General features: G+C 46.9%; 3 protein-coding genes and 2 pseudogenes across 7 annotated transcripts; 3 read left to right on the top strand and 2 right to left on the bottom strand.

Annotated features, from left to right (window-relative positions):
- Positions 1–21,220: 21,220 nt before the first annotated feature.
- LOC141584452 (large ribosomal subunit protein eL34-like) lies at positions 21,221–28,389 on the bottom strand (annotated as a pseudogene).
- Positions 28,356–28,682, top strand: LOC120368451 (small ribosomal subunit protein eS21-like). Its single transcript, XM_039480475.2, has one exon. It carries the CDS (start codon positions 28,356–28,358, stop codon positions 28,560–28,562), a length of 207 nt encoding a protein of 68 aa, XP_039336409.1. The 3' UTR covers positions 28,563–28,682.
- A 15,404-nt stretch (positions 28,683–44,086) lies between these two features.
- Positions 44,087–93,338, bottom strand: C1H2orf42 (chromosome 1 C2orf42 homolog). 5 transcript variants are annotated; one of them, XM_010333501.2, is made up of 10 exons: positions 93,013–93,338; positions 84,020–84,288; positions 81,893–82,727; positions 79,603–79,713; positions 72,447–72,551; positions 66,282–66,386; positions 61,064–61,171; positions 60,633–60,733; positions 56,322–56,484; positions 44,087–44,747 (listed from the first exon to the last, which is right to left on the bottom strand). In XM_010333501.2, exons 3-10 carry the CDS (start codon positions 82,713–82,715, stop codon positions 44,539–44,541), a joined length of 1,725 nt encoding a protein of 574 aa, XP_010331803.1. In that variant the 5' UTR covers positions 82,716–82,727; positions 84,020–84,288; positions 93,013–93,338; the 3' UTR covers positions 44,087–44,538. The 5 variants fall into 5 exon arrangements, with proteins under 5 accessions (XP_010331803.1, XP_010331802.1, XP_003922701.1 ...); XM_010333500.2 differs by having other exon boundaries at positions 93,238–93,338; XM_003922652.3 differs by having other exon boundaries at positions 93,292–93,338.
- LOC120366799 (small ribosomal subunit protein eS27-like) lies at positions 47,113–47,423 on the top strand. Its single transcript, XM_074398672.1, has one exon. The coding sequence runs from the start codon at positions 47,221–47,223 to the stop codon at positions 47,377–47,379; it is 159 nt and encodes a 52-aa protein (XP_074254773.1). The 5' UTR covers positions 47,113–47,220; the 3' UTR covers positions 47,380–47,423.
- A 10,843-nt stretch (positions 93,339–104,181) lies between the features above and the next one.
- Positions 104,182–105,172, top strand: LOC120366800 (large ribosomal subunit protein uL6-like; annotated as a pseudogene).
- Positions 105,173–107,511: the final 2,339 nt, after the last annotated feature.

Raw genomic sequence — 107,511 nt, 5'->3', positions numbered from 1 at the left:
GACAGAGGGAAAAGCATACGGAACAGAGTGCAGAGTGCGCGGCCAGCCATGGTGGGGACACTGTCAGCTTTCTCTGAAGTGGGAAAAAACGAGTATTCCATTCTCTGCACTTTCTCAACCAGACTGGCTGAGGAAGGACAGAGGGGACCCAGAGAACACGGAGGGTGTCCACTCACTGTTCTTGGGCCTGGAAGCTGTTGGGGCTGTGGACTCCAGGGTACTGAAGGACTGCTGGACAGAGCCTATGGCTTAGTCTGAGCCTGTAAGTCATAAATCCACCTGGTCAAAGAATAAAGGCCTCAAAGGTTCTGAGTTAATTGGTCTGGTTTTTGACCTGAACATCAGGAATTTTTTTTTTTTTTTTTAAGGTGGGATTTCAGCATGATGGCCAGGCTGGTCTTGAACTCCTGACCTCAGGTGATCCACCCACCTCGGCCTTCCAAAGTGCTAGGATTACAGGCATGAGCCACAGTGCCTGGCCAACATCGGGAATTTCTTTTTTTTCTTTCTTTCTTTTTTTTTTTTTTTTGAGACGGAGTTTCGCTCTTGTTACCCAGGCTGGAGTGCAATGGCGCGATCTCCGGCTCACCGCAACCTCCGCCTCCTGGATTCAGGCAATTCTCCTGCCTCAGCCTCCTGAGTAGCTGGGATTACAGGCATGTGCCACCATGCCCAGCTAATTTTTTTTGTATTTTTAGTAGAGACAAGGTTTCACCATGTTGACCAGGATGGTCTCGATCTCTTGACCTTGTGATCCACCCGCCTCGGCCTCCCAAAGTGCTGGGATTACAGGCTTGAGCCACCGCGCCCGGCCAACATCAGGAATTTTTAAAGCTCCCTGGGTGAGTCTAACATGCAGCCATTGTTGAGAACCACTGGGGTTAAGTCGTGAATTGCGACGTATGGAGACAATCTCCAACCCTGGGTGCAAGGACAAGCAGAGGCTTTGCTGCCCTGGCTGGAGGAGTGGGGTCCTGTCTGGGTTGTGGATGTCCCCTCAGTGATAGGAGGATGAATTCCTGCCTTGTTCCTTTGGTCAGGATCTGAATTCTTCCCCAACCTCCTGCCCTAAGTGAAAGCATAGAGAGCTTCCCAGACAGAGACCATCGGCCCTTAGGGTGGCAGCGAAAGGCCAGGTTCAGGAATGTGATGTTAATTATGACAATCAGTATGTTCTCCCACTTAAGAACCAAGCCCTCAGCCTCGTTCTCTGCGTGCGTGTGTGTGTGTGTGTGTGTGTGTGTGTGTGTGTGTGTGTGTGTCTTCAGGGCTGCCTATTCAACTGAAAAACAAAAGCAGCTGAGTCTGAAGCTAAGGTTTAACAAGTGACCAAAATGACTCATGCTGCCTGGCTGCAAAGGCCACAGGGCTGCCACCCCCAGAGGGGCGTGGCCTGGGTGGGAAGAGTCACAGGTACAGAGGCTCCTGTGACATTCCCACTCTGCCCCTGCATAGGCTGCCTTTGGGGCCAACCAAATACTTTTGTAAAAAGTAAGACAAAAGGCCAGGCGCAATGGCTCAGGCCTGTAATCCCAGCACTTTGGGAGGCCAAGTTTGGCGGATCACAAGGTCAAGAGATCAAGACTATCCTGGCCCACATGGTGAAACCCCATCTCTACTAAAAATACAAAAATTAACTGGGCATGCTCCCAGCTACTCTGGAAGCTGAGGCAGCAGAATCAATTTGAACCCGGGAAGTGTAGGTTGCAGTGAGCAGAGATCATCCCACTGCACTTCAGCCTGGTGACAGAGCAAGACTCCATCTCAAAAAAATAAAAAAATAAATTAAGGCCGGGCGCGGTGGCTCAAGCTTGTAATCCCAGCACTTTGGGAGGCCGAGGCGGGTGGATCACAAGGGCAAGAGATCGAGACCATCCTGGTCAACATGGTGAAACCCCGTCTCTACTAAAAATAAAAAAAAATTAGCTGGGCCTGGTGGCACATGCCTGTAATCCCAGCTACTCAGGAGGCTGAGGCAGGAGAATTGCCTGAACCCGGGAGGTGGAGGTTGTGGTGAGCCGAGATCGCGCCATTGCACTCCAGCCTGGGTAACAAGAGCGAAACTCCGTCTCAAAAAAAATAAAAATAAAAATAAAAATAAATTAAGACCAAAAAATGTAACTTTCTTCCTATGGTCCCAAATCTGGTGTAAGCAGACAAGTCCAAGTAAAGTTGAAGCCTATGGATCGTGCAAAGGCATGGCAATGTTTGCACAAGGATGGGATACAGTAAGCTAAAAAAATGTGGGCTTTTTCCAGTGGGCTCAAGCTGGAAGAGAAGATCTAAGCAGAGCATGTGCGTGAACTGTAAGGAGGGTGCCTCAGCAGGAGACAGGGCAGCCCAGGGAGCGCACATTTAGTAGAAACTTACAATGTGCAGGTTTGGGGACATGAAGGAAACATTTAACCTGTCCTGTCCAACACAGCAGCCACTTGTCACATGCGGCGGTTGAAGACTTGGAATATGGTTAGTCTGAATAAAGATGTAAAACATATGCTGGATCTTAAACTTAGTACGGGGGTGGGAAAGAGTTTAAAATAGCTCATTATAGGCTGGGTGCTGGGGCTCACGCCTGTAATCCCAATACTTTGGGAGTCCAAGGTGGGCGAATCACCTGAGGTCAGGAGTTCGAGACCAGCCTGGCTAACATGGCAACACCCCACCTCTACTAAAATTAAAAGAATTAGATGAGAGTGGTGGCGGGCGCCTGTACTCTCAGCCACTTGGGAGGCTGAGGCAGGAGAATCGCTTGAACTGGGAGGTGGAGGTTGCAGTGAGCTGAGATGGTGCCACTGTACTCTAGCCTGGGTGACAAAGAGAGATTCTGTCCCAAAAAGAGAAAAAAAAAAGCTCTCTCTCTCCCCATATATATATATATATATATTTTTTTTTTGAGATGGGGGTCATACGTGATCATGGGTCACTGCAGCCTCAAAACTCTGGGCTCAAGTGTTCCTCCTGTGTCAGCCTCCTGAGCAGCTGGGACTACAGGCACACGCCACAATGCCAAGCTAATCTTTTACATTTTTGCAGAGATAGGTTCTTGCTATGATGTCCAGGCTGCTCTGGAGCTCCTTGGCTCAAGTGATCCTCCTGCCTTGGCCTTCCAAAGTGCTGGGATTATAGGTATAAACCACCATACCTGGCCAAAATCAATAATGTATTAATACTTTAAAAATGCTGACTACATGTTGAAATGTATTTGGATATGGAGTTAAAGGAGCTGTACTATTAAAACTAATTTCCCTCGTTTCATTTTACTTTTTACAATATGGCCACTAGAATATTTGAAATTATATATATGGCTTTTTATATTTATATTAGATAGTGCTGCACTAAGCCCATCAGCCAATGAACTTTTATTGGACAACTACTTTGCCCAAGGAAACACGAAATACAAAGCTATATGTAAAAATAACAGCAGCTCCAGTTTTTATAAGGTTGACTACTTGCCAGGTACTTAGCACTGATTTAGTAACTTGCCCTAGGTCAGAACCCCTGTCTGTTGGCTTCCAGAACTCCCTGTTAGCCATTAGGCCAAACTTCCTCCCTAATGGCAAAGACCTTAGGGTCTAATTGGGGGGCACCACAGACAAATGTCCTAATACCGTAGAAGCCGCCAATACAAGGAGCTGGGCTGAAAACATTCAAGTTAAAAATCCATCCTCAGAAACACTTAAGTTGTATATTTATTTTATTTTATTTTATTGAGATGCACTCTGTCGCCCAGGCTGGAGTGCAGTGGCGCAATCTCAGCTCACTGCAACCTCCTCCTCCCAGGTTCAAGTGATTCTCCTGCCTCAGCCTCCCGAGTAGCTGGGATTACAGGCGTGTGCCACCACACCCGACTAAATTTTGTGTTTTTAGTAGAGTTGGGGTTTCAACATGTTGGTCAGGCTGGTCTTGAACTCCTGACCTCGTGATCTACCTGCCTTGGCATCCCAAACTGCTGGGATTACAGGGGTAAGCCTCCACACCCGGCCTTTTATTTTATTTTTTAAGACACAGGTTACAATCAGGAGAAGGGAAAGAGAATTATATTAAAAAAAAAAAAAAAAAAAAACAGAAAAAAGAAAAAAGACACAGGGTCCGCCAGACGCACTGGCTCACGCCTTTAATCCCAGCACTTTGGGAAGCTGCAGCAGGCAGATCATCTGAGGTCAGGAGTTCAAGACCAGCTTGGACAACATGGAAAAACCCTGTCTCTATTAAAAATACAAAAATTAGCTGAAATAGTGCACACACTTCTAATCTAAGCTGAGAATTAGAAGTACTCAGGAGGCTGAGGCAGGAGAATCGCTTGAACCTGGGAAGCTGAAGTTGCACTGAGCCAAGATTGTGCCACTGCACTCCAGCCTCCGGCCTGGCAACAGAGTGAGACTCCATTTATTAAAAAAACAAAACAGGGCCAGGCGCGGTGGCTCAAGCCTGTAATCCCAGCACTTTGGGAGGCCGAGGCGGGTGGATCATGAGGTCGAGAAATCGAGACCATCCTGGTCAACATGGTGAAACCCCGTCTCTACTACAAATACAAAAAACTAGCTGGGCGTGGTGGCGCGTGCCTGTAATCCCAGCTACTTAGGAGGCTGAGGCAGGAGAATTGCCTGAGCCCAGGAGGCGGAGGTTGCGGTGAGCCAAGATCTCACCATTGCACTCCAGCCTGGGTAACAAGAGCGAAACTCCGTCTCAAAAAAACAAAACAAAACAAAACAAACAAAAAAACTGCATCTCCCAGGCTGGAATATATTGACAGGATCCTAGCTCACTGCAGCCTCCAACTCCTAGGCCCAAGTGATACTCCTGCTTTAGCCTCCTGCGTAGCCACCCACCAGCCTTAAATGCTTTTTTTGTTTGTTTATTTGAGACAGAGTCTGGCACTGTGTCGCGATCTCGGCTCACTGCAAGCTCCGTCTCCTGGGTTCAAGCAATTCTCCTGCCTCTGCCTCCCAATTAGCTGGGACTACAGGTGTGCGCCACTACGCTCAGCTAATTTTTTTGTATTTTTAGTAGAGACGGGGTTTCACCATGTTGGTCAGGATGGTCTCGATTTCCTGACCTCGTGATCTGCCCACCTCAGCCTCCCAAAGTGCTGGGATTACAGGTATGAGCCACTGCGCCCAGCTGCCTTAAATATTTTTTAACTTGATAGAAAGATATAGCAATCTGTCTGCAATCTTTCCTTGTTGTCTTCTTTTTCTTTTTCTTTTTTTTTTTTAAACAAAGATTGCCAAACATTTATGACATGCTGGTAGAGTAAGAGATACAGACAGGACATGACGTTGGAAAAGAGAAAGCAGTGGTTCTCCACCTTGTCTACCCAGTGTAATCGCCTGGGTTTAAAAATAAAAATTCCTAATGTCTGGGTCCCACCCCTAGAGATTCTGATGTAATTAGTCTGGTTTGGCGCCTAGGCTTTGGGATTTTTTTTTTTTTTTCTTTTTGAGATGGAGTCTCACTGTGTCTCACAGGCTGGAGTGCAATGGCACGGTCTTGGCTCACTGCAACCTCCACCTCCCAGGTTAGCAGTTCTCCTGCCTGGGATTACAGCTGAGTGCCACCACACCCAGCTCATTTTTGTTTTTTAGTAGAGATGGGGTTTCACTATGTTGGCCAGGCTGGTCTTGAACTCCTGACTTCGTAATCCACCCGCCTTGGCCTCCCAAAGTGCTGGGATTACAGGCATGAGCCACTCCACCCAGCAGCTTTGGGATTTCTAAAAGCTGCCCAGTTGATTCTAATGTGCAGCTAAGATTGAGGACCACTGGAGAAAAAAGTTAATTAGTGCATATGGAGACTGGATTCCCCAATCACAGGCTCTCTGGTTTGTTCTCTCCTAGGCCATTTTGCCCACCTAACCATAACCATTTGAAGCTGTGCTGGTATCTTAAACTAATGACAAAGGGGTGCTGGAGCGAATGAGGTTCATTAAAAGGAACAAAGGGAGACTGGGCTACAGAGCTTCTCAAGGCTGAGCATTTTTACCTGGACTCTTTAGGAATCAGCACCTGTTTTATATTATTAAAAATTTCTTTCTTTCTTTCTTTCTTTTTTCTGAGACAGAGTCTTGCTCTGTCACCAGGCTGGAGTGCAGTGGCTCTATCTCGGCTCACTGTAACCTCCGCCTCCCGGGTTCAAGGGATTCCTCTACCTCAGCCTCCCAAGTAGCTGGGACTACAGGCATGCACCACCACGCCCAGTTAATTTTTTGTATTTTAGTATAGACAGGGTTTTACCGTGTTGGCCAAGATGGTCTCTATCTCCTGACCTCTTGATCCACCCACTTTGGCCTCCCAAAGTGCTGGGATTACAGACGTGAGCTACTGTGCTTCGCCTTAAAAATGTCTTTCTAAAGAAGGGGTTTCGCTATGTTGCTCAGGCTGGGGTGCAGTGGCTATTCACAGACATGATCATAAGTCGCTACAACCTCGAACTCCTGGCCTCAACGGATCCTCTTGCCTCAGCCTCCCGAGTAGCAGGGACTAAAGACATCTGCCACGGCACCCAGTGTGGCACCTTTTAAAAAATGCAGCAACTTAAGGGCACTTTGTTGTTTTATTCATCTCTCAAATTTTACTTATTTATACAAGCATACACATGCACTATTGGATGAGAGCAGCAGGAGGCTGTGGAAAGGATACTGGGCATAAAACCAAGAGCACTTGCCTCCAGGTCTGGTCTCCCCCTTCCAGCTTAGACATGGAAGTCAAACTGTTCCTTAAATTTTGTGTCTGATCCCACAGCCAGAGAGTAGGGCTGGTTTCCTTGTTAATGCAAATCCAGTGCCGTCAGCCATGAGACATCACCTTTGGAACAGAAATTTCCATCTGCATCCTCTCTGCAGATCATGCTTATCCCTCCTCCCCACTCACACCCCTCCTCATGTAAATCAGCCTAGGGAATCAGATGTTAGAGAAACTTTGATCTCTTTATCTGGAAGGCACAAAGATAGCATTGCGAAGCCTGCTGCTGGTGTGGAGGTGGTGTTCAGGAATGCTTCACATTTTTCTAGCAAGTTTCATTCCTAGTAGTATGATCTTGAGGAGAGGCCTTCCCCTAGAGAGACTTTGGGGAAACCAGCAATGGAATGAGGGAAAGAACATGGACTGGGTGGGAGAGAGCCTTCTTTAGAAGGAAATACTGGCAAAATCTGATGTTGCAAAGTTTTGAAAAAAAATCCATCCTATTGCATTTGCTTAGGAAGAACCTGGGGCTGGGCTGTCGGCCTGGCTCTGTCACTGTGTGATTTTTTTAAAGACATTTAATGTTTCCAAGCTACTGAGTACAACAGGTTTCTTACTGAGCTGGATTTTGCACCCCTCCAGCCCATCCTCTATCTACAACGCTGCCAGCACTGACTCTAACATACGCATGACTCTACCTCCACTCCCACCCCACTGCTTCTATCACCTGTAGCAAAAAAAGAAAAGAAAATCCAAATTCTTCTCCATGACATTTGAAGCCTTTAAAATCTGGTCCCAGGCTTTTTTTTTTTTTTTTTTTTTTTTTTTTTTTTTTTTTTTGAGGCAGAGTTTCGCTCTTGTTGCTCAGACTGGAGTGCAATGGCTTAATCTTGGCTCACTGCAACCTCCGCCTCCTGGTTTCAAGCTATTCTCCTGTCTCAGCTTCCCAAGTAGCTGAGATTAAAGGCATGTGCCCCCACATCCAGCTAATTTTGTATTTTTAGTAGAGACAGGGTTTCTCCACGTTGGTCTGGCTGGTCTTGAACTCCTGACCTCGGGTGATCTGCCCATCTCAGCCTCTCAAAGTGCTGGGATAACAGGCGTGAGCCACTGCGCCTGGCCCAGGCTACATTTTTAATCTCATCTCATACTCTTCAGCTTACTGAGCCCCTTCCTCTGTTGTCCTGAGTCCATATCTGCCTCTGGATAGCCATGAGCTCCACTGGGAAGGACAGTGGCTTACCACCCCTGGCTGTGTCCTTTCCCCAGTTCCCTTTCCAGTTCCTGGCACAGAGGCTCACTAAAGGTTTGATGCCTGAATAACCAAATACATGGGCAATCATGTAAATCAGGGAAGGCCCATGGACCGGACAATTCCTAAATTCCTTTCTAGCACTAACTTCTGAGTACTGTTCCCAGGGCAGAACTCAAAACTGCTTAGGACTTGACCTAGTTCATACTGTTACTGCAGTGTGAAAAACAGAGACAGGTGGTCTGACAAAGGGTTTAAAAGTTTTTATTTAGGGCTGGGCGCGGTGGCTCAAGCCTGTAATCCCAGCACTTTGGGAGGCCGAGGCGAGCGGATCACGAGGTCAAGAGATCGAGACCATCCTGGTCAACATGGTGAAACCCCGTCTCTACTAAAAAATACAAAAAATTAGCTGGGCATGGTGGTGCGTGCCTGTAATCCCAACTACTCGGGAGGCTGAGGCAGGAGAATTGCCTGAACCCAGGAGGTGGAGGTTGCGGTGAGCCGAGATCGCGCCATTGCACTCCAGCCTGGGTAACAAGAGCGAAACTCCGTCTCAAAAAAAAAAAAAAAAAAAAAGTTTTTATTCATAGGACAATTTTGCATACAGCAGAAAAATTAAAATACACTGCAATTTAAAGTCACTTTACAACAAGATCATCCTATGGTTGCACAATAATGTGAATGTACTTAATGCCATATACACTTACATGGCTGAGAGAGTAACCTTTATGCTACGTGTATTTCACTACAGTTGAAAAAAAAAGACTGCCAGGCACGATGGCTCATGCCTATAATCCCAGCATTTTTGGGAAGCCAAGGCAGGAGGATCACTTAAGTTCAGGAATTCAAGATCAGCCTGGGCAACATAGCAAGATTCCATCTTTACAAAAACTCTTATTAGTTAGGCATGGTGGTGCATGCCTGTGGTCCCAGCTACTCAGGAGGCTGAGGCAGGAGGACTGCTTGAACCCAGGAGGTTGAGGCTGCAGTGAACAGCGTTCACGCCACTGCACTCCAGCTAGAGCAACAGAGTGAGACCCTGTCCCAGAAAACAAACAAACAGGCCGGGTGTGGTGGCTCACACCTGTAATCCCAGCACTTTGGGAGGCTGAGGCAGGCGGATCACTTGAGATCAGGAGTTCGAGCCCAGTCTGACCAACATGGAGAAACCCAATCTCTACTAAAAATACAAAATTAGCCAGGCGTGGCAGCACAAGCCTGTAATCCAATCTACTTGCGAGACTGCAGTGAGCTGAGATCGGGCCATTGTACTCCAGCCTGGGCAACAAGAGTGAAACTCCGTCTCAAAAAAAAAAAAAGAAAAAGTATACTATTATCTTTGGGTTAGAAAAAAAAAAAAAAGAAAGAAAAAATAACTTGTGTAAATTTATACAGCTGGCCAGTTGAAAACTAAAATTAAAAACTACCTTGGGTGTGGAAAGAGTTAAAAAAAAAAAAAAAAAAATCCAAAGACCATGCTGTTTCCAGTGCCCCATGCCTTATAATGGCTTTCTTGTTTGGCTTGGTTTTGAGTCCTCCCAAAGCAACTCTGACTATCTAATTGAGACAGGACATTATCGGAAGGAGCCTAGGGTGGCTCCGGGGACTGAAGGAAGGGCTCACGAACAGCCCTAGACAGGTAGGGACTGTGGCAGCTGAGGGACCTTCATTCTAAGACACCGGGGTTCATGTGACATTGCTCCAAGCTTGCCAGGCTCAGAGACTGTTCAGGTTTCAAATTCCCAGGAAAGAGAATCTGGTGTGCCCGCCTGGGTTAGGTGCCCACAGCCCTATCAGTCAGCTCTGCCCAGGGAGACAGAGTCCTGAACCCTAGACATGGCCACTGGGGTACATTCTAGGTGTTGGCTCGTCTCAGAGAAGGGAAATCCCTGTGGGCCAGGCAGTCCCCCTAGGTAAGTCCCCAGCAGAAAATTTTCTTGGGGGAGGAAAAAGGGAACAGAAGTAGCCTGTCACCCAGGAAGCCTCCATGGCAATATTCGGAGTTATCAATTCAGCCTCAGCTTCGCATGTTGCTCTGTCCAAGGTTTCATCATTAACAGGGCCTGCAAACCTGGGAAGCGTACCTGTAGTTTTGGCCTCACTGTACCCCTCAGTGTTAAAACTCAACTCCAACAAGTTTGCTTGAGCTTGTCTTCCAAAGGCACCCTTGGGGGCTTAGTGGATGCAAAGGACGCTTAGGGCAAAGGAAAATGAAAGGCACACAACCAAGAAAGCTCAGAGTTGTCTGGAAGGCAGGCTGTGCTGACTCTCCAGAAACCCCTGAAGGTGGCCGGGCGCGGTGGCTCAAGCCTGTAATCCCAGCACTTTGGGAGGCCGAGGCGGGTGGATCACGAGGTTGAGAGATCGAGACCATCCTGGTGAACATGGTGAAACCCCGTCTCTACTAAAAATACAAAAAATTAGCTGGGCATGGTGGCACGTGCCTGTAATCCCAGCTACTCAGGAGGCTGAGGCAGGAGAATTGCCTGAACCCAGGAGGCGGAGGTTGTGGTGAGCCGAGATCGCGCCATTGCACTCCAGCCTGGGTAACAAGAGCGAAACTCCGTCTCAAAAAAAAAAAAAAAGAAAAAAGAAAAATGTGTGCCATGCATTTGACTCAGTTTAGCTGTGCTTTAGGGCTCATGGCATGGAAACCTGCCCATGCACAGCCAGCCCTAACAAGCAATAACTAGAGGTGCCTGGCCTAAACTCTAAAATGTTCTTAAGGATATTAGAACCATTAGCTCTAAATGGATTTAATCTATAGGCACAATAACTGGCCAGTACTTTAACAGCCTTTCAAAGTCAGGAAGGCCTGTATATATACCAACAGCAGCAACTACCACTGCTTGGCACCTCACTGCTATTTCAATTGCATTTCTCTACAATCCTGAGAAAGCTGCTCTCATTATAATCATTTACGGATAAGAAAGATGAGGCACAGAGGGTTTTTTGGTTTTATTTGTTTTGTTTTGGTGAGATGGAGTCTCACTCTGTTGCCAGGTTGGAGTGCAGTGGCGTAATCTCGGCTCACTGCAATTTCCGCCTCCTGGTTTCAAGCAATTCTCCTGCCTCAGCCTCCCTAGTAGCTGGGACAACAGGCAGACGCTACCACACCCAGCTAATTTTTGTATTTTTAGTAGACACAGGGGTTCACCATGTTGGCCAGGATGGTCTCGATCTCCTGACCTCGTGATCTGCCCGCCTCAGCCTCCCAAAGTGCTGGGATTACAGGCGTGAGCCACCACGCTCAGCCTTCTTAAGAGGACTTTCTCATGGATTCATCACTTCTTTATTCCCTTTATGTCATCAGCCCTTTCTTCAGAGTAAGTTATCTAATAATTCTCCACCCTTGCACGGTGGGGCTGGCTTCTCCAAGCTAGTGTAAATGTACGTACAAAGAATGCATCGGATTAGTTTGCCTGCCCATGAAAGTAGTGTCACCCTTTTCTTGGGCTCTGATTACAAGAACAGCTGACCTGGAGCAGATCCTGGTGACTATTTGTTGCCAAGTCCAGGATTACACAGTGGACAAGAGGAGTTTTCTAGGACTACGCTAAAGTGAGTATAGTTAGGATGAGGATGTCAGGACTATGGAACTAGAAGGAACTTCATTCTAAACCTCAGGCTTGAAATTCAAAACCAGTTTTTGCCCTTGCCTGTTAGATGTCAATTAGAGTTTAGTTCAGCGTGAGTGCTCCTGTAAAAGTCTTCAGTGTTCCTCTATGTATTTATGACTGTCTGGCCTCTCCATCACCCCTCTGCAGTGGGAAACAAGTGAAAGTGGCATGGAAGGAAGATTTGGGCAGAGAGAAAAATCAGCCTCCATGGTCCTGATCTGTTTTTCAAACTCTGAGTCAAGAATCCATTGATAGGTCATTAAAGCAATTTACTGGGTCAAGACCAACCCTTTAAAAAAAAAAGATAAAATTTGTCAAGTAGGAAATATCAAACTATCTTACATGTAAATAATGTTTCATAAAACATTTTAAAATAGTTTTCAAAAATAAAGCTGGGCGCGGTGGCTCACGTTTGTAATCCCAGCACTTTGGGAGGCTGAGGTGGGCAGATCACTAGGTCAGGAGTTTTGAGACCAGCCTGGCCATCACAGTGAAACCCTGTCTCTACTAAAAATACAAAAATTAGCCAGCGTGGTGGTGAGAGCCTGTAATCCCAGCTACCAGGGAGGCTGAGACAGAAGACTTGCCTGAACCCAGGAGGCAGAGGTTGCGGTGAGCCGAGATCCCGCCATCGCACTCCAGCCTGGGCAACAAGAGCGAAACTCCACCTCAAAAAACCAAACCAAAACAAACAAAAAACTTAGCACCCAGAAACATGAAACCAAAAGCTGCAAGGAAAAAGATTTTGATACTAGATTTTGTAAAAATATTTCTAAATTTTCTATGTTAAAACATATAACAGAATTAAAAGGTGTAAAACTGAAAAAGCATCCGCACCCACGTGTCAAAGTGTCAAATTCTTACCATTAAAATACGGATTATAAATCAAGAGGTGAAAAAGTCTGGTATCCTGGTAGAAGAAAAGGGACAAAGGCAAATCATGAGAAAAAGGGAAACAGATAAAAAGATGTTTGCCGGACACAGTAGCTTAAGCCTGTAATCCCAGCACTTTGGGAAGCCGAGGCACATCGATCAACCGGGTTAAGGAGTTCTAGACCAGCCTGGCCAACATGGTGAAACCCCGTCTCTACTGAAAATACAAAAATTAGCTGAGTGTAGTGTCGCTCGCCTGTGATCCCAGCTACTTGGGAGGCTGAGACACAAGAATCACTTCAACATGAGAAGCAGATTGCACCACTGCACTCCAGCCTGGGCAACAGAGTGAGACTTGGTCTCAAAAATAAAGAAAGAAATACAAATAAAAAGATGTTAAGCTTCACCAATAATGTCAATTAAAACAGGATCTAATTTTTTTTTTTTAACTCTCAACGTTTTTTAAATATCCAGTTTTGTCAAGGATGTAAAAAGGCACCATTGCTGGTGGGAGTATAATTAGATAAACTGGGAGATAAATTGGCAATACACATCAGAAGCCTTGAAAATTGTACCCTTTGACTTAATAATTCCTCTTCAAATAATTTATTTCAAGGAAACAATCATGGGTGTGTTCAAGGTTGTCAACAATAGTAAAAAAAACTTGAGAAAAAAAAAACCCTGGCTGTCCAACAACAGGAATGTTATGATTGTCTTTGTGTACGAAATGTAATTAATTAACAATAAGTTAACTAGCAAGGCCCCAACCTAGGGCTGGAATTTGGGCCATTTTGGGGGCTGGAAGCCTGACCACTCCTCTGAGAATTCATTTTCCCGAGCTGACTGATGAAGGCAGGAGGGAGGAGTTTGGAGAACACAGGCTTGGGGGCAGGGTGATGCAGACAATGGGACTGTTGAACCTCAGCAGAGAGACCTTTTGAAGCTGAGGAGCTATTTTCTGTTTGTTGTTTCTTTCTTTTTTTTTTTTTTTTTGAGACGGAGTTTCGCTCTTGTTACCCAGGCTGGAGTGCAATGGTGCGATCTCGGCTCACCGCAACCTCCGCCTCCTGGGTTCAGGCAATTCTCCTGCCTCAGCCTCCTGAGTAGCTGGGATTACAGGCACGCGCCACCATGCCCAGCTACTTTTTCGTATTTTTAGTAGAGACGGGGTTTCACCATGTTGACCAGGATGGTCTCGATCTCTTGACCTTGTGATCCACCCGCCTCGGCCCCCCAAAGTGCTGGGATTACAGGCTTGAGCCACTGCGCCCGGCCTGTTGTTTCTTTTTTGAGACAGAGTTTCTCTCTTGCTGCCCAGGCTGGAGGGCAATGGCACCATTTCGGTTTACCACAACCTTCGCCTCCTGGGTTCAAGAGATTCTTCTGCTTCAGCCTCCCAAGTAGCTGGGATTAACAGGCATGCGCCATCACTCGGAGCTAATTTTGTATTTTTAGTAGAGACAGGGTTTTTCCATGTTGGTCAGGCTGGTCTCGAACTCCCAACCTCAGGTGATCCACCTGTCTTGGCCTCCCAAAGTGCTGGGATTATAGGCTTGAGCCACCTCACCCAACCAGACCTATTTTCTTTTCTTTTCTTTTTTTTTTTTTGAGACAGAGTTTCTCTCTTGTTACCCAGGCTGGAGTGCAATGGCGCGATCTCGGCTCACCGCAACCTCCGCCTCCTGGGTTCAGGCAATTTTCCTGCCTCAGCCTCCTGAGTAGCTGGGATTACAGGCATGCGCCACCATGCCCAGCTAATTTTTTGTATTTTTAGTAGAGACGGGGTTTCACCATGTTGACCAGGATGGTCTCGATCTCTTGACCTCGTGATCCACCCGCCTCGGCCTCCCGAAGTGCTGGGATTACAGGCGTGAGCCACCGCACCCAGCCCTATTTTCAAGAGATACTTTAAGAGACTCTAAATCCGGGGCCTAGGATTAACAAAATAGACATCATAGTGTGTTGGTTAAATGTGCCCCAGAGGCCGGGTGCAGGTCAGGAGTTCGAGACCAGCCTGGCCAAGATGGTGAAAACCTGTCTCTACTAAAATACAAAAAATTAGCCAGGCGTGGTGGTGGGCGCCTGTAATCCCAGCTACTGGGGAGGCTGAGGCAGAGAATAGCTTGAACCCAGGAAGCGGAGGTTGCAGTGAGCCGAGGTTGTGCCACTGTGCTCCAACCTGGGCGACAGAGCAAGACTCTGTCTCAAAAAAAAAAAAAAAAAAAGTGCCCTGAAGAAGAGTACAGCAGACAAGAGGGTCTAGGGACTGTGGGGGACTTCGCAGGTTTATTTAGGATGGACAGGGAAGGACAACTCATCCCTCTGATGACTTGAGATTTGCAAAGATCTGAAGAAATGGTGAGAACTACCAAAGGAGGCTAGGCAGAGGGAACGGCCAGTGCAAAGGCCCGGAGGCAGCAGATGCTTGCTGCATTTGAGGCACAGCAAGGAGGCCAGTGTGGCTGGAGTGTGGTGAGCACAGGTGACACTGGCAGGAGACGAGGGCAGCAAAGCAGCCAGGTTGGGTCATGTGGGACCTTGTGGCCATTCTGAAGATTTGTCATTTACTCTGAGATGGGTAGCCGTGGTAGGATTTTGAGTAGGGAAGGGACATGTCCTGACTTAGGTTTTTATTTCTTTATTTATTTACTTAGTATTTATTTGTGAGACAGAGTCTTGCTTTGTTGCTCAGGCTGGAGTGCAGTGGCACAATCTCGGCTTGCTGAAACCACCTCCTAAGTGCAAGTGATTCTCCTGCCTCAGCCTCCCTAGTAGCTAGGATTATAGGTGTATGCTACCATATCCAGCTAATTTTTGTAGTTTTAGTAGAGATGGGGATTCACCATGTTGGCCATGCTGATCTCAAGTGATCCATCTGCCTCGGCCTCCAGAAGTGCTGGGATTACAGGCATGAGCCACTGCGCCCGGCCTTGACTTAGGTTGTTTTTTTTTTTGAGACGGAGTTTCGCTCTTGTTACCCAGGCTGGAGTGCAATGGCGCGATCTCGGCTCACTGCAACCTCCGCCTCCTGGGTTCAGGCAATTCTCCTGTCTCAGCCTCCTGAGTAGCTGGGATTACAGGCACGCACCACCATGCCCAGCTAATTTTTGTATTTTTAGTAGAGACGGGGTTTCACCATGTTGACCTGGATGGTCTCAATTTCTTGACCTCGTGATCCACCCGCCTCGGCCTCCCAAAGTGCTGGGATTACAGGCTTGAGCCACCGCGCCCGGCCTTCACTTAGGTTTTTAAAGGATCACTCTAGAGAGTGCAATGTCGAGGGACAGGCTTAGGGGACAGGTGTGGGAGCTGAAGACAGAAGTTGGACATCAGTTAGGAGGCTACTGCAATAACCCAGGTAGGAGGCAGTGACTTGGTTTAGGATGATGGCAGAGGAAACAGTGAGAAGTGTTCAGATCCTGGATCTATTTTGAAGGTAGACATAGAATTTGCTAATGGAGGCCGGGCGCGGTGGCTCAAGCCTGTAATCCCAGCACTTTGGGAGGCCGAGGCCGGTGGATCACGAGGTCGAGAGATCGAGACCATCCTGGTCAACATGGTGAAACCCCGTCTCTACTAAAAATACAAAAAATTAGCTGGGCATGGTGGCACGTGCCTGTAATCCCAGCTACTCAGGAGGCTGAGGCAGGGGAATTGCCTGAGCCCAGGAGGCAGAGGTTGCGGTGAGCCAAGATCGTGCCATTGCACTCCAGCCTGGGTAACAAGAGCGAAACTCCGTCTCAAAAAAAAAAAAAAAAAAAAAAAGAATTTGCTAATGGATGGGGTGAGATTGTGTGTGTGTGTGCATGTGTGTGTATGAGTGAGAGAACAGGCCGGGCATGGTGGCTCATGCCTGTAATCCCAGCACTTTGGGAGGCCAAGGTGGGTGGATCACTTGGGGTAGGGGGTTCGACACAGTGAAACCCTGTCTCTACTAAAAATACAAAAATTTGCTGGGCGTAGTGGTGCGCACCTGTAATCCCAGCCACTTGGGAGACTGAGGCAGGAGAATAATTTGAACACGTGAGGCATAGGTTGCAGTGAGCCAAGTTTGCACCACTGTACCCCAGCCTGGGTGACAGGGCAAGACTCCGTCTCAAAAAAAAAGAAAAGAAAAAAAGAAAAAAAAAAGAGAACAATTGGGCCCACCTCACTCCACGTGAACCAGATTCTTTGCAGATGGTTCATGGTATTTCTTTTCTTTTCTTTTTTCTGAGTCAGAGTTTCACCCTTGTTGCCCAGGCTGGAGTGCAGTGGCATGATCTCAGCTCACTGCAACCTCTACCTCCCAGGTTCAAGTGGTTCTCTTGCCTCAGCCTCCCGTGTAGCTGGGATTACAAGCATATGCCACCATGTCCAGCTAATTTTTGTATTTTTGGTAGAGACAGGGTTTTGCCATGTTGGCCAGGCTGGTGTTGAACTCCTGACCTCAAGTGATCTGCCCAACTTGGCCTCCTAAAGTGCTGGGAATAGGCATGAGCCACTGCACCCGGCTAGAGCTTGGTTCTCTAGTGGTGGTACTTGGAGCCTGTTTTTTGGAGGAGGTCTTTCCTAAAAACCCATTCTGGGAAGTGTCAAAGCAGGAAGTGAGACGCTGTGTTTGAGGTCCACAGTCCAGCTGGAATAAGTGGTAGAGAGAGGACCCTAGATTGTCAGGCCATTGGGCCACAGCATCAGGGCCTGGATCTGTGACAGTCCTTGGCCTCCTCTGAGGCTCTAGGCTCCTGGTTCACCTGTCCTGAATCCCTGTCTCTTGGGAGGCAGGGAGTGAGCTATTTGTGTAAGACTAAGGCTCTAGAATATGTCCCAAGTGCTCTGGCATCAGACACCCCACTCAGGGGCCAAACAGAAACCTGTGAAGAGTGGTGAGAAAAGTCTCTTCTTACACCCCTTCTTTACAAACACTATTTAGTACATTGCTTTTTTAGCTTTCATGTTATATTATGACTGGTTTCCCATGTCTTTAAATATTCTTCAGAAATTTAACTTTGATGATAACATATTATTCCCATTAACCATAACGTTATCATTCTCCAACTGTTCAAAAGATAGATTATTTCTAGCTTTTACTATTATAGTATACTTAACATCACCTGGTAACTGATCTCAAAGAAGTAATTAGAAATCAGTCCCCAAATTTTGAAATGAGCAACCAAGAAGTCTTTTTCATTTTCCACAGTTTTCCCACATTTTTTTTTCCTAAGAGACAGGGTCACACTCTGTCACCCAGGCTGTAGCACAGTGCGATGATTATAGTCTACTGTAACCTCAAATTCCTGGGCTCAAGCAATCTTCATGCCTCAAGTTTCCAAACAGCTAGGATTAATGGCACATGCCACGATTTCAGGCTAATTTGCTTATTTTTGTAGAGATGGGAGTCTTGCTATGTTGCTTAGGCTGGTTTTGAACTGGGCTCAAGCAATCCTCTCGCCTTGACTTCCCTAAGTGTTGGGATTATAGAGGTGAGCCATCATGACTTTTTTTCTTTTCTTTTCTTTTTTGTAATTCTGTTTTAGGGCTGGGCACAGTGGCTCATGCCTGTAATCCCAGCACTTTGGGAGGCCGAGGCGGGTGAATCACGAGGTCAAAAGATTGAGACCATCCTGGGCAATGTGGTGAAACCCCATTTCTACTACAAATACAAACATTAGCCAGGTGTGGTGGCACGCACTTGTGGTACTAGCTACTCGGGAGGCTGAGGCAGGAGAATCATTTGAACACAGGAGGTGGAGGTTGCAGTGAGCTGAGATTGTGCCACTGTACTCCAGCCTGGCAACAGAGCGAGACTCCATCTCAAAGAAAAAAAATTCAATTCTGTTTTAGAAAGGAAATCCCTCTTGTCAACATCTGAGTAATATCTGTCTTTACTATTATTATTTATGTCTGTTAGCTTTAAAGTTCACAAAGCATTTTCTTATATATTGTCTCATCCAATCAACACAGCAACTCTATGAAATAGGTTATTATTTCCATTTTACATTTGGGGAAATTAAGGCTCAGAAAGGCTATGTGACATGTTCAAGGTAACACATAGTGTCAGAACTGGGATGTGGACCCAGGTCTTGGGACTCCCAAAACTGTATCCTTTAACATGGGCAAAGTGCTATGCTGGGGCCTTGCCAGACACGTAGATGGCAGTGGGAGAAGGGCAGGTTTGGAACAGCTCCCCAGGCAGAGTGAGTGATGTTATTAGTAAGATACAGAGAAAGTGCTACAAACAATGGCTTTGCAAGGACAGAGCGTTTCCTTCCACGGAGGGCATGCTGTAAGCTTTGGGAAGAAACGTGGCCAAGTCAGGTCTTCAAAGGTGAATAGGATCTAGATACTCAGAATAAGAGGGACAGCTTTCCACAGGCTCAGTGAATGGGAAAGGAAAGTGTGGCTGACTGGGGAAAGTGCCAGCACCGGGAGCAAGAGATGGGGCGTGGCTGGGGAGGACTGGAATTGTAATTCTAGCCTGACCGAGGCTAGAGCCAGCAGGGCCTTGGGATCATCTCGGGAGGAAACCAGAGATGTGTGGAACAATTTGCTGAAGGCCTCAGAAGCAGGCAGGGAAAGGGCAGGGTCGGGTTCTTACTCTGGCCAATGCTCCTTCCCTGCAGTAAATCTGATTAATTTCAAACTCAGGTGCCATTTCCTTGGAATAATATTTACTGTGGGGCGCGAATGCTCACGCTTGTAATCCCAGCCCTTTGGGAGGCTGAGGCAGAAGGATCCCTTGAGCCCAAGGTTCAAAACCAGCCTGGGCAACATAGTGAAGCCCTGTGGTTAAAAAAAAAAAAAAATTAAAATTGGCCGATAGTGGTGGCACGCGCCGTAGTCCCGGCTTCTTGGGAAGCTGAGACAGGAGGATCACCTGAGCCCATAGAGGTCAAGGCTGCAGTAAGCCATCATCGTGCCACTGTAGTCCAGCCTGGGCGACAGTGCGACAGCCTGTCTCTGAAAAAGAAAAACAATGTTGTTCAAGTTGTGTAGTGTACGGGAGGAAAGAAGTATGCCAATAACATAGGACAGCAGCCGGCTCTTTTTTCCTCAGGATGTGGAGAGTGGGCGCCTCGGGAAGATGAAATTGAGTATGTGCGGGGGAGGGGTCAGATGAAACAAGGTCGGGAGGGGGCGGGGAGAGCTGGGGCGCTGGAGGAGCTGGGGCTCGCGCTGCGGGGGAGGAAGCGCCTTCTGCGGTCGCTGGAGGGAAGTGGCTAGGAGAAAGCTGGGGCTGTAGAGGGGTCTGTTGGAGGGTCTGGGAAAGCAGGCATGGACGCGGGACATTTCCGCCCGTCACCCTGGCAAAGTGCTCGCAGGTCTGGAGGAACAGAGGTTCTCAGACCCAAGTGGAGAAAACCGGGAATTGTTCCGGCTCTGGGGACTGACACTCATCGCGGCAGTTCTAGTGGGAAAACAGAGGAAACAAAGGAATGATGAAATGAACTGCGCTGCCTTCTTGCCCCGGATGAATGTTCAGCCATTAGAGAAGAGTGAATCCCAGCTGGGATTTGGGGTTCCACAGTGTACTAGAAAAGCAACACAAAGAGAGGCGCCTACTAGAGGATGCCATTTTGGAAAACAAAAGCAAACGCGCGCGCGCATGTGTATTTGTGTGATGTTACATGGGCATGGGGAAATTACGGAAGTAAATACGTATGCTTGTGTAAATTGGGATGGTGGAAAATGAGGAAGAGGGCGGCGGGGAACCCTTAGTACTTACAGAGAAAACGGAGCAAGTTCTCATAAGCACACCAAAACCCCCTCCCCGCCCCCGTGCCCGGGCTCCGCGCTCACGAGGCTAGGATGACGCCCGTGGGACGCCCCAGGGGCCCTGCCCGCATCCACGCTGCTCAGGGTTACTTCTAGTCTCTCCGCTCTTTGTTAAATAAAGAGGGTGAGATAGCGACAGGCTGGAGCCAGCAGCGGTTGCTGAGGCCGAAGGGTGGAGGAGACCGGGCCGGGAGCCCCTCTCTCCTGTCACGCTGCAGCCGCCCCAAACAAAGACAACTGCGTCCGATGGGAGTGCAGGGGCCCCTGCGCGCAGGACCTGAATCGCCTGTCCTGTCTGCCCCTGACGCGCACGCACTCAAGCGGCCGCCCACTGCCCTTCTATCCCCTAGCCATTTGCTTCCCACCCCTTGATTTTTTCTTTACCCCTCCCCTAAGCATCCTCCCCAACCTCTGATAAACTTTATAATAAATTTACCTAGTCTAGGTATTTTGTGTAAGTGGAATCATACAATATTCGTCCTTTTGTGCCAGGCTTATTTTGTTTAGTATAACGTTTTTTATTTTCTTTTTTTCCTTTAATTGAGACAGGGTCTCGCTCCCTTGCCCAGGCTAGAGCGCAGTGGCGCCATCTCGGCTCACTGCAACATCCACCTCCCGGTTTCAAGTGATCCTCCCACCTCAGCCTTCTGAATAGCTGCGACTACAGGCACAGGCCACCTTGCCTGGCTAATTGTTGTATTTTTGATAGAGATGAGGTTTTGCCACGTTGCCCAGGATGGTCTCCAACTCCTGAAGTCGAATGATCCTACCCCCTCAGTCTTCCAAAGCGGTGTTAACTACAAGCCTGTGAGCCACCATGCCCACTGCTTAGCATAATCTTTTCAAGCTTCATTCCAGCTGCAGTATGTATGAGAACTTCATTTCTTTTTCTTTAATGAGATGGAGTCTCGCTCTGTCACCCAGGCTGCAGTGCAGTGGCACAATCTCGGCCCACTGCAACCTCCCCCGCCTGGGTGCAAGCGATTATCCTGTCTCAGCATCTTGAAGTAGCTGGGATTACAAGCGCCTGCCACCAGCCAGGCTAATTTTTGTTTTTTTTTTTTTTTTTTTTTTTTTTTTTGAGACGGAGTTTCGCTCTTGTTACCCAGGCTGGAGTGCAATGGCGCAATCTTGACTCACCGCAACCTCCGCCTCCTGGGTTCAGGCAATTCTCCTGCCTCAGCCTCCTGAGTAGCTGGGATTACAGGCACGCGCCACCATGCCCAGCTAATTTTTTTGTATTTTTAGTAGAGACGGGGTTTCACCATGCTGACCAGGATGGTCTCGATCTCTTGACCTCGTGATCCACCCGCCTCGGCCTCCCAAAGTGTTGGGATTACAGGCTTGAGCCACCGCGCCCGGCCCAATTTTTGTATTTTTATTAGACACGGGGTTTCACCATCTTGGGCAGGCTGGTCTCGAACTCCTGACCTCCTGAGCCACCCACCTCGGCCTCCCCAAGTGCTGGGATTACAGGCATGAGCCACCACACCCAGCCAAGAATTTCATTTCTTTTATTGTATTTGTGGTAATATGTATACAATATAAAACTTCCTTTTTTTTCTGGGAGTTTCGCTCTTTCATCCAGGCTGGAGTGCAGTGGCCTGATACCCGCTCAGTGCAGCCTCCACCTTCCGGTTTCAAGTGATTCTCCTATCTCAGCCTCCTGAGTAGCTGGGACTACAGGCAACCACCACCATACCCAACTAATTTTTGTATTTTTAGTAGAGACGGGATTTCACCATCTTGGCCAGGCTGGTCTCAAACTCCTGACCCTGTGATCTACCTACCTCAGCCTCCCAAAGTGCTGGGATTACAGGTGTAAGTAACCACACCTGGCAAAACTTCCTATTTTAACCAATTAAGTGTACAGTTTAGTGGCACTAAATATGGCACTAAACATCACACGGTTGTGCAATCACCATCATCATCCATCTGTAGAACGATTCCATCATCCTAAACTGAAACTCTGAACCCATGAAACAACTCCTCCCTCATTTCCCTCTATCCACCTCCCGGCAACCACCATTCTATTTTCTGTCCTTATGAACTTAGGAGCATCACTTTTCTGGGACATCTGCAATGGCTCTCTGGAGGATTGTGTCTCCCCTTTTTAAAAAATTTTTCTTTGTTCTTTTCTTTTTTTGTTTTTAGTAGAGAAGGGGGTCTCACTTCATTGCCCAGGCTGGTCTCCAACTTCTGGGCTCAAGCAATCTGCTTGCCTTGGCTTCCCAAAGTGGTGGGATTACAGGCATAAGCCACTGTGCCCCACCTGTGGTCTCATCTTGGAAGGCAAGAGGGATAGAGGCAGCCATAATCGGCCGGGCCTGGTGGCTCACGTCTATAATCCCAGCACTTTGGAGGCTGAGGTGTGCGGATCACAAAGTCAGGAGAGTGAGACCATCCTGACCAACATGGTGAAAACCCATCTCTACTAAAAATATAAAAATTAGCTGGGTATAGTGGCGCATATGTGTAATCCCAGCTACTTGGGAAGCTGAGGCTCAAGAATTGCTTGAACCCAGGAGGCATAGGTTGCAGTGAGCTGAGATCTCACCACTGCACTCTATCCTGGCATTAGAGCAAGACTCCGCCTCAAAAAAAAAAAAAAAAAGATAGCCATAATCTGGAGAATATTGAGATGTGGACAACAAGGAAGACAAAATTTGGTCCTATGAGAAATCATCTGTGAGGAAGAGTGGACGGAACTGAGCATGTTCAAGACAGTGAGATCTTCAAATGATTTCAATTCATGTAAGAAAACCAAAACCAGAAAACAAGGAGGTTTCAGTTTATCAACAGATTTATTACTCAAAAAAAGTTTCTTTTTTTTTTTTTTTTTGAGACAGAGTTTCGCTCTTGTTACCCAGGCTGGAGTGCAATGGCGCGATCTCGGCTCACCGCAACCTCCGCCTCCTGGGTTCAGGCAATTCTCCTGCCTCAGCCTTCCGAGTAGCTGGGATTACAGGCGTGCGCCACCATGCCCAGCTAGTTTTTGTATTTTTAGTAGAGACGGGGTTTCACCATGTTGACCAGGATGGTCTCGATCTCTTGACCTCGTGATCCACCCACCTCGGCCTCCCAAAGTGCTGGGATTATAGGCATGAGCCACCGCGCCTGGCCTAAAAGTTTCATTTTTTATTTAGCTTTCTGACTCCGTGCTTTTGACTTCAACACTTCACAACGATTTTCTGCTCCTCGATAAGGAAAGCATGCTTGATCCTGTCACGAACACAGTTAGCACACATGGAACCACCATAGGCCCTGATGACATGTTTCTTTGTTTTGAACAACCTCATAAGAACTTTAGGCCTTACAGCACAAACCCCTCGAAGTCTGCCTCGGCACAGTCCACATGCAGATTTTGGTGCTTTCCCAACCTTCTTGGTATAAAGGTAAACAATTCTATTACCAGAGGTTTGGGACAGCCTAGTTTTGTTTCAGGCAATATTGTAGGAAAGCCTACGTCATTATGTCAAACGCCAGACCATTTTTGAGTGCCTCTACACTAGCTCAAAGGACTGCTCCTGAGAGCTCTAGGCTTCCTTGGCTCCTTGGATGGCAGCCCACTGTGAAGGAAGTAAAGACAGGGAAAAGACAACAGCAGCCATACCTGCAGACAACATTCTATCAACAGATTTAAAAGGAGCAAGCACTGTGATGTAACTGGAGAAGACTCAGGCGATCACACAGTCTGTCTTCACCCAAGTGAAGGGTGATTATGTAGGAAAGTGGATAGAAGATACTGTCAATAAAAATATAAAGGGAATCGGTCGGGCACGGTGGCTCAAGCCTGTAATCCCAGCACTTTGGGAGGCCGAGGCGGGTGGATCACAAGGTCAAGAGATCAAGACCATCCTGGTCAGCAAGGTGAAACCCCGTCTCTACTAAAAATACAAAAAGTTAGCTGGGCATGGTGGTGCGTGCCTGTAATCCCAGCTACTAAGGAGGCTGAGACAGGAGAATTGCCTGAACCCAGGAGGCGGAGGTTGCGGTGAGCCGAGATCGTGCCATTGCACTCCAGCCTGGGTAACAAGAGCAAAACTCCGTCTCAAAAAAAAAAAAATATATATATATGTATAAAGGGAATCATGTTAAAAATTTTTCAGTAGCCGCATTTGTTTTGTTTTGTTTTGTTTTGAGATGGAGTCTTGCTCTCTTGCCCAGGCTGGAGTGTAGTGGCAGGATCTTGGCTCACTGCAACCTCTACCTCCTGGTTTCAAGTGATTCTCCTGCCTCAGCCTCCTGAGTCCCTGGGATTACAGGCATACCACCATGCCTGGGTAATTTTTGTATTTTTAGTAGAGACAGGGTTTCTCCATGTTGGTCAGGTTGGTCTCAAAGTCCTGACCTCAGGTGATCTGCCTGCCTCAGCCTCCCAAAGTGCTGGGATTACAGGCGTGAGCCACTGCACCTGGCCAATTTTTAAACTAATAATGAAAGGGTGGACATGGTGGCACACACCTGTGGTTCCAGTTACTCAGGAGGCTGAGGTGAGAACACCGCTTGAGCCCAGATAGTTGAGACTGCAGCAAGCTGTGTTCATGCTACTGTTCTCCAGCCTGAGCGACAAAGCAAGACCCCATCAAAATAATAATAGTAATAATGAGGCATCTCACATTCTTCTTTTTTTTTTTTTTTTTACACTTGGTCTCTGAAATCAGGCTGGCTACATTTCAAGTGCTCTCTAGCTACCTACAGCCACTGTACTGGACAGTGCAGGGTTGGAATCTGGACTTAGGAGTCAGACAGGGCTGGGGTCAGGCCCCACATTCCATCCCTTACTAGGCTGTGTGACTAGGCACATTACTTAAGCTTCTCCTATTTCTGTTTCTTCATCCATAAAATGAAACTAAAAATAGTACCTACTTCATAGGGTAATTTTGTGGATTAATGGCATATGAAGCATACAGTACATGTTCAGTAAATGTGGGCGATTATTAGCAGTAAATTTGGTGGTCACTGAATTATGACATTGCAGTATCACTGTTAGGATGACCTCCATTCCCATCAGATGATGTGGCTTAGAGATATTCCAAATGCGCAAGGTTAAAAAACAATAGACGAACCAGGAAAACCTATTTGTAACACATATGAAAACAAAATGTTGTTATTCTTGCTATGTAGGACGTGCTAGCAAATAAATAAGAAAATGAATACCAATGGAAAATTCAAAAGAAACAAACATCTGAAGTAATTTTTTTTTTAAGCAAGATCCACTTTAAATAGGTTCACCTCTCCTTGGAATCAGACATAAAAATAAACAAAAGACATTGTTTTGTTGTTTTTATTGTTGAGTAACAGGTCAACAGCCAGAATTTGGTGGCACCTAATACTCAAGGAGATGTGGGGAGATCCCTTCTTTTTTTACATCAGTATTTCCTGAAGTTTTCATTGTTAGATCTGACCACAGACTATCTGGAGAAAAGAGCTGAGTTCTTGCTTCAAGGAGGAACTAGCCAGCCTTTTCTGCCCACCTTTTTCCTCTTCCAGATAGAGCCTAACAGCCAAGAAACCTCTCCTAGCACGTTGACTTTTTCCTTGTCATGTGTGCAGACTCTGCACATTAGCTTTGCTAATAGTCCTTTACCACAGGTGCTGACATTTCACGTGGCTTGAAATAGCCCCCAGCATTGTTCTACATTTGGACAGGGCTGACATACTTAAGCCATAACACCCCAAGAATATTCTTAGACTTCTGGCTAACTACTTCAGGAACGTTTTATCTGCCAGTAGTATTGGCTGCTTAATTTTCAGGGCCCAGGAGAAAAATGAAAATATGGGCCCCTTTCTAATAAAAGGAGGAAAAAAGCTCTTTCCTTTTTTCTGCAGTGTCTCTCACAACCTGTCATGATGTTTTTATTTGCTATTTATTGTTCTCCTTTGGACATGGAGATATTTCAGAGGTAAGTGCAGGGCTTCACAGATGCCTGGGACCCTGCTGCAAGACAGCATGCATTTTCCAGTCCGGGAAAACTTGATGGGGAGTGGGGTGAAGAGACTAATGCTTTTTTTTTTTTTTTCAAGACAGAGTTTTCCTTCTTGTTGCCCAGGCTGGAGTGCAGTGGCACAATCTTGGCTCACTGCAAGCTCTGCCTCCCAGGTTCAAGCGATTCTCCTGCCTCAGCCTCCCGAGTAGCTGGGATTATAGGCATTCATGCCACCATGCCGGGCGAAGTTTTTTGTATTTGTATTTTACCTTTTGAGACACAGTTTTGCTCTTGTTGACAAGGCTGGAGTACAATGGCACAACCTCAGCTCACTGCAACCTCTGCCTCCTGGGTTCAAGCGATTCTCCTGTCCCAGCCTCCCGAAGTAGCCAAGATTACAGGAGCCTGCCACCATGCCCAGCTAATTTTTTTGGATTTTTAGTAGAGATGGGGTTTCATCATGTTGACAAGGCTGGTTTCAAACTTCTGACCTCAGGTGATCTGCCTGCCTCAGGCTCCCAAAGTGCTGGGATTACAGGTGTGAGCCACAGCGCCTGGCCCAAGAGACTAATTCTGACTGATCTAAGTCCTTAGTCTTCTGTTCTTTGCATTCAGCTCCACAATGGTGCCTGGAGCCAAAATGGCCGGGCACGGTGGCTCAAGCCTGTAATCCCAGCACTTTGGGAGGCTGAGGCGGGTGGATCACGAGGTCAAGAGATCGAGACCATCCTGGTCAACATGGTGAAACCCCGTCTCTACTAAAAATACAAAAATTAGCTGGGCGTGGTGGTGTGCGCCTGTAGTCCCAGCTACTTGGGAGGCTGAGGCGGAAGAATTGCTTGAACCCAGGAGGTGGAGGTTGCAGTGAGCCGAGATTGTGCCACTGTACTCCAGCCTGGCGCTTGGTGAAACAGTGAGACTCTGTCTCAAAAAAAAAAAAAAAAAAAAAAAGATACCTCACGGTCCAGCCATCCCAAGGGGAGGGAGGGTCACAAGGTAACAGGAAACACTGAAAGAGAAAAAAAAAAAAAACACAGACTAGGAGATCAAAATATTATCTCTGCACACGCAGCAGTGTCTGAGAGCTGGGTTAATGAGTATGCCTCAGAGAGCTGATCCACTCTGTGTTACTAACCCAAGTCTTGAGCCAGGCAAGGTGGAGGACCAGTCAGGCTAAGCTCTGAGGTGAGGTGATATAGTGGGGATCTCTGTGACAGCAACGTGACCAGTGAGACTGGAGCGATGCAGCTGTCAGTGAAGTACTGCATGCTAGCAACCACCAGAAACAAAGATGCAATGAGCACGTTCTGCCCGAAAGTCTCCACAGGAGACAAATCCTGCTGATACCTGGATTTCAGTTTAGTGACACTGATTTCAGAATTTTGGCCTTGAGAAATGTGAGAGAAGAAATTTGTGTTGTTTTAAGCCACCAGGTTTGTGGTAATTGTTACATCAGCCATACGAAACAAATATGTCCCCAAACAGGTGTGGAAATTGAATACAATTCAATTTTCCCTTCCAATTCCATTTTTCTAGAATTTGACAAAATTATTCTAAAGTTCTCTTGAAAAAAAAAATATAAACATGAATAAGTTGTTTTCTTTTTTTTTTTTTGAGACAGAGTTTCACTCTTGCCCAGGCTGGAATGCAATGGTGCCAGACCAGTCTTGCCAACATGGTGAAACCCTGCCTCTACTAAAAATACAAAAATTAGCCGGGTGTGGTGGTACATGACTATAATCCCAGCTACTCGGGAGGCCGAGGCAGGAGAATCACTTGAACCTGGTGGGGGTGGGGTGGAGGTTGCAGTGAGACAGAGCAAGAGCGTTTCCAAAAAAAAAAAAAATGTTTACAGTCAGGGTCTTGCTCAGTTACCCAGGCTGGAGTGCAGTTGTGGGCTCAAGAGATCCTCCTGCCTCAGCCTCCCAAGCAGCCGGGAGTATAGGCACGTGACACCATACCTGGCTAATTTTTTTTAATTTTTAATTTTGTAGAGGTAGGGTCTTGTTCTGTGTTGCTCAGTCTGATCTTGAATTCCTGGTCTCAAGTGGTCCTTCTTTCTTTTGTTATTTATTTATTTATTTATTTATTCATTCATTCATTCAAGTGGTCCTTCTTGAGACCTTGGTCTCCCAAAGCATGGAGATTACAGGCATGAGCCAGGGCTTCTGGTCAGTATTTTATTTTTTAAGAACAGCTTTTCTCTACTGGCACGCAGTGTGGTGGCAGCAGGTGTGGCCTTGAAATGCAGAACGACGCTGGCAAGTTCATGGACCTGTACATGCCACGGAACGCCAGCAACCACGTCATCGGTGCCAAGGACCATGCATCCATCCAGATGAACGTGGCCGAGGTTGACAAGGTCACAGGCAGGTTTAACGGCCAGTTTAAAACTTACGCTATCTGTGGGGCCATATGTAGGACGGGTGAGTCAGATGATTACATTCCCTGATTGGCCAAGGCTGATGGCATTGTCTCAAAGAAATTTTGACTGGAGAGAATCGCAGATGTGGAGTATTTGTCATAAATAAATAGTGAAAACCTAAAAAAAAAAAAAAAAAAAAAGAATAAATTTGAATATGGTTCATTGCAAGGTATATTATTTTCACTGAGCACCTAGAATTTCTCAAGTTCTTTGTATATTATATGAGTCTTTCACAGCAACGTTAAGGGACAGGTGAAATAAATAGAAAATAATTCCTGGCTGGGTGCAGTGGCTCACGACTATAATCCCAGCACTTTGGGAGGCCAAGCTGTGTGGATCACCTGAGGTTGGCAGTTAGAGACCAGCCTGACCAACATGGAGAAACCCCATCTCTACTAAAAATACAAAATTAGCCAGGCATGGTGGCGCATGCCTGTAATCCCAGCCACGGAAGACTGAGGCAGAAGAATTGCTTGAACCTGGGAGGTGGAGGCTGCAGTAAGCCGAGATCTCACCACTGCACTCCAGTCTGGGCAACAAGAGCAAAACTCCGTCTCAAAAAAAAAAAAAAAATCCTATTTACAGAGTAGGCAGTTAAGAGCCATTGTCAACCATCTAGTAGGCATCAGGACTGGGGTTTGAAAGCACTTCTCTAAAGTCCATGTCTTTATTTGTAATGCCAAAAGACTGGAAACAACCTAAACATCCCTTGGTGGAAATCACTTAAATTATAGTACGTCCACACAATGCAATACTCTGCAGCCACAAAGATAGATAAAAATGAGGATACTCTCATATACCAATAAGGAAATGTCTCCAAGATAAGACTGTTAAAGAGGGGGAACACCCAACAAATGTGTAGAACATGTGTACAGATTGGCACCATTTATGTTAAAATGGAGTAAAGAAGGGTATAAATTTGTTTTAGCTTATATGTGCATAAAAAACGTTAGAAGGATAAACACAAACCTAATAACAGGGTTATCTATTTAAGGTGGGGGAACTGGGCATTTGTGGACAGGGACAGGAGAGATGGACATCTTTTAATTTTTTTTTTTAAGAGACATAGGGTCTCGCTATGTTGCCCAGGCTGGAGTACAGAGGCTATTCCCAGGCGCGATCCCACTACTGATCAGCACAGGAGTTTTGACTTGCTCCATTTCTGACTGGGCCAGTTCATCCCTCCTTAGGCAATGTGGTGGTCCCCTACTCCTGGGAGGTCACCATATTGATGCTGAACTTAGTGCAGACGCCCGACTGGCATAGCGCACTATAGCCCAGAACTGGACTCAAGTGATCCTCCAGCCTCAGGCTCCTGAGTAGCTGGGACTACAGGCACACGACACTGTGCCCAGCCATCTTTTCATTTTTTTAGTTTTGACTCATATACATAAATTACCTGTTCAAGAAAGCAAATACATATAAACTTTTCTTTGTTTTTTTGAGACTGAGTCTTGCTCTGTCGCCGAGGCTGTAATGCAGTGGCGTGATCTCAGCTTACTGCAACCTCTGCCTCCCAGGTTCAAGTGATTCTCCTGCCTCAGCCTCCCGAGTATCTGGGATTATAGGTGCGCGTCACCACACCCAGCCAATTTTTGTATTTTTAGTAGAGACGGGGTTTTGCCATGTTGGCCAGGATGGTCTCCATCTTTTGACGTTGTGATCTGCCTGCCTCAGCCTCCCAAAGTGCTGGGATTACAGACGTGAGCCACTGTGCCCGGCCACATATAAACATTTTTAAGGCAACACGAAATTAAAACTGCTGTCCCTTCCTTCCACTGTACCATGTGCCTTAGACATCTCTGGAGGGCAGTCTGCCCCCCTTTCCAATGAGTTCCACAGGGCAGCAGGACTCAGGATGCCCTGGCAGCTCTAAGGATGGCTTCAGTACAGCCTGGGGAAGGTGGCCCTGCCAGCAGGCAGCGCCAGGCCAAGTGTACACTCTTTCCTTATCCCTGACTCAGAAAAACAAAACCAACAGGCAAATCCACTTGTCAGCATTTCTGAAGCCAGTTGTTAACCAATCCTCTTCCTGCCCTTTACTCTCCTTTTCTTCCTTTTTCCAGAAAAACCTGGAAAGCTCTGTAACTACTTTTCAAAGTGCTTTACTAGCTCTGGCTGCCTTGTTGTTTTCTTTCTCTAGTTTGGCCTGTGTCATCCTCTCAGGCAAGTACTGCAGTCAGACTTCCTGCCAGCTTCCCTGCTGGGTTCATCTGTCTTAAAAAAAACAAAACAAAAAACCTGTGTTTTCAGAGAACTGACAAACCTCAAATCTGAAGTTATTTTGTCCAACACTCCACCCAGTGCAGAAGAACCCAGTTGTAAAATTTAGCAGAGTAAATCTATTTGCTTTTAAAACCCAATCCTGTGGTTTCACTTTGTCCATCCAATCAACTAGGAGTGACAGCTCTCATAAAATATTTGCTCTTGTGAAGAATCCCATGGGCCAGGTCTATTTGTGTGTGGAGTCTAGTGGTGTACTGAGCCCCAGTAAATTTCCATTCAGTAATTCAGTGACTGTTAATTGACACCTAATATGCATCCATCGCTGTCTGAGGCCCTGTGCTAGGGATAGAAACAAACACGGAGACTCAGCCCCTGCCCTCAAATCTCTAACAGCCGTGTTACCATACCTTCAGGTCATCAACGTGCCTGGCCTAATTTTGTTTTTTTAAATCTATCTGCAAGGTATCAATTATATCACTGTGTTATGGACATTTTCATGGTGAGCTATGTGTCAGAATATGATTTATGGGAATGGGTTTCTCTTTTTTTTTTTTTTGAGGTGGAGTTTCGCTCTTGTTACCCAGGCTGGAGTGCAATGGCGCGATCTCGGCTCACCGCAACCTCCGCCTCCTGGGTTCAGGCAATTCTCCCGCCTCAGCCTCCTGAGTAGCTGGGATTATAGGCACGCGCCACCATGCCCAGCTAATTTTTTGTATTTTTAGTAGAGATGGGGTTTCACCATGTTGACCAGGATGGTCTCGATCTGTTGACCTCGTGATCCACCCGCCTCAGCCTCCAAAAGTGCTGGGATTACAGGCTTGAGCCACCGCGCCCGGCCTCTCTTTTTTAAAGTTTTGGGGACATAGCTTTTATATTACAAAGATAATGTCCAAGTTCAAACTCTAAGTAATATAATCCATGTAAGATTCATTAGCCTTTCAGGGTGTTAATTTTGCCATAACAGTGTCATAGCTTTCAGCTTTCATTAGCTAGAATTCCTCAGCTAACGTGCAGGAAATCTGAGAGTTCTGCCAGGTGTGTTCAGTAAAAGATTTTGCTCAAATCAAATGCAACTCTACAAGCAAGTCATTTTCAGAGACACTGAGCTTGGCAGGGATTCAGGTGACTAGAACCATACCATATACTCCCCAGATGATGCTGGGCCAGAATACGTCTTCGAGCACTGTTCAATTCACGGGGCACACAGAGCAGAAGGCTCCATGGGGGCAGCATGCTCACTCCCGATAACAAAAGCACAGCATCACCAGGAACCATACCTCGACATTCATTCTTTGCTGGCTTATTCTCAAAGGAAAACCCCAACCAGAAGATAATGAACACCACAGACTGTTAGAAGCAGCAAGAAGCTACCGCACATTTGTGGCTCCTACACATCCACCCAAAACATACCAGCAGGAATAAAGAGCAATAGATTACTCAGGTTTCCTGTCAGGACATCCTGGCTTGAAACACAGGTCTGCCACTTAAAAATATAAGATAACTCACAGATGGGAAACTGCTATATCATGTCCTTGAGAATCTCAGGAAACTGTCCGCTCATGAAATAAGAGCTCAAAAGCAAGCAGAAAATCACCCATTCCCATTAATGACAGGCAGTTTTGCTCTCAGGCGAAGAATGCAGGAACATGGGGGCATAAACTGACTCAAGGAATCTGGCCTGGGGAAAGCCCCATGCAGTTTCTGGGCAGACTGGGCCCTTAGACCAACAACCTTCGTCCAAATTTATCCTAAGGACGTGACAAACTCAGTGTACAAGCATTACCACCTAAGCAGTAGGCCCTGTTTTGTTGGTGACTGAAGATTGCCTTTCAATTCCCAAGTGCCCATAGGCCCTGCATGCTTCACCATCTGGCATTGAACAGTGTAAGCAGATCAGTTCGGCAGAACAGTGTAAGGTTATATATTGAATAGTAGCTGTCTCCTTGGGGGAACCCTATAATGAAAGGGAATCCATTAAAAGGAGAGTGTAGGCTAGATCACTGCTCTCCAGGCTTGTCATGGCAAGCTCAGAATCAGAGAGAGCACCCATCCATTCATTAACGCATTCATTCACTCGTTCAATACACATTTATAGAGCATTTCTTTTTTAGATGGAGTCTCGCTCTGCAGCACAGGCTGGAGTGCAGTGGCACAATCTCGGCTCACTGCAACTTCCACAACCTGGGTTCAAGTGATTCTCCCACCTCAGCCTCCTGAGTAGCTGGGACTACAGGCATGTGCCACCACGTCTGGCTTTTTTTTTTTTTTTTTTTTTTTTTGTATTTTTAGTACAGATGGAGCTTCACCATGACGGTCAGGCTGATCTAGAACTTCTGACTTCAGATGACACACCTGTCTCAGCCTCCTGAAGTGCTGGGATTACAGGCATGAGACTCTGCATCTGGCGTTTTTTTTGTTGTTTCTTTTTTCCTTTTTAAGGAGACCAATTTTATTTAGATAGGGACTACTTTTTTTTTTTTTTTTTTGAGATAGAGTTTCGCTCTTGTTACCCAGGCTGGAGTGCACTGGCACGATCTCGGCTCACCGCAACCTCCGCCTCCTGGGTTCAGGCAATTCTCCTGCCTCAGCCTCCCGAGTAGCTAGGACTACAGGCGCGCGCCACCATGCCCAGCTAATTTTTGTATTTTTAGTAGAGACGGGGTTTCACCATGTTGACCAGGATGGTCTCGATCTCTTGACCTCACGATCCACCCGCCTCGGCCTCCCAAAGTCCTGGGATTATAGGCATGAGCCACCGCGCCTGGCCGTTGTTGTTTGTTTCTTAGACAGGGTCTTGCTCTGTCACTCAGGCTGGAGTGCACTGGTGCACTCACAGCTCAATGTAGTCTCAACCTCCTGGGCACAAGCAATCCTCCCGCCTCAGCTTCCCAAGTAACTGGTACTACTGGCGTGCACCACCACGCCCAGCTAATTTTTGTATTTTTTGTAGAGACAGGGTCTTATTATATTACCCAGGCTAGTATTAAACTCCCAGGCTCATCTTGAACTCCCAGGCTCAACCAATCCTCGGGGTTTGGCCTTCCAAAGTGTTGGAATAATGGGCATGAGCCACTGCACCTGGCCAGTGCAAACTCTTTGGAGCCTGCTGTCTCTCTTGGCCAGGTTACAATGGATACTATCTGTTAACAGTAGTATTCCTACTGTTGCACATTCGATCTTTACTCCTCAACCACAAACTTTTATTTCCTTCTGCTCTTCTATGCCATGATTCTCACAAACCATCAAAATGTCTTCAGAATGCCAATTTTTTGTGTGCTCCAATTTCAACTCTGGCACAGTAAACTTTGTAGTTCTGAAACTCTTGGTTCAAAAAATAGTGCCATGGAGAGCCAGGTGTTCCGGCTGAGACCTCAACTTGCAGTCCCTCCAGGCTCATGCCTGTATCTATGAACGGGGAATCTCCTGAGGGAATACAAATGGTCTCCACAGATTCTACAGCCACACCCATCTCAAGACCTGGCTTCCTCTCCTCCTCCCTGCCCAGCCTCCACCCACTTGACAGGAAAAGGCACCAAGAAAGTGAGCCTTCAGCTCCTTCCTCTTCTGTATTTAGATCTATCACATCTCACAATATCAACACTGTTATTTTCTTATAACTATATAGTGCTTATATTTGGGGGCCAGGGTAAAATTCCATTTTCCTCTGTCATTGCAACTGGCTTTCTGGCTTTCAGAGAAAATACTTCCTTTGGAGATCTTGGCTTATTTTTCCCCAGAGAGAGTCATATTCACAAACACGTATTATCTCCCGGGACACAACCTGGTCAACTCCCGCAACTCACAGAAAATGATCACAAAGATTGTGTGTCACTTTTACCTTTTTTTTTTTTTTTTTTTTTTGAGAAGTAGTTTCGCTCTTGTTGCCCAGGCTGGAGTGCAATGTCGCGATCTTGGCTCACTGCAACCTCCACCTCCCAGGTTCAAGCAATTCTATTGCCTCAGCCTCCCAAGTAGCTGGGATTACAGGCGTATGCCACCACACCTGGCTAATTTTTGTATTTTTAGTAGAGATGGGGCACCATCCCTTAACCTCCCACAGTGATCACACCCTCCTCTGAACCCACAGCATCCAGTGCATGTATCACTGGTCTACAATTTAGTACTTTCTGCCTTGTAGGGATAACATAATTCTGCTGAATGTGAGCAAAGTTGGCTACTGTACCACCCCCTTCTCCTGTTTACAGCAGCTCTGCACTCCTTATCTCGTGGTATTTAGACAAGGACCCAGACGTGGGACTTACACTTTCGGGCTGGCCCACTAAGAGGCGACTTATCTCTCAAACACCTATTTAGTGAGTTCACACATGTTGAGGGACATATAAATCAAATGCCAGTTTACTGACTTACATTGAAGAATGACATTCAAGGTGGACTGGAATGCCTGAACTGGCCTGACTGGCTGATCTCCCTCCCCATGGGCTAAGGATTGCTTAGTAAAATGCAGACTTAGAACAAAAGTAACCAACCTGAAGTCAGGTCTCGCCTTTAAGGCAGGAGATCTCTTTTTCTGCAAAAGCAGTCACCAAGGAACTCGTGGAGTTCACCTGTTCTCCCCTGAGTCCTGGACCCTGCCAGGGTTATACTTGGAGGTATAGGTACTTCGAAGCATGGCCAAACCCCTTCTATTCAGTTTGCCAAACCGGTTTATAATCCAACGGATTAGACCTCACCTAAATTACAACCACTTTCCAGCCACTCTCCTAATAGATTACGAGTTCCCAAGGGCCCATGCTTTGCAGGTTTCTCTAAGTATGCTGTGACAGAAAGGGCTGCTTTGTCAGCAATAAAAGGAATAGAACAATTCATTCCCCCCACTGTTTTTTGTTTGTTTGTTTGTTTGTTTTAGAGACAGGGTCTCTCTCTCTTTTGCCCAGACTGGAGTGGGATCATAGCTCACTGCAGCCTTGACCTCCAGGGCTCAAGTTTTCCTCCCATCCTCAGCCGGCTAAGTAGCTGGCACTACAAGTATGCATCACCAAGCTGGCTTTTAAAAATTTTTATTTTATTATTTTTTTGAGATGGAGTCTGGCTCTGTAACCCAGGCTGGAGTATAGTGGTTCACTCTCGACTGACTGCAACCTCCGCCTCCTGGGTCCCCGTTCAAGCAATTCTCCTACCTCAGCCTCCCAAGTAGCTGGGATTACAGGCACAAGCCACCATGCCCAGCTGCTTTTTGTATTTTTTAGTAGAGATGGGATTTCACCATGCTGGTCAGTCTGGTCTTGAACTCCTGACCTCGTGATCTGCCTGCCTTGGCCTCCCAAAGTGCTGAGATTACAGGCGTGAGCCACCACACCCAGCCTTTTTTTTTTTTTCCCAATAGAGATGGGGTTTCACCATGTTGCCCAGGCTGGTCTGGAACTCTTGGGTTCAAGGAATCCTCCCACCTTGGCCTCCCAAATTGCTGGGATTATAGGCATGAGCCACCTTCCCTGGCCTCCAACCCCATTTAAAGTGTCCCTGGGCTAGGTGCTGCGGCTCATGCCTGTAATCCTAGTGCTCTGGGAGGCTGAGGCTGGAGGACTGCTCAAGGCCAAGAATTCCAGACCAGGCTGGGCAGCATAGCAAGACCCCATCTCTACAAAAAACTTTAAAAATTAGCTGGGCCTGGTGGCGCATGTTTGTGGTCCTAGCTACTCAGGAAGCTGAGGTGGGAGGATGGCTTCAGCCCAGGAGTTTGAGGTTAACTGAGCCATAATTGTGCTACTGCACTTAGCCTGGGCCACAGAGACCTTGATCTAAAAAACAAACGAAAATAAAGTGTCCCTGGGTCAATGAAGCTCATCCACTCTTTTTTTTTTTTTTTTCTTTGATACAGAGTCTTGCTCTGTTGCTCAGGCTGGAGTGCAGTGGCACAATCTTGGCTTACTGCAACCTCCACCTTCTGGGTTCAAGCAATCCTCCATCCTCCCACGTCGGCCTCCGGTGTAGTTGGAATTACAAGTGTGTGCCACCACACTGGCTAATGTTCTTATTTTTGGTAAAGACAGGGTTTCACCATGTTGGCTAGGCTGGTCTCGAACTTCTGACCTCGAGTGATCTGCCCACTTCAGCCTACATCCACTCTTTTGATCTGAAACATAGAAGCTACCTGCCATGTTCAAAACCAAAAAGCATCTACCTACAAAGCCCTGGGTTTTGAAGGACAAATGCCTGGGTCCTTATTTGTTTGTCTTCTGGGAATTCCGCTATCCAATGCTGTAGAAAAGATTTTTTTTTTTTTTTTTTTTTGAGACAGAGTCTTGCTCTGTCACCCAGGCTGGAGTGCAGTGGCGCAATCTCCACTCACTGCAACCTCTGCCTCCCAGGTTCAAGCGATTCTCCTGCCTCAGCCTCCTAAGTAGCTGGGACTACAGGCACCTGCTGCCATGCCCAGCTAATTTTTATATTTTTAGTAGAGATGGAGTTTCACCACGTTGGCCAGGATGGTGTCGTTCTCTTGACCTTGTGATCCACTAACCTCAGCCTCCCAAAGTGCTGGGATTATAGGCGTGAGCTACTGTGCCTTGCAACGAGACTTTTTTTAAAAGGAGAGTGGACTTCTGCTTTTGTAGGCTGTCTCTTGTCTTTTGTGGTTCCACATACAACTCAGCAGTGTCTATGGGCTATCAATCGCAACATAATGCAGACAACACACTTGTGTCTAGGTTCCACTGAATCCTAATTACACATGCACCACACTTCTGCCTTTTGCACTGCTGACTGGCAAGTGAGCTGTTTTGTAGAAGCAGCAGGTGTGAGGAGAGGTGACTCCGGCCAGATGGTGCTAAAAAAAGGCCCAAGTCTAATACATAGGAGTCGTTCCATTAACCCATCCATCACCAAGGCAAAGAGTGTGTGCGTGTGTGCGTGTGTGCGTGTGTGTGTGGTGAGGGGGTGGGAGGAATTGCCCTGCCCTGTCTTTGCCTTTTGGGTTTTGCCGTGATACAAATGACAGGGGTGGCCAAGAGAATGGAGTGACAGGGGGGGAAGGAAACCCAAGGTGTGATATGCCTTCTCACACACCCTCCAGGATGGCCCTGAGGTCTCACACCCTAGAGAAGGCCTGACCGGGTACTGACACTTCCCTGCCAAAGCCCTATAACCACTACGTCCGCCCGCGTTGAGAAATGTGAGGTGAGTTATTTAAACCAGCTGAACCAGTTTCCTCATCTACATAGACGGGGATGATTCCCCCTAGCTCACAGGACCGCTGTGGGAATCAAACGAGATCACTCGTATGAAAAGCCTAACACAATCCCTGACACAGGACACAAGCACTTCAGGACACATTCATGTTCCTTCCAGGAGATGGCCTTGCACTGTATACTCTGGTAGACCAGCCTCATATAAGCTCCTGGAGGCTGGCGTGTCCCAAGGTTCAGGCCATCAAAGAATCGATGACCGTCTGACCACAGCGACGTCATGAGATGACAGATTCTGGGAAGAGGCAGCAAGAGGAGAAAGAAGAGCGCCCCAAGGCAGTGTGTGCCCTCGACGGGGCTCCCAGCCATAAGCACTTACGCAGGTGCAGAACACAGCGAAAATTCTGGTAACACTCCTCTTCCCTCATTTCTGATCAGGCCCCAGGTTCATCTCATCAGTTCAGGGATGAGCCCGTTGACACCTTTTCCTAACTAAAGCCACTCGCAGGTGCGGAGCTCACGCCTAGAAAAGGGAAACTTCTAACAGCCAGTACGAAAGACACACAAAGCCTTTTGTTTGAAGGACTAATCAGACCCTTCCAGACAGGCTCTCGGGACAGACGGGGAAAAAGAATTAGTGTACTTTGACACAATACCCACCGTGTGGTAGGCAGAGAGTAAGCGAAGGGGATCGATCCATCCCGCTGTACAAAGAGGTAAACCGCGGTTGGGAGAGCTTGAGCTGCGGGCTCCAAGCGGCCAGTCGCGGGCAAGGACCGCCCTCCCGGCGCTCACGCTCCTCCTCCCCGATCTGGCCCGGGCGGCCCGGGGGCGGGTGGGCGACGGGAGCCCAGGTAGGGCGGGGCCTGGCTTAGAGCACTGCGACTCCATGCCCGCAGAGTCGCGCGGCCTGGGACTCCGGGTGCGGCCCGACCCCACGTGCTCCACTTCTCCCCCCTCGCTGCCCTGGAGGACCTGCGGGCCCGATCCAGGAGTGGTCCCGCTCGCGCAAGGGAGCGGCGGCCCAGGGTGCCAGGAAGTCGGCGCCCTGCCAGCTGCCAACCGGCCGCGCCCCTCCCTGCCGAGCTAGCGCGCCCGCCTAGTCAGCACCTTTCCCGAACCGCGGCCCCACAGTGGGTCACGAGGCGGGCGCGGCCAGGTCAACCCTGGCTGGACCTGGCTTCGGCACCACCCACCTCGTCCTTCCCCGTCCCGCTGGTTTCCCCATCCGCCTTCTTCTTCCCCTCCCCCTCTCTGTTCTCCTGCCCCTCCCCGGGCTGGCCGCAGCCCGCCACGTCCCTGGCCCCGCCCCTGCGAGCTACGGGGGGGGAACCCCGGTGACGTCACCACCCACCATGGCTCGCGTTCCCGCGCTCTCCAGAAAAGACGCGAAGGTGGTGACGTGTCCGGTGCGCCAGGGTGGCTGCGCAGGAGGCATCGGCAACTGAGCGTCCTGCGGCGCCGCCTGGTGGAAGCAAAGCGGCCGAGCCCCTCACCCCCGGAAGCGGCGGCGCGGGCGACCGGAGAACGTGACTGACGTCATCTGGTGGAGGCGAGAGGGCGGCTGCCGCGTGACCAGCCCCTGTCCGGCGCGTTTCTGTTTCTCTTGTTCTGCTTTCAGTGGAGAGGGTTGAGGCTTCATTTCATGACCGTTATTTTACTTTGTTTTTAAACGTTATCAAGGTAATATGTATACATATGTGTGTGTGTGTGTGTATACATATATGTATTTTTAAATTTATTATTATTATTTTTTGAGACGGAGTTTCGCTCTTGTTGCCCAGGCTGGATAGCAATGCCGCAATCTCTGCTCATCGCAACCTCCGTCTTCCGTTTCAAGCGATTCTCCTCCCTCAGCCTCTGGAGTAGCTGGGATCACAGGCATGCACCACCACGCCTGGCTAATTTTGTGTTTTTAGTGGAGTTGGGGGTGGTTCTCCATCTTGGTCGGACTGGTCTCGAACTCTCGGCCTCAGGTGATTCACCCACCTCCGCCTCCCAAAGTGGTAGGATTACAGGCATGAGCCACCACGCCTGGCAGTAATATTATTAGAAAACTTGGGGGGAAAACGGAAAATAGGAAGAAAATGATTTTTAGCGTCCCCAATCATCTTTAACCTTTCATTATGTTTATTTCCAGCCTTTTTCATTAAACAAAATTGTGATCTGACTATATACAGTGGTATTAACTACAAAGATTCCTAAGAAAGGACAAAAAGCACATTTCCGCTTCAAGGCTGATTCAGAGGAACAGGTAGAAGAGGAAAAGTTCAAGCAATAGACAAAATGAGCCATTCGTCCACGGTATCTAGTTTACTATTCACATCATCCAGAGGAGGAAACGGAGGCTCAGAGTCATGCTCAAGGCCGCATGTAAGAGAGTGGCAGACGGGTTTCAAACCTAGGCCCTAAACTGTGAATCTGCAAGATGGTGAGAGTGGGGAAGACTGAAAGGTCGTGCAGGGAATTCACAGAGCTACCGAACCCACTTTGTACTTCTGGAACTGCTGAGTGGGAACTAGTTCTAAGAAACAAGGCTAGTGCCCCACCAGTTGCAACAATTTTGTGAGAGTGGCACAAAGTTCACACTGGTACACAGCCCTGGCCACTAGTTGCTAAGTGCCACCCGTCTCCAGCACTGCCCTCCCCGTGAGTGGCAGTGAAAGGTGGGAGAGATGTTACAGGACTGTGTCAGGCATTAGACCGGCTACTCCCAGTGCAGTCCTGCAGCATCATTCCTGTCCAGCACTTTCTGCATCACTTGGGAGCTTGATGGAACTGCAGAATCCTGGACCATACTCTAAAACTTCTGAATCGGGCCAGGTGTGATGGTTTACATCTGCAATCTTAGCACTTTGAGAGGCCAAGGTGGGCAGATCACCTGAGGTCAGGAGTGGCCAAAAGAATGGGGTGACAGACCCAGCCTGGCCAACGTGGTGAAACCCCATCTCTACTAAAAATACAAAAATTTGCCGGGTGTGGTGGCAGGCACCTGTAATCCCAGCTACATGGAAGGCTGAGGTAGGAGAATCTCTTCAACCCGGGAGGCGGAGGTTGCAGTGAGCCAAAACTGCGCCATTGCACTCCAGCCTGTGCAACAAGAGTGAAACCCGTCTGAAAAAATTAAATAAAACTTCTGTATTTGAATATGCATTTTAACTAGGACCCTGGATGATTCCTGTGCATATTAAAGTTTTGAGAAGTGCGGTTGTAAATAAGTTACCCTGCTCCCTCGGTGAAGTAGGTGGGATGGTAGATGTGAAGGGTGCTTGCAGAACTGGATGATGGGAAGACAGGCAGGGAACAAGATCGATAAGGAGGATTTTTTAAAAAAAATTATGTGAGTGTCAGAAAATATGATCTGCCACGGAAGAAAACCAGGAAATCAGTCTGGGAGATAAAGGAAGAAGAAATAGGTGGAGCAGGTGAGCAGATCTATCTTGGGAAAATTCACTAATAGACACAAGGGCTGCCCCCCTGTGGCTGATTCTTTTGTGTTGTCTATGACTTATGCTTGAGAGGGTCTAGTTATAATTCACAGGGCTAGGGGAGAGCAGCCCCTGCCCATCCCCTCCAGCAGGGTGTAGTGAGATTTCTCTGGGTTCTTCTAGCTGAGGGCATATTCTCAGCGTTTTTGGACAGGGAGAACCAGGGATAGGAGCTGGCTGAGGTTCTGACAGACAGTGTCTGTTGGATGAGGGCTGGAGTACGTGTGGTGTGTGCTTGTGTACCCACATGTGAACTGGAGGGAAGGACAGGGCATTGGCACCAACCCAGAACAGCAGTCACTGAAAGACGGGGTGAATTTAGGTGATTGGGAATTAGTAGCCAAGAAGGCAACAGGCTGATGACATCTGGTACCTTGAAAGTCAGGTGGCAGGCCTACAGATCTCTTGGGTGGTAGTTCTTAGAGTCAGATTTCTGGAGGTCCCCAGGTAGCTTCTAAACATTAGCAATCTGGCTGGGCAGGTGGCTCATGCCTGTAATCCCAGCATGCTTTGGGAGGCCGAGGCCGGCGGATCACCTGAGGTCAGGCGTTCGAGACCAGCTTGGCCAACATGGTGAAACCCCATCTCTACTAAAAATACAAAAAAATTAGTCAGACATGGTAGCACGTGCCTGTAATCTCAGCTACTCCAGAGGCTGAGGTAAGAGAATAGCTTGAACCTGGGAGGCAAAGGTTGTAGTGAGTTGAGATCATGCCATTGCACCCCAGCCTGGGCGACAGAGTGGGACTCCAGGCATCCCTCTTAGACCTATTGGTACACTCAGTCTCAGAATGATCAGTCTGTGCAGTAGACAGGAATGGAGGGTTTTAAGCTGTTCTCTTCAGAATACAAATGGTGGCTACAGCTTGGAGAGGCAGCAACTGGACAGTTCTTAGAGGTCCCATTGACTGATGGAGGAGGGGAACGTGTATGGGTGGGAGGTAGGTGGATGCAGGGTTTGAGGAGTGCTGCTGCGGGAGTATCTAGGACCACTCTGGGAGGGAGTGGGGCAGGTCGAAATGAGAGCAACCCTGATGTCCTAGAGGTGTCTGGAGGCTGGGAGTGGGTACAGCAGTTCTACTGGTCCTCCTAGGCCCATGCTTGACTTGGTAGAGAGGGTGTCAAGTTAGAAAAAAGGGGACTCTGAATCCCATTCCAGATTATGATGGACTGTGATAGTGTGCTGGGGTGGTGCTGGGGGAAGATCTGCTTGAGCAGAGTCCTCTTTGGGTGGATGATTTGCTCCAGCCATGTGTTTTATGGTCCCTGTGGTTCTTCTGAATCAGTCAGGTACTGGTAGACCAGGCATCTGCCCGTCACCCACAGGTTTGTCAAAAAGCTGTGACTGCCGGGTATGGTGGCTCACGCCTGTAATCTCAGAACTTTGGGAGGCTGAGGTGGGTGGATCAAGAGATTGAAACCATCCTGGGCAGCATGGTAAAACCCCATCTCTACTAAAAAAATACAAAAAATTAGCTAGGTATGGTGGTACATGCCTGTAGTCCCAGCTACTTGGGAGGCTGGGGCAGGAGAATCACTTGAACCCAGAAGGCAGAGGTTGCAGTGAGCAGAGAGTGCACCATTGCACTCCAGCCTGGCAACAGAATGAGACTCTGTCTCAAAAAAAAAAAAAAAAAAAAAAAAAAAGTGTGACTGATGTCCTACAAGTTCTCAAGTTGAAGGATTTCTCAGAATGGCCAACCAGTCTTTCCTTGGGTGTTCCTGCTCTTCTGGCAAGCTTCTGCCTCATCTAGTTTTATGTTTTCCACATTTATGCAAACCCTTCCTCTCCTTTGAAGCACAGTTCAAGTTGTAAGTCTGTGTACCTCCCTGGATTCTCAATAACTTCCCCCATTGTCTGAAGCACCTAGGAGCTGACACAAACCACCTCCTCAATTACACAGGGTAGTAAACACAATGTGGTTACTCCTCCTCTTTTAGGGCACAGCACCTCTTTTACCAAAAATGTCTCTCCCTCCATTAGGCCAATCAGTGCCTTTTTCGAGGGTGGGAGGGGTTCTGCCTTTTGGATCAGAAAGTGGAGCAAGCCATACATTCAGGCACTTCAGGAGCCAAAATTCCTACCAGGATAAGCTGTTCTGTGCTGTCAGCAAATGAAGCCTGAGAGAGAGGCAGAAATGGGTCAGATGGAACATGGCTCCAAGGGTCCTGAGGCCCAGCCACACCAGCTGCAGCTCAGTGTGGTTGTCTAGCTCTACTTTAGTGTCCACAAGCCAGTCATTCATGCCTATTTTGTCCAAGCTGGTTAACTGGCTTTCTGTCACTTGCAATTGAAAGTACCTCATACAGCTGGGCACAGTGGCTCACACCTGTAATCCCAGCACTTTGGGAGGCCGAGGCAGGCGGATCATGTGCCAGAAGAGAGAGTATCTGGCACATAGCAGGCATGCAGGAAATGTTCATTCCCCTTTCCTCCTTAAAGATAGGCTTATACTTCTGGGTCTTTCAGGATCTCTATTCTGTGATCACTGAACTTAGAAACAGCAAATGAATTTTACTAGCTGTTTGGAGAATAAATAAGGATATAAATATTAAGTGAACAAGCAATTACAAGCATTAGTTTGAAATAACAATATTACCTTGACACCTGGATCTCTTTTTCCTGTATCACTATTAGTTAAATCCCCCCCCCCCATTTATAATTTAATAAACAGGCTACCGTGAGATATAATTTGGAAAAACTAGAGACACTGTGCTTTATTTGAGAACAGAACAGAGCATGGCTGGAACTCTGCCAGTAGTCTTTAACATTCTGCCCTCATCAGGGTGTTAACTCTCCAACATTGTTGGTATATGGCTAAGTGCTGCAAAGTTCTCAAATGTTGGAATAAACACTAAAGACGAGTCCATAAGAAAGAAAATAAGCTGGTTTTCTTTCTGTTCCATTTAAAACTCTAGCTAGAAATACTGCCCAATGCATAATGAAGACTGTACACAGCAGCACCAAAAAGGCTATTTACAAGAGATTTTCTTCTACAAAATCTACTTGAAAGCACTGAGAATTTGCATCTTAGCTAAGAGCAGTTCACCAAGGAACAGGGCCATCTAAGTGCCTAACTAGTATTTAAAGTTGTCAAGGGGTGGGGATGTGCAAATTAAGCAGCAAAAGATTCTCATTTTGCCTTAAGGGAAAGTGATAGTGGTCAGAGGGGCCAGTTCCAAGGGCTGGTCCAAGGGGGGCCGCTGGTCTTGGTACTCTGCCACATGCCCATTCCTGTGGTGGCCATACTCAAACTTGATTCGCAGCTCGCCAATCTTAGATTGGGGAAGGATATCTGGGATCCACTCGATGATGAAAGGTGTTGGCTCCTTTTGATCTGGGGAAGTGTTGCCTAAAGAGAAAAAAGGAGTATTAGTACAATTCTACCTGACTCTAATGGGTGTTCCTAATTGCAAGAAGTGGTGTCCGGGATTGGAGCAGTCTGTTCAGCTTTGATAATCAGAAGGCTGCATAAGGTTTATAAGTTCAGTGGTGACTAGGAAATCAGATTTATCAATCATCATGAAATTAAAACATACATATTTTGGCCAGGCACGGTAGCTCATGCCTATAATCCCAACAGTGTTGGAGGGCAAGGCAGAAGGATAGCTTGAGCCCAGAAGTTTAAGACCAGCCTGTGCAACAAAGTGAGACCCTGTTTCCATAAAAATTAGCCAAGTATGGGCTGGGCGTGGTGGCTCACATCTGTAATCCCAGCACTTTGGGAGGCTGAGGCGGGAGGATCACTTGAGGTCAGGAGTTCAAGACCAGGCTGACCAACATGACCAAAATCCTGTCTCTACCAAAAATACAAAAATTAGCCCAGCTTGGTGGCATGCTCCTGTAATCCCAGTTACTCGGGAGGCTGAGGCAGGAGAAGCGCTTGAACCTGGGAGGCAGAGGCTTCAGTGAGCTGAGATTGCACCAGTGTACTCCAGCTTGGGCAACAGAGAAAGACTCCGTCTGAAAAAAAAAACCCAAAAAAACCAAGAAGAATAGAGGAGAAAGACCCTGATTATTAATGTATACTGTATACATTTTTCTCTCAGCACTACTTAACTTCAGACTTCATAAGCTAATATTTTACTTTTTAAATTTTAAATTTTTGTTTTTTGAGATAGAGTGTTAGTGTGTTGCCCAGGCTAATATGCAGTGTTGCAATCTCGGTTCATTGCAATCTCCGCCTCCTGGGTTCAGGTAATTCTCCAGCCTCAGCCTCACAAATAGCTGGGACTACAGGCACTTACCACCACGTCCAGCTAATTTTTGTATTTTTAGTAAAGATGGGGTTTCATCATGTTGGCCAGGATGGTCTCAAACTCCTGATGTCTGGTGATCCTCCCGCCTCGGCCTCCCATAGTGCTGGGACTATAGGCGTGAGCCACTGCGCTGGGCCTATATTTTACTTTTCACTTCACTATCTTACTCTCTTGACACTTTGGCCTAAACAGTCACCCCTTTTAAACTCCTTCCCTCCACTTATTTTGGTCCTTTCTTTCTCACAAAGACTAAGACATCACTTATATGATGAGAAACAAAGCTTTGACTCACCCCAGACTAACAATCTTATTGGCCAGGTATTTTGGTCTGTTTTTTTTTTTTCTTTTAGTCACAGAATATAGTTAGGCTAGGTGTGGTGGCTTACACCTATAATCCCAGCCCTTTGGGAGGCTAAGGTGGGTGGATCACCTGAGGTCAGGAGTTTGAAACCAGTCTGACCAACATGGAGAAACACAATCTCTACTAAAAATACAAAATTAGCTGGATGTGGTGGCATATGCTTGTAATCCCAGCTACTTGGGAGACTGAGGCAGGAGACTCGCTTGAAACTGGGAGGCAGAGGCTGCTGCAATAAGCTGAGATCGTGCCACTGCACTCCAGCCTGGGCAACAAGAGTGAAACTCCCATCTCGAAAAAACAAAACAAAAAAAGAATATAAATGTTAGGTATTATCTAGCTCACTTTTGTCACACATATTCTAGCTTCCATTTCAAATGATATATGGCTGAGAACTGTCCACAGAGCTGCTGCCGAATTTTCATTTAAATATCAATGAAGACAGAAAAAAATGAAGACTCACAACTGGTGAACACTTAAGACCACTGGCAACTTTTGGGAGGAAATACAAAACAGGTGAAGATAGATGGAAAGAAATCTACTTTGGCCATAGCATATCCCAGCTTTCCTTAATAAAGGCAGGCTACATGGAAAACGGCAGGAAAATACTTGGTCTCTCTCAGTTTGTGCTCTGGCTTGTACTTGTACAGAGCAGCAAATGAGCAGTGCCACTTCCTTTCCTTTAGAATGTCTCACACACCCTCCCCACTCAAGTACCTGAATTCTCGATGACCGCAAAGGGGACTTGAGGGAGGGTAGGTGCATGGTTAAAGGTGAATAAGCAGGGTTGGGCGTGGTGGCTCACGCCTGTAATCCCAGCATTTTGGGAGGCTGAGGCAGGTGGGTCATGAGGTCAGGAGATTGAGACCAGCCTGACCAACATGGTGAAACCCCATCCTTACTAAAAATACAAAAATTATAGCTGGGCGTGATGGTACACACCTGTAATCTCAGCTGCTTAGGAGGCTGAGGCAGGAGAATTGCTTGAGACCAGAAGGTGGAGGGTTGTAGTGAGCTGAGATCATGCCACTGCACTCCAGTTTGGGCAACATGAGCAAAACTCCATCTCAAAAAACAAAAAAGCTTTCTGGCGGTGATGACCTACCCACGAGAACATGCCTCTTGCAAAGGATCTCCTTCATCCCTCTCCAGAAGAGAAGAGGAAACGTAAGTAGAAACGCCTGGTGCAGAGCCCCAATTCCTACTTCATGGATGTGAAATGCCCAGGATGCTATAAAATCACCACAGTCTTTAGCCATGCACAAACAGTAGTTTTGTGTGTTGGCTGCTCCACTGTCCTCTGCCAGCCTACAGGAGGAAAAGCAAGGCTTATAGAAGGATGTTCTTTCAGGAGGAAGCAGCACTAAAAGCACTCTGAATCAAGATGAGTGGGAAACCATCTCAATAAACGCCTTTGGATAAAACAAAAAAAATACAAAAATTAGCCAGGCATGGTGGCACACACCTGTAATCTCAGCTACTCATGAGGATGAGGCAGGAGAATCACTTGAACCCGGGAGGCAGAGGGTGCAGTAAACCAAGATCATGCCTCTATACTCCAGCCTGGGCGACAGAGCAAGACTCCGTCTCAAAAAAAAAAGATGGTGAATAGCAGTGGCAGAATGTATTCTGGAAGGTGCAGTCTGCACTAGTAAAGCAATTTGGGTGGGAGAAAGAGGAGAAAGCCTGGAAAACTATGTCTGTGGAGAATCTTAGTTTTGTGTGTTTTTTCATGTATTCCATTATTAGCAATGAAGGAGGAAGAAATGGTCAGGAGATGCCACTATGGTAGAAGAGAGAAACGCTAGACTTGAGAACTGTGCATCAGCCCTCCACATCTAGATCTGCGAGGGAGCCAGCCACCATGCAGGAGTGGTCCGAAGCAATCTGCCTGTTACCAAAATTTGAGTCTGGACACATCTTAATCTGTTTAGTAATAAGGAAAAGAACAGGAAGTTAAACAAAATAAAAAACACCTAAGGAAAAGGAAGTAAATAACTAGAAGAATCAAAGGAAGGGATAGCAATGACTGATGTATCGATCAAAAAGAAAATTTAACTGTTTAGCATCCACAAAAGAAAAAATTAAGATCCAGCCTTTATGAAAAAAGGCCAAAATAGCTAGGCGCAGTGGCTCATGCCTGTAATCCCAGCACTTTGGGAGGCCGAGGCAGGTGGATAACAAGGTCAAGAGATCGAGACCATCCTGGTCAACATGGTGAAACCCTGTCTCTACTAGAAATACAAAAAAATTACCCAGGTGTGGTGGCATGTGCCTGTGGTCCCAGCTACTCGAGAGGCTGAGGTGGAAGAATTGCTTGAACCCAGAAGGTGGAGGTGGCAGTGAGCCGAGATTGTGCCACTGCACTCCAGCCTGGTAACAGAGCAAGACTCTTGCCTCAAGAAAAAAAAAAGAAAAGAAGCCGGGCGCGGTGGCTCAAGCCTGTAATCCCAGCACTTTGGGAGGCTGAGGCGGGTGAATCACGAGGTCAAGAGATCGAGACCATCCTGGTCAACATGGTGAAACCCCGTCTCTACTAAAAATACAAAAAATTAGCTGTGCATGGTGGTGCGTGCTTGTAATCCCAGCTACTCAGGAGGCTGAGGCAGGAGAATTGCCTGAACCCAGGAGGCGGAGGTTATGGTGAGCCGAGATCACGCCATTGCACTCCAGCTTGGGCACCAAGAGTGAAACTCCGTCTCAAAAAAAAAAGAAAGAAAAGAAAAGAAAAGAAAATAAGGCCAAAATCATAAGGAAAGCCCAGACTGGGAGGAAAATGCAGCTGGATAAGAGTAAAAGGAAGACGAGCAAGAAATGCCAAATTTCGGGGCTGGGCGCAGTGGCTCAAGCCTGTAATCTCAGCACTTTGGGAGGCCGAGGTGGGTGGATCACAAGGTCGAGAGATCGAGACCAACCTGGTCAACATGGTGAAACCCCGTCTCTACTAAACATAAAAAAAATTAGCTGGGCATGGTGGCGCGTGCCTGTAATCCCAGCTACTCAGGAGGCTGAGGCAGGAGAATTGCCTGAACCCAGGAGGTGGAGGTTGCGGTGAGCCGAGATTGCGCCATTGCCCTCCAGCCTGGGCAACAAGAGCGAAACTCCGTCTCAAAAAAAAAAAAAAAAAAAAGCCGGGCGCGGTGGCTCAAGCCTGTAATCCCAGCACTTTGGGAGGCCGAGGCAGGTGGATCACGAGGTCAAGAGATCGAGACCATCCTGGTCAACATGGTGAAACCCCGTCTCTACTAAAAGTGCAAAAAATTAGCTGGGCATGGTGGCCCGTGCCTGTAATCCCAGCTACTCAGGAGGCTGAGGCAGGAGAATTGCCTGAGCCCAGGAGGCGGAGGTTGCGGTGAGCCGAGATCGCGCCATTGCACTCCAGCCTGGGTAAGGAGAGTGAAACTCCGTCTCAAAAAAAAAAAAAAAAAAACCAGGAACACAGCACTTCCCAGTTGTGTGGGCATCTAGGCAATGTGGGAAGCACAGTGGCGGGCATAGAAGGCCACCCCCAGGTACAGCAGTCAGTCGAGCTTACTGGCAGATTCTGCCATCCTGTGTCTTCACAGGCCCATAAACTCCCAGGGGGCACAAAGTCCATCAGGGCCTGGTCTTGATGATACTGCCTAGTTCAACAAGTTTTTCTACCAAAAAGACTTGGTTGCCTGCCATAGTCTGCACAAATATCACACATGTCACCAAAGGTGTGGTGACGTGTGATATTTGCAGACTGTGGTAGGCAACCACTCCAAAAAAAAGAGAAATGCCAAATTTCAAGGAAGCCACAAAGAGTAGAATTAAAATCTACATGGTCAGCTGGGCACAGTCACTCATGCCTGTAATCCTAACACTTTGGGAGGACAAAGGTGGAGGACTGCTTGAGGTCAGGAGTTCAAGACCAGTCTGGGTAACATAGTGAGATCTCCATCTCTATAAAAAAATTTTGCTGGTCGGGCACCAGGGCTCATGCCTGTAATCCCAGCACTTTGGGAGGCTGAGGCGGGTGGATCATGAGGTCAAGAAATCAAGACCATCCTGGCCAACATAGTGAAACCCCATCTCTACTAAAAAAACAATACAAAAATTAGCTGGGTGTGGTGGCACGTGCCTGTAGTACCAGCTACTTGGGAGGCTAAGGCAGGAGAATCAAATCACTTGAACCCAGGAAATGGAGGTTGTGGTGAGCTGAGATTGCACTACTGCATTCCAGCCTGGCAAAAGAGACTTTATCACACACACACACAAAAATTTATTTATTTATTTATTTATTTATTTATTTTTTTGAGACGGAGTTTCACTCGTTACCCAGGCTGGAGTGCAATGGCGCGATTTCAGCTCACCGCAACCTCCGCCTCCTGGGTTCAGGCAATTCTCCTGCCTCAGCCTCCTGAGTAGCTGGGATTACAGGCACGCGCCACCATGCCCAGCTAATTTTTTGCATTTTTAGTAGAGACGGGGTTTCACCATGTTGACCAGGATGGTCTCGATCTCCTGACCTCGTGATCCACCCGCCTCGGCCTCCCAAAGTGCTGGGATTACAGGCATGAGCCACCGCGCCCGGTCCAATTTATTTTTTTACTAAAAAAAATCTATGTGGTTCTAAAATACACTACAAACCCATAACCAAAGAGTGTGGTGCTGGCATACATCTAGACAGATTAAAGGAACAAAACAGAAAGATTAGAAATAGACACAAACAGAACAGGAATGTAGCCTAAGGTAAAGATGGCATTTCTAATTACTAAAAGAAAACCAAATATGTGTTTATTATAATAAATGGTTTGTATCAACCAGATAACCATCTGGAAGAAAATAAAAGGTGGTGGAATGTTATGACTTACATTATGATAAATTCCAGAGAAAGTTTTTTTTTTTTTTTTTTTTTTAAACAAGGTCTCGCTCTGTCACCCAGGCTGGAGCACAGGGTGCTATCATGGCCTCACTGCAGTCTTGACCTCCAGGGCCCAAGCGATCTTCCCAACTCAGCCTCCCAAGTAGCTGGGACCACAGGCATGTACCACCATTCCTGGCTTATTTTGTTTGTTTGTTTGTTTGTTTTTAAAGTAAGCTTATTAAGAAAGGAAAGGAATAAAGAACGGCTACTCCATAGGCAGAAGAGCCCTAGGCTAATTTAAAAAATTATTTAGGAGGCTGAGGCAGGAGAATTGCCTGAGCCCAGGAGGCGGAGGTTGCGGTGAGCCGAGATCGCGCCATTGCACTCCAGCCTGGGTAACAAGGGTGAAACTCCATCTCAAAAAAAAAAAAAAAAAAAAAAAAAATTATTTAATAGAGATAGGGTTTCCCTGTGTTGCTCAGGCTGGTCTCAAGCTTCTGGGTTCAAGCTATCTTCCAACTTCAGCTTCCCAGAGTGCTGGAATTACTGGTGTGAGCCACTGTGCCCTGTCAGATCAAAGTCTTAAACACAGAAAAACTCAGGTTAAAGAGTACTTTTGAAAAATACAAAATTAGGCCAGGTGTGGTGGCTCATGCCTGTAATCCCAGCACTTTGGGAGGCTGAGGTGGGTGGATCACCTAGTCAGGAGTTTGAGACCAGCCTGACCAATATGGTGAAACCCTGTCTCTACTAAAAATACAAACATTAGCTGGATGTGGTGGTGTGCGCCTGTAGGCCCAGCTACTGGGGAAGCTGAGTCAGCAGAATTGCCTGGGAGGCAGAGGTTGCAGTGAGCTGAGATGGCACCACTGCATTCCAGCCTGGGTGATGGAGTGAGACTAGGTCTCAAAAAAGAAAAATACAAAATTAAACACTAAGAGAACTAAACATAAGAATATAATATCACCAGCCAGGTGCAGTGGCTCACACCTGTAATCCCAGCACTTTGGGAGGCTGAGGTGGATGGAACACCTGAGGTCAGGAGTTCTAGACCAACCTGACCAACATGGAGAAACCCTGTCTCTACTAAAAATACAGAATTAGCCAGGCGTATTGGCACATGCCTGTAATCCCAGCTACTCGGGAGGCAGAGAAAGGAGAATCACTTGAACCCAGAAGGCAGAGGTTGTGGTGAGCCGAGATCACACCATTGCATGCCAGCCTGGGCAACAGCAAAACTCTGATTCAAAGAAAGAAAGAAAAAAAATACTTGGCACAAAGTACCATCGCTCATTAAATGCTGCTTTTTACATAGTTGTTATTATTAAATTATTTCAAAATAATTCCAATTAAAGACAGACAAGAGCCTGGGCATGGTGGCTCAAGCCTGTAACCCCAGAACTTTGGGAGGCTGAGGTGGGAGGATCGTGAGATCAGGAGATCGGGACCATCCTGGGCAACAGGGTGAAACCCCATCTCTACTAAAAATACAAAAATTAGCTGGCTGTCGTCATGCGTGCCTGTTATTCCAGCTACTCAGGAGGCTGAGGCAGGAGAATCACTTGAACCTGGGAGGCAGAGGTTTCACTGAGCCAAGTTTGTGCCACTGCACTTCAGCCTGGTGATAGAGTGAGATTCCATCTCAAAAACAAAACAAAACAAAACAAAAACAAGGAAGTTCATCAAATATAAATGACTAATATGAAACTTTCCCCTCATTCATATTGGGAGAATGCAAATTAACAGAGTGAGGTAACATGTTTTGCCTGTCAAATCAACAAAGATTAAAAAAAAAAAAAAACTTTTATAGATGGCTGGCAGGAATAAATTCTATAAATATTTCTTTTTTTCCTTTTTTTTCTAAAAAAGACAGGGTCTCGCTATGTTGTTTAGGCTGGAGTGCAGTAGCTATTCACAGGCGCGATCCCACTACTGATCAGCATGGGAGTTTTGACCTGCTCCGTTTCCGACCTGGGCTGGTTCACCCCTCCTTAGGCAACCTGATGGTCCCCCGCTCCCGGGAGGTCACCATATTGATGCTGAACTTAGTGCAGACACCTGATCGGCCTAGCACACTACAGCCCAGAACTCCTGGGCTCAAGTGATCCTCCCACCTCAGCCTTCTGAATAGCTGGGACTACAGGCATGATGAATCATCATGCCCGGCTTTTTTTTTTTTTTTTGAGACAGGGTCTCATTCTGTCACCCAGGCTGAAGTGCAATAGTGTGATCTCAGCTCAATGTAACTGAGCTCTGACAGGCATGGTGGCTGGGCTCAAGCAATCCTCCGACCTCAGCCTCCCAAGTAGCTGGGACTATAGGCGTGCGACACCACACCTGGCTAATTTTATCAAAAGCCTCAATACATTTGAACCTTCAATTTCCTTTTTGGGAATTTATCCCAAAGAATATCCTAAATAAGTTAGAAAATGATTAAGGATATAAAAGATTTATCTAAAAGAAAGTAATTAAAGCATTGTTTTTGTTTGTTTTTTTGAGATGAAGTCTTGCTCTGTTGTCAGGCTAGAGTGCAGTGGCACAATCCTGGCTCACTGCAAACTGCCTCCTTCCTGGGTTCATGCAATTCTCTTGCCTCATCCTCCTGAATAGCTGGGACTACAGGCATGCACCACCACGCCCAGCTAATTTTTCTATTTCTAGTAGAGACAGGGTTTCACCATGTTGGCCAGAATGGTCTCCATCTCTTTACTTTGTGATCTGGCCCCCCTTGGCCTCCCAAAGTGCTGGGATTACAGGTGCGAACCACCACACCTGGCCGTATTGTTTTAATTAATAGCAAAAGGCTTGGAACAAATAGGAGATTGAATCGAGTATGGCACTCTAATAAATGAATTTTCTGCAGCTGTTAAAACTAATATTGTATAGGCCGGATGTGGTGGCTCACACCCGTAATCCCAGCACTTTGGGAGGCCCAGGCAGGCAGATCACAAGGTCAGGAGTTCAAGACCAGCCTGGCCAACATGGTGAAACCTTGTCTCTACTAAAAAATACAAAAAATTGGCTGGGAGTGGTGACAGGCACCTGCAATCCCAGCTACTTAGGGGGCTGAGGGAGGAGAATCACTTGAACGTAGGAGGTGGAGGTTACAGTGAGCTGAGATTATGCCATTGCACTCCAACCTGGGTGACAAGAGCAAGACTCTGTCTCCAAAAAAAAAAATAATAATAATTATATTGTATTCACAACAGTCAAAATATAGAAGCAGCCAGTTACTATGGCTCACGCCTATAATCCCAGCACTTTGGAAGGCTGAGGTGGGTGGAAACGAGCTCAGGAGTTCAAGACCAGCCTGGATAACATGGCAAAACCCAACCTCTACAAAAATGTATTAATCCAAATTATCTGAGTGTGGTGGCACACACCTGTAGTCCCAGCTTGCTGGGAGGCTAAGGTGGGAGGATCTCTTGAGCCCAGCAGGAATAAGTTGCAGTGAGCCGAGATCACACCAGTGCACTTACAGCCTGGGCAACAGAGCAAGACCTTGTCTCAGAAATGAAAGAAGAGGCCAGGCGCAGTGGCTCACGCCCATAATCCCAGCACTTTGGGAGGCCGAGGCAGGCAGATCACCTGAGGTCAGGGGTTCAAGACCAGCCTGACCAACATGGTGAAACCCTATATCTACTAAAATACAAAACTAGCCGGCCGTGGTGGCACATGCCTGTAATCCCAGCTACTGGGGAGGCTGACGAAGGAGAACTGCTTGAACTTGGGGGACGGAGAGCAGATTGTGCCACTGCACTCCAGCTTGGGCAAGAAGAGCAAAACTCCATCTCAAAAAAGAAGAAGAAGAAGAAAAAAAGGCCAAGCACAGTGGCTCACACCTGTAAACCCGGCACTTTGAGAGGCTGAGGTGGGCGGATCACCTGAGCTCAGGAGTTTGAGACTAGCCTGTCCAAAATGGTAAACCCAGTCTCTACTAAAAATAAAAAAATTGGAGCCGGGCGCGGTGGCTCAAGCCTGTAATCCCAGCACTTTGGGAGGCTGAGGCGGGTGGATCACGAGGTCGAGAGATCAAGACCATCCTGGTCAACATGGTGAAACCCCATCTCTACTAAAAATACAAAAAATTAGCTGGGCATGGTGGCGCGTGCCTGTAATCCCAGCTACTCAGGAGGCTGAGGCAGGAGAATTGCCTGAACCCAGGAGGCGGAGGTTGTGGTGAGCCGAGATTGCGCCATTGCACTCCAGCCTGGGTAACAAGAGTGAAACTCCGTCTCAAAAAAAAAATAAAAAAAAATAAAAAAAAAATAAAAAATAAAAATAAAAAAATTAGCTGGGCATAGTGGTGCACACCTGTAGTCCCAGCTACTCAGGAGGCTGAGACAGAAGACTCACCTGAACCTGAGAGGCAGAGGTTGCAGTGAGCTGAGACTGTGCCATTGCACTCCAGTCTGGGCTACAAGAGCAAAACTTAGTCTTAAAATAAAAGGTAGAAGCACCCAAGTGTCTAGCAACAGATGAATAGATGAAGAAAACGTCATATAGACATACATGGAATGTTTGCTTTTTTTTTTTCTTTTCTGGTTTTCTGGGTAAGCATGGAATTTTTTTCTTTCTTTTTTTCTCTCTTCCCTTTCTTCTCTTTCCTCCTTCTTTTCCATTCATTCTTTCATTTGAGACAGGGTCTCACTCTGTTGCCCAAGCTGGAATACAGTGGCACAATCATAGCTCACCACAGACTTGAATTCCTGAGCCCATGTGATCCTTCTACCTCAGCCTTCTGAATAGCTGGGATTATAGGTGTGCACCACCACACCTGGCTAATTTTTAAAGTTTTTGTAGAAATGGGGCCTTGCTCTGTTGTCCAGGCTGGTCTCAAACTCCTGGGCGCCAGCGAACCTCCTGCCTTGGCTTCCCAAAGTCCTGGAATTACAGGTGTGAGCCACCACTCCGGGCCCATTATTCAGCCTTGCAAAGGAAGGCAGTTTCCACACGTGATATAACATGGATGAACATTCATTCATACAAATGAATACTAAGTGAAATAAACCAGTCACAAAAGGACAAATACTGTTTTATTCAACTCATATGAGGTAGCTATGGAAAGTAGGATGGTGGTTGCCAGGGGCTTGGAGAAGGCAAGACTGGGGAGTTATCACTTTATGCATACAGAGTTTCAGATGAGGAAGATGAAAAAGTTTAGAGATGGATGGTGGTGATAGAGATGGATGGGGTTTCACCATGTTGGCCAGGCTGGTCTCACAACTCCTAACCACAAGCAATCTGCCTGCCTCAGCCTCCCAAAGTGCTAGGATTATAGGCATGAGCCACAGCACCCGGCCTGTAATTTTGTTTTTGAAAACACTGGTTTAAATAACAAAATACTTTATTCCCACGATTGCCTTTACAAGGTGAATGTCTTCTTTGTTTAAGGTCAGGATCCAAAGCCTTGGACAGTGTACTGTACTGTACGCAAGCTGACACTCAAAAGAAGATGCACTGTTGAAGTTCACTTACCAACTTTGAGAAACGTTTTTAGTTCCAAGGGTCGAAGCACTGGTTGTTTCTCTATACGACTGTAGGTTTCTGCAATGCTTTCTACTTCCACCTTAGGGCATTTAAACAGCTCATAAGTCCCATCTCGGTTCTTGATAAAGCTACGGGTGATTTCCAAGGGCATCTGGACACCAAGACAATACCAAAAAAATGTGAGAGAGAAAACTTTCAAAATAGACAAATACCTGGATGAAAACAAACTTATTATTCCTTCTTTCTTGTTAAGTACATTCAAATGAATTACAATTTCCCTGTTTTTCAAGAAAATCCTGTTAATAAATCTGCCTTTTCTCCCTTACATCATTCATGGCTTTGCTCTTTTCTCTATAATCTTTTTTTTTTTTAATTGCATCTTCGGTTTTGGGGTACATGTGAAGAACATGCAAGATTGTTGCATAGGTACACACTTTTCGCTATAATCTTAATTTCCACCCCAACCAAACCATACACAGTTGAAGCTCTAACATCTTCATGGATACGTGACTGCTGCTGGCACAGACCTGCTCTAAAATCAGTTTTATTCCTTCCCCTACTGCTCTGCTAGCAGCATTCTTCTCTTAAATTCCTCTGTTGATAGCACCTACAGTTCTCCTCATATCCTGTATGCTTCACACTGTCCTTGGGACTGAGCCAGGAAGAACTGGAACTGAATGCTGTGGTGACCCAGAGCAAATTACAAACTTCTCAGAGCCTGTTTTCTTCCCTGCAAAATGCAGTTAATGCCAGCGCATGGCTGGGAGGTCAAATGAGGTGATGGAGGTAAGTAATGCCTCACAGTGAGAAGCTCCGTGATCCTTAGCTCTCTTCTGCCACGTGCCTGCACCCTGGGTTGCTTCAGTGGCTCCCTAAATGCCATCCATTCCAGGCCAAAAGCTGCCTGTGTGACATCTGCATTTAAAGGAGTTTCGTAGTGTTTTTAATGCTAACACAGGCCTCTTCTAGGGTTCACATGTATTTTTTTTAAGAATCAAGGTCACCAGGCACAGTGGCTCATGCACAGGTTGTGGTGAGATCATGCCATTGCACTCCAGCCTGGGAAACAGGAGCGAAACTCCATCTCAAAAAAAAAAAAAAAAAAAAAAAAAGACAGGTTTAGTGGCTCACGCCTGTAATCCCAGCACTTTGGGAGGCTGAGGTGGGTGGATCATGAGGTCAGGAGTTCAAGACCAGGCTGACCAACATGGTGAAACCCTGTCTCTACTAAAAATACAAAAATCAGCTGGGTGTGTTGGTGCATGCCTATAATCCGAGCTGCTCAGGAGGCTGAGGCAGGAGAATCACTTGAACCCAGGAGGCAGAGGTTACAGTGAGATGAGATCGTGCCACTGCACTACAGGTTGGGCGACAGAATGAGACTGTCTCAAAAAAAAAAAAAAAAAAAAAGGTCTCACTTGGTTGCCTCTGCTGGAATATAGTGGTGCAATCATGGCTTACTACAGCCTCCAACTCCTAGGCTCAAGTGATCTTCTTGCTTCAGCTTCCTTAGTGGTTGGGACTATAGGCACACACCACCATGCCTGTTTTTTTCTTTTGGATATGGAGTCTAGCTCTGTTGCCCAGGCTGGAGTGCAGTGGCACAATCTTGGCTCACTGCAACCTCTGCCATGTTGGCTAAGCTGGTCTCGAACTCCTGACCTCAGGTGATCCTCCCACCTTGGCCTCCCAAAACGCTAAGTCTTTTTTTTTTTTTGAGACAGAGTTTCACTCTTATTGCCCAGACTGGAGTGCAGTGGCGTGATCTTCACTCACCGCAACCTCCGCCTCCAAGATTCAAGTGATTCTTCTGCCTCAGCCTCCCAAGTAGCTGGGATTACAGGCATGCGCCACCACACCCAGCTAATTTTGTATTTTTTTTTTTTTAATTTTTTTTTTTTTTTTTTTTTGTATTTTTTTTAGTAGAGACGGGGTTTCACCATGTTGACCAGGATGGTCTCGATCTCTTGACCTCGTGATCCACCGGCCTCAGCCTCCCAAAGTGCTGGGATTACAGGCTTGAGCCACCGCGCCCGGCTAATTTTGTATTTTTAGTAGAGATGGGGTTGCTCCATGTTGATCAGGCTGGTCTCGAACTCCCAACCTCAGGTGAACTGCCTGCCTCAGTCTCCCAAAGTGCTGAGATTACAAGCATGAGCCACTGTGCCCAGCTCCCCGCCCTTTTTTTTTTTTTTAAAGAGTAGGGGCCTCAGTGTGTTGCCTAGGCTGGTCTTGAATTCCTGGCCTCAAAACAATCCTTTATCTCACCCTCCTAAATCACTGGTATTATAGCCACCGTGACTGGGTGGCTCACATGTAAATTCTGTAGCTACCAAACAACTTATTATGCCTTGCAATTAAGCTACTCTTAATGTATCAAATCACATTATGCTGAATTTTCTACACAATTCTATTACTATAGGAAGAAAAACTCAAATTTTCAGGATCTGCTTGAAAAACATGTTTTAAAATGTGTAGGCCAGGTACAGTGGCTCATGCCTGTGATCCTTGCAATTTGGGAGGCCAAGGTGGGTGGATCACTTGAGGTCAGGAGTTTGAGACCAGTGTAGCCAACATGGCGAAACCTCATCTCTATTAAAAATACAAAAATTGGGCCAGGCACAGTGGCTCACGCCTGTATTCCCAGCACTTCGGGAGGCTGAGGCGGGCGGATCACAAGGTCAAGAGATCGATACCATCCTGGCCAACATGGTGAAACCCTGTCTCTACTAAAAATACAAAAAAATTTAGCTGGGCGTGGTGGTGCATGCCTATAGTCCCAGCTACTCGGGAGGCTGAGGCAGGAAGTGCTTGAACCTGGGAGGCGGAGGTTGCAGTGAGCCGAGGTCGCGCCACTGCACTCCAGCCTGGTGCCTGGTGACGGAGTGAGACTGTCTCAAAAAAAACAACAAAAAAATTAGCTGGGCATGGTAGTGCATGCCTGGAGTCCCAGTTACTCGGGAGGTTAAGGCATGAGAAATGCTTGAACCTCGGAGGTGGTGGTTACAGTAAACAGAGATCATGCTACTGCACTGCAGCCTGGGCAACAGAGCAGGAGACTCTGTCTCAAAAATAAATAAATAAATAAAATATCTAATGTGGCTGAGTGTGGCAGATTACACCCGTAATCACAGCACTTTGGGAGGCCAAGAGGAGAAGACTGCTTGAACCCAGTAGTTTGAGACCAGCCTGGGCAACGCAGCAGGACCCTCATCTTTAAAAAGTTTCTTTAAATAAATAGGGGTGGGCCCTGTGGCTCATGCTTGTAATCCCAGCACTTTGAGAGGCTGAGGCAGGCAGATTGCTTGAGTCCAGGAATTTGAGACCAGCCTGGGCAACATGGCAAAACCCCATCTCTACAAAAATCAGCTGTGCATGGGGGCATGTGCCTGTAGTCCAAGCTACTCAGGAGGCTGAGGTGGGAGGATCACTTGAGCCCAAGAGGTAGAGGTAGAGTGAGCCGTGACTGCACCACTGCACTCCAGACAGGTAACAGAGTGAGACCCTGTCCCCCCAAAAACAAAATACAACAAAGACAAAAAACGTTTTTTTAAAAAGGGTCATTTCTTGGCCGGGTGCGGTGGCTCATCCCTATAATCCCAGCACTTCAGGAGGCTGAAGCAGGCAGATCATGAGGTCAGGAGTTTGAAACCAGCCTGGCCAACATGGTAAAACTCCATCTCTACTAAAAATATAAAAATTAGCTGGGCATTGTGGCACGCGCCTGTATTCCCAGCTACGTGGAAGGCTGAGGCAAGGGAATTGCTTGAACCCAGGAGGCAGAGGTTGCAGTGAGCCGAGATTGTGCCATTGCACTCCAGTCTGGGTGACAGAGCAAGACTCTGTCTCAAAATAAAATAAAAAGGTTCATTTATCTAATGAGAATAAAGCTGTAGTTTGGGGACGAGGGTTAATTGTGCTAGTGCCACTGACTTCACAAATATTATATCATCTCAAATTATTTACATAGTTTCTAGCTGCCTGCCAGTCAAATCTAAGACTCATCATAGCTATTAGGGGATCATTATTTATAAAAAAAAAAAAAAAAAATTATCTGTTTTCTCATCCTAAAAGCAAAGAAAAAGTATATTCCAATGTAAGAGCCTTTTCTCAAGCCATAGGGAATACACATTAAAATTAGAGTCAGAACTATAAAGCCAGGGATATTTCTGAATAATCTCTTAGCATGAAAAAAAGAAACTTTGGTTTCTGTAACTCAGGAAACTGGTGCCAATATACTCCCTTGCCTCCCTCTCCTCCCTTCACCACTCTCCCACTGTTAGAGAAATAAACTCTCACCTCTGGGGTATCTAAGATTTGTTTAACTTGCAGGATATTAGTGATATGCCAAGTATACTTGGAAAAGGTTCCCAGTGGCAAGGCATCTTTCCGAACAAAAGCTACAATGTGAAAAAGGGACAAAATTAGATTAGCAAAACATAACATTTTCTTTTACTGTATTTGTTACCTAGTTTCTAATGCAGTACTATTATTTCCTTATCGATTCTCAGCACTTTAAAAAAGAAATTCTAGAGGCGAATACCTAATAGGGTTTGGCAGAAATGTGACAAATGAGTTGATGTAAATAAATCATATGCTCATCATTGAAGGCTTTGTGCTCCAGGCATGTGAGCAGAAGTCCTAACTCTGAAAATTCCACACAGATCTTTTCCAAACATAATTCTCTCTGTTCAAGACATCTGTCACTATACCAAAGGGAAATCCTGTACCTGTAGTGGAGTTGGGGAGCCGTTTTTTTGCACTTCCTATAGATATTCTCTGTTGCAGGGCATCAAAAAAGGACTGAGGAATGTGGAACACCAGTGGTTCTGGTTTGCCTATGGGAAACAAGAAGAAACAACTCATTTAAAGAAACTCAGTGGACTTTCTGATGTATAGGGAGACGTGAAAGAAAAGGAATCAAGGGACAGTAATAACTTAAAATACCACTGAGCTTTCTTCATATGGAGGCAAAAAGGTGGCTTTGATTTACCTTTCTGGGCCAAGAGCTGTCACTAGTCCTACTCTTGATCCCTTGCAATCATAAAAAACACATTGTAGCCTGGGCAACAAAGGGAGACCTGGTGTCTGCAAAAAAATTTTTTTTTAATTAACTAGGCGTGTTGGCATGCATCTGTTGTCCCAACTGCTTGGGAGGCTGAAGTGGGAGAATCAACTGAGTTGAGGAGTTTGAGGCTACAGTAAGCCATAATCATGCCACTACACTGGTCCAGCCTGGGCAACACTGTGAGACCCTTTCTCAAAAAGGAAAAAAAAGAAAAGAAAGGCTGGATGGGTGGCTCACACCTGTAGTCCCAGCCAACGTGGGTGGATTACCTGAGGTCAGGAGTTTGAGACCAGCTTGGCCAACATGGTGAAACCCCATCTCTACTAAAAATACAAACAAACAAACAAACAAAAATTAGCTGGGCCTGGTGGCATGTGCCCATAATCCCAGCTATTCGGGAGGCTGAGGCCAGAGAATTGCTTGAGCCCAGGAGGCTGAGGTTGCAGTGAGCTGAGCTCACACCATTGAACTCCAGCCTGAGCAACAGAGTGAAACTCCGTTGGAAAAAAAGAAGAAAAAATGAAAAAAAATACCAACACAGTAGATCCTCATCATCCACCAAATACAAGGTTTCAAATCCCCAATTTTATAAAGACCAACATAGCACAGACTTTCCCCCTTACAGGGTATGTGAGGTAAGATGAGATGAGAACAATGAGGCCGAGGTGGGTTGCCTCCACTTGATCCCATCTTGTTGACTATCCCCAGGCTCCTGCTATTTGCATTCATGTCTAAGCAAACTAACTACATGCTCTCTCACCAGATGGTCAACACCGTGAATGCTGAGGAACTATAAGTTAGGATACTGCTTACCCAGCTGTCTTTCTCCCTGATTATGACCTTAAGGCAGTTAAAATACTTGAAATTACTTAGCAAACCTCATAAAGAAATTTGCAAGACATTAGGTCAACAAAAAGAGACTTAAGGGGAGGGGGTCAAGTGAGTTCAGTCTTCCTTAAAAATTCTGTCCAGACTAGGCATGGTGGCTCACACCTGTAATCCCAGCACTGTAGTAGGCCTAGGTGGGTGGATCACTTGAGGTCAGGAGTTCGACACCAGCCTGGCCAATATAGTGAAACCTCATCTCTCCTAAAAATACAAATATTAGCCAGGAGTAGTGACACATGCCTGTAATCCCAGCTACTCAGGAAGCTGAAACACGAGAATTTCTTGAGCCTGGGAGGTGGAGGTTGCAGTGAGCCGAGATTGTGTCCCTGCACTGCAGCCTGTGTGACAGAGCAAGACTGTCTCAAAAAGGTAAGAAAAAAAGAATTAACTTCAAGAAGCCTTCATAAAAGACACATATTTCTAGTCCAGGAGAGAGCTGATGGAAAGTGAGACAAAGGTGGTAGTAATGGAGATGGTGAGACAAAATAGAGGGTGGTACAGGAATCAGATGGAAGAGGATCACAGTGTAGAGCTTATAGTATTATCAATATTCTGTTTTCTGGGCTGGGTGCGGTGGCTTATGGCTGTAATCCCAGAATTTTGGGAGGCAAAGGCAGGTGAATCACCTGAAGTCAGGAGTTCAAGACCAGCCTGGCCAACATGGCAAAATCCCATCTCTACTAATATCACAAAAAAATTGGCCGGGCGTGGTGACAGGTGCCTGTAATCCCAGCTACTCAGGAGGCTGAAGCAAGAGAATTGCTTGAATCCAGGAGGTGGAGGTTGCAGTGAGCCGAGATCACACAACTATACTCCAGCCTGGGTGACAAGAGCGGAACTCCAGTTCAAAACAAAACAAAACATTCTATTTTCTGCTTGGGAGATAAGTTAATAGGTATTATATTATTTCAAATAATAAATCTATAAAATTTTAAAAGAAAAAGAAACCATAGTCTTTTTCATTATAACCCTCCTTAGCTTATTTTGTTATTTTTCCAAAAAGTAATTTCTGGGTTGGGTGTGGCTCATGCCTATAATCCCAGCACCTTGGGAGGCCGAGGCAGGTGGATCACGAAGTCAAGCATTTGAGACCACCTGGCCAACATGGTGAAAACCCATCTCTACTAAAAACACAAAAATTAGCCAGGCTTGGTGGCAGGCGCCTGTAGTCCCAGCTATTTGGGAGGCTGAGGCAGGAGAATCACTTGAACCCAGGAGGCGGAGGTGCAGTGAGCCGAGATCACACCACTGCACTCCAGCCTGGGTGACAAGAGTGAAACTGCATTTCAAAACAAAACAAAACAAAAATTCTATTTTCTGCTTATTCACCATATTGGCCAGGCTGGTGAGTTAACAGGCATTATATTATTTCAAACAATAAACATATACAATGTTAAAAGAAAAAAAACCCATAGGCTTTTTACTTTTTCTTTCTTTCTTTTTTTTTTTTTTTTTTTTGGAGGAGTCTTACCCTGTTTTCATGCTGGAGTGCAATGGCACAATCTTGGCTTGCTGCAACCTCCACCTCCCGGGTTTAAGCCATTCTCCTGCTTCTACTCCCTAGCAGCTGGGATTACAGGCACCCACCACCATGCCCAGCTAATTTTTGTATTCTTAGTAGAGACGGGTTTCACCATGTTGGCCAGGCTGGTTTTGAACTGATCTCAGGTGATCTGCCCGCCTCGGCCTCCCAAAGTGCTGGGATTACAGGCGTGAGCCACTGCGCCCAGCCTAGAAGCCATAGATAGGCTTTTTCATTACAACCCTCCTTAGCTTATTTTGTTATTTTTGCAAAAAGTAATTTCTGGGCCAGGTGCAGTGGATCATACCTGTAATCCCAGCACTTTAGGAGGCTGAGGCGGGCAGATCACAAGGTCAGGCATTCGAGACCAGCCTGACCAACATGGTGAAACCTTGTCTCTACTAAAATTACAAAAATTAGATGGGTGTGGTGGCACATGCCTATAATCCCAGCTACCAGAGAGGCTGAGGCAAGAGAATCGCTTGAACCTGGGAGGCGGACGTTGCGGTGAGCCAATCATTGCGCCACTGCACTCCAGCCTGGGCAATAAGAGTGAAACTCCATCTCAACAACAAAAAAGAAAAGAAAAAAATAAAGAACTGTCAAGTGGGGCAGTGGGTTTGTACGTGTAGTGGCAGGGACTGGAAATAGGAAGAAACCAGTCCACATAGATAGAGTGCAAAACTAGAAATATAAAACTCAAATATTTTGGCTTAGCATGAGGAAGACCTTCCTCATAACTATCACTGTGTAACAGTGTTATGAGCTGCCTGAAAGAGCAGCGAGCTCCTCATCACTGGACAAAGCCTGGAAAACTATTATGCAGAAGCAAGGATGCCTTTTTTTTTTTTTTTTTTTTTTTTTAAGACAGGGTCTCGCTCTGCTGCCCAGGCTGGGGTGCAGTGGCAGGATCATGGCTCACTGCAGCTTTGACCTTCCAGGCTCAAGTGATCTTCCTGACTCTGCCTCTCCAGTAGCTTGAACTACAACATATGCCACCATACCTGGCTAATTTCTTTTTTTTTTTTTTTAGACAGGGTCTCATTCTTTCGCCCAGACTGGAGTGCAGTGGTGCAATCTCAGCTCACTGCAATCTCCACTTCCTGGGCTCAAGTGATCTTCCCACCTCAGCCTCCCAAGTAGCTGGGACTACAGGTGTGCACCACCACACACGATTAATTTTTGTATTTTTCCTAGAGATGGAGGTCTCACTTTGCTGCCCAGGCTGATCTCGAACTCCTGGGCTCAAACAATCTGCCCACCTTGGTCTCCCAAAGTGCTAGGATTACAGGCATGAGCCACCATACCCGGCTGGCACCTGGCTAATTTTTTTTTTTGAGACAGAGTTTTGCTCTTGTTGCCCAAGCTGAAGTGCAAAGGCATGATCTCGGCTCACCACAACATCTGTGTCCCAGGTTCAAGCAAGTCTCCTGCCTCAGTCTCCTGAGTAGCTGGGATTATAGGTACGCACCACCACGCTCAGCTAATTTTTGTATCTTTAGTAGAGATGGAGTTTCACCGTGTTGGCCAGGATGGTCTCCTGACCTCGTGATCCCCCTGCCTTGGCCTCCCAAAGTGCTGGGATTATAGGTGTGAGACATTGCACCCAGCCACCTGGCTAATTTTTTAAGTTTTTTATAGAGATGGGGTATCCTCCTATGTTGCCCAGACTGGTCTTGAACTCCTGGGCTCAAATGATCTGTCCGCCTCACCTCCCAAAGTGCTGAGATAACAGGCATGAGCTGCCACATATGGCATAAGAATACTTTTAAGGCAACAAGCAGGGACTGGCTAGATCTGAAACGTCTGATGTTCCATGAGACTATAAGAAATCACACCCAAATCTGTGGCCTGTGTTCTTCAGTCTTCCTCAGCATGTTCATGTACTCTTTTTTTTTTTTGAGACAGTCTCACTCCGTTATCTAGGCTGGAGTGCAATGGTGCAATCTCAGCTTATTGCAACCTCCGCCTCCTGGGTTCAAGTGATTCTTCTACCTCAGCCTCCTGAGTAGCTGGGACTACAGGTACACCACCATGTCCAGCTAATTTTTGTATTTTGTTTGTTTGTTTGTTTCACCATGGTTTCACCATGTTGGTTAGGCTGGTCTTGAACTCCTGACCTCAGGTGATCTACCCGCCTTGGCTTCCCAAAATGCTGAGATTACAGGTGTGAGCCACCGCACCCAGCCTAGATTTCTACTTTCTTGTGGCCTAGTGCTCTCTGGACTGAAGTCTAATTACTTTTGCTATCCGAGTAGAATTACAGCATAATTATCTTTTTTTTTTTTTAAAAAAAGACAGGGTTTCACCATGATGGCCAGGCTGGTCTTGAACTCCTGACCTCAGGTGATCCACCTACCTCGGCCTCCCAAAGTGCTAGGATTACAGGCATGAGCCACCACTCCCAGCAGCACAATTATCTTAATTTCTCCACTTTCATCAAGAGCCCAATTAGGTGGCCAATACTTACCATCAAACTGATAGTGCATGGTTTGATGGATGCGTTCTGTGACGCTGGCCAGCCAGTCTTGGAAGGATAAAGTCACTTGTGCCTCATCTAACAGCTGACCACAGGCTAGGAAAAAAACAAAACACACACACACACACACACACACACACACACACACACACACTTCTTTAGTAACTTTTCTTACAAAATAAACAGCTAATTGAAGTTTTAAAAAGTTAAGAAGTTTTTTGTTTTCTTTTTTAAAAATTTTTTATATTGAGATGGACGTTTGCTCTTGTTGCCCAGGCTGCAGTAAAGTGGTACAATCTTGGCTCACTGCTACCTCCACCTCCCAGGTTCTAGTGAGTCTCCTGCCTCAGCCTCCTGAGTAGCTGGAATGGTGCCCACCACCACACCTGGCTAATTTTTTGTATTTTTAGTAGAGATGGGGTTTCACCATGTTGGCCAGGCTGGTCTCAAACTCCTGACTTCAGGTGATCCACCCACCTCAGCCTCCCAAAGTGCAGGGATTACAGGCATGAGCCACCATGCCCAGCCTGTTTTTTTTGTTTATTGACAGGGCTTTGTCATGTTGCCCAGGCTGGCTTTGAACTCCTGGGCACAAGCAATCCACCTGCCTCAGCCTCCTGAAGTGCTAGGAGAAGGGTTAATAAGTTTGTTCAGAAAAAAAAGAACTTGAAGCTGAACTTCAAAGAAAGCAAATAAACTAAATGAAATAAGATATTGTAGGATTTTTTTTTCAGAGTCTCACTGTGTTGCCCTGGCAGGGGTGAAGTGGCACAATCTCGGCTCACTGCAACCTCAGCCTCCCAGGTTTAAGTGATTCTCATGCGTCAGCCTCCTGGGTGGCTGGGACTACATGTGTACCACCATGCCCAGCTAATGTTGTCTTTTTAACAAAGACGGGGTTTTTGCCATGTTGCCCGGGCTGGTCTCAAACTCCTGAACTCAAGTGATCTGCCCACCTTGGCCTCCCAAAGTGCTGGGATTACAGGCATGAGTCACCTGAGGTCAGGAACTCAAGACCAGTCTGGCAAACGTGATGAAACCCTGTCTCTACTAAAAATACAAAAATTAGCTGGGCATGGTGGCATGTACCGGTAATCCCAGCTACTCGGGAGGCTAAGGTGGGAAAATCACTTGAACCAAGAGGCAGAGGTTATAGTGAGCCGAGATCACATCACTGCACTCCAGCCTGGGCAACAGAGCTATCTCAAAAAAAAAAAAAGAGAAGAAAATAAGAAATGACAAGCAATGCCTGTAATTCCAGCTCTTTGGGATGCTGAGGCAGGAGGATCACTTGAGTTCAGAAGTTTGAGAACAGCCTGGGTAACATGGCAAAACCCTGTCTCCACCAAAAAGACAAAAAATTAGCCAGGCATGGTGGTGCATGCTTGTAGCCCCAGCTACTCAGGAGGCTGAGGTGGGAGGATTGCTTGAGCCTAGGAGGCAGAGGGTCTAGTAAGCTGAGATCATGCCACTGCACTCCAACCTAGGTGACAGAGTGAGACCCCATCTCAAGTAAAAATAAATAAATAAATAAATAAATAATAATGGCTTTTTGAGATTTATAAGCTAGTTCTATTCATGATGACTATGTATCCATATGCCCCAGACCCTCTCAATAATGAACATATTGTTTCATGCCAAGGTTGAGCACAAATAGGTAAGACTGAGTGATGTATTCACTGTGGGTTGCTCTGATACCTTTAGACTTAAAACCTAAAACCTTGTATTCAGAAATGTAAAATGAGGCCGGGTGTGGTGGCTCACGCCTGTAATCCCAGCACTTTGGGAGGCCAAGGTGGGTGGATCAGGAGGTCAAGAGATCGAGACCATCCTGGTCAACATGGTGAAACCCCGTCTCTACTAAAAATACAAAAAATTAGCTGGGCATGGTGGCACATGCCTGTAATCCCAGCTATTCAGGAGGCCGAGGCAGGAGAATTGCCTGAACCCAGGAGGCGGAGGTTGCGGTGAGCCGAGATTGTGCCATTGCACTCCAGCCTGGGTAACAAGAGTGAAACTACGCCTCCAAAAAAAAAAAAAAGAAACATAAAATTAATGAATTCACTTTTAAATATAAGTGAAAGAGTGAAATCTTGCAGCCCTAGAGTAAATAACTGGAAAGTACAGTAACGAGTGATGGAATTTAATGGAGCCAGAGTTTAGAGTTAGTCAAAAGGCTATGAGAGGCCAGGCGCAGTGGCTTACACCTGAATCCCAGCACTTTGGGAAGCTGAGCTGGGTGGAACACTTGACGTCAGGAGTTCAAGACCAGCCTGGCCAATGTGGTGAAACCCCATGTCTACTAAAACCTCAAAAATTAGCTGGGCATGGTGGTGCATGCCTGTAATTCCAGCTACTCGGGAGGCTGAGGCAGGAGAATCGCTTGAGCCCAGGAAGTGGAGGTTGCAGTGAGCTGAGATTGTGCCACTGCACTCCAGCCTGAGTGACAGAGTGAGACTCTGTCTCAAAAAAAATGTCTATCGAGGCGGGTGGATCACATGGTCAAGAGATCGAGACCGCCGGGCGCGGTGGCTCAAGCCTGTAATCCCAGCACTTTGGGAGGCCGAGGCGGGTGGATCACAAGGTCAAGAGATCGAGACCATCCTGGTCAACATGGTGAAACCCCGTCTCTACTCAAAATACAAAAAAAATTAGCTGGGCATGGTGGCACGTGCCTGTAATCCCAGCTACTCAGGAGGCTGAGGCAGGAGAATTTCCTGAACCCAGGAGGCGGAGATTGTGGTGAGCCGAGATTGCGCCATTGCACTCCAGCCTGGGTAACGAGCAAAAACTCCGTCTCAAAAAAAAAAAAAAAAAAAAAAGAGATCGAGACCATCCTGGTCAACATGGTGAAACCCCGTCTCTACTAAAAATACAAAACATTAGCTGGGCATGGTGGCACGTGCCTGTAATCCCAGCTACTCAGGAGGCTGAGGCAGGAGAATTGCCTGAACCCAGGAGGTGGAGGTTGCGGTGAGCCGAGATCGCGCCATTGTACTCCAGCCTGGGTAACAAGAGCGAAACTCCGTCTAAAAAAAAAAGTCTATGGAACTTAGGACCCCCATTGAGCATCCAGAATCCGTATCTCAACTTCCTCTCTTCTAAGATGAACATATGCATCTGGATGATCTCCAAATTCAAGAGCCTTCACAGATCTATCATTCTATTTCTTCTCTTAAAATACCTTTAGTTCAGGTGCAGTGGCTCACACCTATAATCCTAGCATTTTGGGAGGCTGAGGTGGGTGGATCTCTTGAGCCCAATGAATTGCTTGAGCCCAAGAGTTTGAGGTCAGCTTGGGCAACATGATGAAACTCCATCTCTACTAAAAATACAAATAACCAAGTGTGGTGGCATGTGCCTGTAGTCCCAGCTACTTGGGAGGCTAAGGTGGAAGGACAGCTTAAGCCCAGGAGTTTAAGGCTGCAGTGAGTGACAGAGCGAGACCTTGTGTCAAAGAAAAAAACAACAAAAAAATACCACTAACAACAAAATATCTTCATATGTCTGAAGTACAGTACCACCTTTTATAGAGAGAGAACGCATCAACTACTACTCATTTGAAACTAAAATTATCAGAGGTAAAAACATACAGTGATAATTCAGATGGAAGCTATCTTCCTTTTTCTTTGCACAAAAGGAAGTGACAAAAAATTATTAAAAATTGGCCAGGCACAGTGGCTAAGGTGTGTAATCCCAGCACTTTGGGAGGCCGAGGCAAGCAGATTACTTGAGGCCAGGAGTTTGACAGCAGCCTGGCCAACATAGGAAAACCCCATCTCTACTAAAAATATAAAAATTAGAAGGGCATGGTGGCACACACTTGTGATCCCACCTACTCAGGAGGCTGAGGTACGAGAATTGCTTGAACCCGGGAGGCGGAGGTTGCAGCGAGCCGAGATCGTGCCACTGCACTCCAGCCTGTGTGACAGAACGAGACTCTATCCAAAATAATAATAATAATAAATAATAAAAAAAATCTATGTGATATTGTTGATCTGCTTACTTCGTGATGTTCCTTAAACACTTATGCCTAGAATGCATAAGTTATTTTTTTTGAGACAGAGCCCAGGCTGGCATGCAGTGACATGATCTCAGCTCACTGCAACCTTCAGCTCCCGGGTTCAAATGATTCTCCTGTCTTAGTCTCCCAAGTAGCTGGGATTACAGGCCCACACCACCACACTTGGCTAACTTTTTATACTTTTTGGTAGAGACGGGGTTTTGCCATGTTGGCCAGGCTGTTCTCAAACTCCTGACCTCAAATGATCTGCCTGCTTCAGCTTCCCAAAGTGCTGGGATTACAGGTATGAGCCGCCATGCCTGGCCGTAAGTGCTTAATGAATTAATTAGTATTGTTTTGTATTATTCTTTTTTCTTTATTTTAGACAGGATCTTGTCCTGTTACCTATGCAGTGGTGTAATCATAACTCACTCCAACCTCAACATCCCAGGTTCAAGCAATCTTCCCACCTCAGCCTACTAAGTAGCTGGGTCTACAGGCATGTGACACCATGCCCAGCTAATATATATATATACATATACATACATACATATACAATTTTTTTTTTTTTTGGTAGAGATGGAGTCTGACTATGTAGCCCAGATTGGTATTGAACTTCTGGACTCAAGCAATCCTTTCACCTTGGCCTCCCACAGTGCTGGAATTACAGGCATGAGTCACCATACCTGGCCACATAACACACATTTTTGCCTTCAACTTTGAATCTCTATACCAATTGCACATCAGTAATGAGCAATAAGATGAACAAATCCTGCAAGACACCCGCTGCTAAACATGTGAGAATTTTTTTTGTTTAAAGACATAATTTAGGCTGGGCATAGTGGCTCACACCTATAATCTCAGCACTTTGGGAGGCCGAGGTAAGCAGATCCTTTGGGGTCAGGAGCTCAAGACCAGCCTGATCAACATGGTGGTCTCTACTAAAAATGCAAAAATTAGCCAGGTGTGGTGGCAGGTGCCTGTAATCCCAGCTACTTGGGAGGCTGAAACAGAAGAATACCTTAAATCTGGGAGGTGGAGGCTGCAGTGAGCCAAGATCACGCCTGGGTGACAGAGCTAGACTCCATCTCCAGAAAATAAATAAATAAAAAATAAATAACTTTTTGAGATAATTGTACATTTACACGCAGTTGTAAGAAATATAAGGCTTACATATGCTTCATCCAGATTCACCCAAGAGTAACTTTTGTAAAACTATAGTACATTACAGTCAGGAAAATGACATGGCTACAATCTAGTAACCTTAGTCACATCTCATCAGCTTTATGTACTTGTGTGTGGTATGCAATGCATATATAGTTCCATGCAATGTTAGGGCATGTGTAAACTTGTATGGCTATCATCACAGTCAAGACACAAAACAGTTTCGTCACAAGACTCCCTGTGCTACTCTTTTATTGCCGCTGTTACAACCCTCCCAACTCCTTTTTTTTTTTTTTTTTTGAGACTGAGTCTCACACTTACTGCCCAGGCTGGAGTAGAATCGTGAGATCTTGACTCACTGCAACCTCTGCCTCCCAGGTTCAAGCAATTCTCCTGCCTCAGCCTCCCGAGTAGCTGGGATTATAGCGCTTGCCACCACGTCTGGTTAATTTTTTGTATTTTTAGTAGAGACAGGGTTTCACCATCTCTACCTTGAACTCCTGGCCTCAAGTAATCTGCCTGCTTTGGCCTCCCACAGTGCTGGGATTACAGGCATGTGCCACCGCAACCAGCCTCATCACTCAGGTTATTAAACCTAGTATTCATTAGTTATCTTTCCTGATCCTCTCACCCACTTCCACCTTTCCTCCCTCCTCCCACGTTTCACCCTCCAATAAGCCCCAGTGTGTGTTGTTCCCCTCTGTGCGTCCATGTGTTATCATTTAGCTCCCGCTTATAAGTGAAAACATGCTGCATTCTGTTTTCTGTTCCTGCATTAATTTACTAAAGATAATGGCCTCCGGCGTAAATTAGATTTGAGTGTGATTTGAAACTGGTGGGACAGGAAAGACCTCAGCCTCAGTGCCTCTGTTAGTGTTTATGTTGGCACTCTTTGGATGACAATGTGCAACATTTCTTTTTATACTGCTTCCAGCTTCTTTAGGATGATTTTCCACCACCATAGCCTATTCTAGGGAGGGGAAACTTACCCTGCCTTTTTAATGAGGAAGCAACCACAGGCTTTTTCAGGCCACTTTTCCTTAGATTACTGCTCACTGCATCTTGAGGCAGTAGTGAACTGTTCATCTGTGCACCTAAACCACAAATCATTACAGAGTTAACTATCTGCTAAATATAAATTGATTTGATGTTAATTTTTAAAGTCTAAAACATATCAACAGTCTTTGCTAATTTCTAGGTTAGCTTCACAGTTTCTAGAAGGAGTTAGCATTAGCCTTTACACATAAAATGTTAGCTTTCTTATGCTCTATATGAAATTGCGGGAATAAACAGAAGTGAAAGGAAGAAAAAAATTCACCCATTGCTCCCACCTCTCAGACAATCACAGGGAATTTTCTAGTGAGCTGTCTTCCATTTTCTTCTCTGTGAATGTGTTGCTGGTTTTGTGATTTTTAAGTAGTTGTGATTTTACCAGAGTTGCCAAATTTTAGCAAAAAAAAAAAAAAAAGATGTTCTTTTAAATTTCAGATAAACAACAAATAATTTCTTAGTATCAGTATATCACAAATATTGCATGGAGACACTTATACTAAAAATTATTCGTTAACTGAAATTCAAGTGTAACTGAGTATTCTATACTTTATCTGGCAACCCAAGTGATCTGAATATTTTCCCGAATTCTTTTTTTTTTTTTTTTTTTTTGAGACAAAATATCACTCTGTTGCCAGGCTTGAGTGCAGTGGCATAATCTCAGCTCACTGCAACATCTGCCTCCCTGGTTCAAATGATTCTCTTGCCTCAGCCTCTCTAGTAGGTGGGATTACAGGCATGTGCCACCACGCCCAGCTAATTTTTGTATTTTTAGTAGAGACAGGGTTTCACCATGTTGGCCAGGATGGTCTCAATCTCTTGACCTTGTGATCCACCCGCCTCAGCCTTCTAAAGTGCTGAGATTACAGGTGTGAGCCATTGTACCTGGCCCCCAAATTCTTTATTATCATTTATTTTTAATTTTTACTTCTTAGAGATGAGGTATTGCCATGTTGTCCAGGGTGGAATGCAGTGGATATTTGCAGGCCCAATCATAGTATGCTAGATTCTTGAGCTCCCAGGCTCAAGTGATCCTCCCACCTCAGCTCTGAGTAACAGGGACTATAGGCATGCATCACTGCACCTAGACTATAATTTTTTTTTTTTTTTTGAGATGGAGTTTCGCTCTTGTTGCTCAGGCTAGAATGCAGTGGTACAATCTCAGCTCACCACAACCTCCACCTCCTGGGTTCAAGCGATTCTCCTACCTCAACCTCCCGAGTAGTTGGGATTACAGGCATGAGTCACAATGCCCAGCCCAGACCATAATTTTTTTTTTTTTTTTTTTTTTTTTTTAGACGGAGTTTCGCTCTTGTTACCCAGGCTGGAGTGCAATGGCACGATCTCGGCTCACCGCAACCTCTGCCTCCTGGGTTCAGGCAATTCTCCTGCCTCAGCCTCCTCAGTAGCTGGGATTACAGGCACACACCACCATGCCCAGTTGATTTTTTTGTATTTTTAGTAGAGATGGGGTTTCACCATGTTGACCAGGATGGTCTCGATCTCTTGACCTTGTGATCCGCCCACCTCGGCCTCCCAAAGTGCTGGGATTACAGGCTTGAGCCACCGCGCCCGGCCGCGACCATAATCATTTTTATGCCTGCCTGATACTCTATGGGAAAATGGCTTTACTATGGTTCATTTAACTATCCCCAGTGGTTAGCCCTTAGTTGTTTCTAATTTTTTAATATTCGAAATACTCATAAAATAAACATCTCTAGACAAAATGTTTTTCCTATCCCAATCATTATTTCCTTAAAAAAGATTATTTAGAAGTGGGGCCAGGTGTGGTGGCTTAAGCCTGTAATCTCAACACTTTGGGAGGCACAGACAGGTGGATCACCTGAAGTCAAGAGTTCAAGACCAGCCTGGACAACATGGTGAAACCCCATCTCTACTAAAAATATAAAAATTAGCTGGGTGTGGTAGAGGGCATTTGTAATCCCAGCTACTTGAGAGACTGAAGCAGGAGAATCACTTGAACCTGGGAGGCGGAGGTTGCAGTGAGCCGAGATCATGCCATCACACTCCAGCCTGGGCGACAAGAGTGAAACTCCATCTCAAAAAATAAAATAAAATACAAAAATTAGCCAAGCATGATAGCAGGCACCTGTAATCCCAGCTACTCGGAAGGCTAAGGCAGGATAATCGCTTGAATCCCAGAGGTTGCAGTGAGCCAAGATCGTGCCATTCACGATCCAGAGCAAGACTCCATTTCCAAAAACAAACAAACAAAAAAGTAGGACTACTAGGACTACTGAGTCAAAGGGTAAAAAAAAAAATTTTTTCAGAATCTCAAGTTTTCCTGGGAAAGACTAATAAGTAAACATTTAACAACAATTTCTATTCCATATTCCTGCCAGAATTGCCTCTCTAAAATGCACAAATGACCATGTCACTTTGTTTCTCCATCTTTCTTCAACTTCCCAGCACCAAAACTCTTCTGCATGACCACCTGATCCATCCCTAGCAGTATTCCCTATAGGTAGGACCAATATAAGACTCTTGGCTGGGCGTGGTGGCTCACGCCTGTAATTCAAGCACTTTGGAGACCAAGGCGGGCAGATCACCTGAGGTCGGGAGTTCAAGACCAGCCTGACCAACATGACGAAACCCTGTCTTAAAAAAAATAAGAATCTTAAGAGATACTGTAAGCTATGTACCAATGATTATAGCATACTACACTAGCCAAGCCAGAGAGCCTAGATTTTACTTTTGCCCATGGTCTCATCATTTTAAAAAACTTTGCCAGCTGGGCATGGTGGCTGACATCTGTAATTCCAACACTTTGGGAGGCTGAGGCAGAGCAATCACTTGAGGTCAGGAGTTTGAGACCAGCCTGGTCAACATAGCGAGACCCTGTCTCTGCAAATACAAGCCAAACAATTAGCCAGGCATAGTGGCTTGTGCCTCTAGTCCCAGCTCCGTGGGAGGCTGAGGCATGACAATCTATTGAACCTAGAAGGTCCAGGCTGCAGTGAGCCATGATCATGTCCCTGCACTCCAGCTTGGGCAAGACAGTGAGAACTCAACTCTTTTTTTCTGTTTTGTTTTGTTTTTTTGAGACGGAGTTTCCCTCTTGTTACCCAGACTGGAGTGCAATGGCACGATCTCGGCTCACCGCAACCTCCGCCTCCTGGGTTCAGGCAATTCTCCTGCCTCAGCCTCCTGAGTAGCTGGGATTACAGGCACGTGCCACCATGCCCAGCTGATTTTTTGTATTTTTAGTAGAGACGGGGTTTCAGCATGTTGACCAGGATGGTCTTGATTGCTTGACCTCGTGATCCACCCGCTTTGGCCTCCCAAAGTGCTGGGATTACAGGCTTGAGTCACTGCGCCCGGCCTAACTCAACTCTTTTTTTTTTTTTTTTTTTTTTTTTTTGAGACGGAGTTTCGCTCTTGTTACCCAGGCTGGAGTGCAATGGCACGAATCTCGGCTCACCGCAACCTCCGCCTCCTGGGTTCAGGCAATTCTCCTGCCTCAGCCTCCTGAGTAGCTGGGATTACAGGCACGTGCCACCATGCCCAGCTAATTTTTTTTGTATTTTTAGTAGAGACGGGGTTTCACCATGTTGACCAGGATGGTCTTGATCTCTCGACCTTGTGATCCACCCGCCTCGGCCTCCCAAAGTGCTGGGATTACAGGCTTGAGCCACCGCGCCCGGCCTCAACTCTTAAAAAAAAACAAAAAAAGCCAGGTGTGGTGGCTCATGCCTGTAATCCCAGAACTCTGGGAGGCTGAGGCGAGTGGATCACCTGAGGTCGGGAGTTCAAGACCAGCCTGACCAACATGGAGAAACCCTGTCTCTACTAAAAAATAGACAAAATTAGCCAGGCATGGTGGCACATGCCTGTATTCCCAGCTACTCAGGAAGAGGCAGGAGAATCGCTTGAACCCAGGAAGTCGAGGTTTTGGTGAGCTGAGATCTTGCCATTGGACTCCAGCCTGGGTAACAAGAGCGAGACTCCATCTTAAAAAAAAACCAAAATTTTGTTAATTTGGTAGCAAAGGTATCTTGTTTTAACTTTACATTTCTAAAATGTTTGCATTTCTCTGTTTACTAGTGAGTTTGGAGTTTGATCCACATGTGTGGACCAAGTAATATTTTCATTTTGTTAAGACTCTAGGTCTGTTGATGCTTACCTAATAGGGTACTTCACCATTTTCATATTGATTTATCTGAGTCCTTAACTGATACTAGAATTAAGCATTTGAATTTTAAAATGTGGCCTGCCTGGGCATGGTGGCTCATGCCTGTAATTTCAGGACTGGGTGTGGTGGCTCATGCCTGTAATCCCAGGACTTTGGGAGGCTGAGGCAGGCAGATCACCTGAGGTCAAGAGTTCAAGACCAGCCTGGCCAACATGACGAAACCCCGTCTCTACTGAAAATACAAAAATTAGCGGGGCCTGGTTGTGGGCACCTGTAATACTAGCCACTCAAGAGGCTGAGGCAGGAGCGTTACTTGAACCCGAGCAGCAGAGGTTACAGTGAGCCGAGATCGTACCAGTGCACCCCAGCCTGGGCAACAGAGCGAGATTCCATCTCTAAATAAATAAATAACTGTGGCCGGGTGAGGTGGCTCATGCCTGTAATCCCAGCACTTTGGGAAGCCAAAGTGGGTGGATCGCCTGAGGTTAGGAGTTTGAGACCAGCCTGACCAATATGGTGAAACCCTGTCTTTACTAAAAATATAAAAATTGGCCAGGTATGGTGGCTCACGACTGTAATCCCAGCACTTTAGGAGGCTCAGGCAGGCTGATCATCTGAGGTCAGGAGTTTGAGACCAGCCTGACCAACATGGAGAAATCCCATCTCTACTAAAAATACAAAACTAGCCGGGTGTAGTGGCATATGCCTGTAATCCCAGCTACTCAGGAGGCTGAGGCAGGAGAATTGCTTGAACCTGGGAGGCGGAGGTTGCGGTGAGCCGAGACTGCACCATTGCATTCCAGCCTGGGCAACAAAAGCAAAACTCCATCTCAAAAAAATAAACAAATAAATAAAACAAAACCAAAAATTAGCTGGGTGTGATGGCATGGGCCTGTAGTACCAGCTACTCGGAGGCTGAGGCAGGAAAATTGCTTGAACTTGGGGAGGCGGAGGCTACAGTGAGCCGAGATCAGACCACTGCACTCCAGCCTGGGTGACAGAGCAAGACTCCATCTCAAAAAAAAAAAAAAAAAAAGGTGTGTGTGGGTATGTGTATGTGTGTGTTTCTCCACATACTGAAAACGAAGACAATAAACTATATTCCTAAATTAGTGTGTGGCATATAACCGTTGCCACAAAATTTTTTAAAACGCTCTATAGATGAAAACTTCATAACACTATCCTAAGGCAGCTTAAGGTATAAGATCAGGCGTCCCCAAACTACGGCCCCCTGAGGCCGTTTATCCGGCCCCCCGCCGCACTTCAGAAAGGGGCACCTCTTTCATTGGTGGTCAGTGAGAGGAGCACAGTATGTGGCGGCCCTCTAGCGGTCTGAGGGACAGTGAACTGGCCCCCTGTGTAAAAAGTTTGGGGACGCCTGCTCTACAGTCAGGGAGGAGTCCCTCTATTTCACATACATTTTGAGAGCAAGTCAAAGAAAGCTCCCCTTGGAGTGTCCTGTTTTCTTATTGTTTCCTGTTTCAGGGGTAAGTGGAGGGTAAGCAAGAAAACATGACAACAGGGAACATGTCTCAAGATTTATGGCATCTGTCATGAGATTAGGTAATATAATCTGTGTATTCCTGTTCTTCCTAAGAGGCTCAAAATGAGGCTGCTCTTCTAACTTCTTCCTCCCAGAATTCTTCCCACCTAGGCCACTTTCTAATCAGCTATTAACCAGCACATTTTCATTCATAAGATATATGTGTTACCTCTTGCTATCATAACAAATGGCTACCAAGTTAGTGGCTAAAAACAACGCAAACATATTATCTTATAGTTCTATAGGTCAGAGGCACAACACAGGTCTCACTAGGCTAAAATCAAGGGGTCAGCCGGGCTGCCTACACTCATTTCTGGAGGCTCCAGGGGAGATCCTGTTCCCTTGCTCCTTCACATTGCTGGGAGAATTCAGTTCCTTGTAATTTTAGGGCTGACCTTGTTTCTTCACTGTCAGTTGCAGGATATTCCCGGCTGCTAGAGGCCACCTGCACTTCTAAGCACCCATCCCCTACTTCTGAAAACCAGCCACAGACACCCGAGTCCCTCTCACACCTCAAATTTCTCCTGCCTCTCCTTACCTGATGGTCTCTCTCTAAATTTAGCCAGGGATGATTTTCTGCCTTCAAGGTTTTATCTGATCAGACTGGGGCCACCTAGATCATCCAGGGTAATCTTCTCCGCTTTCAGATCCATAACCTTAACCATAGTTGCAAAGTGTCCTTTGCCCAGTAGGTAACATCATCCCAGGTCCCAGGGTTTAGAGCAGGCGTCCCCAAACTACGGCCCGCGGGCCGCATGCGGCCCCCTGAGGCCATTTATCCGCCCCCCCGCCGCACTTCAGAAAGGGGCACCTCTTTCATTGGTGGTCAGTGAGAGGAGCACAGTATGTGGTGGCCCTCCAACGGTCTGAGGGACAGTGAACTGGCCCCCTGTGTAAAAAGTTTGGGGACGCCTGTATAAGATTAATCTGTTTACGAGATGTACAAACATACACAGTAGAAGTAGAATTTGATTGGATCTTATTTTTGGCTCAGAGATCAAGCTTTTAGCTTAACTTGAAAAACAATTGTCAATGAAGAGTAAAACTTTTCTCAGGGAAAAAAACTCCTAAGAACAAAAACATAGTATTTCTTGGCTGGGCGTGGTAGCTCACACCTATAATTCTAGGCCAAGGTGGGAGAGGCCAAGGTGAGAGAAGCCTTAAGGTCCGGAGTTTGAGATCAGCCTGGGCAACACAGTAAGACCTCTGTCTCTTTATTTTAATAAAAATAAAATAATTACAAACCACAGTGCTTCCATTATTCATGTAAAAAAAATTAAACAAACAAAAATAAAATAAAATATATTTTCTTGTAATTGCGAGGTTCAGTTAAAGACATAAAACACAGTAAAACAAACTCTAAAAACAATACCACCAAACCAACCAACCAGACTCTCACCAGATACTTCATCCTTTCTCCTCTTCTTTGACTTAGAGGCAGTTGACTCACAAGCTGATACTGTTGATTCTGAATGGCAACCTAACTGGGGCACAATAATCTCTTTAAGACCTAAAAAACAGAAGATTTCTGAATCATTAATCCTATCCAAGGATAAGTATGAGTATTGGCCCCTATCTAGCAAAAAAATTAATTTACTTTTTAAAATCCTCCAAACGAATTATCCCAGTCTGGGCAACATAGGCAGACCCTATCTCTACAAAAAATTAAAAAATTTGCATGCCTGTTGTCCCAGCTACTTAAGAGGCTGAAGTGAGAGAATCACTTGAGCCCAGGAGGGTCAAGGCTGTAGTGAGCTGTGATTACATCACTGCATGGCAGCCTGGGTGACAAAGCTAGACCCTTTCTCAAAAAAAAAAAAAAAAAAATCAAAACAAAAAATTACGGAGTGACTGCTTGCTTTAAAATAAGTTCCCTGGAGGCTGGGCGCGGTGGCTCAAGCCTGTAATCCCAGCACTTTGGGAGGCCGAGGCGGGTGGATCACAAGGTCAAGAGATCGAGACCATCTTGGTCAACATGGTGAAACCCCGTCTCTACTAAAAATACAAAAAAAATAGCTGGGCATGGTGGTGCGTGCCTGTAATCCCAGCTACTCAGGAGGCTGAGGCAGGAGAATTGCCTGAACCCAGGAGGCGGAGGTTGCGGCGAGCCAAGATCGCGCCATTGCACTCCAGCCTGGGTAACAAGAGCGAAACTCCGACTCAAAAAAAAAAACAAAAAAAAAAACAAAAAAAATAAGTTCCCTGGACCAGGCGTGGTGGCTCACGCCTATAATCCCCAACACTTTGGGAGGCTGAGGGGGGTGGATCACATGAGGTCAGGAGTTTGAGACCAGCCTGGCCAACATGGCGAAACCCTGTCTTTACTAAAAATATAAAAATTAGCCAGGCATGGTGGTGCACACCTTTACTCCCAGCTACTCAGGAGGCTGAGGCAGGAGACTTGCTTGAACCCAGGAGGTGGAGATTGCAATGAGTCAAAATTGTGCCATTGCACTCCAGCCTAAAATTATTTATTTGAATAAATAAATAAATAAGTTCCTTTAGGCCAGATATGGTGGCTCATGCCTGTAATCCCAGCACTTTGGGAGGCCAAGACAGGTGGATTCCTGAGGCCAGGAGTTCAAGAGACCAACCTGGCCAACATGGTGAACACAAAAATGTAATTTTGTAAAAATACAAAAATTAGGCAAGGTGGAAAGCACCTGTAATCCCAGCTACTTGGGAGGCTGAGGCATGAGGATTCCTTGAACCCAGGAGGTGGAGGTTGCAGTGAGCTGACGTTGGGTGCACCACTGCACTCCAGCCTGGGCAATGGAGCAAGATTCTGTTTCCAAAAAAAATTTTTCTTGTTGTTCATTGTTTTTATTAACACAGGGCATCCGTGGAAGAGTAAACAGAGCAAAGTGAAGCTAACATGGCCAGACTGTCTCAATAAAAAATGGCCAAGTCTCTTGATCATTAATTTCAACCAACCAACTTTTATGCACGTGTGCTGACTGGGAATGAAAGAAGGAATATAACCAAGTGCGGTGGCTCACACCTGTAATCCTAGCACTTTGGGAGGTTGAAGCAGGACAACTGCTTCAGCCCAGGAGTTCAAGACCAGCCTGGGCAACAAAGTGAGACCCCCAACCTCTGTAAAAGTTTAAAAAATTAGCCAGGCATGGTGGCACATGCCTGTAGTCCCAGCTATTTGGGAGAACAGAGGTGGAAGGATCTCGAGCCTAAGAGGCTGTTGTGAGCTGTGATCATGCCACTGCACTCCAGCCTGGGCAACAAAGTGAGACCCTGTCTCAAAAAAAAAGAAGGAACACTTTTATTTTCCTTTAGATGGAGTCTCGCTGTTGTCAGCCCTGGCTGCAATGCGATGGTGCGATCTTGGCTCACTGCAACCTCTGCCTCCCAGGTTCCAGCAATTCTCCTACCTCAGCCTCCCGAGTAGCTAAGATTACAGGTACCTGCCACCACACCTAGCTAATTTTTATATTTTTAATAGAGACAGGGTTTCACCATGTTGGCCAGACTGGTCTTGAACTCCTGACCTCAGGTGATCTACCTGCCTCAGCCTTCCAAAGTGCTTCCACGCTCAGCCTAGAAGGAATACTTTTCATTTGAATTATCTAGCAACTGCTTCTGAAGGTTGCTAAGACAATCTCCAAATGCATCAGTGGAACTTTTTCATTGCCATTTTAGAAAAACGGAACAACCATGTCAACCATATCACCTACCGCTGGAATCAAAATTTAGGAAGTCTGAGAATTCCTGAGCCAATGTCTCATCACTGGCAAAGGCACAGATGCAAGCAAAGAAATGAATGCATCTCTGGGCTGCCTCGTCCTTGGAAGCATTTGACTTGTGTGATTTCAGAGTCTGGCAGGAGCAGAAGAAGCGGCGCTCGGGCAAACTTTTGGCACTGATTTTCTGCACAAAAGATGTATGTAAATACCCCAAACTGTGCTTCTGGCTTGCCTTGCATTTCACCACCAAGATGTTTTTAGTAATTCTCTGCACCAGAGGACCTGTAGGTTCTGTGGCCAACTGCCAGATGGTCTGTTTGGTTTCCGGGGAGGCCTGCATTGCATTCAGGACTGAGCTCTTCAGGGTCAGAGGGGTGGCCTCTGCCTGGCAGTTCACTGCCAGCTTGATGTGCTGGCACTGGTTTTCCACAACACCTTGAGTGGCAGCTTTCAGGCATGAGGGGACATAACACCGTCCAGAGTTCAGCTGAGTGATGATCGTCCCATCCACCGTCTGGATTGTTGTCTCTGAAACCCCAAGCTCCACAAAGCATCGGTAATCAGGGCCCCGGTCTCTTTGCCGCACTGAGTAGACCTGAAGATCGGAGCCCGTAATGATTTTGACAGCTTCAACACTAGGCTGCTTGCGTGCACCGTAGCGGAATATGGTTCCACATGTCTTGTTCTTACAGCTCAGTCCTCGGGTTCCATTGTATGTGCCACAACGGGGACACTTTCTGATTCCCCTCAATGTGGCCTTCCCCAAATCAGACAAGAAAGCTGGGACTTTAGTCCTCAGAGAGTTTGGTTCCATTTTTCACAGGCCCTACAAAAGACAATACACCCAACAGCATGAGTATACCCTCACACACACAAAGTTAATATCACTTATAATATTTAGTACAGAAAGCAAAATATAAAAAAAGCTATCCACTATTTTTTTTTTTTTGAGACAGAGTTTCGCACTTGTTGCCCAGGCAGGAGTGCAATGGTGCAATCTCAGCTCACTGCAACCTCCGCCTCCTGGGTTCAAGTGATTCTCCTGACTCAGCCTCCCAAGTAGCTGGGATTACAGCATGCGCCACCACGCCCTGCTAATTTTATATTTTTAGTAGAGACAGGGTTTCTCCATGTTGGTCAGGCTGGTCTCAAACTCCCAACCTCAGGTGATCTGCTCACCTTAGCCTTCCAAAGTGCTGGGATTACAGGTGTGAGCCACTGCACCAAGCACTACCCACTATTTTTAAACTGTACCACAAAACAACATAAATTTAAACCCACAAACAAAAGTGGAGGGAATTGCCTTTCTTTTTTTTTTTTTTTTGAGACGGAGTTTCGCTCTTGTTACCCAGGCTGGAGTGCAATGGAGCAATCTCGGCTCACCGCAACCTCTGCCTCCTGGGTTCAGGCAATTCTCCTGCCTCAGCCTCCTGAGTAGCTGGGATTACAGGCACGCGCCACCATGCCCAGCTAATTTTTTTTTTTTTTTTTTTGAGACGAGAGTGTCACTCTTGTTACCCAGGCTGGAGTGCAATGGCGCGATCTCGGCTCACCGCAACCTCCGCCTCCTGGGTTCAAGCAATTCTCCTGCCTCAGCCTCCTGAGTAGCTGGGATTACAGGCATGCGCCACCATGCCCAGCTAATTTTTTGTATTTTTAGTAGAGACGGGGTTTCACCACATTGACCAGGATGGTCTCGATCTCTCGACCTCGTGATCCACCTGCCTCGGCCTCCCAAAGTGCTGGGATTACAGGCTTGAGCCACCGCGCCCAGCCTAATTTTTTGTATTTTTAGTAGAGACGGGGTTTCACCATGTTGACCAGGATGGTCTTAATCTCTTGACCTCGTGATCCACCCGCCTCAGCCTCCCAAAGTGCTGGGATTACAGGCGTGAGCCACCGCGCCTGGCCTGGGAACTGCCTTTCATATCTAGTTTTAAAAATCCTAATGTAATAATCAAAGCATTTCTCCAGGTTTAACTCTATTCTATATAATAACAGAGGTTAGTTAACCTAATCTTTACATGCCCAGATGTTTAACTTCAGCAAGAACTAGGAAACATGAAACATTAGTTTTTTCCGTTTCATCATTCCCCACAAACCCCAGCCCAATCCTACCTGTACCAGCTGCCAAGGCATCTGGAAAACAGTGTAACCTGAATTCATAAGACCGAAAAGGTGTTTCATTAGTTTCTAATGATCCGGTGAAAACATGATCATCTGCAGACTAATGATAACTGCTGAATCCAAAGTCTTCTGAAGTTTGAACTGTATGGTGTAACAATGCAGACATTCTGCCTCCTCCTTCTTCACCAGCCAATGGCAAAGCTTCTGCCCAGTGTTCCGCAAATAAGATTCCCACTGCCCCAAGTGGAGATCTTGACAGTCTGTAAAACAAGAAAAAATATCAAAGTTATACAAAGACAAGATGATTCTTTCCTTAGAAATCAAACAGAACAGAAATCAAAGTCTTTGACAATTACTTGAGAAATATTTGACTGAAATTATTATGGAAATGGTTAAGTGTTTTGTACTTCCAACCGTAAGAAGGTAAAAAGGTGCTAATGTTATTACAAAGGGGGTTGTCAAGAACACTTTAGAGGCCTGGCATGGTGGCTAACTACTTAATCCCAGAGATTTGGGAGGCTTGAGGTGGAGGATCACTTAAGCCCAGGAGTTCAAGACCAGCCTAGACAACACAATGAGACCTCATTTCTTTTTCTTTTTTTTTTTTTTTTTTTGACATGGAGTCTCACTCTGTCACCAGGCTGGAGTGCAATGGTGTGATCTTGGTTGACTGCAACCTCTGCCTCCCGAGTTCAAGTGACAGTTCAAGTGATTCTCCTGCCTCAGCCTCTCTAGTAGCTGGAACTACAGGCACAGGCCACCATGCCCAGCTAATTTTTGTATTTTTAGTATAAACAGGGCTTCACCATATTGGTCAGGATGGTCTCGATCTCCTGACCTTGTGATCCGCCCGCCTAAGCCTCCCAAAGCGCTGGGATTACAGGCATGAGCCACTGCACCCGTCCATGAGACCTCAATTCTGTTAAAAAACTGGCCGGGCGTGGTGGCTCACACCTGTAATCCCAGCACTTTGGGAGGCCGAGGCGGGTGTATCACGAGGTCAGGAGATGGAGACCATCCTGGCCGACATGGTGAAACTCCATCTCTACTAAAAATACGAAAAACCTGGGCATGGTGGTGTGCGCCTGTAGTCCCAGCTACTTGGGAGGCTGAGGCAGGAGAACTGCTTGAACCCGGGAGGCGGAGGTTGCAGTAAGACGACATTGTGCCACTGCACTCCAGCCTGGCGACAGAGCGAGAGTCCGTCTCAAAAGAAGAAGAAGAAAAAAAAAATGAAACATTAGCTGGACTTGGTGGTGTGCACCTGCAGTCCAGCTACTTTGGAGGCAGAGGTGGAAGGATCACTTGAGTTCCACCTGAAACTCAGAGTGGCACAGAGCAAGGATGCAGATTGTGCCACTGTATCCCAGCCTTGGTGACAGAGCAGGACCCCATTTTTTTTTCTTTCTAAGACAGAGGGTTGCTCTGTCGCCCAGGCTAGAGTGCAGTGGCGTTATCTAGGCTCACTGCAACCTCCACCTCCCAGATTCAAGCAATTCTTCTGCTTCAGCCTCCCAAGTAGCTGGTACTACAGGTGTGAGCCACCACATCCAGCTACTTTTTTGTATTTTTAGTAGAGACAGGGTTTCACCATGTTAGCCAGGATGGTCTTGATCTCCTGACCTTGTGATTCACTCGCTTTGGCCTCCCAAAGTGCTGGGATTACAGGCGTGAGCCACTGCACCCGGCAGACCCCATCTCTTTAAAAAAAAAAAATAAACGGCCGGGCACGGTGGCTCAAGCCTGTAATCCCAGCACTTTGGGAGGCCAAGGCGGGTGGATCACGAGGTCAAGAGATCGAGACCATCCTGGTCAACACGGTGAAACCCCGTCTCTACTAAAAATACAAAAAATTAGCTGGGCATGGTGGTGTGTGCCTGTAATCCCAGCTACTCAGGGGGCTGAGGCAGGAGAATTGCTTGAACCCAGGAGGCAGAGGTTGCGGTGAGCCGAGATCGTGCCATTGCACTCCAGCCTGGGTAACAAGAGCGAAACTCCGTCTCAAAAAAATAAAAAATAAAAAAAAATAATAATAATAATAACATAAATAAATAAACAACACATCTAGAACCATGTTATATAATTGGTCCAACACTCATCCTTCCTAATAGTAATATATTACATTTTTAGATTGCTTTATGCTTTATGCTTTTCTCCGCTCTGTTACCCAGGCTGGAGTGAAGTGGTACAATCCTGGTTCACTCAGACTCAACCTCCTAGGCTCAAGTGGTCTTCCTGCCTCAGTCTCCCAAGTAGCTGAGACTATAGGTACAGGCTGCCATGCCTGGCTAATTAAAAAAATTTTTTTTTTTTTTTTTTTTTTTGAGACAGAGTTTCGCTCTTGTTACCCAGGCTGGAGTGCAATGGCGCGATCTCGGCTCACCGCAACCTCCGCCTCCTGGGTTCAGGCAATTCTCCTGTCTCAGCCTCCTGAGTAGCTGGGATTACAGGCACGTGTCACCATGCCCAGCTAATGTTTTGTATTTTTAGTAGAGATGGGGTTTCACCATGTTGACCAGGATGGTCTCGATCTCTTGACCTCGTGATCCACCCGCCTCGGCCTCCCAAAGTGCTGGGATTACAGGCTTGAGCCACCGCGCCCGGCAAAAATTTTTTTTTAATAGAGACAATGGTCTTACTTTGTTGCCCAGGCTGGTCTCGAACTCCCAGCCTCAAGCAATCCTCCTGCCTTGGCCTCTTAAAGTGCTGAGATTACAGGTGTGAGCACTGTGCCCAGCCTCACAAAGCTTCATTAACTCAGTAAATATTGCAGGTACTAGTTCACAGCACCAATGAAAAGGTGAACATTTTAAAACTATTCTTATTTGTACTTTCAAATTTGTTAATCAGAGGACTACAGAAGATGTAGTGAGAAAAAAATTTTTTTTTGAGACAGAATCTCCCACTGTCATCCAGGCTGTAGTGTAGTGGTGCGATCTTGGCTTACTGCAATCTCCACCTCCTGGGTTCAAGCAATTCTCCTGCCTCAGCCTCCCGAGTAACAGGGACTACAGGCATGTGCCACCATGCCCAGCTAATTTTTTTGCATTTTTAGTGGATTTGGGGTTTCACCATGTTGGCCAAGATGGTGTCGATCTCCTGACCTCATGATCCACCCACCTCAGCCTCCCAAAGTGCTGGGATTACAGGTGTGAGCCACCACACCTGGTCGAAAAAAAATTTGTTTTGAGACAGTCTTGCTCTGTCAGCCAGCATAGAGTGCAGTGGAGTGATCTTGACTCACTGCAACCCCTGCTTCCTGGGCTCAAGTGATTCTCTGGCTAATTCTTGTATTTTTAGTAGAGGTGGGGTTTCACCATGTTGGCCAAACTGGTTTTGAACTCCTGACCTCCAGTGATCTGCCCGCCTCAGTCTCCCAAAGTGCTGAGATTACAGGCATGAGCCACCATGCCTGGCCCTATATATATATATATTTTTGAGACAGAGTCTCATGGCTGCCAAAGATGCTGTGCCCGGCCCTTTTCTTTCCTTTTTTTTTTTTTTTTTTTTGACACAGATTTTCACTCTGTTGCCAAAGATGGAGTGCAGCATGGCTCACTGCAGCCTTGACCTCCCAGGGTCAAGCAATCCTCTTGCCTCAGCCTCTCGAGTAGCTGGGACCTCAGGTATGCACTACTACACTCAGCTAATTTTTAATTTTTTTGTAGAAATGGGGTCTCACTATATTGCCCAGACTGGCTTTGAACTCCTGGGCTCAAGCAATCCTCCTGCCTCAGCCTCCCAAAGTGCTGGGATTACAGGTGAGACCTACCTTGCCAAGTGGTCTATTCCTTTTTAAAAATGTTTTAGGCTGGGCTCGGTGGCTCAGGCCTGTAATCCTAGCACTTTGGGAGGCCAAGGCAGGTGGATCACCTGAGGACAGGAGTTCAAGACCGGCCTGGCCAACATGGTAAAACCCCGTCTCTACTAAAAAAGAAAAAAAGACGGCGCAGTGGCTCATGCCTATAATCCCAGCACTTTGGGTGGCAGAGGCAGGCAGATCACGAGGTCAAGAGATCAAGACCATCCTGGCCAACATAGTGAAACCCTATCTCTACTAAAAATACAAAAATTAGCTAGCAGTAGTGTTGCGTGCCTGTAGTCCCAGCTACTCGGGAGGCTGAGGCAGGAGAATTGCTTGAACCTGGGACGCGGAGGTTGCGGTGAGCTGATGTTGCACCATTGCACTCCAGCCTAGGCATCAAAGCGAGACTCTGCCTTCAAAAAAAAAAGAAAAGAAAAGAAAAAAAAAATTAGCTGGGTGTGGTGGTGCATGCTTGTAATCTCAGTTACTCTGGAGGCTAAGGCAGGAGAATCGCTTGAACCTGGGAGGTAGAGGTTGCAATAATCCAAGATTGCCCCATTGCACTCCAGCCTGGACGATAAGAGTGAAACTCCGTCTCAAAAAAAAAGTTTTAAAAAGAAGACCAGCCGGGCGCGGTGGCTCAAGCCTGTAATCCCAGCACTTTGGGAGGCCGAGGCGGGTGGATCACAAGGTCAAGAGATCGAGACCATCCTGGTCAACATGGTGAAACCCCGTCTCTACTAAAAATACTAAAAATTAGTTGGGCATGGTGGCATGTGCCTGTAATCCCAGCTACTCAGGAGGCTGAGGTATAGGAGAATTGCCTGAACCCAGGAGGCGGAGGTTGTGGTGAGCCGAGATCACGCCATTGCACTCCAGCCTGGGTAACAAGAGCGAAACTCCGTCTCAAAAAAAAAAAAAAAAAAAAAAAAAAAAGAAGACCAGGCACAGTGGCTCACACCTGTAATTGCCAGCACTTTAGGAGGCCGAGGCTGGAGGATCACTGAGGCCAGGAGTTCAAGACCAGCCTGGGCAACATGATAAAACCCTGTATCTACTGAAAATACAAAAATTAGGCAGACATGGTGGTGCATGCTTGTAACCCCGGCTACTCAGGAGGCTGAGGCATAAGGATTGCTTGAACCCAGGAGGCAGAGGTTGCAGTGAGCCAAGATAGCACCACTGCACTCCAGCCTAGGTAACAGTGTAAGACTCTGTCTCCAAAATAAATTTTTTTTTTTTTTTAAAGAAAATATATGCTGCCGGGCGTGGTGGCTCACGCCTGTAATCCCAGCACTTTGGGAGGCTGAGGCAGGTGGATCACAAGGTCAAGAGATCGAGACCATCCTGGTCAACATGGTGAAACCCCGTCTCTACTAAAAATACAAAAAATTAGTTGGGCATGGTGGTGCATGCCTGTAATCCCAGCTACTTAGGAGGCTGAGGCAGGAGAATTGCTTGAATCCAGGAGGCAGAGGCTGCGGTGAGCCGAGATCGTGCCATTGTACTCCAGCCTGGGTAACAAGAGCGAAACTCCGTCTCAAAAAAAAAAAAAAAAAGAAAAGAAGTGCTTTGTGAAATAAGATGCATGGCAGCATTTCTCCATCTTGGCACTGCTGACATTTAGGACTGGATAATTCTTTGTTGTGGGGGCTATCCTATGCATTGTAGAATGTTTAACAGTATCCCTGGTTTCTACCCACTAGATCCCAGTAGCAAACCCCATCCCTAGGTGTGTGTGTGTGTGTGTGTGTGTGTGTATATATATATATATGCCTCCAGATAATGCCAAATGTCTTCTGGAGGCAAAATTGCCCCAGTTAAAAACCACTGAGGTAAAGTCATTACCCTGTTCACATAGTATTCCTTCCCAGCTCAATCAACTTCTTTAGTAGGTATTCTCATTCAGTCTCATGTAGAATTCTTAGAATATTGTTCCAAAATCAAAAGATGAAGGATTCAGTTTGCCCTTTACCATGAATTATCTCTGTGACCAAGTCCTTTAACTTTTGAGCTTCAGGATTTTTTTCATTTGCAAAATGACTATAAGAAATATATCTATATAGACATACACATATACACCCACACACATATATATACAATTTATATATATGAAGTAGCTTAGAAAAAATTAATTTAAAAATTATGTTGCTGATGATGATTTCACATATCATCAAAGTGGGAAAAAACCTTTCTGTCAGATGGGTACGGAGGCTCATGCCTGTAATCCCAGCACTTTGGGAGGCTGAGACAGGTGAATCATCTGAGGTCAGGAGTTTGAGTCCAGCGTGACAAATATGGTGAAACGCCATCTCTACTAAAAATACAAAAGTTAGCTGGGCGTGGTGGCCTGCTCCTATAGTCCCAGTTACTTGGGAGGCTGAGACAGGAGAATTGCTTGAACCAGGGAGGCAGAAGTTGCAATGGGCCAGATCACGCCATTGCACTGCAGCCTGGGCGACAGAGTGAGACTCAGTCTCAAAACAAAAAAATAGCAAAAAAAAAGAAAAAAAAACATTTTCTGTCATGAAGGGAGGAGGTGGTTTGCCAGCTGTTAGTGCTGTAGCTTTAGCATCAACATAGGAATTCCGCTCTTTTTTTTTTTCTTTATTTCCCCTCCACACACACACCTCTGTCGCCCAGGCTGGAGTGCAGTGGCACAATGTCAGCTCACTGCAACCTCTGCTTCCCGGGTTCAAGCGATTCTCCTGCCTCAGCCTCCTGTGTATCTGGGACTACTGGTGCGTGCCACCATGCCCAGCTAATTTTTGCTTTTTGGTGTTTTTGTCTGTCTGTTTTTGTGAGACTGAGTTTCACTCTTGTTGTCCAGGCTGGAGTGCAATGGCTTGATCTCGGCTCACCCAAACCTCCGCCTCCCGAGTTCAAGTGATTCTCCTGCCTCAGCCTTCCGAGTAGCTGGGATTACAGGAATGCACCACCACACCCGACTAATTTTGTACTTTTTTTTTTTTTTTTTGAGACGGAGTTTCGCTCTTGTTACCCAGGCTGGAGTGCAATGGCGCGATCTCGGCTCACTGTAACCTCCGCCTCCTGGGTTCAGGCAATTCTCCTGCCTCAGCCTCCTGAGTAGCTGGGATTACAGGCACGCACCACCATGCCCAGCTAATTTTTTGTATTTTTAGTAGAGACGGGGTTTCACCACGTTGACCAGGATGGTCTCGATCTCTCGACCTCGTGATCCACCCGCCTCGGCCTCCCAAAGTGCTGGGATTACAAGCTTGAGCCACCGCGCCCGGCTAATTTCGTACTTTTAGTAGAGACGGGGTTTCGCCATGTTGGCCAGGCTGGTCTCAAAATCCTGACCTGAGGTGATCCACCCACCTCGGCCTCCCAAAATGCTGGGATTACAGGCTGGCATTACAAGCTCACCTAATGAGCTACTGAGCCAGGTCTTCTTTTTTCTTTCTTTCTTTTTTTCTTTTTTTTTTTTTTTTGAGATGGTTGAGACGGAGTGTCACTCTTCTGTCACCCACGCTGGAGTGCAGTGGCGCGATCTCGGCTCACTGTGACCTCCGCCTCCTGGGTTCAGGCAATTCTCCTGCCTCAGCCTCCTGAGTAGCTGGGATTACAGGCACGCACCACCATGCCCAGCTAATTTTTTGTATTTTTAGTAGAGACGGGGTTTCACCACGTTGACCAGGATGGTCTCGATCTCTCGACCTCGTGATCCACCCGCCTCGGCCTCCCAAAGTGCTGGGATTACAGGCTTGAGCCACCGCGCCCGGCTAATTTTGTACTTTTAGTAGAGACGGGGTTTCGCCATGTTGGCCAGGCTGGTCTCAAAATCCTGACCTGAGGTGATCCACCCACCTCGGCCTCCCAAAATGCTGGGATTACAGGCTGGCATTACAAGCTCACCTAATGAGCTACTGAGCCAGGTCTTCTTTTTTCTTTCTTTCTTTTTTTCTTTTTTTTTTTTTTTTTTTGAGATGGTTGAGACGGAGTGTCACTCTTCTGTCACCCACGCTGGAGTGCAGTGGCGCGATCTCGGCTCACTGTGACCTCCGCCTCCCGGGTTCAAGTGATTCTCCTGCCTCAGCCTCCCAAGTAGCTGGGACTACAGGTACATGCCACAACACCCTGCTAATTTTTTTTTTTTTTTTTTTTTTTTTTTGAGACGGAGTTTCGCTCTTGTTACCCAGGCTGGAGTGCAATGGCGCGATCTCAGCTCACCGCAACCTCCGCCTCCTGGGTTCAAGCAATTCTCCTGCCTCAGCCTCCTGAGTAGCTGGGATTACAGGCACCTGCCACCATGCCCAGCTAATTTTTTGTATTTTTAGTAGAGACGGGGTTTCACCATGTTGACCAAGATGGTCTCGATCTCTCGACCTCGTGATCCACCCGCCTCGGCCTCCCAAAGTGCTGGGATTACAGGCTTGAGCCACTGTGCCCGGCCCTAATTTTTGTATTTTTAATAGAGATGGGGTTTCGCCATGTTGGCCAGGATGGTTTCGATCTCTTGACCTCGTGATCCGCCCGCCTCGGTCTCCCAAAGTGTTAGGATTATAGGCGTGAGCCACTGAGCCTGGCCAGCATTTTAATTTTAAAACATGTACTAGTATTACTTCCTAGAAACTCTATATGGAAAGCATATACAAACAATTAACACAACTTGTAAAGAACTTGTATTTGAAACCTGAAAGATCTCCTGGGTGGTCCCTTCTCGGCAAGTTTACAAATCAGCCAATCCGCCCCCTCGGCGGGAAAGTGTCAAGGCTCTGGTGTTGGAAGTGTCAACCCGCGGTGGGTTTCCTTCCAAGCATTACCCAGACCTAAATGTTTGGTGGATGCTGTTTCATGCTTGTGAGGCACAGTTAGGGAAAGAGAACGAATGATCATCACGGATAATTAATAAAACTAGCTGAGTACACTGCGTGTTAAACCCTTTCTAAGCATCTACTCGTGTACTGTCCACACGATCCTGTGGTGTAGATACTGTTACCCATCTTAGAGATGAGGATACTCAGATTTGACGGAAGTGTCACAGCCAGCAGATAACTCACAAACAAGTTTGCAGTCTGCCGGGTGGCTTGCAAAACCGCAAGTGGGAGGCTGGGGTACATCAGCCCTGAACGGCCTCGGAACAGCCGAGGAGAGGAAGGCCGCCGGGGCCCCGCAGTCACGGAGCGGCCGGCCTCCAGACCTCCGGGACGCTCACCTCCCGGCCGGGTTCCGGGACGGGCCAGCGGCGACACACACATCCCCTGAGACCTGCTTCCCGGCATCCTCCCCGCGCGAGCGCTCACTTCCGGTCCCAAGTAGGCCCAAACAGAAGCATCACCTCGCCAGCAGCTGCTCCTTGGACACACTCTCCGCTGGGATCCCCAGCTCTACACCCCTGTCCCACCGCCGCCGGGGTCCTCGCTCAACACTACCCCCTTACCTGCCCTGCGCCCCCCAGCGGGCCGCGGGGCCCTTCGCTGACGACCTCCCTCACCTCTTCTCTCTTCGCCTGCCGCGGCCTTTTACAAACGAGGCCAAACTGTTCGCTGTAACGACAATCGTTATTGGTCACAGCCGCCCACGCGCGGCAAGGGGCCGCCCCCGCCCCAAGCTCGCGTTGTCTTATGGGAGTTGTAGTTTTCTCCTTCAGGAGCCCGCTGAAACTCTCGGGGAATGCGGTGGTAGAACCTGCGCTGACCTAGCGGGGGTGAAGCTCAGGCTCTGCCTTGGGGCTGGAGTGCTTCTGGCCGATCGATCATGCTGCTGACACAGCGCCAAGGCTGGTCTTGACTCCTTCTGGACTGAGAGAATCCTATTTCTGAATAGACTTTCGCTGGTAATTGATGCAAAAATGGCCTGAGTAGCTGGACGTAGTGGTTCGTGCTTGGAATCCCAGCACTTTGGGAGGCCAAGGCGGAAGGATTGCTTGAGGCTGGGAGTTCGAGACCAGCCCGATAACGAGATTCTGTCCTTACAAAAAATTAAATTAAAAAAAAAAAAATCGCCTTAGATTTTCTACATTATTAGCAGTTGTCAGCTGTGAATTTAGCTTTTGTTTGGAGGTTCTTGCCCATCTGTGTATTCACCTTTTAGTATCACATGTATGTTTATAACAAGTGAACTTTTTCTCCCTTAACTACATTTGAACGTTTTCCCTTAAAATGAGATAAAATCAGCTTCCTGTATATCCTAGTTCTGGTCCTTGCAATCACACAGAATAAATCTAAATGCTCTTCGTTCATGATTGAAGATAGCTCCGGAGAGCGATGTGTTTATGGTGAGGCCTGTGTGTGTTGGAAAACGCTGGAATGAGATTCTCTGCTCTCCTGGCCCTAGTCTAGCTACTTACTATTGGTAACAGGTTGCTTTACTATTGGGAAACCTTAGTCAACTATTTATAAGAGAAATGGAACGTTCCAGGACTAAGGTTTGTAATATTTCTTTTCTTTTTTTTTTTTTTTTTGAGACGGAGTTTGCTCTTGTTACCCAGGCTGGAGTGCAATGGCGCGATCTCGGCTCACCGCAACCTCCGCCTCCTGGGTTCAGGCAATTCTCCTGCCTCAGCCTCCTGAGTAGCTGGGATTACAGGCACACGCCACCATGCCCAGCTAATATTTTTTGGTATTTTTAGTAGAGACGGGGTTTCACCATGTTGACCAGGATGGTCTCGATCTCTCGACCTCGTGATCCGCCCGCCTCGGCCTCCCAAAGTGCTGGGATTACAAGCTTGAGCCACCGCGCCCGGCCGGTTTGTAATATTTCTTAAACTCGAAAGAGAGGGAGAGGGGCACAATTTTTCTAGAAGACTTTTCAGTTTTCTTACCATTTGTTTTGTTTTGTTTTGTTTTTGTTTTGTTTTCTGAGAGGGAGTCTTGCTCTGTCGCCCAGGCTGTAGTGCAGTGGCACAATCTCAGCTCACTGCAGTCTCTGCCCCCGCCCCCAGGGGTTCCAGCAATTAGCCTGTCTTGGCCTCCAGGGTAGCTGGGATTACAGGTGTATGCCACCACACTCAGCTAATTTTTGTATTTTTAGTAGAGACAGGGTTTCACCATGTTAGCCAGGCTAGTCTTGAACTCCTGACCTCAGATGATCCACCCGCCTCAGCCTCCCAAAGTGCTGAAATTACAGGTGTGACCCACCATGCCTTACCTCTTCCCATTTATTATGTAAACTAAAAATAAAATTCAAAGCCCCACAGTGACTGAATGAACTCTCACTCCTTGGCCAAGGGCACATTTAACTGAATTCTTCTGGGTGGAAGGGGAAGTTGGACATGCCTCCTTATACCTGCTCTTTTGGAGTTTGGACATAACTGACCAGCGTTTATGTTAAAATAGAGATTATAAGAAGGGCAGGACACTCTCTGTGGCAATAGAATATCAAATAATAAACAAGACAAAAGGCTAAGCAAGGTAAGAGTTAAGCCACACCCTTGAAACCATAACATCTCTTTAAATGAGTTGTTTTTTGTTTTGTTTTTTTGTTTTTTGTTTTTTTTTGAGACGGAGTTTTGCTCTTGTTACCCAGGCTGGAGTGCAATGGCACGATCTCGGCTCACCGCAACCTCCGCCTCCTGGGTACAGGCAATTCTCCTGCCTCAGCCTCCTGAGTAGCTGGGATTACAGGCACGCGCCACTATGCCCAGCTAATTTTTTGTATTTTTAGTAGAGACGGGGTTTCACCATGTTGACCAGGATGGTCTCGATCTCTTGACCTCGTGATCCACCCGCCTCGGCCTCCCAAAGTTCTGGGATTACAGGCTTGAGCCACCGCGCCCGGCTAAAGTAGTTTTTTTAAAAGAGTTTTTTAAATTAACCCTGTATCTTGTGGCTTACTTTCCAGCCTGACTCAGGTATAGCATCACATGATAAACAGGCCCTGCCCTTATAACTTAAGCATTCCTTTCTACTGACTTTGAGTCCTTAGACAAAGCTTCTCTCTCCCCCTTCCCTCCCCCTCCCCCTTCCCTCCCCCTCCCCCTTCCTTCCCCCTCCCCCTTCCCTCCCCCTCCCCCTTCCCTCCCCCTCCCTTTCCCCTCCCTTTCCCCCTCCCCCCTCCCCCCCTCCTTCTCGGTCTCTCTCTGTCTCTCTCTCTGTCTCTCTAGGGCCTCTCTCTATCGCCGAGCCTGGAGTGCAGTAGCACAACCTTCACCTCCTGGGTTCAAGCAATTCTCTGACTCAGCCTCCCAAATAGCTGGGATTACAGGCGCCCGCCACCATGCCTGGCTAATTTTTTTGTATTTTTAGTAGAGAAGAGGTTTTGCTATGTTGGCCAGGCTGGTCTCAAACTCTTGACCTCAGGTGATCCACCCGCCTCCCGAAGTGCTGGGATTACAGGTGTGAACCACTGCATCTGCCTATTTATATTTTTAGTGGAGAGAAAGTCTCGGTATGTTGCCCAAGCTGAACTGGAACTCCTGGGCTTAAGGACCCTCCTGCCTCAGCCTCCTGAAGTCCTATGATTTTAGGCATGAGCCACCAAACCCCATCCATCGTCATAGTTGTAAGTCATTACTTGTAACTATTCCTCATTCTGGTCAATTACTGCAAAGAATTTCATGGAAAGCCTACACTAGTCAAGACATATTTCTTACGCCCTGACATTGATGACGGACCCCCAGATCTTTGTGGCTTAAAACAACACACATCATTGTTTAGGGTAAGCATCCTTAGATCAGCTGGGATCTGTCCTTTGTTATTGTCTTGCTCACCCAGGACCCAGGCTGGTGGAATGCCTTCTCTCTGTAACACTTATTGTCATCTGTGTGTCAAAGACCCACTGGCTTTTAGGGCCTCTGGCCAGAAATAGCCCAAGTCACTTTCACTTACATTTAAAATTTTTATTTTTAATTTTTTAAATGTACTTGTTACTGATGTGAAGCTCACTTTTTTTGCTTTTTTTTTTTTTTTTTTTTTTTTTGGCCAAAGCAAGTCATATGGCCATGCCACAGTGTAAGAGCCTGGGGAAATAAAATCCTCCCAGAATAGATAGACTACCTTAATGGATAACCTGTCCCAACGTATGAGATCCTCAGATTTCTGCACATCAAACTCCCAAGAGATATCATCATGTTATTCATCACTGAAGTTGGCTTGTTACTTCTCCCTTTCTCTTACCTTTCTTTAGTTTTAGTTTCAAGGCTTTCAGTCCTCAAAAATGATTATAAGGCTGGGTGTAGTGGTTCACGCCTGTAATCTAAGCATTTTGGGAGGCAGGAGGATCACTTGAGCTCAGGAGTTTGGGACCAGCCTGGACAACATGGCAAAACCCAGTCTCTAAAAAAAAACCAAAAAACAAAACCCAAAAAAACATTAGCAGGGTGTGGTGGCGTGTGCCTGTGGTCCCAGTTACTCCGGTGGTTGAGGTGGGACCTCATAATAAAAATAAAAACAGGCCAGCCACGGTGGCTCACGCCTGTAATCCCAGCACTTTGGGAGGCCGAGGTGGGCAGATCACCTGAGGTCAGGAATTTGAGACCAGCCTGGCCAAATGGTGAAACCCTGTCTCTACTAAAAATACAAAAATTAGCCGGGCATGGTGGTACACGCCTGTAATCCCAGCTACTTGGTAGGCTGAGGCAGAATTGCTTGAACCCAGTAGGCGGAGGCTGCAGTGAATCAAGATTGCACCACTGAACTCCAGCCTGGGCGACAGAGTGAGGCTCCATCTCAAACAAATAAATAAATAAATAAATATTAAATTAAAATTTTTCATTATGGTAGTTTCTTTGATCCATAAGTTATTTACATAAGTGTTTTGAAATTTCCACAAATTTTTGTAAGTGATTTTTTTTTTTTTTTTTTTTTTTTTTTTTGAGACGGAGTTTCGCTCTTGTTACCCAGGCTGGAGTGCAATGGCGCGATCTCGGCTCACCTCAACCTCCGCCTCCTAGGTTCAGGCAATTCTCCTGCCTCAGCCTCCTAAGTAGCTGGGATTACAGGTACGCACCACCATGCCCAGCTAATGTTTTGTATTTTTAGTAGAGACGGGGTTTCACCATGTTGACCAGGATGGTCTCGATCTCCTGACCTCGTGATCCACCCGCCTCAGCCTCCCAAAGTGCTGGGATTACAGGCTTGAGCCACCACGCCCGTCATTTCCTTTCTTAAACATGAAAATTTTCACCAAGTTTTTTTTTTTTTTTTTTTTGAGAGGGATTTTTGCTCTGTTGCCAGACAGGAGTGCAGTGGCATAGTCTCAGCTCACTGTAATCTCTGCCTCTTGGATTCAAGAGATTTTTATGCCTCAACCTCCCAAGTAGCTGGGACTACAGATGTGTGCTACCATGCCCAGCTAATTTTTGTCTTTTTAGTAGAGACGAGGTTTCACCATGTTGGCCAGGATGGTCTGGATCTTTTGACCTCGTGATCTACCGGCCTCAGCCTCCCAAAGTGCTGGTATTGCAGGCGTGAGCCACCGAGCCCGACCAAGATGTTTTATCTTTTTCAAGTAGCAGTTTCCTGCAAATATAGGAAGGAAAGTTGTGGACCACTCTGTTCCTTCCAAATCTAAGTCCGTTTCTTGAGCTGCCATCATCAGTACTAGAAGCTTCATCTGTTACGCAAACTTTATGCTATGTATTTCTGTATTTTCATCTTTTGATCCCTTACCAAACTGTCTAATACAAAAAACAACTTGGCTGGCATGGTGGCTCGCACCTGTAATGGCAGCACGTTGGAAGGATGAGGAGGCAGGATTGCTTGAGCCCAAGAGCTCGAAACCAGCTTGGGCCTTTTATAGAGACCCTGTCTCTAAAACAACACCACCACCACTCAGACCAAAACTGAGTGAAAGACAGAACGCACAAAATCAAGTTTTCTCTCTTTTTTTTCAACTTTATTTTAGATTAGGAGTACACGTGCAGCTTTGTTACCTGGGTATATTGTATGATGCTGAGGTTTGCGGTAAGAATGATCCCATCACCCAGGTACTGAGCCTAGTACCCACGGTTAGGTTTTCAACCTTCCCCCCAGTAGGTCCAAGTTTCTATTGTTGCCGTCATTATTTCCATGAGTACCCAATGCTTCACTCCCACTTTAAGTGAGAAGATGCAGTATTTGGTTTTCTGTTCGTACATTAATTCACTTAGGATAATGACCTCCAGCGTCATCCATGTTGCTGCAAAGGACATGATTTCATTCTTTTTTATGGCTGCATAGTATTCCATCCTGTATATATATGTAAGGGAAATGGCTGCATGGCAGTCAGAGCAGGCCTAGGTAAACATCCAGTGCAGCACGACACAGCGGGATTGGAGCACAGGTGCACAATCCTGTGCATTATATCGTCACAGTTACTAACCATGTTATGGGTGGGCTCACCACCTGGCTCTGATCCATTATTGTCTGTGAGGTGCATAAATGCATCACTGACACTGTGAGAAGGGGCACATAATAAAGCCATGTCCCACCTGCCTACAGCCCCCTCCGAGTGTTCTTTCAACTACCAACCAGCCATCCACCAACTACCTGGGGACCCCAGCTTGGGTTGGAACCTGACAATTGGTATAGCTGGCAGGTTTCTGAAGTGAGTGAGTCAGCATCTGATGATCCCAGGTTGACACACGTGGCCCCAACCTGGTGGCAGCCGTGCTGCTCGGATGGGCCCTGGTAGAAACACAGGTGGCGGTGGACAAGTCCTCTATGAGCGTGAAGGAGGCACTGAAGCACCTGGAGTCGCACAGCATGACGAAGGAGTGTGCCTTTGCCAGCAGAGTTGAATGGGCATTTTTGATTGTGCTATGGGAAGTGCATGCCCAGTCCCCGTGAGCATGCCAAGCACCTGGAAGCCCAAATACACAGCTTGGAACGAGAATTGGGAACTGCTGTGCTGGCTTAAGCCCACCTTCCCAGTCAGAGACTCCCACTAGATCTGATACCGATGAGTAAGAACCCCCACTGCAGGCTCGCCCCATGGTCTGCCAAAAAATAGAGCATGAACAGCCACTTGGGCCCCAAGGGTGGGCCCAGGGACCCCCTATGAGGTGGAGCACACTTCACATAGTGCCTACGTCCCCACTGAGTTGCAGGGGTTAGGCAAGTAGTAGGAGCCCCCACCTGCATGGATGCTCCCCCTATGGGACAAAGAAGCTGACAGTATTTCCGGTTCCACTGCTGAGATGGAAAAGTTGGCTTCTATCGCAACTCACCCCTCCCTCCATCAGTGGTTGCAGGTGAGCAGGCGGTTGGCGCAAGGGCAAGGCGACCACACCCTGATTGAATGGCTGAGGGCAGCCATGTGGACAGTGGAATGATGCCAGAGAAATAGCAAAAACTGTGAGTAAATGGCAATCATATGCAGAGCTGGTGCAGGTACTTCGGGAGATGGGTATGCAGCAAGGGCCAGATGACAAACGCTTTACCCCTACATGAGGGACCTTGTATTGGGCTCTGCGCCCCTGAGTGCTTTTGGCTCTCTGGCTGTTGTCCTTACTCCATACACAGGGCACTGCATATATAAGGTGACTACTGCCATGGCAGCCCTTGGGGAAGCAGAGAGCCAGCAGTGGGAGTGGGGAGTCCACACCATAAAGAAGGGGAAGGTATCCCTCCCACAGGGAGTCACCCCACAGGACAAAAAGGGGCCCCAGCAGGCGATCCTCATGCAGACATGGATTGATCTGATTTTTTTTTTTTTTAGATGGAGTTTCGCTCTTGTTACCCAGGCTGGAGTGCAATGGCGCGATCTCGGCTCACCGCAACCTCCGCCTCCTGGGTTCAGGCAATTCTCCTGCCTCAGCCTCCTGAGTAGCTGGGATTACAGGCACGCGCCACCACGCCTAGCTAATTTTTGTATTTTTAGTAGAGACAGGGTTTCACCATGTTGACCAGGATGGTCTCGATCTCTTGACCTCGTGATCCACCCGCCTCGGCCTCCCAAAGTGCTGGGATTACAGGTGTGAGCCATCACGCCTGGCCCGATCTGATTTTTTTTTTTTTTTTTTTTTTGAGACGGAGTTTCGCCCTTGTTACCCAGGCTGGAGTGCAATGGCGCGATCTCGGCTCACCGCAACCTCCGCCTCCTGGGTTCAGGCAATTCTCCTGCCTCAGCCTCCTGAGTAGCTGGGATTACAGGCACGTGCCACCATGCCCAGCTACTTTTTTGTGTTTTTAGTAGAGACGGGGTTTCACCATGTTGACCAGGATGGTCTCGATCTCTCGACCTCGTGATCCACCCGCCTCGGCCTCCCAAAGTGCTGGGATTACAGGCTTGAGCCACCGCGCCCGGCCATGATCTGATTTTTTTTTAAAGACAGAGTCTTGCTCTGTCACCCAGGCTGGAGTGCAGTGGCATGATCGATCTTGGCTCACTGTAACCTCCACCTCCTGGGTTCAAGTGATTCTCCTGCCTCAGCCTCTTGAGTAGCTGGGACTATCCAGGTGCGTGCCACCTCGCCCGGCTAATTTTTTGTATTTTTGGTAGAAACGGGGTTCACTGTGTTAGCCAGACTAGTCCTGATCTCCTGACCTCGTTATCCACCCACCTTGGCCTCCCAAAGTGCTGGGATTACAGACATGAGCCATCGGGCCTGGCCCTGATCTGATATTGGCTGCGGTTGCCTGAGAGAAAATTGAAAAGCAACACAATGAAGTGCTGTTAACTTTGTGGAGGCAATAGTCCCTGGGCAAGCAATTCCAGTAAATGCCCAAAAGGGGGCAGGATGCTGCTGCTTCAGCCAGTCCCACTGGACACTCCAGCTCAAGATTACTTGCAGATGGGTGGAGGAATAAAGCCTTTTGTGTTTGATAGGGAACTGGCCGAGGTGCCTGGCTTGGCAGGACACCAGACGACCGGAGGCCACATGTGGAATTGGCAATCCCCCACCTATGTACGGCAGGTGTTGGTGCTGGTAGATACTGGCGCAAATGGAGCCTCATCTATGGGAACCAGGATAAGTTTTTAGGCAAGGATGCATACATATATGGCTATGGAGGCCAGTCAGTGAAAGTAAAACCTGTATCTTTGCACCTGAGCATCGGCACTTGGCTCCCCTTTTATACACTGTGTATGTCTCTCCCACACTGGAATACATTCTGGGGGTGGACATTTTGCACAATCTTAGCTTACACACCACGGCCGGAGAATTCAGACTTCAAGTACATGTAGTGAAGTCGATACTATGGGGAGATATGCATCACGGGCCCCAAGTTCTGCCACAACCCTGACGGATCACCTCCACTTGTCAATACTGCTTGCCAGGAGGGCATACGGAGATAACTGAGGCTACTAAGAAGCTAGAGGAGGTGCAGATAGTGCATGACACCCACAGCCCCTACAATTCTCTGGTATGGCCAGTCGAAAGGCCTATTGGGACTTGGCGGATGACAGTGGACTATCAAAAACTAAATAAATAACACCCCCTTTACATGCAGCTGTCCCATCTATCACGGATTTGATGGACGGCTTGATGATGGAATTGGGATCGTACCATTATGCAGTAAACTTGGCTAATGCCCCCTTCCCTTCCCTTCCCTTCCCTCTCCTCCCCTCTCCTCTCCTCCTCCCAACTCCCTCTCCTTCTCCTCCTCTCCCCTCCCTCTCCCATCCCCTCCCCTCCTTTCCCTTCCCCCCTCCCCATACCCTCTTCCCCTCCCCTCCCTTTCTCCCCTACCCCCTTCTCCCCTCCCCTCGCCTCCCCTCCCCTTCCCTTCGCTTCTTTTCCTTTTTTTTCTTCTCATTTTCTTTTCTTCCCTTCCCTTTTTCTTTTCTTTTGGAGTTTCACTCTTGTTGCCCAGGCTGGAGTACAATGGTTCGATCTTAGCTCACTGCAACCTCCACCTCCCAGGAATCGCAGGCATGGACTATCATGCCTGGCTAATTTCTGTATTTTTAGTAGAGATGGGGTTTCTCCATGTTGGTCAGGCTGGTCTTGAGCTCCTGACCTCAGGTAATCCACCCACCTCAGCTTCCCAAAGTGCTGGGATTATAGGCATAAGCCACTGCACCCGGTCAATGCATTCTTTTCAATTGACATTGCACCAGAGAGCCAGGAACAGTGTGCCTTCACGTGGGAAGGGAGACAATGGACTTTCACAGTGTTGCCACAGGGCTGTGTACATAGTCCCACCATATGTCATAGTCCCACCATATGTCAGGGTCTGGTTGCCACGGGCTTAGCCTCCTGGAAACGTCCAAAGGGGATCCGCCTGTTCTATTACATTGATGATATTATGTTAACCTCTGATTCTCTTGCAGATTTAGAAGGGGTGGTGCCCCTCTTGCAACAACATTTGGCAGCATGGGGTTGGGTTGTCAATGAATCCAAGGTCCAAGGATTGTCTGCCAAATTCTTGAGAGTTATCTGGTCAGATAAGACAAAAGCCATACCAGAGAGCATCATAGACAAAATTCAGGCACATCCCAGCCCACCACGGGGAGGCAGCTACGACCTTTGTGGGACTCCTGGGGTATTGGCAGGCATTCATGCCTGATTTGGTTCAAATGACAAAACCATTGTACTGATTGACAAAAAAGGGCTACCTGGGATTGGGATGATGAGGCTAAGACAGTCTTTCTGGCAGCCAAGTGGGTGATTCAATAAGCACAGGCGCTATAAGTGATTGACCAGGGCCACCTATTTAAACTTGATGTGCGTGTGACCACAGGTGGTTTCAGCTGGGGCCTGTGACAGTGCACGGAGCACTTTAGAACACCAGTAGGCTTTTGATCCCAGCTTTGAAAGGGAGCTGAGCTCCAGTATTCATTGACAGAGAAGCAATTAGCTGCTTCATATATTGCCCTTCAGGCTTGTAAGAGTGTGGCAATACGGGCTACACTTGTGCAGACAGGTTATCCATAGTGGGGTGGATACATTCATGTGTAACAACCCCTCGGACTGGGATGGCACAGACATCCACTTTGGCAAAGCGGGGTGTCTACTTAGAACGGTGGAGTAGCCTGAGTACAAGCCCCCTAGCAGCAGAATTACAGGAAGTCCTGGGACCTGTAGTCCTAATGCAAGATAAGGCCATGGATCGGCCTGAGGCACCCCTGGACCCCAAGCTATCACCGCTTGAGGAAGGGTGTCCCCCCATTCCTGATGGGGCGTGGGATATGGATGGGTCTAGCCGGGGTGCCACTGCTGCCGGGACAGCTATTGCAGTCCAGCCTAGTACTGATACCATATGGTTTGACACGAGGGGTGGACAAAGTAGTCAATGGGCTAAATTCCGGGCAGTGTGGATGGTGATCACCAAGGAGGAGGCACCTATGGTAATCTGGACCGACAGCTGGGCAGTTTATTGAGGCCTAATGTTGTGGTTAACTACCTGGAAGTCACAGAATTGGTTAGTTGGCCACTGACCCATTTGAGGGCCAAGCCATGTGGCAAGACCTCTAAAAATTGGGCCACGAAAAGAATGTGACTCTTTAATTCAAGTACGTGATGAGGAAAGACGTTCCTTCTTTGCTGCATTTACTGCGAGAATGAAGACCATTCTCAGCAATCAGACTGTCGACATTCCAGAAAATGCCGACATTACTCTGAAGGGACCCACAGCTATCGTGAAGGACCCCTGAGGAACCCTGCGGTGGCACTTCAGTCACATCAATGTAGAACTCAGTCTTCTTGGAAAGACAAAAAAGAGGCTCCGGGTTGACAAATGGTGGGGTAACAGAAAGGAACTGGCTACCGTTTGGACTATTTGTAGTCATATACAGAACATGATCAAGGGTGTTATGCTGGGCTTCCGTTACAAGATGAGGTCTGTGTATGCATCAACGTCGTTATCCAGGAGAGTGGGTCTCTTGTTGAAATCCGAAATTTCTTGGGTGAAAAATACATCCACAGGGTTCAAATGAGACCAAGTGTTGCTTGTTCAGTATCTCAAGCCCAGAAGGATGAATGAATCCTTGAAGGAAATGACATTGAGCTTGTTTCAAATTCAGCAGCTTTGATTCAGCAAACTACAACAGTTAAAAACAGGATATCTAGGCCGGGCGCGGTGGCTCACGCCTATAATCCCAGCACTTTGGGAGGCCGAGGCGGGTGGATCACATGGTCAAGAGATCGAGACCCCATCTTGGTCAACATGGCGAAACCCCGTCTGTACTGAAAATACAAAAATTAGCCGGGCGTGGTGGTGCATGCCTGTAGTCCCAGGTACTCGGGAGGCTGAGGCAGGAGAATTGCTTGAACCCAGGAGGCGGAGGTTGCAGTGAGCCGAGATCGCGCCATTGCACTCCAGCCTGGGTAACAAGAGCGAAACTCCATCTTAAAAAAAAAAAAAACCAGGATATCTGGAAATTTTTGGATGGTATCTATGTCTCTGAAAAAGTAACTGTTCAGCAGGCTGATGAGTAAGACCTTAGAGTTGTCCAGCTACAGAAACAAGATGCCTATCATAGCTGAGACCTACTTGTGATATTTAAATGACACAATAAAAGACCTATTAATTTGGAAAAAAAAAAAAAAAAGAATGTAACCCTTTATCATGTGTCAGGTCATGTGCCTTTGGCTGCCCCTGGCAGTAACAAGGCAAATGCCTTGGCCAGGGTCCAATGGTTGAAGTCAGCACCTACACCAGATTTGACCTGATGGCTACTTTGGAAATTGGGCCATGTGGGGGGTAAACTAATGCAGCACGTCAATAAGAGCTGGGGTCTGTCCTTGCCCATGGGGGATATTTGAGAGGCCTGTTGTAAGTGCCCCGTGTACACACAGGCATAGCCCAGACAGAAGCAGCTGCTCAGTGTCATGCAATGAGTGATGATGATAGGGCAGATGCCCTTGACCAGATGGCAGATAGATTACACTGGGCTGCTGGGTCAGGTGCGGTGGCTCATGCCTGTAATCCCAGCAATTTGGGAGGCCGGGGCAGATGCATCACTTGAGCTCAAGAGTAGAAACCCTGTCTCTACTAAAAATACAAAAAATTGGCCAGGTGTGGTAGTGCATGTCTGTAATTCCAGCTACTTGGAAAGCTGAGGCATGAGAATAGCTTGAACCCAGGACGCAGAGGTTGCAGTGAGCCAAGATCATGCTACTGCACTCTAGCCTGGGTGACAGAGTGACACTCCGTCTCAAAAAAATTAAAATAAAAAATTAGATTACATTGGGCCACTGCGAAAATTGCAGGGATATGTGCATGCACTGGCGGCCGTAGACATAGCACTGTGGTCTGTTTTTTGTCTACCCTTGTAGGTGGGTCAACCAACAACATACCATTTGGGCCCTGCAACACTTGTGTCCTCTATACGGTCATCCCTTGGCCATTGAAAGTGATAGGGGAACACATTTCACTGGGCAACAAATACAACTGTGGGCATGGCAGATGGACATAAAATAGGGGTTTCATGTTCTGTATAACCCACAGGCTGCTGGCATGATTAAACGATATAGTGGACAGTTAAAAAGAGGATTATGCGGCCGGGTACGGTGGCTCAAGCCTGTAATCCCAGCACTTTGGGAGGCCGAGGCGGGTGGATCACGAGGTCGAGAGATCGAGACCATCCTGGTCAACGTGGTGAAACCCCGTCTCTACTAAAAATACAAAAAATTAGCTGGGCATGGTGGCGTGTGCCTGTAGTCCCAGCTACTCAGGAGGCTGAGGCAGGAGAATTGCCTGAACCCAGGAGGCGGAGGTTGCGGTGAGCCGAGATCGCGCCATTGCACTCCAGCCTGGGTAACAAGAGCAACACTGTCTCAAAAAAAAAAAAAAAAAAAAAAAGAGGATTATGCTTGCATGTTACTTCCCTCTCTTTTCGGAGCTGGAGTTCATGGCTGGATCTGGTTCTCCAGACCTTAAATGAGTGGCCACGAAAAGGCGCCGCAGCCCTGGTGGAGGCCCTGCTGCACTGGGTCCCCGCCCCCATTCAGTTACAGATACACATCAAGGATGACCTCCTCAGACTAGGTATTGGAATGAATGGTAATCTGTTGTTGCTTGTCCCAATTCCCCTAAAGGCAGGGGAACAAAAAACCTGGCTTTGACCATGAACCTTCCGACTCCTCCGCCCCTATTGCAGGTGGTTGGCTGCCATAGCCCCCAGGGGAAAGGCCTAGAGTATGATTTACATGTCACTTCTTCAGTATTTAATGTATGGCCTCGATGACTGACTGCTTGTAGGGGAACAGCCAAGGAGGAAACCCTCCTCTGGGGGAACATATATACAGTCTGTGTGGCCTACTATGAGCTTCCCAGACCCAAAGGAACCATGAGGAGCTAAAAAGGTGTGGTACCATCATCCAGGGCAGAAGCTGCTGACGGATGCACTGCTATCCAGAGATGAATGGTTGGACTGTATTTTACCTGAGGGACATGATTTACCCATTAGTACCCGTGCCTGCTTTCCCGTTTTGACAGTAGGTTGACATGCTCCAACAGCATTGTGGAATGGGCCCTCACCTATGCTGATGACTCTCATTTCCCGTTGTTAGACTGGCACCACCCTTCCAGCAACAGCTACAGATGACTTGCCCTGACATATACACCCAGCGTCTATGGAGAACTGGACCTGGCTAGAGACTTGGGGTCCTATGGGCGACACCTGGAATACAACATGGCAATCTTTGAATAGGGGCATGCCTGCCCCCTGGCTAATCTATAGTGTCTATGATGAATGGGGCTGGTTAGTGGGAGAACACAGGGTGCTCCCACCAGAGGCACCACAATGTGTAGAGCAACATTGGGGTGGCATTGCCATGGAGTGGTTGCCTACCACAGTCTGCAAATATCACACGTCACCACACCTTTGGTGACATGTGTGATATTTG

The sequence above is a fragment of the Saimiri boliviensis genome, chromosome 1, assembly GCF_048565385.1.
Source record: "Saimiri boliviensis isolate mSaiBol1 chromosome 1, mSaiBol1.pri, whole genome shotgun sequence".
Classification (NCBI taxonomy): Eukaryota; Metazoa; Chordata; class Mammalia; order Primates; family Cebidae; genus Saimiri; species Saimiri boliviensis.
Note: the sequence above shows the minus strand (reverse complement) of the source record. Positions and strands in the feature narration are given on the sequence as shown.

Coding starts and splice junctions, on each gene's coding strand:
- LOC120368451 (XM_039480475.2), top strand. CDS start 28,356: ATGCAGAACGACGCTGGCAAGTTCATGGACCTGTACATGCCACGGAAC.
- C1H2orf42 (XM_010333501.2), bottom strand. CDS start 82,715: ATGGAACCAAACTCTCTGAGGACTAAAGTCCCAGCTTTCTTGTCTGAT. Junction 60,734..61,063: donor GCTCCCCAACTCCACTACAG/GTACAGGATTTC, acceptor TTCACATTGTAG/CTTTTGTTCGGAAAGATGCC. Junction 56,485..60,632: donor AAATCTTAGATACCCCAGAG/GTGAGAGTTTAT, acceptor CTTGGTGTCCAG/ATGCCCTTGGAAATCACCCG.
- LOC120366799 (XM_074398672.1), top strand. CDS start 47,221: ATGGATGTGAAATGCCCAGGATGCTATAAAATCACCACAGTCTTTAGC.